Source organism: Tympanuchus pallidicinctus, unplaced genomic scaffold, assembly GCF_026119805.1.
Source record: "Tympanuchus pallidicinctus isolate F22 unplaced genomic scaffold, pur_lepc_1.0 scaffold3, whole genome shotgun sequence".
In the NCBI taxonomy this organism is placed as follows: Eukaryota; Metazoa; Chordata; class Aves; order Galliformes; family Phasianidae; genus Tympanuchus; species Tympanuchus pallidicinctus.
Genome location: NW_026294747.1, coordinates 104636746 through 104780552, shown reverse-complemented (window position 1 = coordinate 104780552; position 143807 = coordinate 104636746). Strand labels below are relative to the sequence as shown.

At 42.7% G+C, this 143807-nt stretch overlaps 2 protein-coding genes and 2 long non-coding RNA genes across 6 annotated transcripts; 3 read left to right on the top strand and 1 right to left on the bottom strand.

Moving 5' to 3' along the window:
* Window positions 1-28631: 28631 nt before the first annotated feature.
* LOC128085245 (serine/arginine repetitive matrix protein 1-like) lies at window positions 28632-47010 on the bottom strand. Its single transcript, XM_052692355.1, has 2 exons — window positions 46908-47010; window positions 28632-31520 (listed from the first exon to the last, which is right to left on the bottom strand). The coding sequence occupies exon 2, from the start codon at window positions 31510-31512 to the stop codon at window positions 30496-30498; it is 1017 nt and encodes a 338-aa protein (XP_052548315.1). The 5' UTR covers window positions 31513-31520; window positions 46908-47010; the 3' UTR covers window positions 28632-30495.
* On the top strand, window positions 32534-104546 carry SEPTIN7 (septin 7). 3 transcript variants are annotated; one of them, XM_052692351.1, is made up of 14 exons: window positions 32534-32569; window positions 46904-47006; window positions 78919-79025; window positions 84742-84842; window positions 85415-85549; window positions 88167-88284; window positions 90057-90149; window positions 91350-91446; window positions 92989-93040; window positions 93914-94039; window positions 98226-98246; window positions 100786-100921; window positions 102859-102998; window positions 103517-104546. In XM_052692351.1, exons 1-14 carry the CDS (start codon window positions 32549-32551, stop codon window positions 103554-103556), a joined length of 1290 nt encoding a protein of 429 aa, XP_052548311.1. In that variant the 5' UTR covers window positions 32534-32548; the 3' UTR covers window positions 103557-104546. The 3 variants fall into 3 exon arrangements, with proteins under 3 accessions (XP_052548311.1, XP_052548312.1, XP_052548313.1); XM_052692353.1 differs by lacking the exon at window positions 32534-32569 and adding an exon at window positions 44065-44165; XM_052692352.1 differs by lacking the exon at window positions 98226-98246.
* Window positions 104547-109632: 5086 nt separating this feature from the next.
* Window positions 109633-115760, top strand: LOC128085246 (uncharacterized). The gene is made up of 2 exons (XR_008208860.1): window positions 109633-110093; window positions 115245-115760. It is a non-coding gene; the product is annotated as an uncharacterized LOC128085246 (long non-coding RNA).
* A 15683-nt stretch (window positions 115761-131443) lies between these two features.
* LOC128085243 (uncharacterized) lies at window positions 131444-143063 on the top strand. Its single transcript, XR_008208859.1, has 3 exons — window positions 131444-134090; window positions 134744-134869; window positions 142380-143063. It is a non-coding gene; the product is annotated as an uncharacterized LOC128085243 (long non-coding RNA).
* Window positions 143064-143807: the final 744 nt, after the last annotated feature.

The window sequence follows — 143807 nt, the reverse complement described above, 5'->3', positions numbered from 1 at the left end:
TACCTGGTTTCCAGCAGAGGCACGAAGTGATTTTCATTGACTAATCCTGAAAACACGTATTACCAGGTGCTGTGGTCCTAGCACAGGTAGTTCACATGGCAACAAATGTGTAAGGAATAACTTCTTGAAATGGTGAAATGAAAACGTGATTCATCCGTGGATACTCCTGCCCTGGTAATAGCCTAAAGATTTGAAGAAGAGTAGCAGTTATCTGAAGTCTTTCCCTCACTCTTACATTAAGTGCTTCGGAAGACACATGCAGGTAAGAAAGTGTCGTGGTGTTTTACTGTTTCAATGAAAATCGAACAGCAAAGATGCGGGTTAAGCATAAGGGTTAGAAAACATTTGAGTGAGCAGTAGCTTCCTGGTACAGAGCTTGAATGGCCCCTTCTTTGTACTCCAGTGTTGTGGAATGGAAGAGCTAGACTGCTGTGCTATGCCTTCTCAGACCAGCTCTATGATTTCATCGACTGTGGTGTGGAATGGCTTTTTGCTTACAGATCTAGTAGAGAATTTTACTTTGCTTTTTTTTTCCTACTGATTTTTCCTACTGCATGTGTTCAAATGATGCCTATTTTTCAGTAATTTCTCACTGTAAATGTTATGAGAACTATCAAAGCGATATTATCTACAAATTGTTTCATTGTAGAATGCTAAAGAAACACAATTTCAAACATTTAATTGAAAGCAAATTGCTAAAATGGCTATGCAGGAAAATGAGGCACTTCCACAAATTGTTTCAAAAGAGCATTTGTCTTTGCAAGAAAAAAACACCGTTTCTGTTTACAAATTGTTTGTCTTTTTAAATTCCAAATATTCTGAACCAGTCCCAAGAAAAACTGGAGACAGATCAGCATGGGTACAAAGGATGATTTCTTCTGCAGGGCGGTGAATTAAAAAATAATAATAATCTAATAATATAACTAATTTTTAACTTAAAGCCTTTGACCCTATTGCCCAAAAGAGGCTTCTCAGGAGATCATTGCTCTGATCCAATGTCTTCTTTCATCCTCGGCTTTCGTTATTCATGTGATTCCCCATTAACATTGAGGAACCTAGCAGGCTGCCCACATGAAAGCAACTGCACTCAGTTCCTACACAGACTCTGATAGGGTAATATATGATAAAGTGGTACCGAAACTTGGGATACTGCTCCCAGCTCTGAATGATTCCTTGTTTTCTGTTATTTGCTTGACTTTCTTCTAAAGTTATAAGCCCTCTGGGGCAGAGACCTCTCTGCACTGTGCCTAGGTGTAGGCTAGGTGCCTAGCTTGTTGTGCTCTACAGACAAGGATGAAATGAGGTAGATGCATAACAGTCTGCAGCAGGGGATTGCTCTGCGTGCTACATCCTGGTAAGGTACGTGCTGCCACAGAGCTCTGGGTCCCATGATCATCGAAATAATAAATCCTAAGGGATATCTTATAAACTGAGAATAAACTGAGAATCAAAGTTAAAAACAATGCGACCTTCTTCCTTAGTTCTTTTTACAATAGCCTGTAGTTGGTCCATGAAACTTGTTAGCTCAAGATACTGGCAAGCCCCAGTGCTGAGGCAAAGTAAGGAAGAAGTTGGTTAGGGAAGAGCACAGCTTACAGGGGGAATGGAATGAAACAGCTTCTCTCCTGTCTAAGAACAACCCAGTGGAAAAGGCGCCAGTTTCAAGGAAGGAAAATAAGCAACTTGATGGTAGCCAGTGCTTTTCATGCTCCAAGGAAAACTTCTGCAGCTTGTACATCAAGTCACTGATGTACATTGCAAGGTGTCTGTGATATGTTCTAAAAGCATTTTATCTTATCTTGCATAAAGTTTGTGCTGGCACAAACTTAGATAACTAGCATCTGTGCACCAAGTGTGATGTGCTACAGATACCTCTGATTTACATTCATTGTAAGCACAGCTGATCAGTGTATGAGCAGTGGCTGTTTATCAAGACAGGCACCATTGGACCTGCATTACTGCAGATCCCGTCAGACTGTTTGCTACCCAGAAGGCCCAGACACGGGGCCAAATTCCTGTTTTTCAGTTTGAACAAAATTTAGAGGGTGAGAGCAAAAAAGGACATGTGTGGAAAGAATTAAGATATACAAGTGACTACTCAGCATTTTATTACAGAAAGGATTGCTCTTCCATGAACTGCTACAGCACTGCCTGTCCCCAGGAGCCTCTACATCTCCTGAGATGTTGCATGGAGGAAATGGAAAAGGCAGAACAGAGCAGCGTTGCTCATATGCTCAATGCACAGCATGACAGTATTCCTCCCAGCTCTGCCCTTTGCATTTTTTTTTCCCTGTGCTACTCTATGCAATGCTCTACAGGTTGAAAACAGCCCCATAAACATTCGTAAATTGCTGAGAAAGCATGCAAAGCTGAGAGGGTACCTTAGTGAGGGGATGAGGACAAACTTCTAAGAACTGCCAGTCCAATGATTATGGATGCCTCATCTTTTCTCAGCCTCTGCTTAACAGCTTTGTATACATGGCTCATCATTTATACACATGGCTCATTATTTATAGCAGAAATGACCAAATGTTTGCAAGTGCTATTTAGACCAAAGGAAGAGAACCATGGCTCTTCAGAGGGATTAATCATTTTTGAGGTTCCCATCCTACAAGTTTGCAGATGTCATGGCGTGTGACTTACACTCTTACGGACTCAACCAAGTAATGTCATACACAACAATCCCAGGAAACTCAGTACATCCACTTGTGCTTAAGTATCTACAAAATCAAGATCCACTTGTTCTGGAAACTCATATAATTTGTATATTTATAGTTTGTTCTGTCTGGGCCATTGTCTCTTGTCTGTTGTGATAACATTCTCAATTGTTTTTGAGTGAAAACAAGCTGTTTTAGGTTTTGCTTTTAAATGCTTCCGAATACTTTGCTTCCAAATGCTTCTCTTTGCTTGTTTGTCTTTTTAGGCATCATCCTGACATCTGTCCTCTGGAAAGTACAATATCCTGAGCCTGAAATGCTAATCTTGTAGCTGTAAGATTTTATAATAGCATGACATTTATCTCTGTCCATTAAGCACCACACCCTTATTTAAAGGAAGTTTTCACAAGTTCTTCAGAATCATAGGGAAAGTCTCAACTTCCAGTTTAAAGTCTCAAATACTTGCGATTTGTATGTATGGAGCTTTGCAGTGTGTTCTGAGAGTCTGTAGTAACATGTCATCTGCAATTGGGAGATACAATAAAATAACCTAGAAGTGATATTTTGGCTGTTCTTGCTGCCTTCGCTTTCGGTTGTTGGAGAAATTGCGACGGGGGATGTCAGCCTGTATGTTGTGTAAGGGATTAAACACAGTTACAATTTCCTTATAGTGGCACTTCAAAGAGGAGTGTTAGTCGCATAAATCTGGATGCTCCAGTTCCAGTATGGGCAGGAGCCGTATGTGCCTATGTAGGTCAACTAGCTCCAACAGTTGCAATCAGCCTCCTTTCTGCCTGCAGAGTGCTTAGGGCTTGCACAGCAGCACTGCAGGTTACACGGCTCCTCCTGTAAGGAGGATGGGGGAGCACTGTAGGACTTCATTCACCCTTTGTAAAAACCATGTCCTATAAACTGCTGTGAGTTTCATTCCGCAGGCTTGGGTCGGTTCTGATCCCAACAGTCATTTCACTGCAGTGTAAGACTGTTTTTGTATTTACACATAGTGTGTTGTCTTACCATGTTTTCTGGAGTGCCTTTTGGACTGCTCAACCAACTACTCATGCACCAAGTATGCCAGGTATTTTTTTCAGTTTGCTGACACAGACATTGTTCCTGCTGAGTGTTACACGACTGTAAACCAGCACTTCATTTTACTTTAAGGATTAGAAAAGTCTTCTGGTGAAGCAAAACTTCCTGACATCCATCCTGGATCTAGGTGCAGTACAAACCATCACTGAAAGTAGTATTTTATCCACTTACATTGTTTCCATTTTTGCATCTTTCATTAGTGCTGTGTGAACTCAAAATGCCTTGCAATAGTTGTTTGTTTTAATGAGAGTCTGTGGCAAGACAGGGACTTCATGCAAGTTTTCAGGGTCTTAGGACACAAGAGGCCCCAGGAAAGTACCATACAGGGTCCATAGGTACCATATTACACGTCAGTCTCCATTTTCAAACACTTGCACCATCAGGCAGCCTACGACCAGCTATCAGAGAAACGCAGTTAAATGTGACATGTAATTCCCAAGTCAGACACTCCCACCACCTTACCAGGTGCTCCATCAACGAGAAGTTGGCCTTTCTCAATCACCAGCATCTGCACTATTTATTGACATCTGCAGTGGGATCAGCTTTCATCAAAATCATCCTGCTGTGTCGAAAGGGAAACGGGGGAGCCACAGACATCAGGAGTCGTGTCTCATTCTTCTATGGAAGGTAGTGATTTTCTCTTAGCACTACAGAGCAGTGGGGATAGTGGCAAGGATGTCCTTGCATGTCAGCTGCATGATAATGCCATCTTAGGCTTAAACAGAGGTGCCTATGCATGCTGCTACCTGACCAGATGTCAAAGCAATGAGTAATAAAGAGAGCCAGCAAGTTACTAATCAGCTATTAATTGTGTGCTTCAGTAATTAGCTTCTGCTGAAAACCAGTTTTCCACAGGCCACAATTTTGAGATGAAAATAAGAGGCTGAGTTAAAAGACAAGCACATAAACATGCTGTGGTTAACCGTGTCAGTCAGTAGAGGGCTGTATTGCTTCTAGCCATCTTCAGGGAAGAAATTCCACAGGAATTTCAGGAAAGAGGGCCTTTTCCCAGAGATGTGAGGAGCCACTGACAGCACTCTGTTGTTTGAAAGTAGTTTAACTTGCACAGGATATTGTTCCTCCATTTGCTTCTATCTGATTACTCGTTAGTTGCACGAAGCCTTTTTAATGTTCTGATGGAGCAGTCTACGTGTTGCTGTTCTGAACGCCCGAGCTGAAGTAATTATGATCTGCTCTTGACGTTCCACAGCAGCAGGTTGTGAAATCACAAATTGGCCCTTATGGAGGAACTGGATATTTCAACTGTTTGAAAGTAGTCTGCACAGTTCTTCAGCTATGCTGTGGGTTCAGATCTGGCCCGTGTTTACAGGCACTGCTTTTCACCTGCTGGCTGACTGATACAACATACGAGTGGTTTCCTAGCAGTTTAAACGCACAGCCGGTGCTCACACCGCCAGAAGTACAATTGTTTCATTGATTAGCCCCAGCAATGAGAGCGAATAGCACAGAGCTCCAGCTATTTCTTTCCTTCCAAAAAAAGCAGCCGCACCAAATTGGAATTGCAGGAGACTGCCAGGGCAGCAGGAGGAAGCTTGCAGTGTTAGGCTGTCTCTATTCTGCAGATAAAAACAGCATTTCAGTTACCAAGAAAGTCTATTCATGAGTTTTCTCATGCATTAAATGACCACACAAAAAAGTTTCCTCTCTGCCCCAAAAAAATGTAAGCCAGCGTGATGCCAGAAGAGCTCAGTGGTAGAAGAATTTGCAACAGGCACAAGGAGATCGGATTTGCCACAGCTGAAAGAAAGGAAAAAAGAGACAACTTTATTCGTTGGCACTTGTGAGCAACAGCAGACGTAAAAAGCTTACAAATAAAGGAACCAAACAGTTGCAGATGCAGGTGGATTTACATTCAGAAGGCAGTGGCATTATCAGAGTTGTTGGGGAGCTGTTGTGGCACAATGGAAAGCAACATGGGAGATGAACCCACGGTCTTCTGGAGGTACTGGCAGCATTGTTATGTGTCTCAATAGCCCATAGAGCAATGGAGCTGCCAAATATCACACATTTCACTGAGGCTAGCGGGGACCTTCTCAGCTGGCCTGGCTCTCAGCTGAGTTCTCAGACACTCAGGCGGTGGGAAAATGCGTCAGGCTTTTGGCTTGCAGTGCTGGCCTGGGGCTGAGGGGCCCCGTGGCTCTGTTCTTCAGGAAGAGAATCCAGTCCTGCCTGTAATGCATTATGCCCAGAAGCAGTGGACCCGATCCAGGCCAAAGGAACCTGTATAAAGGTTCCCAAGCCGATGTCTGCAGACAGTTACATCAGGATCCCCTCCAACATTTTGCTTCACAGGTCAAGTAGCTTTTACCTGCACAGAGAGCATGATTCAGAGCGTCCACTGCCCCCTTGACACAGTGACTGAAATCACCTGCATACTTGAGGCCAGTGCCTCTCTGCTTCCCTGCCAATGGTTCTGGCAGCCTCAGCACCCATAGCCCCTCATCAGTCCCTCTGTCAGTGCCTGGCAGCCTGGAGGCCCTCCGGCACATCGCTGTGCTGCTCCACTGCTCTGCCGTGGCTCACCCTAATGCGTCCTGCTCGCTAATCTGAAAATTGTTTGCAGGCATGCGTGTGAGTGCAGAAGTCATTTGCATAAAGGAGCATGCAGGGAGGGGAGCACATTTTGGAAATGCTTTTTTAGTTCCAGACCGGGCCAATGTGGAAAAGAATAACACTAACAAAATCAAAGGAAACGTAGTAAATGGGGCACATCAAACATTTCGGCTCATGGAAGATGCCTTCAGTCAAGGAGTGACTGCATGTGCAAGTGAATGGCAAAGGTTTGGAACAAAGTAGAAGGATTAATTTTACCACATTGGATGGCACAAATATGCAAACGAATGAAATTTTACCTGCAAAATACCACCTTACGCAGCTGTGAGAACATGGCAAGTTAAAAATTCACAGAGTTCAAGTTAAAAATGAGGGGTCAAGAAAGATATTTAACCTTCCTCGGACTGTACACATGAAAAGCTTGTGTTAGACAGTTACCAGCCTTACAGGGATCTGACTCATTTTTCTGTTTAAAACATTCTGAAACTTCTGTGGAGATTGATCTGATGCCACCTATATATAACGACCTACATTTTAGAAACAGTTGGGAAGCAGACGTCTGGAAATCTGCTGTGAGTTTTAATGTTTTCCATGCAAAGATCGAGTGTTAACCTGCGGTTTATTTTTCCCTTAGGAAGGACAGAAATGCTTCTAGGACTTCTCAGCTGTCTAACGAGGATCATCTTGTTTGGTATATGACCACGGTGTAACAATGGGGCTGTGCTTTCTCTGTCAGATTCCTGTCTCAGAGGGGATCTGGGTAAGCACAGCTCTAAAGTCATTAATACCTGGTAACTGCATGTTGTCCATATGGCATTATCTTCTCTGTTTATTTGCATACGGGTGTCAGTGTCACCAAATCCATTGGCACCATTAGTGCCTGCTGGCTCAGTTATCACAGTGACCAACAAATTAAGTGGCAAAGAGAATGAATTCCTTTGCCAAGAGGAAGCAGTCAAAATAAAGCAGACATGATGGTTAGGATCAAGCACTCTGGAGGTTGGCTTCCCCTCTCCTCGGATTAAAAGGCTTCAGTCGGCAGGTTTGTCTTCCCAGCTCTATTCCCTGGAACTCATTCAACCATCCAAAGCGTGGACTATGTGAAGTGGCATTTCTAGAGTTCAGCAGGCAGGCTGCCAAAAGAATCTCTTCTACTCCCACTTTAACATAAATTTCTGTGAGTCGGGGAAACCAAATTAAGCATTCAAATCAAAGGGAATTGCTGGCAGAAAATATTTGGGGGGAAAAAAAAAAAAGAAGAAAAAAAAAAAGGAAATTGAAATGTCTCCTTTTGACTTTTAAATAGGAAAAATATCCCAGAGCCTCAGAGCCTCACAGGTCAGTAGAACAATAAGGAGTAAACCTTCAAAAAATAAATAATCTAGTAGGGGGAAAAAAGGAAATTTGTAAAAATAAGCAAAGCAAGTTAAAGAGTAATTAGTGAGATAAATAATACTGAATTCCAAAAACACATTTCAGATGACAGCAAAGGGACACAAGTATGTTTCCAGTGGAAGCAAACCAAAGATAACTAAGAATTGGTCCATGGGAGCATAATTGGCTTGATTGTCACAGCTATTTAAAGAAGAGCTTTGAGATTATGAAAACAGCTGTGTGATACTACTAGAAAGGCTCATTAAATTAGAGCAGGCATTTCTGCACACTGCTAACGAGAGTTTCCGAGGAAAAAGTTTGATTCTCCAATTAGTTCTTGAAAACCTGTCTGCAGAGCGTTTGGAAACAGATGTATGGATGCAGCAGAGGGAAGTGGAATTCACTATCTGCACTCTTCTCCCACTGTTTCACTGAAACCTGAGTGAATCTCAGCCTCGTTGTGAAATCAGTGCTCGTTCTCATTCCTGCAAAGCTCTCGAGTGCAGTCCCTGTTGCACAAACAGGCACGACTTCAGACACAACAGTTATGTCTTGAGAAATATCAAACTAGATCATCTTCCACCAGGACAAATGAAGACCAGAAAAGGTAAAACGCTAGAAATAAAGGGTGTTATCCACATCAGCAAATGCTGAGGAACAACCTGCACTGATAGCAGAAACCTTGGATATAGTCAGGAGAAATGTTGAAGTGATTACTGTTGTGCAGAATTATCCACTAGCAGGCCCGTGCTATGAATCAGAACGCAGTGGATGCTTGTTCAGATGCATCTTTGCAAAAAGAAGCCTAGCACTGTGAATTTTACAGCTTCAGCTTCTCAGAAGAGCTTTGAACCGCTGCCCATAAATATTTGGTGGTTACTCTTGCAACACTTTGTATTTCCTGGCAACAGTCTTCTTAGCATGGGCTGGTGTTCTTCCAGTCTGTTCAAGTCCAGCATCAGAGGGGACTTCCACTTGATTTATTGTGGCATAAAGAACACGGTTTTTTTGGATGAGGTATGCATCAAGTGCATTGAGTGGTCAATGGAAGGAACAGGTGGGAAAAGGAAGAGCTGCAGCAGTGCAGAGGACACGGAGAGCCTGAGCAGAAGCTGGGGACAGACAGAAAACCAGTGATGCCAGACCTGGAGCTTTAACATCACCTGAGTAACATCCAGCAATTTTCACTTTGCAATACTTTCTTATGACTGCAACAAATAAAAGTTTTCCCAAAGCTTCTTACCCATTAATGCACTTTTGCAGAGGAAAATTTGCCTTACAAAAGCCAAGATGGTATTGGTGGCAGCAAAATATTTTTTTGTATCTGATTTTTTTTTTTTTGACTGTAAAAGGAACTTTTTTAGTGAACATTGTAGTTACCAAAAATGATAGGTATTGCTTATCATATATTTCATCATTGCTGAAGAATAACTCAAGTGATAAAAACCCCCTAACCACGATACCTTCCAGAAGAACGAAGACTCAACCATCTTGTACTTTACCAAGTCATCTTCCCAACAGTTTGTAGTTCATTCACTCCACCAACATGACAAGAGTCAATTTCCACAAGCTAAACCAAGGACCTCCTCTGTGAACATGTCAGCCCCCAGCCATCTGCAGCAGGCCTGAGCAAATAGGCGGTGCTGTAACCAGAAGGTCAAGGAACTGATGCTTCCCGACCTGCACTCGTTTGGAGCTCAGGGAGCAGCAAGGACCTCCAGGCTCGAGCTTTCTGAGCTGTATCTCTAGCTGCACACCCAATAACTGTCTGAATGTCATTCAGGGCTGAGCTTCATCTTCAGTTTTTCGTGCACGTTTGATATTTCCTAATTTCAATTCCACACAGTGACAGGCAGATTGACATTCCTATGATCCCTCTTGTAGTTGCTTTGCAGGCTTCCTTTATCTGCACAAACATTTCCTGTTCTGCTTTCTCATCCTCCTCCAGTGCCTATAATGGCTTCCTATTACACTTTTTTTTTACCATTTCTTTCACTTGAGTCCAAATTGTTTTTCACTGGTGACAGCTCTGCCTGAGATATTTCATGCTTTAGAAATACATCATGGCTTCTCACCAAGAGGAGGTTTTCTGTGAGCTACAAATGTTTTAGGGGAAAAAAAAGTGTATTTTGATGCTTAAAATTCTTGACTGCATCTGAATTTGACCAGACCTCAAGTGCATCTGGGTCATTTTATCCTTGTGGTGGCACCACTCACTTCTGCACGCACATAACATGGTGTTCTTCTTGCACAGGAAGTCCTCTCAAAATTAAAATTAACTTTCTTTTATCACTACTTTTTCCCTAAACAACTGCTATGCTGTTGCAAGAATAGTTCTGCATGTACAAGCTGTAAATCCCACCCCTTTGTCATGTGCACATACATCTCATTTTTACAGCTGTGTAGTTATTATCCATACATACAACACCCTTGGTGTGCTTTTGGTACCATGTAGGTACTGTCATAGTCTGGGCTTCATACTTCACTGCTATCACAGTTTGCACAGCACAGTACAGAAGGCCAGGCGTAGGATTTCAGCTGGAGCAGCAAGCATAGCATGGAGCTTACAGCCTGGCTGAGAAAGTTACAGACCACACAGCAAGAACCGTATTGTGCCAGCCTGAAAGTGAGGTCGTTACAGTCAGAGTCAAGCCAAAAAAAAAAGAGAATGTTAGATGGGAAAGTCTTTGTTATAGGAAATAGGAGGGGCCATGCATCCTGAAGAAGGACTGGGGAACAAGCCCAAGTGATGTCTGTCTGCCCACATGCTTATTGCATGCACCAACAGCATGTCTTCAGTGGCTGCTGCATTCAGCCAACCCTGCTCCTTCTCTCTACTGGCCTTCATTCATATTGGTCATTTTACAACCTTTGCTTTGCATTATCTTGCTCTGTAGCCATCAGATTTATGGGTATTCTCCAGCTGCAATCACTGGCCCTGTCCTCCTTGCCAGCTCTCCCAGTCTTCATTTTTTTCTGTGCCTTCCATCTCACGTGTCATAATGACATATAGTTAATCTGCAGCACGTTTGGCTGCCAATCACCTCAACTTTGCTTATACTACTGCAAAATGGATTCTTCCAGTAACAAAAAGAGGTGTATTGGGCTCTCTTTTGTGCTCTTCACTACAGAAATGTAGAAGCCTGGTCCTTTTTAGCCTCTCAGAAGGCCCTTCTTGAATTATTAGTTTGCAGCATGTAACTGCACCCCTCTCTGTGATGATGAGGGACTCCATCCTACACATGCAAACACCTCTGCTGGCAGCTCTCAGTTCTTTAGTAAGGGATGTTCATCACTAATTCCTATCCCTTCCCGTCATAACTGTCATTGTTGTGTATGGCTACCAAATGAAGGGCAACATTTTCTCCATCCTTTTGCTGAAACAAGGGCCAGTTGTATCCCAGCTGAGAGAGCAGAGGGACCACGGCCCCCCTGTTGCCCCTTTGTAGCATTCTGTGTCACTGGGAGGAGCCCGTGGTAAACGTGGCTCTGTCCAGCTCTGAGAACTGCATGTCTGGAAGGTACCCACAGCTTTTCTCTTTGGAGGAATGATTGGATATAATACAGTTAAAGTCGGGGATGCGGGTGGTAATTTTGCAGACAATATGTCACTGCTTCTGCTGAAGGAAGGCTGAAGTAAACAATATGCATTTTGCAATGGTTTTTTTTTCAAAGCAAGCAGTGAACTGCTTTTTTTTCTTTTTTCTTTCTTTCTATTTCTTTGCCAGATGAATTTCTGTAGCAAATGCATGTCCTTCGTACCCATTCCCCTCAACTCATCTGAGTTTCATTTCTGTTGTGACCGTTACATCACTGTCTCTTGGCCAGTATCCCTGGAGTGCTTGGGAAGGCCATTCAGTCATTAATGGGGCTGAACCCCATCCCATGGAAAGCAGCAAAGAGAAAAATCACTGCTCTGGGTGAGAGCAGCTACTGCATGTACAGTCTCTAGGCTGCAGGGAAATGTATTCTGACATGTTCCCATTTGCCTTTGCAGTTCAAGAGACACACAGCTGCACGGTGGGCTGGGTAATGCATCTGAGCAGCCTCCTGGTCAGTCTAAAAGCCACAGTATTCCTCTCTTCCCACTGAGAAATAAAGAACTGCAGAGATGAACTCCACCATCCAAGAAGCAGGTTGGGTAAGATGGAAGTTGTGTCAGATGGCTTCAAGGGTGCCCAAGCATTAAGTACTACCTGACTGCTGATATTCTTGATAATTCTCTCAGATGTAATCTCAGTTTAGCAACTGATAGAAGGAGGGCAAAGTCGTGATTTCCTAAAAGGGCCGTACCATCTGTCAGTGCTACTCATCTTTTTTTCAAACTTATTTTGAGTTATTTTTTTCTCTCCTTCTGACATTCACCATCCCCAGGCTGGGCGATAGCCTGGTGAGTGTGCTGTTCAGTACCCATTATGAGATACATGGAACTGTTTATTTTAAAATCTGAGATGGCTCAGAAAATGAAATGCCACTGACACAAACACTGACAACCAGCTTTCCGTGAGGGGATGTGAAGCAAGGCAGATAACCATTATGGTCCTTTATGGTATTGGAAATAACCATTATGGTCCTTTCAGGTATTTCTGCAGGGAGAGCAGATAGTTTTCATCTTCAGAGTGACCCCACTGATCCCAGAGAGCTTCTGTGGAAAGGCAGCAATATCTTGAGTTCATTTGTGTCAAAAGCTGCTGATAAACCTCACAGACTTTTACCAGAGATAAGAGGATCATATTGCAGAATGGCCTTAAACCATGTGAAGATTTGGATTCTTATGAAAGGGGGGCATTACTAACACTGGATTTTTCATATTTTTTCTGACTGCAAAAATGAAGTGATTGTACAATGCAGTAAGTATGATTCTTCTGTATTTCAATGGGATTCTTTTATTGAGTTACATCTGGATTCAGCCTGTGGGAAGAAATTAGGTGCTTTTTTTAATCCTATGCCTCTTTTATTAATCTTACTTATGCATATTGGGTTTTTTTTTTTTCATTCTTCTTTTTATTTTCCCTTTGCTGTCAATAGGGCTTTGCTTTACAGTTTTAATTTTTGGACTTTCCCCCTGCAGTCTCGATCTTCAACAGAGCACTAACGTTCAGAACATGAAAATGGCAACAGAGGCACATCCTCATACAACTGACACGCTAAACCCACCCAAACAAAGCAGAGCAGGGTATAGAATCAAGACTGCAATAAGAGACATGGCAAACTCCTGAAGAAAAAAACAAAGAAGTTTGGCAAACAGCAAGAAACCAAACAAACACATTCAAAGGCAGCCCATAGAGGAAGTGAATGCACCGAGTATGATGAGAAAGGAAAAGTCAGATTAGGGCCATCTCCACTCATGGGAACACATGAAGAGAATCAGCAACTGCAAGCTGCACACTTTGCTCCAGAAAGAAAGGCTGGATTTTCACAAGTACTTTTGAGGACAGAATTTTCTGCTCCCACTAGGAAGAAGTGCTCCCACTTTTTAAAGCTCGGCCTTACCAGAAAGTTGAGGTGAATGCTGGAATGTGGTTTAACGTTGTACCCTCTGAGGAAATGTTTATCCCCACTAATTGGGGGTAATTAGAAAGAAAGATGGCGTTACCTGTGGAACTTAAAAACTTCTCTTTGGCATTGTACAGTGTGTTGGCAGCAGTAAAGCAGAAGGGAATTGGTGTTGGTGGTTCAGGGGGTGGGAAGGCTGGAGCAGGAAACATCAGGAACAGTTAAAACAGTGCATGGCAGTCTATGCAAAACATAATTCCCAATGCACATATATCTGCAGCAACACATACCTGTATACACACATGTGCATGCATGTGCACACCTCAGCCATGCAGACACTGAGGCAAGAGGCAGGAAGATCAGAGAAGGAAACACATTAAAGCTGCTGCTCCATGTACATATATACAGACCTTTGCCCCCAGCCCACTCATGCAGTCCTTTGTGTCCATTTTGCTTCTCTTCAAAAATCTGATGACGCATCCTGGCATGTGGGAAAAAGCTCGTGGTTTGCTAAAGCTCTTAGGGGGTCGGTCTGCTTTTTTAATCTATTGTTAAATGAGTTTGGAGGCCAGAATAAGAAATGCTTTTTTGTATTTTGCCAACTGAAATAAAAAAAAAAAATAGCTAGAAGGAGCTCGCTCACAAATTTACCACGAATTACCTATATGTTGCTGTGTTATGCTAGCAAGTACAGCCCAGCACCTATTACTAAGACTTGCAGACAGAATCATGGAATCTCAGAAAGGCTGAGGTGGGCAGGGACCTCTGGGTCCATCTGGTCCAATTCCTGCCCAAGCAGGGCCATACACAGCAGGGCACCCAGGCCCACATCCAGGCAGCTTTTGGAGATCTTCAAGGAGACTCCGTAGCCTCCAGGGAGGCTGTGCAAACACTCCAGCACCTGTGCATTGTTGAAGTGTTTGCTGAGGTCCAGAGGAAACCTCAGTTTGTGTCCGCTGCCTCTTGTCGTGGCTCTGGGCACCACTGGAAAGAGCCTGGCCCCATCCTTTCGTCACCCTCTCTTCTATACATAGATGTGCATGAGATCCCCTTGGGCTGCTTCTTCTCCAGGCTGAACAGGCGCAGATATCTCAGCCTGTCCTGATGCTCCAGCCTCTTCATCACCTTAGTGGCCCTACATTGGACTCTTTCCAGTACGTCTGTATCTTTCTCATACTGGGGGGGCCCAGAAATGGACCCAGCACTCCGGATGTGACCTCACCAGCACTAAGGCAGCAGTGACATATTCTGAGCTCGAGAAAGTCTCTCAGATTTCTCTCCTCTACAGGGAACAACCACAGTTTTAAAGGATTTGTTGTAAAGATAATGAATAATGAGATACATACCTCGTTCCATTTTCCAGAAAGAAGATATTTCAAATAGGTGATTGACAAAGCCTACCATTTCACATCGCTTTCTTCTATGATTTTCACAGCCAGAGTAGCAATGGGAAAGTGACTCAGCTCACCAGTGTAGCAAAAAGCTGAATGTCAAGTGGTGAGAAAAAATAAATAAATCAGTGGCTGTAGTATTACCAAGAGAATCAGAGGCTTGCTCTTTCTTAAGAAAAGCTGTCTGCAGCCAGCTCTTACAGCAACTGAACCAGGGCAACTGCCAACACAGGCGAAGCAAAGCAAAATGAAGTTCAAGACCTATTGCCAAGGGGTGGAAAGGTTTAAGAACAACAAACGCCTCATCTTGACAAGGCAAAATCTGCAAAGACTAGAACAGAAAGGGCCAATTACTGCCTTATGTTCCAGTTCTAATCTGAAATTATAGGATAGATTTCTAATGAGGGGGAACGGTGCTGGAGGCAGCTGTGCTGGATGGAGGGGAACATTGCTGTAATTACAGATCCTTATGCACTGGTGACAGAAGTTCCAAAACTTCGAGAGGAAACACCTTTGTAATATTTGTTTTTGCAGAACCAAATAACACCCTCAATTTGCAGTGGGATGGAAACATTCCAGTGTGTGAATGCTCAAAGCAGATTGCGGCACTACCTGGCGTGTGGAAGGAGCTGGACTAAAGTAGGCAGAGGTGAGCCAACGGACAGGAACCCTAACTCAGAGCAGGGCTACAGGAGTGGTGGTTGGCCAGGGCAAACGGAGCAGTGGCAACGGGGGGAAAAAACAGGTAAAGAAAGAGGCAAAGTCTCAGGCAGGACATCTGATACAACACAGTCAAAACAAACTTCTTTCTTCCTTTCTTGAATATTGCTGGCAGCGAGGGCACTGAACATTTCATACGCTTAATGATGACACAGTGTGTGTTACTGGAAGGACCAAGAGAATGATTGGTGATGTAACAGGCTTTTTTTTTGTCTTTTTTTTTCCTTTGTGAGCTATACAGTCAGAAATGGTAGTTTACAACATGTGGTCTGCAGAGTCCTAGAGATCCAGAGGACTTCCAAGGGCTTCAGAAGAGGTAGTCTTGGAACAAACAAGTATCTTGTCCTTATCCAAGGGTCTGCATCTCTCCTGCAAAGCTTATAGGGGTCTGTAAGTGGAGAAGGCTTGAAAAAACACAGCTTGTACACTATTGCTATTACATGAAAGGAAAGGGATGGTGCTTTTCCAATTAACACTTCCATGGACTATGACTCAGCTCCTAGTGACATACTGCATAACTATTTTTTCAGAGTAATTTTGCTGTTGCCAGTATTCAGATCAAGAAGTGGCCATGGAATGAGCAACAACTGCATGATTTGTATTCTCCTCATAGTTTAATGTGGCATCAGACCTTACTGTCTGTTCTTTTATTTGTTCCCCAAGGTACTTTTCAATTGACAACATTACAATCTGTGAGTACTTCACAGACATCAATAATTGCTTGTAAATCTCTGAGGTGTTTTTTGCATGTACTGAAAACACAGCCCCCATTGCCTTCAGTTATAGCTCTGAGCACCTGGCTCTGTTTCAAGTCAGGAATCATGTTGATGCCCAAGGATATGAGGAGCACCCAGGTACCATCACACAAATTCTGTCTTATGAGCAAGGAGTTCTGGAGCAGCAGGACTGAGTCCAAGGTAGCATTCACACTCCAGGAGCAGTTTATTTGCACCGCTGCTCCGCTGCTCCACCTTCTCCTCACCCTCAGTTGTAAGTCCAGTACTTTGTATTTAGCCAGCCCTCACCTCTGCTCCTTAAACTTCCCACACATTCCTAATCTTGCACAGCAAATCCTTGGCCCTAGAAAATCCAAGATAAGTGCACTGCAGACATCAGATGCAAACACAGACACAGCTTGTTGCCTGAACCATTGCTGTTATCCTCTCCCTGGATCAGCATCACTGCCTGTGGCCTCTTTCCCTTCCTCCTGTGCCACCTCAGAGGGGTTCAGCCCCAGGCCCTGAAGAGTTGAGATCTAAGTGTGAAGCACAGCCTGCCACAGAGCATCGTAACAACCATACCAAAAAATAAAAGAATCTTGCACCTGGACTAGATGTGCTCGAGGCAGCAAATCGCCAAGGAGGTTAACAGCTAACATTTTAAAGGTTTCTGCTGAACATGTGTGAGCTGCAAGCTTTGAAAGGCCTGTCTGAGCTAACCCTGGCTGAATTTGCTCAAGGATCATAAAAGATGGTGCTCTTTCAGAAAGCTCACTTCCTCCTCCGCACCTCCTCATACCAAATACTCATTCCAGAAACCTTTGACCTGAGTGAAATGCATTTCACTTTTTTGCTGTATCTGAAAAGCATCATCACCTGTACATGCGTGTGTTTGTGATGTGGCAAGTGCAGCTGTCACCTCTGAACAGCCCAGTTAAAGAAGCTGAGCTGTGAAAAAGCTACAACTGGCTGGAATCTTGGAAAGGGTCCAGAGGAGGGCGACTAAGATGATCAGGGGGCTGGAGCACCTCCCCTATGAGGACAGGCTGAGGGAGTTGGGCTTGGTCAGCCTGGAGAAGAGAAGGCTGCGGGGTGACCTCATTGCAGCCTATCAATACCTGAAGGGAACCTACACCCAGGAGGGGAGTAAACTCTTCAGAAGGGCTGACAACAGCAGGACTAGGGGAAATGGATCCAAGTTGAGGGAGGGAAGATTTAGGTTGGATGTTAGGGGGAAGTTCTTCACAAGGAGAGTGGTTAGGCCCTGGAACGGGCTGCCCAGGGAGGTTGTGGATGCCCCGTCCTTGGACGTGTTCAAGGCCAGGTTGGACGGGGTCCTGGGCAACCTGATCTGAATGTGTACGTTTGGTGGCCCTGCTGGGCAGGGGGGTTGGAACTACATGATCCTTGAGGTCCCTTCCAACCCGGGTGATTCTGTGATTCTGTGAAACAGGACTTTATGATGAGATGTGTAGACAACTTTAATAGCAGTTGGAGCTAACAGCCTCACCTGCAATCACTGATCAGATTTGGAGAAATCTATACAAAAATCATAGTAATAATAATAATAATAATGCTGTGGTGAAGCCTTCAGGCCTTTGTTTTATTCTCCCCATTGGAAGTGTGGCAGATACAGCCAGACAGCACTGTAACCTGGGAACCAGGTATTTGGGAGAGAAATTATGGCCACACCAGCACCTAGCTTTCATCCAGATTTTTTCATTTTTTGTCTTTGATCTCTTTAGCTGGCTAATTACAAAGCCTGAATCAGCAGCTTGCCCAGCTAGGGCAACGATTCCATCTGTAGCTGTGACCCACAGAAAGACCTCCCAGTGTGCTCAGGTTAGTAAGAAGTGAGCCCCTCACAAGCCTTGTTCATTCAGCTAACCATATAAATGTGTGCTGTGTTCTACTATACTGCTCTTTCTGCATTTCCTATTTTAAGATGAATTAAGGGGGAGGGGGAGGGAAGTCTATAAACCTTGACATCACATTTTGCAAAGGAAGCAAATGCACTCCTCCCTAGACTCAAAATGAATGGCCTTTTAAGGTGACTGCTGAATTAAATTCCTGAATGATGAAATCAACGTGCACGAAAAAGTTCTTATTTCCGAAAAAGAAAAAAACTGCAGGGAAAAAAAGAAAGAAAAGGAAAAAAAGAGCTCAGTAGTGTGATTGCTGGCTCGGGAGCTGAATAGGAGCTGTTTACAGTGACTCAATAAAGATACTTTACTCAGCTTTGGTAGTAATGCAGCTTCACAAGCTGAAGGGAAATGGGGATATACATATTCTGAGCCCGCTAAGCTTCTCTAATGTAAGACATGTGCATTTAGCTCAAGTCCTGAAATACCTCACTAAGAGGAAGGATGATGGAAACCCCAAGCACATCTTTCTGTTTATCACGCGCTGCATATTTCTGACGTACCTTACGCAGTAGTGTATGCAGCTGACATCAGTCTTTAGATATATAACATGCCTGTAAGGTATGCAGCTAAACTCCAATTCTGTGAAGACCTAAAATACCCTTAAGACAGTAAAAATCATCTCATCAGAGGTATGGAGCATGTCTGGACATTCTCAGAACAGAGGCGCTGCTACAGCACAGCCTATTGCTCTCAGAGCAGGCAGTCACAGCATATGAAGCCATCATGAAACACAGAAATATAACAGTCTGCCAACTATCTTGAAAAAAAGAACCAAAGGGAATTCCATGGAAGCTGTAAATTCCCTATAGCTCAGGAAGTCACTAATGATTAGGTTGATTAACAATGCCTAAGCATTTTTCTATCGTTTTCCATAAGGATATTGCAGACAGACAGGAGCACAATAGACATGAAATCTAGTTCCAATTTCTTCTTCTCCTTGTGATTCTTGCTCCAGTGTGACTCCAAAACCTGGGTTTCCACCAGACTTTTCTCCATTGTATTTTTCTGTTATTCCAAATTATATCTGTTGGAATATCCCTTGTGGCTGGGTTGTTGATAACGATAGTAAGAGCTTCAAGGCAAGAAAGGTACTGTTAGGTGTTGATATTTTTTCATTACTACATCAACCAGACTTGCTTTAAGTAAGGTTAGACCACACAGTGATAAAATACTGATGTCTTATCTGAATTGTTCTCGGTGCAGCTACAGGCAGCCTGCTGTACCAGAGATAACTGAATGTTAAAGGAGGGTGGCTATTTTTGACAGCTTGCATCTGCAGGAAGGAAGAGGATGTGATACCTCTGTAGGACTTCAGAATCCCGTGGCTTTCCTTTTTTAAGCTCAATTCCTCCTCATATCAGATAATTACAGGTAGTAAATTAATTACTTGGACAGTTTGAATGGGTAATGAAGGGGGAGCTGAGTGATGGCTTAAAGACCTTCTGCACTTTAAGTCACTTCAGTGGGCTAGAAGGATTCCAAGGCCAGGTACCACGACAGGCAGGGGAATGCTGCAGACAAAGCTGCTTTCCATGATATGGTCTGGGACTAACTCTGAACTGGTGGCTCTGCAAGGGATGTGACAGCATCACACTACTTTAACTTCTTCTACCTTCTTTGCTTTTTATCTACTAGAAGCGAAAATTCTGAGTTTTGGATCCTACGTACATTTTGTCCATAGCAACCACAACACTTCCTTCAGATTTGCTAAAAAGCACATTTTTAATTTAGAACAAGAAAGATGGATCTTCCTGCAGATACTTGTGAGCTTAACTGAGATTTAGAAGTCAGCCCTTTCATCACATAGGGTCTCTCTGATGGCTCTCCCCATCTTAGAGCCTCCGAACTCTGGCTTAGCAACCCACAGCTTTTGCAAGAACCTCTGGGAAAGCACTGAGGGAAAATTGTTGAGTGGTGACTCACTCTATCGCAGTTTGGTTGCTTTATCGTTTTCTAATGCTCCTGATGGGAAGATATTTTCTATTGTGAGAGGCTTGTTTTCCTGCTCCAGTGGAACAATGATCTGCAAGGATTTCCTGAGGAGTGACTTCTCCTCAAAGGGTGTGAGATCTGTTGTCCTTTAGCTCCTGGAAGGCCAAGCTAATTAACCATCACCTACTTTACTTACTACCTTCCTGTTCCCTTTTGCCTTTTCAACACCCACTTGGGAGCAGAGGGTTTGTCACAGGACATGCACACTGGGAAATAGGGTGTGACAAACCATCATAAATCAGCAGTGGAGGAGGAAATGTGTAGGATCCAGCTAGAGCACCCAGGGGCCACGTACAGATGAGAGTGCTGGGCCTTGCCCACAGCCTGGAGTAGTGCTAGGGGTTCAGTTGGGTGTCCCTGGCCTCCAGCGTGAGCTCCAGCTGTGGGAATGGCCTCCGTTTGTGACAAGGATAACAATCGAGTTCTTTTGTCTCCAGCAAGAAATAACTCTTGGGGCTTCTTAAGAAAGCAAAGGCACAACACGAGTCAAGGTTTATCTGCTTGGGCAAAAGGCCCAAAACCACTGCATTCTTCTCTTATTTACAGTCTTCGGCGAAGACTTCTCTCCCCTGATGACTGCAGATTTTAATATTTCCTTACAAGCACAGCTGGCTGTTCTGGGCTGCTTGTAGGCATAGCCACACCTGTTAGGCCAGATGCTTATCAAGATATAAAGGCACGTTCTGGGGAAAGCCATCAGATCGTCTGCTCAGTGACTGACTGCACGGCCAAAAGAGATCGCTAAGATCATCCGAGCTAAAGCTCATGCAGGAGTTTCAGAAATGGCTTCTCACGTGAAGCCACTGACTCCTGGCTGGTTGAGAGAAAGTCTTTGAAGACGGTGCTAAGCCTACAGGAACGCTTCAGGTCTGATGGTACGGGTAATACACGCATGTGCCTTTAGGATGGGGGCCTAGCAGATCTGTCAGTCACATCACAGAGCTCGCTATTGTCCCTTTCCCAGCTCCCAGGAGGCCGGGAGAAGCAGCTGTACTGCAGGGATGCCAGCCCTCAGCAAAATAATGCAATTGTTTTATGAGTTTAATGCTCTTTATTTCCTCATTTATTTACCAGGGGCATGTGTGGAGCTCTGTGGAAGTCCGTTTGCTGAGGAAGAAAGCCTTAAAAACATTCCTCTATTTTTTTTTCTGATGTGTGGTTTTGTATTAAATAAAAGTGCTCGGTTGTAGAAAATTAAAATTTCATTTAAAAAATGAAAATGAGGAAGGGAGGAAGGACCTGGACAGGAAAACTCCAAAACAGTGAAATACCTCTTCAGCTGACACTGGGAAAAGATGAAACAGAAACCAGGTTGGCCCATTCCCATCTTCATTTCCTAACTGATTGCATCAGGCATCAAACACCGCCGCAAGGGTGGGCAGCTCACCTCCCCGGGGTCACACGGCCTCTGCCCCAGCGGCTGCCGTGCTGAAGGGCAAATGGCTCCTTTGGGGCACTGCATCTCAGTGACTCTCATCTGAGCTCCATGCAAAAGTGCCAGCTTGGTATTTGCTAGCTCAGGTGCTGCTATCACCTGCATGTTTACAGAACGATATCGGTAATGGCCGGGACTCTGCAGCGAGCACTGCCAGCCTCTGAGGCAAGGGGAATTCATTGCAGGATTGGGGCCTGCTATGAAGCAGATAAAAGGGATCTAGAAAAGCCACGGAGCCCAGACAGCATTAGATAAATGGTGGTGAGAAAGCCTGCTTTCATAGCACTAATGTAGCTGTGTTTCCTGAAACAAAAAAAAAAAGAAATTCCCCAGTGTAGGCATACTTATTGTTTGCCAAAAAGCATTCTGAATTCCTCAATAATCAGCCAGGAAGCGGTAAAATCTGTCAGACAAATGACCAATATGTTATTTTTTCCAATATCAAATACATATTTTAGGTCATTACTATTAGAGACAAACATTTTGTGGCCAAGGCAACTTCTTTTGTCAGCCATGCTAAATTTGTACGTCATACACAGCGAATGGAACTTCTGTGCACACACACACACATTTTAAGAACTCTTTCAGTCCAGTCCAGTCCTTTGCCTTGTGGATGCATTAGCTACTTGCACTCACTGTTCCTTCAGAAAACTGCACAAGCAGAAATTACATGTTTTCCCATTCAAGTAATCAGAAAAGTGGAATTAATTATAACAGCTATAACATTCGTGCTGCCTGTAGACACCTGGATTTTCCATCACGCACTCACACAAAACATGTAAGATAATTCCTGCTTTGATTTAGTCGTTCTGTGTGATTACTTTCATTTAATTTCCTCTGTGACAGAAGGCAAAGTGCTGACTTTGTATCAAAACAGGTCTACTAGCTTTGGATGGCTGTCCTGAGGGCCTCCTGTGAAGTCTTCCTGTTCTCTCCATTGGAGAGGATCTTTCTTTCCTCTGATGGGTGTAAATTACTAGTAGGACTCGCCTGGCATTGCTGTTGGACTTGAGTCAGCAGAGCAACACTGCTTCTTTCCAGCTTCTTTGCTAGTAGATAAAGGGAAAGGAGGATGCTAGCTTAACAACCTCTCCCCACTGTGCCCCAGAGGTCGGGCATCTTGCCATACGTAGATGTTATCAAAAATTGAATCATTTTATAAATAAACTGTGAATTAACAGCTGTCTGGATAACTGTATGCTTTGGTCCAAGACTGATGTATTCCATTCTTTGAGAATGTTCTCTAAATAAATTGAATGTTTTCATTTTGTACTTTGTTATGATTTATCACACTGTGGTTTATTTTAAGTCTTTGAATGCTCTCTCTTCCATTTGCTGAACTCCAGATACGAATTAAAACACCCTTGGCTGCACAGTCTCCCCTCCATGTTTTGAAGGAGAAGCCACGTCGCTATCACAATGGATTAAGACATCCTACATTAAAAACCTGTGTCACTTTTGCAACCGTGTGCATTTATGCAACAAGACATCAGTAGCTAATGGGTCCATCTAAGACATTAAGTTGAATGGACACTTTTTTCATAGCTGTGGTAATCATGAATACTCTGAAAAAGGCTTCTTTGCCAATTGTATCCCAGGAAAATCAAATAGTGTTCTCTTGCAAAAAATAAATAAACAAATAAAAGAGCTTGGCAGAACTGCAGCCATCTTGTTCCATTACATACCATTAGGAAAAACAGTGGCTTCTTTATTCACTGGAAGTTAAATATATGTACAGGAGATCTTTTGAAAGTCCCTAAATGCTGCTTTAGCCTGCCGTGTGTCAAAGGCATGGCCTCCAGCAAAATGCTCATCTACAAGGTTACTTCTCCGTGGATCTGCTGTGGACAGTCCATAGCTCTAACAGGCAAATAATCAAAGAAATGCAATGAACGTGAATTCTTTCCAACAGAATTTCCACAGCCACCTTTCCTTTCTGAGCTCAGACACAGCAGAGCTGTGGCGATGTCCATCCATCTGAAAGGAAAGAGTTTGTTTTGGTCAGCATCCCCCCAGAAGTCAGGATAAAACTCTCAAACCTTTTGCAGAACTCTGGTTTTCCAGGAAAGAATATTAATGGTGTAGAAGTATATTCACAATAAACACCTTCTGCTGTTACCAAACACATCAGCTTGCATTTGGTCTTCAATTATGCCTTAAACCATTTATTTACTGTCTAGTCATGATTCATGTAACTATATATTGCTGCCAAGCGAATTCCATTGCCATGGGGATATTTGCAGACATTTTAAATAGTTGAGATAAATAAAATAAACTCCAAAACCACCAAGAAATAAAGTGATATAAAATGGGAGATAACTGTCTTGCAAGCTAGAATTAAATACACTGAATTTTTGGTCCTCATTGCCAACACAGCACTAACTACCTGAGCTGCACACACTGCAAGTAGAACAATATTGCAATTCTTTCTGCAGTGAAAGTAGTCAAAGAAGGGTAATGTGGAGAATATTTGCTGCCTACACAACGGAACCCACTTGCAGTAACATTCAATTTCTCAACTAGGTATTTCAAGGAAATAAAGAAGACGCTGCCATGAGTCTGTAAGGAAGTGTGACATCCAAGAGATGATTTCTATTGCAGTGTCTTGGATGAAAACAAGTAATATCCGAACATGAGCATGGGCATCCTCAGTATACTAACGCTAATGCACACAAAGCATGGGTTAATGCAGCTAGGAATTCCAGGTTGGTAAAGAAGAGCAGCTTTGTTTAGCATACTGCAGAACAGAGGTGTTGCCACGCACCCAGTAGAGCACAAAACTAACTATCAAAAAAGGCGATCAGTTCATCACAGTGCGTGCTTCATATACACTCAGCCACAGCTTTGACAGATCACTGGGCACTGCATTAGACAGTCTGGGGAATAAAAAGGAAAGAAAAGAAGAACTGATAGCAAGGAGCTTAGGAGCATTCGGGGTAGAAAGAGACCATGCTGCCAAATAGTCTGAGAAAGGCCTTTAATGACCCCGTGATCCAGAAGTGGAAGAAAATATCTGCTGCTTAAAACATATCTGTGATGTGATGCTAATAACCCCAACCCTATTTTTTCTACGCAAAGCCAGATGATGCCTTTTACTTTATAAAATATACACTGAAGAAACCAAGTCTGAAGCCTGCCTGCATAAAGCACGGGATCACTTCCAAAGCTCTCTGACACTCTAACTTTGTTATTACAACAATACAATACCTTTTCTTGCCTGGAATACCAAGGATATGTCCTAGGTTATGCTAATGGATCTACTCTGAAATAAGCTCTTGAAATATTCTTGGCTTATGTAGTGGATTCATCATCAAAAAGACCATTATCTTCCATTATGAATCCCAAACGTCCAAATAACTGATTCTTTAAGAACTATTTTCTGTTTCAAGTATTGCTTTGTCATCAGAGCAGAATCACTGAGCGCCATTCTCCTTATGTCAAAGAGAAGTTTGGCATGATGCAACTCAGTTCATAAATATGCAAAAGTAATCTGAATTAAGTTTTAGTGTTTTCTTTGATTTAAATTTCAGTTTTTAATTTTTCTGCATTATGTGCTCATAATTGAAGTGATTGACCTGTAATGTTTTGAATAATTACACACTTTACATTCGTATTTTAGCTGTCGGCTGTTTCCTTAGAAAACAGTTTTGAAAGATGTTCTCTGATAACAGATTTGACTGCAGGATGTAAATATTCTGCAATCCTGAAAACCAACTACAAAGTTTCTACTGCCATCAGTCCCAGCAGACTGATGGGACATGTCAGTCCCATGTGTAAAAGCAGCAATTCTTAACATGGCTTTGAAAAATAGTTTTTACTTTTAACTTGTTGCTAAGTGTTTCCCATCACTCTTTACAGAAAGGGAGAAGTGAGCAGCTATACTGGATAAACTGAAGCTACATACATAGGTGTGTCCAGCTTAGAATGCTGGTAGATAAACTATCAGCAAAGCTCCAAAGACAGGTACAAATAAGCCATCCTCTGGCAACGGCAGGAGACAAAGCCAAGCAGTGAACTGTACAGACTGCATTCACTGATTCTAGCCCGAAGGCTTCAAGACCTGTTTTTAGGTTGGAACCTAAAGATTAAAAGTTCATTGAGTGGCTGAAATTGTCAAGTGCAACTGAATATCTGAAAAGTGACTTTTGGGGAGTGCAGGCTAGATGTTTGGATGTCAAGGCATCAACACTTTTGTTTGTACAAGGCAGGTGTTCAGCAAACACGAAGGATGGCCTGACTACGTGGAGCGAGTTCCTTGTGTAACTGTGGTAAATCACACAGGTGTGGAGGTTCAAGTCCTGCCCTCTGCGGAGTGCTGCACTCCCAATGGTTGTGATAAGCAATTCACGTTGCTTATTCGGTTCATTCGAGTGCCAGGTGCAGCCCCAGAGGGTGGAACTGGGAGGGAAGGCACGTGTAGGTGAGAAGAACAAGTGCAGATCTAGAGAGGACCCCATATTGGAGCTTGTGGAGCCCAGTAATCACGTCAGAAGCCAGAGCCTCACTTTCCCAGGTACATGAGAAGGAACAAATCGGCAAAGTGATTAAAATGCCAGCAAATGGTACCACACTGCTTTGGTTCTTCAACTCAGATGTGAGCTGCACCTCAGTCCTTCAGTTGGCATACCATTACCTCGAGTCTAACTTGTTGCTCTGCTGTTCGCAAGGACAAATCCTGATTCAGTATTCCTAGAGGGAAGTAGATGTCCTTTAATCAAGAGTACAGCTGGCAAATACAAAGCACAGCAGCAGCACAAAGTACACAGTACTACTTTCTTATCAGAACCAGTCTTTACTTTTTGCAGAAACAACATTCAGATGGTAGTAAAGAGAATAATGTAAAAAGCTTACTACTGTATATAGAGAATTCATCTGCTTTTATTTTACACTGTTTTACTTCTAGAATGGAAAAAAATCCATCCTTGCAGAGGAAATCCATTCTAAGCTCAAAAAATCATTTTAATTCTAGAAAGCATAGTTCCTTTCCTTGAATCAGAAAAATATAATGAAATGCCACATTGCATTAAGTGTCCAAGTGCTTCCTCCCTAGTACGAGACACAAGGAATGACAGCAGTGCCTCACACTACAGTAGGAAGTGCTTGCTAATGTAAATGGGCAGGAAGGTGATCCTTCTATAGGCCCTGCTCGTGTGGAGCTGTCAGTGTGCACAGACCCTTCATGCCCTCAAGACTCTGCTCAGGCACAACAGATTATAGGTCTGGCTGTGGCGCTATTAATGATTACACATCTGGCCATACAGAAAGTCTCTTAAGGATTTACCAAGACCTACCCAACCTCAGTGGGGCTTACTTATTAACAAATAAACAAACAGAGAGCTGGAACCACCAGAACGCACTGCAGATGTTGCTTCTGGTCCTCCTGAGCAGTCACTCCTGCCTGCTTGTGGAAGGGTGGATGGGGAGAGAGGCATTTGCTCCAGGCTCCGACTCTCTGAAGTAAGAAATATATCTCACCATCTGTCAGTTCACTGATTTGCTTTCTCCAAATATCATTCAAACAATGTATGGTGCATTTTTCACATAGTTTAACATTACTGGAAATCTGTATTGCCTGAGCTGTGGCAACAGCTTGTGGAACGACTTGTGAGTCGTTCACCAGTCAAAATGCTGCAGAGCACTGGACAAACTTCCACCAAGGTTGGATGTCAACTCACTTAACAAAGTAACCATTATGAATACATGATTAGGCTCCCTTTCTGCTTCTACTGATCTATATTCCCAGCTACACAACCATAACTGCACAAAGCAACCATTTTCTACCTTCAACAATAAGTGCATGTGTGTGCCTCTCACAAGGATCACATCATTGCGTGGAAATCTATCAAAGCCTCTTTCTTTAGATAATTGAAGTAATGGATGTATACCAGGACAATACAGTAAACATACTACAAAACAAGAGATGCCGTTTGTTTGTTTGTTTGTCATAGCAACTGCTTAATAGAAACCTATGTTTGTAACTTCTACAGCATTGTATGAGCATTTGCTGATGAACACAACCTTTTCTTACTGCTGCAGAGCATTTTTTTAGTCAAAAAACGGTGACTCTTCAGAAAGGGATCAAAAGGGATACACTTTAATTTGCTTCATTTGCATGTTCCTGAATAATGTTATAGGTAGCAGATGTTACAGGTCAAAGAAAACAGCCATAATGGCAATGACAGCAATAGTAGGGATAGTTGATTATTGTGCTGCTTGAGAGTTTGCAAGGACTTTCTGTTTCATGAGAGCCTTCTCTGAATACAGAACAGCTACACAAATACAGGCCTGATTCTGGACAAGTGGTCCTACTGAGTTTGCATGTCTCAAAATAGGAAGAGGCTGATGGACAAAACATCGGGGCCCAATCAGACGTGACACCAGATGCCTCACGCTATTGTTAGTATTTGTACTACCATTGTATTGGGCTGTTTCTTGTGCTAGGGAACAAAGCAGAATGGCAGTATTTATACAGAAATCATCAAATGTAAAGGGCAACAGATGTCAAAGAGGGAACAAGAATACAAGGCCAGGAGACGTTACTGGTCAGTGTGACAAGCAGTGATCAAAGAGCGTTCAAGATTTTGAAAGGCATTACTGCAAAGCTGAGATTTAAGGATGGGTTTGAAGAAGACTGTGCTCATTATTTGCTGCTAAGCATCCCCAGCAGTATCACTACTTGCACAACGTCGATTGCTTATGGGAACAGAGTTTAGGACCAGGACGTATAATGAAACAGGTTCATTTTGGCAAACGACTGCTTGGTATGCTTGGTTACATTAGCACAGGAGCTCAGAAGGGTGGTGCATAGGCTGTGGCGCTGACTGAGAGGTGTGATTCAGTCTGGAAATGCACTGTGTACCCTACAAACCCAGGAGGCACTGGAGTTTCCATGCAGGAGAAAGTCAACAGGGCACATGCACCACAGTTTTCAACGTGACCCGTGCTGGAGCGAATTCACCTAGCGAGTCACACCTGCTCACATTAATAAAACAAAACAGTCCTCATATGTCTTATTGGCAGGAAAGCATGAAAACTGGCTAGGCTGGCTGGGAACCAACCTGGCGGCAACACCAGTTAGGACATTTTTTAAATGAGGTGAGTGGGTTTTGTATCTGTGTCTGAGGACGAGGACACAAACAGGTTCTGCGCTGTGGCAGATAGCACTCTGTGTTGAACTTTGCAAAGTGTTTTGGTGATTTCACAAAAGGAAGCCAAAAATCGTACCTTACTTTCTTTCAAAAGTATCAATTCCTGTAGAATCTAAAGAGTCTTGAAGTTTGCTGATGATGCAGTGAAGTCTCCTCTTCTTGAAGAAGAATAGCAGATCACTATGGAGATGTGAAAGGTGCAATTTGCTGTATTTTACACAGAATGTGATATCATGTAAGCCTCGGGGATCCATTTGCATTTGCTTTATTCTCAAAATATACACAATTTTGTAGAATCTCCTGAACCCTGTAAATTACCTTATGAGAAGAGAACCCCCCTGCTATTCACAACACAGAAAAAAGGGACATTAACCTCACATAAAACCCACTGGCGTGCATCTTGCTTCCTCATTAAGTCTGTGCCAGTTTTGGAATAGATTCCAAAAGTGCAAGCTCACTGTTTTGTGCTGCTTTTTTTTTCTTCAGTGATCAGTCCATAATACTTATTATAATACTTAAAAGAAAACTCCTTAAAAGCTATAGTTCCCTTTTCAAAGCTATCCTTAACAGCTACATAATTTGGCCATTTTCTCATCATATCTGAAGACCAAGACAATTTTTTTTCGGGCAATCTGGAGCCTTTACTACAAGAAAGAAAGCAAGTCTTACTCATCTGATTGTTTTCCCACAATGTATTTTTACGGGAGAGTTGTGGGGACCATAGTAGACATTCAATGAACAACCTCTGTGGTGTAAAGTGTCTCTTTTTTGGTATTCAAATCACCACGAAAGCAACATAGCCGTATCTCATGGCCATGGACATTACCACCTAAACCAACCAGAATGAAAAAAGGGTTATTTCTTACCTCATGCATTGTGAAAGACACAGATTTATGAGATAACATTTGGCAGTCCTGTGACCAATGATAATAAAAATCTCTTTCCCTTGGGCATCTAAGTACCACAGAATATTGTAACACTTCCAGTTCTTAAAGAGCACTGAACCGCATCGTGCTGGCCTGCATACCTTTATGAATATAAAAAAAAAAAAGAAAAAAAAGAAAGAAAAAGATCAGTTTTCAGTGTTGTTGTAAAAAGTATTTGTATATCACATGTAAGACACAGATGAGAAAGAACTGGATGGGAATCAGAAAGAACCAAGGACTGTCTTAGCCCCTTCATAGCTGTTCTTTTCTGCCTTGCTGCGACTCTACCTACTCAATCACTGCTTTAACAACATGCCCACTTCAGCTATTGCAATGGAACTTCCTGCTTTCATCCTTCCAGTACCCCATCGTCCTCTTAAAATGTACCCTTAAAAATAGTAGAAATGAAATATATCACAGACACAACAAATTCAGCACGTTTCCCTTTTTGCTGAGTACTTTACTTGAGAAATGCAATGTCTTGTGAGAAAGAAAAGCCAAGGAACCTTGAGACCACGCTCAGAAATCCCAAACACAAAAGGGGTGTAAGGTTTCAGATCACACATCATAAATACAGGTATCCAGCATCTCAGTGAGGGCGTAAAGCATCCAGGAGCTTAAACGGCTCCAAAGAGATGCCCCAGGTATGAAAGTACAACACAACAGCGAGGTCTGCAGTTGAATGGGAAGGGCAGAAGTAATTCTTTTTTGCTTATTTTGCCGTGCCCCTTTTCCAGCACCACCGCTGAGCTCCTCAGGGGTGGAGGCAGGACTTAGAGGCACCAATTTGGAGTGCCAGGGCTACACTAAGCCGAGCGCTGTGGTAGCAGTGTGATTTACAGGGTGTAGGAACACTCGTGGAAGGGCTTTATGTGGCATCTTCCAGCGGTACGTTTTAATAACTTTTCACTGCATCCCCCCGCCGTTGGCCAGAAGGGCAGACTTTGGACCTATTGACGGGTCTCGGCGGCGGAAGAGATGATTTAGCAGCTCTTTCACTTCAGTTTCGGCGACCAGAGCTCACGCTTGCCTCACAAAAATCCCCTTTTTTACACCGGGAAGGCGGAACCCTCGGTGGCGACCAGGAGCCCCGGTCTGAAGTGCAGCGCGGCCGCCTCTCGAGGCCACCCGCCCTTCTTCCCGCGGCGGGAAGCGGCCGTGCCCGCCCGTGCGAGGGGAGGGAGGCGGCAGCGCCGCGAGTTGCGAGCCGTCAACGGGACTGCGGGCTTTACTGCGAGGAGGGGAGAGCCCGCTTCCAGCCCTCTCCTCGGCCGGTGTCGGCAGGATTCCTCGCGACGGTGCGGCGGGGAGACGGACGTGCCCGAGGAGCAGCTCCGGGTACCGCTCTTCCGCCCGCCTCTCCTCAGCGCCCGGCGGGCTCTGCAATCCGCGCTTGGGGTGACGGCGTTCCAGAAAAAGGAGGGGAGCCGGAGCCGTCCCGCCCGACCCGTCGAAGCCGCCACCCATCTTTGTTGCGGGCAAATCCCGCGGCCCGCCGATGCGGCTTTGGCTTTCCGGCGCGTGCCCGCTTCCAAAATGGCCGCCGAGCGGACCTTTATTTCTCTGACACGGGACGCGGCGAAGAGGGGGCGGGCGGGGAGGAAATAGCAGCCGAGCCTCGCGCCGCGAGAGGCGGGGGCGAGGGAAGAGACGTGGGGAGCGGCAGCGAGTGCCCTGCGAAGTCCCGCGCCGAGCCGAGGGGCCGAGCCGGAAGCCGCCAGCGCTGCGCGTCGGGAGAGGCGGGCAGGGGCCGTGTGAGCGGGCGTGCGAGGCGGCGGCGAGGGACGAAGGAGGCGGCGCCGGGAGCGCGGAGCCGAGCCGTTAAGCGCGTCCGGCCGCCTGCGCGCGTAGGCGCCGTGTGGAAGAGCCGCGGCCCCTCGGCGGGATCGGCGCAGAGGGCGTTGGAGAGGCGGCGGGGCAGAGGCGCGCCGCGGCGGCGGTAGCGGCGGAGGAGTAGGAGGAGAAGGAAGAGGAGGAGGAGGAGGGGGCAGCTCGGTCCGCGCCGCCGCGGCGGAGGGAGGGCAGCGAGCCGCAGCCCAGCGCCTGCAGCGCACCGCCGGCGCCATGGGTGAGTCTCCAGCCCGGGGCCGAGGCGCGGGCCGTGACAGCGCGAGGCAGCGGAGCGGAGCGGTGCGGAGCGGAGCGGTGCGGAGCGGCCCCACCGCGGGGCCCCCGGCCCGGCGCCCCCCGCCCTCCGCCGCCGCCTCGGAACTGGCTTCGGCCCCGCGCCGCCGCCCGCGCTCCCCTCCTCCACGCGCTCACTTCCTGCCCGGCCGAAATTGTATAATGTATTAATGGGGCTGCGCGAAAGCGAAAATGCCGGAGAGCTGCTGCTCTCTCTTTTCTATCTCGCTTTTTTCTTTTTTCTTTTTGTTTTTTTTTTTTCTCTCTTTTTTTTTTTTTTCCCTCCTCTCTACCCACCCTCCCCGCGTCCCTCCTCCCCTTTTCTCCTTTTGCGCCCAAATTTGGGAGGGAGGAATTCGCTGCAGGAATTAAAGCAGCGCTGAAATATGCAGGAGAGGAGCGGGTGGGACCGATACCGCCTCGCCGCGAGGAGGAGGAAGGAGAAGAAGAGGAAGAGCCGCATGCGGACGGATGCGCGGGACGAGCCCGCTGCCCGCCGCTTCCCCTCGCGCTGCCCGGCTCCCGCTGCCTCTCGGCTCCGTGCGGCCGCCCTCCCGCTGGGGTTCGGGCTGAGCGAGGCCTCCGGAGCCCGCCGGGTCTCCCCCGTAACGCCGCCCCGCTCCGTGGCGGTGGGAGCGGGCGGCCTGGGGAAGGCGGCCCTGCTCGTTTCGACACGGTGCTCTCGGCTTCCGAAGGACCGGTTGGGTACAGATGTGATTCTGTGGCACGGCGGCGTTCAAGAATCTTCTGCCACCTCCTGCTGACGAAACGCTGGTAGCAGGAGGTTGTCAGGAGAGTCTGCTTGGACGGTCAAAGGGATCCCTCTTTGCTCAATGCTGGCTTGCACATGTTTCCACGTGCAGAAATACCATCGATATTAATATTGAGACCAAAAGAAAATCAGGTTGAGTGTGTGCAGCCTCAGCTTCCCGGAGAGTGAATGGGTCATAGCTTCAGATCTTACCTGTAAGGCAGACCATGCCTTCTCATGCAGGTTTGGTGTGGGTTCTTTCTTTTTTTTTTTTCTTTTTTTTTTTTTTGGTAGCAGCATCTTTTCAGTGTTATCGTAGATTCATAGAATGGCTTTCTTTGGAGGGATCATTTGTTTCCAACCCCTCTGCAGTGGGCAGAATTAGTACCCACTAGATCAGGCTGCCCGGGGCCCCATCCAAGCTGGCCTTCTACACCTCCAGAGATGAGACATCCACAGCTTCTCTGTGCCAGCGCCTCACCACCCTCCCAAGTGAAATGTTTTTCCTAACATCTAGCCTAAGTCTCTCCTCTTATAGTTTAAATCCATTCCCCCTTGTCCTGTCCCTATCAGGCAGTGTAAAAAGTCACTCTGCTTCCTGCTGATCAGTTCCCTTCAAGTACTTAATTTCTGACTTTCAGTCAAAATAACACCACCTTACCGGCTGAAAGGTTGCCAAACTTGAGAAAAAGCAGTTCTGTGTAGCATCAGACATCTTCCATTTGATGGTGGCTTAGTTTGCAGTGCTTGCCGTGTTCTGTGAGATTACCAGCAGCTCTGTCTGGTGAACACAGAAATATAATTTTCCTTCTGGTGTCAGATGGCAGATATTTTTCCTTGTAGCTGACGTGTGAATAGCAGGGACCAATAACTAGAACATCTCCTTAAGAGGGCAGTTTTCAAAGACATTGCTCTAAGGGTTGATAACTACATGGTCTGTGTAGAAATTGGAATTGAAATGCAGGAACATCCCCTGCTCCTCACTGATTGCTGCTGTGGAGAAAGGCTCACTCCGTTAGTCGTAGTGAAATTGAAGGAGATGTACTGAAGCAGTAGCAGTGTGTGTGTTGATAATAACTCGGAGCATTTCCTTCGGTTGACCCACAAGGACAAGAGACTTGTCACAGCTCAAATGGAGCTGTGGATGTATACTCAATATGACAAACAATTGTCTGTGTGTATGGGTAAGGGATCGTTGTTTGTCTTAAGCAGAGATAAAGGACCAGATTTAGAATTCTTGGTAGCAAAAGCACAATAGATTTTGCTTTGTTTTGTTTTTCATTGTCTAAACACAGACAGCAGTTCTCTTTCCTTTTTTCCTTAACTGGTAGGTATCTTCGTTGCTCTCTATCAGTGGGCCACGTTGCTTGTACTCCTTAAACTATTTAGTTTTCAGAAAGTTCCTCAGTGCTTTGTTGTTCTTGTTTTCAGTGCCACCTTAATGCGTGCATTAAGACAACAGATAGTTATAAAACAAAACAGCTAAAGATCCAAACCACATTTTAAGCACAGTCAGCGATGAAAAATGTACCTTGGAGAGGGCGTAGGAGAGAGGCTTCTTTTCAGAGCAGTGTTGTGAGGTTCATCTTCAGCATTAACATGTTGCCAGACTGTTCACTTAACCTGTCTAGACCAGGAGTGGGTATGTATGAGTGATGTTCTGTTTGCTCTGGGTTGGTTTTCTTGCTCCTGAAATGAAGCAGTTAATTGCAAATGTGTTCACTGTAATTAGAATGGCATTTGGTCACCATTTAAGTAGTTTAGTTAAGTCTCATTTAAGTTAGTAATTCAAATTCAGGGTAGTGTTAATCTCTAGGCGGACACAAGCTGTCCTTACAGAGGGATGCAAGCCTTGAGCTGATGTTTACAAGATGTATTGCAGAGGTGGGGATGGTGACACAGGAGGAATGGGGAGGTTTCTCAACAGCAAGAGCTGGAAACTCGGCTCACAGAAACCAATACCTTCCTGCTCACCTTGTCAGGGGCAGTTCTGCATGTATCAGTGGTGAGTCAAATTAGACTTCTTTCTTGCCCCTGAGTTTAACCGTGGCATCGTGATAGTTCCCTAACGTCATCAAGCAGCTCTTCTGGCTTTCTTAGTAGTGAAGAATCCTGTCAGCTGCTCTGCAAAACCAGAGATTCGCTGCCTTGACTGAATGTGGCTGTTAAGATGCTATATGCTGTAACATTTTGACATTCCTTGTGTTAACAATGGAATTGTAACCACCAGACCCATAAGCGTCATAAAAGACAGTATGTGTGCACTGTCCGCTGGCGGAGTCTGTGCTAGAGGTAGATAAAGCTTGTGCCTGGCTGGCCCTTGTTCTGATATGCATCCTGGATTTCCTTCCCACAGAAGCCACTCACTTGTTCTGCTTTTTGTGCATGAGCAGCATGCCTTCCTGACATCCCAGGCTGTGTGCCCACCCGACCTCACATGGCAGGGCATTGCATCACTGGCCTTCAGGAATTGTGCCTTAGTGGCTCTATCTTATTTACAAACTGCTTTCTGTACGGCCATTTTTAGGCCACATTTCCATAAATTAAAATGGTAAAAATGATTTAAAAATATATAAAAAAAAAAGCTGTTAAAAATGCAATTGCAAATTATTTTGGAAGCAAAGTTGCAGAACGATAACAGTGAGGCTGTTGCATAAGCTTATTAGCTTCTGAGTATAACTGAATGGTGATTTGGTTAGTTCTCAGTAGCATAGGAGACATAAAAAATCAGTTCTTACCCAGTGGTGGCAATCACTCCTCAAGATGTAGGATCTTAGTCGCTTTCTCTCTGTTTCAAACTGATATGCTGTGTGTTCTTGTTTCTTCATCTGAGTAGCAAAGAAGCTTGGACTTAAAGGCAGGGGGGAGGAAAGTTTAAAACATAAGGAGATTTCTCTTTCCTTTGACCCCTATAGCTTTAGGAGGATCAATGTTAAGATGGAGCATATTTTAGTGTCAACATTTTTGGAAGAGTTTTCTAAATAGAAAAGTTGTGTTATAATCATGAAAGATAAGAGATCTGAAGAAACAAAAAGGTAAATCTGGCTTCTCTCATTTGACCACAAAAAAAGACCAAGGAATGACACTGTGTAGAATCACGTCCTATTGGATGAGACTGACTGAGCTTTTGACTGTTTTGGGGGTGCTCTGGGGCAAAGTGTGATAGGAGCAATGACTAGAAAGAGAGAAGTGCAAGCTAGATACTTGTTCTCTTTACAGGCCTTGTTCTCTTTTACGTTGCTGGTGGTCTTTCCCTTTAGTTCCCTTTCTTAAATGCTTTCATCATGAGATTCCACACCTTACACTTGTGTAACTGGACTGCAACTGAAAAAAACTTTCCTGATTGTGTATTTGTCTCTTGTACTTCGTGTTACCTCTGCTGCTCGTGTAATTGGTATGACTGGATGAGCTTGCAGTTGCAAGTGGCAGTTAACCTTACCGTAGTGTGGGGTAGTTTTTGGTTAGATATCTGAGCTGATCTGGCTTTGTTCCCTAGCTGAATAATTACCAGGCTCACAGGAGGGAAGCCTAAGCTCACCCTGGTGGTACAGTTGCTAATCAAATCTCTTGGCAGTGGTTTGAAGGGAAGCAATTGGGCTGTTTTCCCTGCCCGTGCAGCAGTGCCTCGTAACCATTCATGGAGTCAGGCTTATAGGAATTGCCTGTTTGGTGTTTTTTGTTTCCTATCAGTTGAGCTCCCTGAAACTTTGGTATTGTAGGGGTGCAGAAGTGATGGCAGTATCATGGTGTATCACTAGCGTTAGGGCTGTCTTGAGCGATGTGCGAAGCAGAGGCCCTGACTGATGGTGAGTGCAGAGAATATTGCAGTGCAGTGGGCCTTGCAGTCCTGACCAGGTTCTACTGCTCTGATATCTGAACTAAAGTAAGGAACTGGCGTTAATAGTCGTGTTGTCAGAAGCAGTGGTTGGAGGTATTAGCAGCTGCTGCTGGAGAAATGTGATTTTTCTGGAAGCTTTCTGGCAGAAGATTTTTCTCATTGTACGATCTTGCCAATGTTCCCTGTAGTTTTTTGTTGGTTGTTTTTTTTTTTTTTTCCAAACAAGAATGCAAAACTTGGAGTTTATGACTCAGAATTTGACTTCTGGATTGCTGGCTTAAGTGTAATTGAGTGGTTTCAAGTTTGGGGCAGTGAGAATTTCTGAAGTATGGTGAGTCCAAGAAAACCATCTTTTTATTTCCTTATTTCTTTCCCTGCCTCTGGAAGAACAAAAAGCTTCCTAATTGCAGTTAGTAAAGGTGTACTAATAAACCAAGAGGTTCAAGATTAAATTAACTTCCTGTTGGAAGGCATTGCCAGATGGTGTGAAATTAAGGTCAGAGTAATCTCTTGGTCGCAGGCAAAGGGGAGACATTCTGTTGCCTTCTTTTTTAATTCTTTTAGCACGTATTCCAATGAGAACTTTCAGGAAGGAGTAGCTTTCACGCTGCTGCAGCACTATTTACTGAAGCTCACGGTCATCTCTACTGTTCAGCTCTGCCAAGTATTGACTTTGGTGCTCTGATTTGCAATTCTGTGGACGTCTGCAAACCTGCAAGAGCAGCAGAAGGACCCTGCAGTTTGTAAGTAAGGGCAGGCAGTGCTTTAAGAGACGAGGGCCAAAGCTAGAGGATGTGGTTGTCTGGTCCTTCTTTATATGTTGTGAGGATAAGGACATCATAGGGGATGCTGCTTTTAAATCAGTTGAAGGAAGAATGTCTTAAAATGCTACAAGTACAAAACAGAATAGATCCTTGAAGGGGGGAGAAGGTGGAGATGTTGAGCCTCCATCCTATAAACAGTTGTTCCTTACAAGCAGTTTTAAGTTTTGTTATCAAGCTGGTTGATGTTTGTTCCCTGTAGGTGTTTAACAGGGCATCCATAAAAGGTTCTCAAGAGTTGTTGTATTGTGGATCCTTGAGCAGTTGCAGTAAGTAAATTCAAGATTGTATTGGTACTTTATGAGTATCAAATTCAAGATTGTATCTGTACTTTATGTGTATCAAATTAATGCTGTGTGAGTGTTAAGGCTTGGTAGTGCAGGGAAGGGAAACTGATCGTCCAGATGGATGCAGGAATTGATTTTTGGAGAAGACTTTGAAAGAGCCTTTGCTCAAGGTGACTCTTCCAATACGTTCAATTCTCTTTCTCTGCGGGTGGTAAAAATGATCCTGGGTTTCTTGTTCTCTTGAATCGTGTTCCTAGTGGTGGATCTTGGCCATAGTGTGGAATTCCCACTCTAACACTGGGCATTGCTAATGGTGCAGCACAGCTGTCTGTTGGTGTAGGTATTGGGCTGTGTAATGCGCAGTCTTCACAGCCAGCTTTGTTACTAATGCCACGAGTTCAGGCAGTTGGGAAGTTGAGAAACCAGCAGATTTGGTGGTGTTGATTCCCAGAACAGAGCTGTGGCTTTAATCTGTGCAGTCTTCAGCTTTGTACCTGAAAGAAGCAGGCTGCTGGTGGCCCAGGAGCCATCAGATGGTTTGAGAAATGCACACGGTGAGAGCTGAGTTGAAAATATGTTCCTTGACGTGGAATGAGTGAAAGCAAAACTTTGAGTTTCTAGCTGCTTACTTATAATTACCATTCATCTGTAATATACCAATTAATATATACTGTAATAATCTGAGAATGATGAGATGTAATGTTATCAGTGTGGGCCACTCTTTGTGTCAGATTGCTCCCCTGAGGGTTGCAGTAGTGTGAGATGTTGAGGACAGTCTTACACAGTCATTAGCAATGGAGGCTATCTTCCTGTGGTATCTCTGCAGCTTAAAAAATAGATGGTTCAGAACAGTGCTGACAGCCTCCCATGTCTCAAATCTTGTAACATCTGAGCTTAGCACATGGACCCTATCTCTGAATTGCCATCTTTAAAATAGCACCCAATTCTTGTTTTGATCTCTTAGGTCTCCATTATAAATACAGAACTCCTTAGGCAGTGTAGAAATGGTTTAAAAAATAAACCCCTCTAAATACTAGTGATTTAAGTGCTTCCTGAGTTAGCATCTTGTTAATGGTGAGATACCCTCTCATGTTAATTTTTCCAAAGAAATCACTTGTCTGAGACAAAAGGGTCCGTTGCTTTCAGAACGCTCAGTTCTCACTGGTCTGGAGTGCTGTATTGCTGCAGCACAAAAAAAGGAATAAAGCCTGAAAGATGAGTGACAAGGACATGTTTCAGAAAGCTTCAACTCCAAGTGTCTGTCGTGGTGAAGCCCACAGGCATTCAGTATAGAAATCAGCGCAGGGGAAAATAAAAGAATATTCAGAAGAACAGATGGCTTCCATATGGGAACAAGTTGCATCCACCATGTAGAAATGTATGGTAAAAGCCCTTCCTCTTAGTTACTTTAAATGAGAATTCCTGGTGTTAACAGAAACACCAGAGGTGACACGCTGTGATTTCTCTTGGGGTTTTGGGGGCACTGTGGTGTGTGAAGGTACTGGAGTATTGCTGCAGCAGTGAGCTAACTCAGCAGCTCTCCTGCAGCTGCACGCTCAAGGAATTCAAGTAGACAGGCTGGTATTGTTGCACATGTAGTGCAGGGGGCTGCTATTCCTTGCCTTGTCAACCTTGCAGCTTCCCCATGAGCCAAATGGTCTCGGCTGTGAATTGGAGGCATAGAAAAGAGGTGGGCACAAAGTGTGTGTTTGCAAGTATCTTTTTCTAAGCACCTTTGTTGTAATGCTGTCAGTCCGGTTGCAGGAATTCCCTTTCTGTGTTGGGGTAGATGTAACGTGCTCTGGCTGTTGGCACTGCTTTGCCCTGAGATTTGGGGTAGGAGAATGAGGCAATCAGTGTTTGCTTTTATAGAGTAAAGTCTATGAACTGTGATCTAGCATCACCTGAGTCCTTGTGTCACTGACTGCTCTGTGCGGATCCTGGCAGAACATGTAATGTTCTCAGTTCCTTCAGGTTTGCTAGCATGTTCAACAGAGACTTCAGACTGGGAGTATATAGCAAAGGAACAAACTTGATACATTGCAGCAGAACGATTCCATGTATTTCGTAGCTGTTACTGTGCCTTGTTGCTCCTTCTCCAAAGTTTCCATAGCAAAGTGAGACTCCTACAGTGGTCTCCCAAGTGAGGCAGTAACTGCAGTGACTGGTTTGTTTCCTTGAAGATGGCTCTTCTCAGATTGGCTTCACAGGAGATGAGAGATAAGAGCAGCATGAGGTAAAACTGCCAGGAAGTTCCCACCACCTTGTTTGTCTGTTTGATGCTTTTTTTTGTTTTACATCTCTTTGGGGAACTTAAGAGACAAAGTGACATTTATGAAACCAAACGCAGATCATTCTCTTTATTTAGTTTCTTTTTTTTTTTTTCAGGGAGGTTTTATATAGAAGAATCATTCATAGCATTTTACTGAGCATTCTACCTTTGCGTCTTTGATCTTCAAGCCCTGGGAAAGAATAAACATTAAGTGACAGCAAAACTGAGGAGGAGAAGGTCAGAAATATGTGGTGGTAGATAACCCCCATGCTGTGTGGAGGGTGTTCAGTGTGCAGCTGTTCTGATGCCAGCTCCTCTGGCTCCTTGGCTCCTCTGTGCAAGTTTCCTTGCCTTCTCTGTTGCATCCTATAGTTGTCTGCCTGATGGCTGGCTTTATTTTTTGTTCAATTATAACTATACACACACACATACATTTAATGAGATGAATTAAGCTTTCTTAGTGTCCTTGTTAGATCCATTTTGCTTTTCTTTGAGGTTTTCCACCTTTCCACGTTGCCTGAAGCTCAATGGATGGGTTGTGCTGTCTACTCTTGTGATGTTTTGCATTGCAGAATCCTTTTACTCTTAGGACTCGCGTGTGTTTAATGCTGTTAATAAAGCAGGTGATTGCAATGATAGCACAGGAAAAGAGAGAGCCTACAGCCAGCTAGCTTCACTGGTGCTGGCTCTGACTGCGCCCCATGAGGTTTTGAGGAACAGTTTGAATTGCAGCTGCAGTCACTGGTCAGTGGTTGAAGTTATTGATTATTGACTTAATCAGCTTGCTCTTAGAGACTGAAGAGATCCTGGCTTCTTAATAGCACTCACCCATTGAAAGGAGTTTCTCTTCTGCGTCCTTCTTGAGGAGTTTTAATTCCTTCTAATACAGGCAAGACCACAAGTTCACACTTGCAAGCCAAGTACTCTTACTAAATAAGGTGTCTTCTATCTGCAGGTGATGCCTACTTGAGGGACTAGAGGACCCAATTGCGTGTCCATCTGCACTAGATTTCTGCTGTGCAGATTATGGCAGGTGTTACTGATTCAGCAGGTGTTTATTTCCAGTAGTGAAAGGAAAAAGAAGTTTGTAGATAGTCAGCTTAAGTTTAGGTTTACAGTTGTAGCTGATGAGTTTCCTTCTTCCCCCTCCTTTTCCCTTTTTAGATTCAGCATTTGTTTTAAAAGTAGGGAGAGTTTATCTTAGTTTGTAAAAGCAAAGTGAAGGTACTCTCTATTGTGTAAAAGAAACAAACAAACAGCAAACAAACAAACACAGAAAAGAACAAGTGCTGTAGGCACCTAGCAGCATCACTGCCCTAAGTAGTGCTACACAGCTTTTGTTCCAAGAGCAGCTCTTAGTGTTGGCCTCCAGGATGTGGCAAGGCAAGGTAAGGTAGGGGTATGTATTGGCTGTATGTTTTGTGAAGGCTGGAAGAAATGTAGGCTTTATCAACCTGTGGCAAGCTTTTAGGGATCTTGATGTAAAGCAACTCCTAGGCCTCCCCATAGGCTTCAAGACTTTGAGGAACTGATGTGGAGACTTTAAGCAACTAGCAGTGTTGCAAAGGATGATTTTATTTACTTTTGTAAAGTTTCCATGTTGAGTATATTACAGGAAATAGGGGAAGTCCCTAATGTGCTTTGTAGAATGGTCTTTCTGTATAAAACTAGAAATCTGTATAATTATTGAAATACATGAAAAAATATAAAAAAAAATATCACAGTGATAAGAGATGAATAGAAATGTGTGTGGCTGGAGAGCATGCAGAATGTAAGTTGGAAGTTCTTGAGAGATTACTTTAACTTCATTGAAAGCAGTGTTCCACCAGAGCAGGTGAGAAGATATGGAAGCTTCCAAAGCAGAAGGGAAACTTGGCCCATGTCGAGGTACCTCTTAAGAGCAAACTGACTGCACAGCAAATACACGATTTAGAAAAGATGTTGGAAATGTGTCCCCCACTCCAAATGTGCAAATTGAGTTAAAAATGTTGCTTTCTGTTTGCATCATTGGTAAGTGCCATTGCTGGCCCATGCCTCGTGCAGTGAGTAACCGTGCTGATGTTCCTCTCAGCGTGGTTGGATTTCTCAGGTTTTCTGGGATGCTGCTAAGTTACTTTTAAATGGCAGGTCCTAGAAGGAGAGCAGGGAAGGACGAGTTGCATTTCTTATTTTTAGAATAACTTTGAGTGGGAAGCTCCAAAGCCCCATTTTGATGGAAAAAAACTGATTGGAAAGATCAGGATTTCCGACACTGTCAAACTGCTTTCCTGTTTTATCCAATTGTCTTCATTAATACTTGCCATAGGACGGGTTAGGTCATAAATCCTTGAGATTTTTCATAACATCCTGTGCCAGGCTGCTGGTTACTGGTAGTGCCCAGCAGCTGTGCTTGCCATGCAGGCAGGCTGAGCTACGCTCCCAGGCTGCACACAGCAGAGGCAGAAGTGGCTTTAGCTCACCTTGGGCTTGCATCTCTCCTTGATAAGAGGGTGCAGTGCTTCATCAAGTAGTGGACCTTATGCCAGCCATCTTTTGGCCCAGATTGTATTTCTGAAGATTGTCTTTTTTTTTTTTTTTTTTAATTGTTTTTCTTGGATATGATCAGCACAAAATAGAGATGTAAATTGCAGAGAGAGGGCAACAACAGAGACAATAGACAGGCTTGGCAGATGACAGAAAGATTAGGACTTTTTAATTGTTGTTTGTAAAAAGCTTCCTAAGGTACTGCTTCCTTCTCATCAGCTGCACAGTTAGAGCAGCTTGCTGTTGGCTGTTAATCCTCTGCTTCAGATGATGGATCTGAAAGCTCCCGCTCAGCTGCTGGTTTATGTGGGCTTTGACATTTTGCTTGGGGCAAACCTCTATTAAAATAACATTGAGTGCACTAAGTGGATGCATCAAAAGTCAGCTAAGGCCAATAGTATAATTTCTCATATGACTTGCTTTCATTTGTGCTCCGTTAGGACAGGGATGATGAACAACAGTGAGGACTTGCATAAGAATACTAACGGTCACTTGATTAAAAAGTGGTCGTTAAATGCAGTGTAGGGGAATGGAAAGTGATAGATAGGTGGAACTGCTGTTGTGCTGTGTGATCAGAAGTGAGCTGTGAGCAGCTGCTGCAGCCCAGGAGCAAAGGCTTGGGGCTGTGGTTCAATTCCCCACAGGCATCAGCTCTGTCCTCTGAGGTCAAAAGAGCAAATGACATGTTGGGAGGAAGTAAAGAAGCTGAGGATGGGAGATGGCACGTGGTGAGGCCGTGTAGATGTGTGACTTTTCCTTGGATAGCACATTGATCTCACTTGGTCTTTCTAGGAGATTACAGGTTAAGGAATGTTGCAGAAGAGCTGCAGAGGTAATCAGAAACATGAACCTGCTGCTTCTCCTTAAAGTATGTTGGGTTATTAAGACTGTTTTCTGATGCAGGAGTGCCAGCTAACTAACAGGAGGTAATTTCAAAATGGGAAAGTCCTCCATTTAACAATATGGAGTCAATCAGAGGAAGATCTTGTGGCTATGGGTGCTGATAGGCTGAGGGGAATGCAGAAGCCAAAGGCACGCATCCTGCTAGATAGCAGAAGAGACAGGGAACCTCAGCGCTGCTCTGAGCTGATATCCATGATGGTGTCCATCTTCTAGAAATAGGCTCAGAGCCTCTGAGAGTATGAAAATAGTTAACAATGGAGTGTTAGGGCTTGGAAGCGTCAGTGATTGCAATCTTAAAACATGATAACAAGATATTTTTTGTTCTTCTCTTTTGTATCATTATCACGGAGCTGTCAAGCACCGGAAGATGCGTAGTGGGGGAAAAAATACAACCCAAAACCCAGACATGTGAAGAGAATTTATGTTACGGTTTTTATGGTTGTTATAGTTACTCTAAGTGCTGTGTTGGAGAGCTAGTGTGGATCTCTTGTCACCCACAGTTAAATGATGCTGAGCAAACACTTAACTTCTGCACCCTAATTTTGTTCTTTATTTTCTGTCTGTTCAACCAATGTCACAGTTTGCATTAATACTCAGAAGTGAATTGATGCTCTTCAGTAAATGTGGAAATTTTACAGAAATACAAAACCCTCAGAGATATTTATGGTGACGATAGCTTTGATCTTTGCACCTTTTCCACTCTTAAAAAATAATATGTGATAGCATGGTGAAGTGGGGTTATGTGTTGTGGTGTGCACCTCTGAAGAAAACAAATGCCCTTGAGTCTGTTGTGGGTTCACATAGCATCTGATAATTGAAAGCACATTGCACAACTAGAATAAAGAGGACTATTGAATAACTGCTTGTATTGGAAAATGGTGTGAAGGTTGTTTAGCTCACTGCTGTGAGATGAAGCCATCTCTTTAAAACAGACCAAATCACTGTTTTATGAAGCACTGTGCACTAAGCATACGAGATTGAAAGAGTAGTGAGGAACTTTGTTGATCAAATGTAAGTAACTTTTTCTTTTTCTTTCTCTCTTCACACTACCTGCTCCTCTTCCTGGATTGCTGCTGTACCTGCATGGGCTCCTTGCTGCAATGGCTCAAATTCATTCTTCCACCGATCATACTGTTGGATGTGTTCTATCAATGTCTTCAACACTGGAAATGATGGAAATGCGTTGTTCACAAAGTAGCTGTAAGTATTACTTTGGTAAAGACGTATTACAACTTCTGTGAAACACAGTAAATGGCTTTAGTAAGTGAATTGAACTGAGCTGGGTGAAAGTCAGGAAGGGGTGAAAGCTAAGGAGACCCTCTGGTAAGTGTTGGAGACACGAAGTCTTGCCCTGCACGATGATCCATGCTGTGGAATGTAATGCTTCAACAACAACAGTAAAAGTAATAATTTATTTTAAAAGTTGTTGGAGGAGCTTAAGAAACTTGATTCCTCCTATTTTTTGCTGTTTTTAGAAGTAGAAGGTGTATGAACAAATCAGATCTTTTCCAAGTCAGTACAGTGAAAGTGCCAATTTTAGTTGATGTTGGCTTTCCAGAAACTGGAATTTGACAACTGATTTTGGTTTTTACAAAGGCTCCTTCCTGTTGATGGAATATAGGTCCTTGAGTCAAACATGGCATTCAGATTTGACACTTCATACATCGTTTTGTTTAGTGACATCTCTATTTTGTTTGAATTAAAACAGATTGTGAATGTAAACATTATACATCAGCTTAACAGAGCAAACAAGCTGAAAGTTGCTGTCTAGTCTTGTTTGGCATTTCATTTTCAGATTTCTTAAAGTTCTTAGCAGTAATACCATTCCAATTGTGCAACTCTTTGTAAAGGAGAAGGAAAGGAAATAAGAATAATGTAATCAATGCAAAAGTTATTTCTTTTGCTTAAGAATAGTTTCTGGTAAGAATGGCTTACATTAAAACGTATGTGCAAATTGACAAGCAGAACTGTAAGGAGTGTCTGTATATGATTAGGCATTTTGTGTCTGTGGGATAAATAGCAATTACATATATTTAATAGTTGTTAAGGACCTGCCCTGTTGAGGAACTTTTTCATAACTTAAAGAACATCCAACTCAGTGAGAGTTACTGTCTCTGAAGCATTGGCTCCTGTTTAGCTTGTTGGAGTGTAGCTGATTATATTTCTCACGTGTTGTGGTGATTAGGAAAGTCAAACAGTCTTTGAATTAATTAAAAAAAAAAAAGTAAAGAACTCAAATCTTCTAAAACTTTTCAAATGAGCCTTGAGACTGAAATGAAACAAAAAGCAGAATAGAATTTCTTAGAATTTCTTGATGACAAAAGGCGAAAATCACACATTTGGAGTACAAACATCTGTTTCTGTGTGTGTTTGAACTTGAAGCTACAATACCCAGCTTTAGCAGGCTGTCATTAAATATTCCTCTCCTATTCTGTATGAATTAATTAAAAGATGCTGCCTTTTTAAAAATGGGAAGGCAATTAATGCGTTGTATTATCACTAAATGAGAACTGATAAGCATTTAGTATTAGGATTAAATCTTTCTTTCCTAAGCAGTTCTGCTAAATTCAGCCTCTTTGGATTTATTTACACTGGTGCCATCACTGAGTTTGTGTTACAGTGATGTGGCATTCATTGGGAGTAGTGATTTCTCTGCTGAGTGGAGATAGCAGTTATGTCAGTTTAAACTGACAATTTAGGTAAAATTAATTAATTGACTAGTGCCTTGGGATTGCAAATAAGCTAATTCTTAGGGCATTGTGTGCATTGAAAAAGGATAGCATTTTTCTATACCTGCAAGGAATGCTTGCTTTAATTAAAAAACATTTCCTTTTGAAGTGTAGGACTTCCTGCTGTGAACATGTTGGTTTTTTTCCTGTTTATTTCAGTATTTAGAAAAAGCATCCAAATAAACACAAATTGTTTGTAGAATTTAATGTAGAATTTAAATCAACCAGACTCCTTCCCATACAGGCAAGGTCTAAGGCAGTAGTGCCTGTAGTAGAACAGATTTGTGTGTGGGTTTTCATAGAATCTCTGTCCTACTGAAGTTTGTCTTGGAGAGGGGAATTCAAACTGGCACACAGTGCTTCGACTCTGGGTGCATGTAACTCTTAAACTGTGAAACTGAGGCAACATCAAGTCACGTTCTGTCATCTTTGGTTGGACATAATGTACTGTTTTAAAGCCACTGTTCCATATAAAACAGTATCTGGTGTTGCTTTCAGTAGAAAAAGTGCCAAAAGTGTTTTTGCCTTTTCTGTAAAAGAGAGCTAAACTGTTGTATCTCATAAGAAGATCCTCAGCAGACCAGTTTCATCATCAAACACATTTCTAGGATTCTGCTAGAAGAATGGTTTGAAAGTAACATGGCTGAAGGGCAGCGAGGGAGCAGCATTTTAAATACCTCCAACATTTTCATTTTTGTGGTGAGAAAGAATAATGGCTAGCATCCAAAATTCTCATCTCTTTTCGTAGTAGGGCAATATTATGAGTTTTTCACAGTAAAGGGCAACTGAAGTTTTACATCTGTGAAGGGTTGTTGTAATGTGTGCTGCATTTGCAAACACTGGGCACAGATTGACCACAAAGGGATGTGTGATGCAGAACGGGAGTGCATCAAATTAGTCCAGAAATATTAGGGCAGTACCACCAAGACTCACAAGAATATGCTCCTACAACTTGCCTGTGTTTTAAATGAGTTTTGGAACAAAGTTTTTAATGTTTGTACTTGCACACTGTTGTGCTTGCACAGTCACAGTGTTAACACAGCTTGCTTTCTGTGCAAGGCTGGGTATTGCTGCAGTGCACTGCAGTGTCTTTGCATACAGGTCAGGATGTTGAGAGGTAGACAGGCATTGCCTCTTTGGGTTCTAAGAAAATACAATCCCACTAAGTAGTTGGAAACTTCTTAAACTTGTGAATGTCTCTTGTCTTAGCAACAGAAGAACCTTGAAGGATATGTGGGGTTTGCAAATCTTCCAAATCAAGTTTACCGGAAGTCCGTGAAGAGAGGATTTGAGTTCACGCTCATGGTAGTAGGTGAGTTTCTTATTCACTGAGTAGGAATCACTGGGTGTTGACATAGTTCTAACACATTATCACGTTGAGTTTTATTTTGCATGGTCTTTGAGAAAACAAGCATCTTTGTCTTCTTGACTGTTAGACCTAGAGTGTTTGGAAAGAACATGTCTTATGCAGGTAGATCAGGAAGAGAACAAAGAACAAGAACTCTGCAGTTTATGTAATTAAAAAAAAAAAAGGCTGATGTGGGTCTTGTCTAACAGATGACTTGCATGTATCACAGAACAGAAGGGATTTGAGCTCACATTTTCATCTGAATAAAAATGGAACTGCTTTTACAATGGTGAATGAGAATCTGGAATCCCAGTGCAGTCAGGTCCTGCCGTTTGACCATATCCAATGCATTCTACATTTCTGTGGCCACAAAACTGTGGTACAAAATCAAAGCTTTAATTTAAACAAACCTTTCTAGTTTGTATGGTTGCAATGAAAACCAAATGTAAACAGTGGGTTCCCTATGGACTACAGGCAATTTGAAACTGTAGTTGGTATGGATGAAAAATGGACATAATAGTTCATCTAGGTGTCAGTGATCATCCCAGTTGTTATCTGCTTTGATAGGACATCTGATTTCCCTTTTATTCTCATTTGAGTATTAGTGTGGTAGTCGATCATGATTACAGTTTGGTACTGAAGCATATGTACTGGTTATGTAATTCAATTTTGTCATGCTAATGGTCCAAACAACACAAAATAATTTTGTAATAGCCATCTGTCTCTTTCTTGATGCCTGCCTTTGTCTTTTGTAATTTGGATAGCTTCAATGCTTTGTTTTGTCATCAATACAATGGACATGCTGTGCAGTATTCACGTACATGTTACATAAAAGTACTGTTGACAAAGTTAGAAACCAAGGTCAAATTGGTGAATACTTGTAGTTCAATTATTTTCTATTGATTACAAAATGAACGTTATAAAATTTGAGGTTTTTTTTTTTTTTTTTGAATTATTGTGGAACTAGAAGTCCCTTTTTAATCTAGCATCCAATTACAGAATTCATTTCTTACAGAAATCTACTGTTTTGAATAAAATATGGTTTTCTGCTCTTGGTGAATGGGAAGGAAAAACTCAATGACACAAGGACTTGAGGACTTAAACTGTCCAGTTTAAGCCAAAATGGGCTATAGTTTGCTCTTCATTGTTTCAATCTTGCAAGAATCAAGTCACTTAAAGCACAAATAATGACATATATTAGAAGTACAGGAAGTGAGTGAATTTAAAGTTGTGGTCTTACTTTTGTCTGTACTTTAGTCTAATGCAGTTGCATTTAGGGAAGCTGTAGAAAATGTCTTTTGAGAAGAAGAGTTGATGGAAAAGATGATCTTGACTAGAAAATTGTGTTACTACTTCTATGTTTAGCTCTGTTTTTGTGTATAGTGCTAAAACTTAATTGCATTTGTGAACAAATCTGTTTCATTTTCTGCATGCTTACTCAGGGAATCGTCAGTAGTTTTCTAAATTTGAGTGTTGATTTTTACCATACCTCAAGTACAGAAGGTTTGTGTGTGGACGTGAGTGTTGGAACCATGATCCACACATGATCTCTTCATACTAGTAGCTTATGTGTGTGTGAGGGAGTATTTTTGGGTGGCAAATTTCAGGGTAACTCATCTGGTGCTGAAAAGATGCATCCATTTTAACTATAAACATAGTTTGCATTTTACTGAATACTTGCTTATAAATGTTGAACTCTAACGTGCAATTTAATTCAAGTAATTAACTATTGCTGTGTTCATGCTTTGAGGTACTGTAAGCTAATGTGGGTTTGCAGTCTTTAGCTGCCAGTGGGATAAAATTTACTAATAGTTAATGGAATGTCCTGTAGTCTGCATATTTGGATTTGAAGGTTTTAGCACTATGTTCTGTTCTGTATGTGGTTGGTGCTGATTAGCTAAGAACTGCATCATCTCTTCTTGAAAGTCTGAAATACTCTTCTGCTCTTTTCTGCTGCCAGGAGTCATGTCTGCATTGCTGCCTCTTGCTGTAGATTGAACAAATCTGCTGCTTCTGCTTTATTTATAGGTACTTCAGTGTCAGTAAGTTAGCTGTTCTGAAGTGAAAAATCAGTTTGGTAAACAGATCCAAGGAGGAGCTCGTTTGGGATCTGCCATCTCTGTATCCAGCTGTTTTCAGGTGTTTGGGAGGCTTTAATGTGCGTTTCCATAGATGCTGATAGTTGTTCATTTAGTCTGGGATTGTCAATACAGCTTACAGGATTTATACAGCAAGACACGTGGCTTCTTTGTCTTGAAATGTGCTCTATAAAATGTCACTGGTGTTCGGGAGGGACTTGTCAGTGTAGTCAGTTGTACAGTTACACTGTTGTAGAAACACTTCAATTTTCAGTTTTCCTCTGAATATGTATTAAATACAGCGTCCAACAAATCCAAACTTCTTGTTCCAATAAGAAATTTGTCAGGGAGGTCAGTTTTACAGATTCTGTCCAGGGTGTCAAATGTGACTGTATCCCAAACGCCTGCAGTGAAGGCACCTTGCTTCCTGTATTCGTGCTGGGCAGTGATGTTGGAGAATTTGAAAACATTGAGCATGAGGCCCAGTGGTTGCTGAAGAACCTGGCATATGTTTTCTGGAGTGGATTCAGGATGTGAATGCTCCTTGTTGAAGCTGTTGGAAGGTGCTTGTGGGCATAGCTTTGGGAAGGGCTCCATTTCAGCCACGTGGGGCAGCATGCTGTCCTGTGATTTGGTCCAAGCCTAGATTTGGTGCAGTGAGCTTATTTCTAGTGAAGTATTTTCTGGAAGTGTAGTTGCTAATTCTCAAGTGTTCCGGTGTTTGCATTAAATGCAACTAAAAGGTGATGTGTTTATGAAGTACTTATGAACAGCTGATGTAAAAAAACGTTTCACGTTTGATGTTTTAAGTATCATTGAAAAGTTAACTTTGCAGAGTAATTCCAATTCCTGTTACAATTTGGCCGTTAGAAGCATTTCAGTTTTTCAGCCTCATTAACTATAGTCATGTTTTCTCTAAATTCAGTTGTTTCTTTTGGTAGTGTTTCTAAAATTTTCTTAAGAAATATAGCCCTTCTTATTCCTATGTGATCACAGAATGGCCAGGGTTGGAAGGGACCTCAAGGATCATGAATCTCCAACCCCCTGCCACATGCAGGGCCACCAACCTCCCCATTTAATACCAGCCCAGGCTGCCCAGGGCCCCATCCAGTCCAGCCTTGAACACCTCCAGGGATGGGGCATCCACAGCCTCTCTGGGCAGCTGTTCCAGCACCTCACTGCTCTCATAGTAAAGAATTTCCCCCTGACATCTAACCTCGATCTTCCCTCCCTCAACTTAAGACCATTTCCCCTTGTCCTGTTCTTATCTATTGTTTCAAAGAGTTGATTCCCCTGGGCTTACGAACAGGCTGATGGGTTGTGATTTGGACATTGTTTTGTTTAGTGGTCCCACGAAGCTTTTAATCCCTAATAGATGTATTCTAAAAGGCTGATCAGCATTTCAAGTGAAATAATGCTATTTCTGACGTTTCTATTTGTAGAATGGATACTAAGAACCTTTTCTGAGGATAGGATGTCAAGCATGCAGAAATAGGCACTGAAGGTTTAAACCCTGATGCTTTCCAAAGAAGACATTCGAATGATTTTATAGAGCAGCTAATTCTACATCTTGCATATTGAAATCTCACCAGCGGAAGAATTGTCAACTTAGTCTCTGCAGTCTCTTTTCTATATGACCCTATGTCATCTCATCAAATATAGATAGATGTTGAAATGTTTGAGGGTCCATGATAAATACATGGTCTGTATGGAATAAAGTCTGCAGTCTCTATTTTTCTACTTTTTTTTTTCCTTATTAAGGAAATTACCTGCCAAAGTCAAACTCACAGGAAGACTTCCAGAAGTAAGACAACAGTAGTTTGTAGCTCACAGTTGAAGAAAATCTCAGCTATGAATTTGTGTTTTTTTGCTTACTGATATAATTACAGGTATTTAAGTATCAGGTGTGTTTTGGTTTTTCATTTGTTTGATTTTGTTTCAGTGTAGTGAGAGCTGTGGAACAAATAGTTCCTTTTTGCTCTCTTTCTTCAAAGGCCTGCATCAGGAAATGCCTCTTCAGTTGCTCTTGTGCAGAAATGATGCTGGTAACAAGTGATTTGAACTGAAGATACCAAGTCATAATTTATTCTAGAATTCTTTTTACCTATAGTCTCCAGGTACTTGAGCTTAATATTTTGATGTGGCTTTCCTTAGAGCAGCGTGCTTTGAGGTATTTGAGTTTAATGATGCTTTTTAGCAGTTGGACTTCTAAATTTTGTTGGAAAAAAACTTATCTGATCTGCAGTGTGTGCAGAACCCCCTACAGGCAAGTGACTTTGCAGAGGACCTTTCTACTCAGTTCCTATTTCTAGACCAGCTGTTTTGACTCTGAAGGCAGTTTTGAATCCTTTCCTGTAGCAAATTGACTGTTTTGTTTTCTAATTGTTGCTTTAGTCTTGTAGATCACATGTGGATTACAACTTAAAGGAAAATATCATGCAGTACTGTGATGGTGTTTTGTTTGTAATTACATGCAAGCTTTAAAATGTTTTGGTTTAAACATTGCTTTTTGGCTTAGACTCAAATGGAAAGGCTGTATTTTGCAGGACTTGAAGTTACTTTTGAGAAAAATGCCTTTACTGGTCCCTGGAGAAGATTTTGATTGGTATAATAGTAGTATTTTTCTGATGATGGATTGTGTTCTGATTAGAATCACCCTTCTGTTCGCTGTCTGGTTTTATAAGACCAGCAAGTGTACCAGCTGCCTGAGATGCTCATGTGTACTTGTTCTTTGCCAGTGCGATGCTCTTCCTTCCTAGCTGTGCTCATAGGTGGGATAGAAGCCATTCAGTAAAGGATAGGAAGAAGAATTAAGTGCAGAATAACACATGGATTGACACTACCCCTCTGGAGAATGTTCCCATTTGTCATTGATCTGCCATGTGTTTAGAAATATTCTTCAGTAAGATTTATATTGTTTTTCTTCTGCCATAGAATCCAAGTACATGTTTGGGCTTTGGTATCTCCTTTCTGTTTGACTTCCTAGGAGCAGTGAAGGAATGGAGTATTTAGTTCAGGCATTCTGTTGCCAGGATCTTGAGACTTGACTGAGGTACAGAAATAAGAGAAATGACTGCATTTAACATACAAGTTCTGTGGATCCAGTGTTGCAGTGATGATCCTCCAGAGTGTTGAAGTGTGTAGCTGACTGCTTGCACTTAACGGGTGAGATCCCTGTCCCACCCTGAAGAAAAACATGCTGAACTCAGGAGAACTTGCAGACATAAAAATGCAAGGTGTAGAAAATCGATGGAGCGTGGCAGGGAGCCAGGGGATCCTAGAGGTGCCACATTCCTTGGAAATAATTTCTGTGGATGGAGTAATGCCTCACTAGTGAGCACGTCACTGCTTCTTGTGGAAATAACTCAATCAGGGTTTCTTTGGGAAGGGAGAACAGATGAACTCTGAAGATGAAGATACTTTAAGGTTGTATCGCTTCAGTGCGTGGAAGGTCACTAATCTGAGCTTACTGGCCTGCACTGCACACTCTTCCACTGAGTTACTTTTAGGTGGGAGCTTGGAAGTGTTCGTTCATGCAGCTGCTTGGCATCAAATAGTTCGTCTCATCCTCTTTTTTGTTTTTTCCTTTGTAGAGCAATGAAACTCAGATATTTGCAGTGTGTTTGCCCTTCTCACCTCTTCTGTAGTACTTTGCATCCTCCATTTTTAGCGCTGCGTGTGGTAAGACAAAACCTGGTGGAGGAAGAGAAACTTTCTACACTGTGTTATTGCTGAAATTTAGTGTTGCTGGAAGTCAGTCTAAATATTTAAGCTTATCTAGAAACCACGGCTCTTCAAGTACTCACAAGTTGCTCATAGCAATGTTTTTCTTGATCAATCCATACTGGAAAAATAAGAAAACCCCACTTTTATAACCTATTTTTGTTAAGCTCCTTTTAAGCCTGTCCCATACTCACTGTGCAACACATAAGACTTGCACGTAAGTGCTTATAGACTAGAAGAGCTAAGTAGTGAAACTGGTATTTAAAATAATTGCTCTTCAATTCTCAGTTTCTTTAACTTAGCGATTTCCAACGTTAGCTGGAATTGTGGTGCTCACTGTGCAGCTTTCAAATAGCCTTTTGGTTTTTATTTTCTTTCTTCACTGTTTGGATGCCATTTTCTGTGAGCAGGTTGTGTGAAAACCAACTAAAGCTTGGTGTCTCTTCCTGGATGCCCTAGCTAAGGCCACGTACATTTGGTACTTTTGCTTGCATTTGTGAAGTTTGCATCCATGTGACTGCAGAGGCCTGATGACCAACTTTAAATGCTACATATTATTGTATTAAAATATTGTTTTGAGAGGTAAGGCCGCACCCAAGGGAAGGTTTGATGAAATTCTGCTGGTTGTATTTAAATTGAACTGAATATTTTCTTGCTATGGCAGCATTTTTGTCAAAGCCTGATTTCTGTTGTACTGTTTTGTTTGTTTGCATCCTGGCACGGGTTTTGAGGGAAGGGACTTCTACCAATCTGTGTGGCTGTGATTTCAACATCTGGCGAAAACTGCCTGTAACCCGTTTGGCTTTTATCTCTCCAAATAAATGATAACTCTTTGAAGAACACTTCTTTTTTCCTGGTCGACAGTTCATTTCCTTGTCAGTCTCTCATCTTACGAATTTTTTTGCTTCTATCCATACTTAAAATTGGATTTCTGATAGGTGGATCCAGGGAATTCCATGAGAACCTACTGAGATGCTGTGCTGTGCGCTGTGTAGCTGCCATCTTCATGGTCTTTTTAAGCTGTGGAGTTCCTCAGTACTTACATATATGATTACCTTTTCCTAGTGCTAGCTGGTTTCAAGTCCTTTGTATCTTTTTCCATGTCTGTAGATAAATATTTTTCTTTAGGTATTTTCCTTATGTTAGTTCATCTATTTTTTGTAGAAAAGTCTGTACTTGTGTGCACGTACACAAACGTGCATGCTGGTATTTCATATTACCATACTTCTGTTTGTTATGGTGAGATGAGCATTTGAATCTGGTTCATATTGGTTACAGGTTTATAAATTGCAGCTTAACTGAAATGAATAAAGCTGGGCTTTTTAGATTTAACATCATTGCATGATGTTCCAGGCAAGCTACTGTAGATAACTGGATGCAGAGGTGCTTAGTGTAACAAGTAGACTTAAACATTTCTTAAAGAAAATGCCTTACTGGTGGATATGTTCAGCTTCTGAAGTTGTTTATCAGGTGGCTGACATTTGATTCTACCCTCAAAATCCATTGTACAGTCCTGAGCTCTTGTGGTGCACTGGTAGGGTATGATCTAAGTGTTGCCTATCTTGTAATGATGTGTTAGAATGCTGTCAGGTTAGTATTGTTTCCAGTAGCTTCGGATTATCAGGTGACTGTTACTGTTCTGCTTTTGGGGCCATCATTGCCACAAGCCTGGAGAGAGGTTCAAAGCAGAAGTCTCATCACCTCCCCCCCCCCCCCCGCTGTATGGGTTGGAAGCTGCATTGGCTGCGTTAGACTTGCTTGCTGCATCAAACTTCATGAATGAACAGGTTATCTTTGTGACCAAAGTGATATTCTTGGATGGAGAATTTGTGGTCTGAACTTCAATTATAGTAAATCCAGAGTGCTCTGTTAAATGTGACGCTTCTGATTTGCTATGGCTGTGTTTTCCCTTGGGCTGACTTTGCAAGGGCAAGTTACAGCTCCACTGTGACTCCATTCAGAGCTGTTAGGTTTTGTTTGTTTCTCCAGTGACTGTGTGTGGTGTGGCTATTGCACGCATGTTTTTGGTGCTTTTCTTTGAAGCTTCTGAGCATGATTATGACGAGTTGGAGTTTAGGCCCTGCTCTTGTCTAGAATTATTTTTATTAATGAGAATCAGCATGTTCTAAGAAGAATTTCCCTTCGCTTCTGGTCTGGTGCTATTGTAGCCCATTTTCTCCAGCCATTTGCTGGAGTATGATACCTAAGCCAGTGTATTCACATTTATCAATACTCTAAGAAGAAAGGTTACTGGCTGTAACGTCAGATTAATTTTTATTTGAATTGTTGTCCATCGTTGACCTTTACTTTCCATCCCAGCTTTTCAATTTAGCTTATTTTATTACTTGCACTGAAAATGCAAATGGGAGATTCTTAAACTTTATCTTGAAATGATGATGGATTTCTGTCACTGTATTAATATAATGTCTGTAAAGTGTGTCATGGTGTCCCATCCCTGGAGGTGTTCAAGGCCAGGCTGGATGGGGCCCTGGGCAGCCTGGGCTGGTATTAAATGTGGAGGTTGGTGGCCTTGTGTGTGGCAGGGGGTTGGAGATTCATGATCCTTGAGGTCCTTCCAACCCTGGCCATTCTGTGATAACATACTTCAGGCTTAATAGAAAGAAGAAACTAAGAATTTTTTTTTTTTTTTGGCTGGGCCCAACTTTCTAATTTCACAAGCAGTCTTTGCTTAGTGCTTGTCATTGATGAGGCTTTGAGCCAGAAATTATGCTGACAACTTGTAGCAAAACTTGGAACGTGTCAAAGCTAATGCAACTTACATCATTCAGATATTTCCATGAACGAAAACCAAGTGCTCTTCATGATGCAGATGGTTCTCTGGAAAGGCAGAAATAGGCTGTGGTTAATGAAAGACTGTTGGCCTCTCTCAGAAAGGAAAGAAACACAAGTGAAGGATGCAGAGAAATGGAACAGGGTAAGGGTAGCAAGTCAGTTGTGCAGTATCTGGCCGTGGGATTGTACCTGGGGCACGTGGAGCTCTGCTGTTTTCTGTGTAAGGTAACTGCTCAGCTGCTTGTAAAGAATCTAAAGCATTCCCAGAGGACTTTCTAACTGTAAGCTGCTGTTCTCTTGTAAATAGCAATTTTGCAGTCTGAAGTCGTCATCTGTTAGGTTTTGAATTTATAGGCTGATCCTGAATCTCAGGTCTGTTTTCTGTAGGTAGACTGTAAGTAGGCAGGCAGCTGAATAGTAAATCAGTGTCTGATGGCAGTTGTTGGAATGTTTGTGGAGCACTTTCCAGAAGAGACTAGCAAGCATTGCGTGGAAATGAAGAACTGCAAAACAAACCACTGAAAAATGTTGTGATTATCAGACAGGCAGTTGGTCACACTTGATAAGCTGAACGGGCACAGGCTTAAGCATGAAATGCAAGAATGAGAATAGATTATGGACATGCATTGGTTACCTTGATCCACATTGCCCTATTTTCACTGTAGTGTTTCATGTTGAAAAATGTGAAATCTGTTGTTTGTTCCAGTACTTTGCATCTTACTGTAGCTGATCTGTTCTTACCTGAGATCTGGGAACTTGATTTTTTTTTTTATCCTGAACATTAAACTTGCCTGTGATGCAACAAAACAGTCTGTTGTTTCACTGTGATGGAAAGGTTATCGAGGATCTGCTTTTTGCCAGTCAGAAGAACGGTTCACAAGGTCAAGCAGTTTTGAACTATTGTCCCAAGTGCAGTGGGATGCATATTCTGATGTTTGTTACAAATTATCTCAAGAATATTCTGAAGATCTTTTATGTGATTGATCAGTGCTACAGTATTCTAGTGAAGAGCTGGTTGAATTTTCATGTATAAAACACTACCTCAAACGCTATGGTGATAATCTTCATTGCATTCAATTAATATCTTTATTAAACTCTAACCCATTAATTTCCTTTCATGTCTGCATCGCCTTCCCACGACAGACTTGAGTTTGTCCTGCAGAGTTGAAAGGGAGATACGGATTTTCTGAGTAAACTTTTCTGTTTGTCTTGAGAGTCAGCAATTCTTTTACCATCTGTTTGTGCTTGGTGAAGGTATGAGAAAGTTTACTGTCTGTTTCCTGTTATTTTTTCTTCACTGCTTTCCTTACTAGCTATTTACATTTTCCATTGATAAAGCAGTTTGTTTTTTTTTTTATTTTAAAACCCCCAGAAAATGCTTTCTAACAAATAACTCTGACAAAGAACCCTTTGAGCAATTGAGGCAATAAATACCTTGCAGTAAAAGTAGCATTGTCTCCATATAGGATGGCACATGTTAGTCTCAGAAGGGGCTCTTCTAAGGATCTGAGGATGAACTTGCACTGATCATCAGTTTGCTTAAATCTTGCATAATATGTGGGTGCTTTTTTTCATTAATGACCTGTAGAGAGGTTAGAAACACACAATCATAGAATTGCTCAGATTGGAAAAGACCCTCAAGATCACTACCTAAGCATGCTACCTAACTCTAACAACCCTCTGCTAAATCATGTCCCTGAGCACCACATCCAGATGGTTTTAAACACATCCAGGGATGGTGACTCCACCACCTCACTAGGGAGCCTATTCCAGTGCTTCACAACCCTTTCTGTGAAGAAGTGTTTCCTGATATCCAGCCTAAACTTACCCTGGCGCAACCTGGGGCTGTTTGCCCTCACCTGTCACCAGTGAGAAGAGACCAACCCTGCTCTTGCTGCAAGCATCTTTCAGGTATTTGAAGAGCAATAAGGCCTCCCCTCAGCCTCCTCTTCCTCAAACTGAACAGCCCCAGTTCCCTCAGTCTCTCCTCACAGGCCATATTCTCCAAGCCCTTCCCCAGCCTTGCTGCCCTTCTGTGGACCTGCTCCAGCACCTCCATGTCCTTTCTGTGCTGAGGTGCCAAAAACTGAAGACAGTACTTGAGACGAGGCCTCACCAGTGCCAAGAAATAAAACATTAGAGTTTAACTGTAATTAGGGATATTTCTCTTCTCAGCTTGTTACATTTTGGTTGCCAGGATTTTCTGTTTCTTAGGCTTCTGGCAAAAGACTGGAGAAACCTACAAACCTCTGAAATGGTAATTCAGGTTTGCGGTGAACCTTTCTTTCTTGCTTCCAGCAAGATTTCTTGCAGAGTTAGGAATTCAATGGTGTCACCTTCTTGTAGACATTTAGTAAGTGGCACTTCTTGCTGAAGATAACTTCGTTAGTGTGATTCTTCCGAGATGGTGAGAAATAGTACTGAACAAAATGCCACCCATCTTTTTTCCGTGTACTCTGAAGCCTGTGTGAAGGCAGCTGAGGAAGAAAAAGGAATCCTCCCACACCTCAGGTATGTTTCACAGCACTAGCTTTTGTGGCCAGTTGATGAGATTAGGGAAATTGATGATAACAGACCTCGCAGCTGGTAATCTTTTTGCCTTCAGCCTCATTGCCTGCTACACCTCATCTCTTCCCTGTATGTAGGTTTCTGAATTGATAAGGATAGCTTTTTGCATTCACTTACTCCATCATGGCCTTACAGAACTTTTCCATCTATAGCTTACTGTAGTCTGAGGTGCTCAGAGTGCGTAAGACTTGATTTGTACAGTTATTTCAAGGTTATGCTTTGTCTCTCAGTTCTTCCTGAGCAACTGAAGCTAATGAATGAAAACAGTTATCATTGCAGGGAAAGGTCTTCTGTTAGTGATTCTGCAAAATCTGTGTGCTTTGAATTTACTCTTGCTACTAAACAGGTTGCATTATTTCATCAAATTCTCATTACTTACGAATTCGGTTAGCAAGTTAAGTTGGTTTGTTAGTTGGGAAAAGAAATAATAGTGTTTTGTCAAGTACACAGTTATTGTTGTGTGCACTTGGATCCTTTTCCCTAATGTGTAATGTTGTTATACTGCTTAATGATGAGATTTCTGTACTGACTGCAAACAAATGAGTTGGGACTGGATAATCAGATTAGGTTTTAGTCCTCAGTATCCCTTAAATTGCAGCATATTGGCTTAAATTATCACAGCTCTTCCAGTTTGTGCAGCAAATAAAAGGACGTGGCTTTTATCTGTTATGTGTGCTGTTAGACTGTGGTTTGAATTGAAGACAGTGTGTTTTTCACATTTTTATTTGACTGAATTTATTTGCTTTGGTTGATAGATGTCAAAAGGCAAGCATTCAAATAACTGGATGAAACAAAACTGACTCAGGAATTGCTTGATGAATTTTGCAGATGCTTGGACTACTCGAGATTCTACTTAAAAAATAAGGAGCAAGAACAGTATTTGTTCTTCAGCTTTATGTAATTGAATGGTGATTCTTATGTGAGTCTGATTTCGATATGGAAAGCCGTGAGACTTTTGTCAATATAGATTATTTCAATAAATGTAGTGATTTTTATGTTCTGTTGTGTTCTTTCCTTGCTTGCATGTTTGTGAGTTAGTTTAGATCTGTCTTCCTAAGGTTAGGTTATCTTCAACTTGCTGAGTTGCAAAATAAGCACTGTGGGCCTAGCCTTAGGGTTACGAATAGATGCAGTCTGCATTTTGCCCTGCTTTGGGAGGTGCCTCGTAGCCTGTTCACATTTTGTAGTTGCTGTTGTGCTGTTTATACTGGTGCTCTTTGGAATCGGCTCTTCTCTAGCTGAATGGGGAGGTTGGTGGCCCTGCATGTGACCAGGGGGATGGAGATTGATGATCCTTGAGGTCCCTTCCAACCCTGGCCATTCTGTGAAGAGAGCCCCTACTTTATTGTATACATGTCATCTTATAAGCTGCTTGTTTCCTTCAGGTGGGTCTATTGTTCTGACAGCAATGGCTACCGGCATGCTTTAGAGCAAATCTGAGGCTGGTCATTACTGAATAACAGTTTGGGAGCCTCTAGTACTTTAAACTATGCAGAGAATACAGAGAATTTGCTTTAACACAGTTAAAAATCATGTAGATTGTGGCATCTTTTAGGGAAGTGGGTGTATGTGCCAAATTTAGGTTGTCAGTGCTTGCTATATATTTCCTCTCCTGTGAACTTTCCCATGAAGTATCCTTCTTCAAGGTTCCTGTTCTGTGATGTGAGAGATTCGTGGAGCTCATACCAGTGCTTGAAGTATCATCTGAGTGATGGGACACGACTGCTTCAAGAAATGTTACTGACTGTTGCTGTTTCTTTATGACGAGAGGAATAAACAGCTGCTGCTTGTCAGGAGCCATGGTCTCAGTTTGCTTCCTAAAATTTCCTTTTTGACTTTTTATGTGAAGCATCCTGAGCTGAGTTCAGCATAGGCTTGGGTACATTGTTATATTTTGGAAATCTTTATTGCCCAACTAAAAAACAATGCTGTAACAAAAAAATCTTTCTGTAAAGGATCGTGTGTAACTTTTCAATTGAAATGTCTGCAGCCAGAATAGAGGTTAAAGGCCCTATCTTATGCCTTGCTCCTGCTCTGCTCAAGGAGTTGTTTCATAGCACCACTGCTGGGTACATGTAGCATCCTTTCATGGCCAGAGATCTTGCTTCTGAGATTTCTGAGTGGAGCTCGTTGTTGATGTCCTTTGGATCCTTTCCAGAAGGCTTTTTATTACTGGGTATTCAAAAACATCTTCAGCTCTTTCCACGTTTTCTAACACAGACCTAAAGGGTTTCTGGCCTTCACATCTTGCTGAATGGCGCCGCTTTGAGATCTTCCTTGGAAGAGACTGCAGCCATCATAGAATCATAGGATTATGGAATCACAAGGTTGGAAACGACCTGTAAGATCATCTAGTCCAACCACCCTCCCATCACCATTGCTACCACAAGCACTAAGCCACATCTCACAGCTCCTCATGCAGATCCTCTTAAACACCACCAGGGACGGTGACTCCACCACCTCCCTGGGCAGCCATTCCAGTGCTGTCCACCCTCCGAGAGAAAAAGTTTCTCCTAATATCCAACCTAAACCTCCTCTGGTATAACTTCTGGCTGTTTCCTTGGGTCCTATTTGCCTGGGAGAAGAGGCCAGACCCTTTTGCACCACCACCTCCCTTCAGGAAGTTGCAGAGTGCAGTGAGGTCTCCCCTGAGCCTCCTCTTCTCCAGACTGAACAACCCCAGCTCCCTCAGCCGCTCCTCATAAGACTTGTGCTCCAGACCACTCACCAGTTTTGTTGCCCTTCTCTGCACACGTTCCAGGACCTCAACATCTTTCCTGTAGTGAGGGGTCCAAAACTGAACACAAATACTTGAGGTGCAGCCTCACCAGTGCTGAGTACAGGGGCTGATCACCTCTGTGCTCCTGCTGGCCACACCATTTCTAACACAGGCCAGGATGCTGTTGGCCCTCTTGGCCACCTGGTCACACTGCTGGCTTGTGTTCAGCCGAACATCAACCAACACCCCCAGGTCCCTTTCCTCTTCACAGTCATCCAGCCACTCATCCGCAAGCCCATAGTGCTGCATGGGGTTGTTGTGCCCAAAGTGCAGGACCTGGCACTTGGCCTTGTTTGAACCCCATCCCATTCACCTCAGCCCAGCCATCCATCTTGGTGTTACCTGCAAACTTACTGAGGGTGCACTCAATCCCCTCATCTAGGTAATCAGTAACGATATTAAACAAGAAGGGCCCCAGTACCAACCCTTGGGGGACACCACTTGAAGCAGGACACCAGCTAGACTTGAATCCATTCACCACGACCCGCTGGGCACAGCCCTATAGCTGGTTCTTTACCCAAAGAAGGGTAGACCTGTCCAGGCTATGGGCAGCTGGCTTCCCGAGAAGAATACATTGAGAGACCGTGTCAAAGGCTTTGCTGAGGTCTAGGTAGACTACATCAACAGCCTGTCCCTCATCTACCAGACAGATCACCCAGTCGTAGAAGGAGATGAGCTTGGTCAAGCACAACCTGCCTTTCGTGAACCCATGCTGGCTGGGCCTGATCCCATGGATGCCACGCACGTGCTGTGCAATCTCACCCAAGATGATTTGCTCTGTAACTTTCCCTGGCACTGATGTCAGGCTGACAGGCCTGTAGTTCCCCAGATCCTCCTTATGGCCCTTCTTGAAGATGGGAGTCACATCAGTGAGCCTCCAATCTTCTGGGAGCTCACCAGTTAACCAGGAGCACTGATAGATGGCCAAATGTGGCTCAGCAATCACTACCACCAGCTCCCTCAGCACCCAAGGGTGCAGCCCATCCAGTCCCATGGACTTGTGACAGTCCAGGCAGAGAGGAGCTCTCTGACTGTCTCCACCTGAATTGCTGAGGGTATATTCTGATTAGCATCCCAGACCTCCAGATCAGGGCGTAAAATGCCCAGAGGGTAACTGGTCTGGCTATTAAAGGCAGATGTAAAGAAGGTATTGAGGACCTCAGCCTTCTCCTTGTCCTCAGTGGCCGCATTCCCTGCTGCATCAAGTATAGGATGAGAATTATCCTTGGTTCTTCTTTTACCACTGATATATTTATAAAAGGATTTTTTATTCTCTTTTATTGCAGTGGCCAATCTGAGTTCAAGTTGGGCTTTTGCCTTCCTAACTTCCTCCCTGCATACCTTAGCACCTTCCTTGTAATCTGCCCAAGTAGCCTGCCTCTTCTTCTAGAGGATGTAGACTCTCTTTTCCTCCCTGAATCTCAGCAGTAATTCCTGGCTCATCTACACCAGTTGTCTTCCCCTGCGGCTCGTCTTACGGCACTCAGGGACAGCCTGTTCTTGTGCCTTTAAGATTTCCATCTTGAGGAGCGTCCAGGTTTTCTGGACCCCTTTACCCTTAAGAAGCGACTCCTAAGAGACCCCGTGCTTCAAGCATCCTGAACAGATCAAAGTCTGCCCTCTGGAAGTTCAAGAAAGTGTTTTGCTGTTCACTTTTGTGACATGTCCAAGAATAGAGAATTCTACAATTCCGTGGTTGCTCTGCTCAGGCCGGCCCCCAACCTTCACTTCTCCCACCAGTCCTTCCCTGTTAGCAAAGACCAGGTCCAGCAGGGCATCATCCCTGGCAGGCTCTGCTACCAGTTGCATAAGGAAGCTATCTTCCACACAGTCTAGAAACCTCCTGGACTGCTTTCTCTGTGCTGTAGTATATTTGCAACATGTATCAGGGAAGTTGCAGTCTGCCATTAGAACAAGTGCTGGCGATCTCATGACTTCTGCAAGTGCTCACAGAATGCCTCATCCAACTCTTCATCCTGACTAGATGGTCCATAACAGACGCCCACCAAGATGCTGCCCCTACAGGCCTTCCCCCTGATCCTTACCCATACACACTCCACTCTGTCATTCCCAACCCCAAGCTCTTCAACATCAAAATGGTCTTTAATATAAAGGGCCACACACCACCCTTCTTTCCTGGTCTATCCCTTCTGAAGAGCTTGTAGCCATCTATCTCAGCACCCCAACCATGGGAGTGGTCCCACCACTCTCCAGTCCTTGCAAGTGAGGGAAATGTTACACACTGTGAGCCAATTAATTGTTTCCTTTTGAAGGATTAAACTTGTTTTGGGCCTGCCCTTTCTGTAGTGAGCACCACAGATGTGTCAGTGTGTTGTGTAACTATTGGATAATAAGAACTTAGATTTCCAAGTTTTGGGAGTTATTGCACAGATGCAGTGGTCTATTTTACTATAGTCTGCATCATGCTGTGGATATACTGTTTCTTTCTGAAGGGCTGCTTTTGGTTTCGTTTTTTTTTCCCCTTGTAAGTTTTTGAGTAACTGGATTGGTTTTCTGGCTCAAAAGAAGGGTGTTTGGCACAACATTTTGATCTGAAGTCTCCATTTAAAGCCATAGGTTATTTAAAAAAAAACCGATTAACTGCATCCAGAACACCAGAGCCTTTTATTAAGTGCAGTATTGCTGAAAAAAAATACAAAAGATGCATTGAAGCTATTAACAAGTGCTTTGCATTCTCCAGCTCTTCTGAGGCATTTAATTTCACTGTAGAATAGTGTCAGAGGCCTTTAGTTTAGAAATACAAAATCTGCACTTTTTCATCAACAAAACCTGGATGTAGAAATTGTGCGTAAATCAGCAAAGAATACACAGAATACTCAGGAGGAAAAATGTTTCTAACAAAGTTCAAGTCATGCTAAAATGCAGTAAAATGTTACCTTTCTCATTGGCATTGATCTTGTTGTGTGATGCTGTTTCCAAAAGGCGTTTTTCCTCCTGACTGTGTGTCTTGCTGGCTGCGTTTGGGTGACTGTGACTGTGTTGATAACTGCTCAAGTGTTGTTGAAACTATTCCAACTTCTCTTGAAAGCAGATTTCTTAATATCTCAGTTCTAAGCCTGCTAATCAGTAGCCAGTCACTGGTCAGAAATCAGAACTAAGCACTGTTTGTGTATGTTCTGAATAGTGTGGATTAATAGAGCCTTCCTTTGTGTTACGTGCATGTTTTTCTTGGCGTTCTGTTTGAGGGTATGTGAAACATAGTAGTTGTTTAGCATTGGTCCTTCTTGGTTAAATGCACCAAAGCTCTAAAATAGTATGCCTTCTGTTCTTAGGGTTGAGTAGGGCTTCTGGAAAGAAGCAAGTAAATGAATAAGATGAGGGCAGCTTTGAAACTGCACTTGTTTGTATTTTGAGGGTTGTTTTTGGTTGTTTTTAGACTTAGGTTAAAATCGTATGCAAACAGATTCTTGAATGCATTGGTTTCTTTTGAAGTCTTTTGAGATCTGGTGCATAACAACGCAGGTGAGATGATATGTTTGCTACACCTGTACTGAGCCACTGTTTCTTTTCAAAAAGGTGAGGACAGAAACTGTGTTAAGTCTCCTTCCCTGCAATCCAAAGGTGCTAAATTCCTGTTCTTCTCGAGCATGTGTCTTACAAAACATTACTCAAAGTAGCCTAGCAGTATTCTGTGGCTCGTTGCTGTCTGGGCAAATGTGAGAAGTGTAAATAAAACGCGTTCAGGAGGTTATGAGATGTGAGATGGAGAGTAGGAGTGTGGTTGCAAAAATCAGACTGGTTTACATTGGCTATTTCAGGTTTGCTTTCTCAGGCAGAACTCTTGTGTAGAATTAAAAGAACTGATTTCCAGTCAATTTGAGAGCAGATGGGACTGGTTGTTCTAAATAATTACATCCCACCTCCAAAGGCCCAATACTAATAGATATTTCTCAGCTTTGACTCTAAATCTGGCTTCCTTGGCTGGCAAACCTCCACTGTGTTTTGGGAGAAAGTCGCTCCTCACTTTGATGTAAGTTGCTTTAGTCTGGGGGCACTGGAAAGCACTGCTCTGCTGTAGGTGAAACTGTGCTTCAGTGCTCCAAAAGAGAGAGCAAACTAACAGACCCCTGTGAGAAAACTGGCGTCCAAAGGAATTAATACAGAGCTACATGAAATGTCAGGAAAAGGCCACTAAGGGTGTGTTCCTCTCTTGATCGGATGGAAGTTCTTGCTTTTTTTTTCTCTCCTTCCTGCCTCTGTGTGTGGAAAGAAAAACCCTAAAGTTTTGAGGAAAAGAGAAGAAAAGAAGACTGTTTCCTTCTGGAGTTGAAGCATAAAAGCCTGCCTGTGTTGTTGGGTTGTTTATCTAGGAAAAATCATTTAGGTAACTAAGGCTGGCAGTGACCATGCAAAAGAGCCCCTTGAGACTGGGAGAATATTCTGCATACAAGTCCTAAAGTTAGTGCTTTTTATAGTTCGACTTGAGATTGCAGATGTCAGTGTAAAATACCAGCCCTGTCTTCCCCATACCTTTTTTTCTGACACCATGGAGTTTGTTGCCCTTCCTTGTGAGTAGAAGGCTGTGCGCTCACACCGCCAGTTATCAGATCCTTTTCTTCTGCCTCTCTCCCTGCATAACACTGGGACCTCGTGAAGAATTTCAAGGGGCAGGGAGATGAAAAATGTCATGTCAGTATACAGACACTCCTTATAAAACTTGGATAGGACTGGTTGGTGTTCTGTCCCTTCTGTACAGTATAAATGGGCTTCTTTTCCTTCTGCAATTGGTGTTAGCAGGCAGACTAGCAAGAGCCTGCTGTGCCTGCTCTGAGGTGTTTGCTGAGGACAGTCCTCTGGCAGAGAGCAAGAGGTGGGAAGAGGAAAGTGCAGTAATGCCCTGGTAGGAAGTGGGAGTAACTGGTTTCTAGGGCTGCCAGTTAAGGAACAACTGGTACAGTAAGAAAGATGAAACTTCTAGCTGGTTTTGTGAGTGTACAGTTGGAATAAAGCCTGTATGGACTTTGAAAATAAGGCAATTTTCCTGATTGTAGCTGTTGTTTGAGTAGCCGTATGAAGAAGCCATCCAAGTCACTATTTGGTCTCCCTCACTTGCAGTGACTCTTATAGTTATTCCAGTGTAGTATTCAAAATGAAATAAGATAATCCCCCGCAGAGATCTGGTTTTGTCCTGATGTGCTGCTAGTAGGACTAGTGCAAAGACTTCAGGGTTGGCAGGTTCAATTAATTTAAAGGAGTATTTCAACTTAAATCTTTAATTGAATTCTCTTAAACGCTTCCTTTCAGAATCATAGTTAAGTGTGTTTCAAGGAATTTATAACTAAAGAATAGGTTGCCTGTATGTTTTAAGCAGTGGAAATGACCCAGCTTGTGCTTATGATGTCAAGAGGGGAGTAGCCTTGGATGTAAGAAGAGGCAGGAGGCTGCAGCTCTTTTTTGGAGGGAGCTGGAGTTGGGAAGAGACTCCTCTTGCAGTAACTAGGAAGCTAGCTAGTAAAGAATTTTTTTATTTTTAATTTCTAGAATTGCCTATCTGGTCAAAAAAGCAGTATGGAACCGTGGTAGGAGTTGCAGTACTGTGTTGCTGCCTGAGGGGTGGTGGGAGGTGTTGTGAAAAATAACTTGGGTATTAAAAGTAGCAAGTTACGTTCAGTTAGCAGCAAGTCCAGTTGGTTGCTATAAGACCTCAGTTATCTCTAAAGCACACTACCTCTATAATGTTAGAATTCATTGGTTGGGTTTTTTTATTTAGTGCAAGGAAGGAAACATCATGCTTTGGAGGGTGATAATGACAAACTTGATCCCTCTCCTTTACAGTGCAGATGAATTTAGAGCAAACTGTAGAAACACTAAAATGCATAATGTAATGAAGTTTGTTGTGGTTGTCTATGGTGAGCTTATTTTTGTAAGCAATGTTCTTGGGAGAGCAAAGGGCTCATTTATCTATTTTATATTAGAGATTGTACAGACATTTATGCTGAAGCCTGAATCTTGCCTGAAACCATTTTCCACAGCTTTCTGATTGATTCCTTTTTTGTCTGTGGCACTATTTGACTTCAACCCAGTTATGGGTGCTGGGGTGGCTCGTGCTGCTTTCCCTGTGTGACAGCCAGTGTGAGCTCTGTCCTTGATTGCAAAGTGATTCCTCTGCGTGGCTTTAGCACTGGGAAGGCTCTGTTCAGAGAGCTTTTGAGAATGGAGTTGCTGATAGCTCTACGTATAATCAAGTACAAAAAGTGCCTTGTTTGTTGTAGTAGTAGTAATTTCCAACACTAATTGTCTCTACTGAATGTGTAAAGGGATTATTTTCTTCTATTTTACAAGGACAGTGTTCTAACCAATGAGCACTTCTAGCCTTGGTATTTAGAAACAGATAGTAAGAATCTAGAATTGCATCTTTTCACGTACAGTAGGATTGATGCAAATTCCTCAGCAGCCATTGCCATAGAATCATAGAATTGCTCAGCTTGGAAAAGACCTTAAAGATCATCGAGTCCAACCCCAGCCTAACCATGCTACCCTAACTCTAATAACCCTCTGCTAAATCATGTCCCTGTGCACCACATCCAAAAGGTTTTAAGCACATCCAGGGATGGTGACTCCACCACCTCCCTGGGGAACCTATTGCAGTGCATAACTCTGCTTTTGAAATTCTTTAACTCATCTAGCTGCCTTTTTATTTCTAAAATTTATTATAGATGCCAAAGGATTTCTTTGACGCGATTCTTTTTCCACCAACCAATTGCACGTAGCAAACTGGTTTTTTCTCCTTCCATCGTTTTAAAATTGGTAGTAATGCAACTAGCATAAAGTTACCACTGGAAAATAAGATGATCTGCCGTTTCCAAAGTCCGCGGTTCCTTTGAGAGATCTCCCATCAAAACATGGCAAGGATGATGAGCTTCACAGAAGTTAATGGATAAAACACTGTACAGAAACCCACTTTTTAATGCAGTACTAGAGTCAACACTGGACTTCTTTATTTCAAGATTTCTATTTCTTTGTTTGTTTGTTTTGATAGCCTTTCAGTAATTGCACATCTTCAAAAACTGTAAAATTTGCAATATTTTCATTTCAATACTGTGCATTTGACAGGTTTTCTGTTTTCCAAACCAGATTACTCTGACTTTTAGGAAAACAAGTACCTTCCATTGCAAAGCCTTGAAGAGATTGCTTGTGTAATGAAAAACAGAACAAGGTGAAGGGGGAAAAAGTAAGCTATTCATTCCGTGTGTGTTCAGCCTCTTCTAGTTTCTGTCTGGAGCTTTTTAAAATTGATTCTGTTTTTGCACAGATGCTGGAATTCCTTTTTCACGCTGTTTCTTAATATAACAGGCAGTCTTTTAAAGATGCTTGGGTGGGAACATTCAGTTGGCATGAGGGGATGTCTCCTGTGTAAGTAAGACTACAGAAGTGATTATCCATCATTCTGAGTATTTGAAGAGGCACACTGGCCTCAGTGGCATTTATAAAGTGCCAGACTGGTTTAATTAGGAAAAACTGTCATCCAACAAAAGCAACTGTTTCTTCAGGCTTTAGTTCACATTTTGGCCAGCCTGAGGCCTGTTCTGAAACAGCTAATGGTGCTTTGTCCAGGTGGGATCAGCATGTGAATCCAACTGGACAGTTCTCTGGGAGCAGCAAGGAGGGGATGGTCTGTGTGTGACAAAAGCAAATCTCATGTCAACACAAGGAGCAGCTGATGCAGAGCTTTGGATTTCATTCTTTTGGTAGCAGTCCTGCTTGATACCACGTTAGGAATTAGTCATTTGTTTCAGAAACTTGTCAAAAGGAGCCTAGCTTTTCTTGGAATTGTTCTGGGTTTTTGACTGAAGGTCTAAAAACATCAGAATCACTGACTGTATCGTGATGGCTGTAATGAGGGATTTACGTTTATCTGAAATATTTTCCTTGAAGAGTCTTCAACCCTTTGTAGCTGGAAGAGATGCTCATCCTATGGAGATCCTCAGTTTTTTTAGGGGTCTCTGAAAAATAATCCAAGGTAAATATTTAGAAATGGTGTTTTGTGTAATCTGTAGCAGTCTGAAACTTTTGACAGCTTGGGAGAGGAGCACAACCTGTAGCGATGCTCAGCTGCAGTCCTGCATCAGATTAGCTCTTGTTAATAAGCGAGTGCATCTGTGCTTTGGCATTGTGCCTTGTTGGTGCCATTGATCCGTCCAGTCAGTGTAGGATGAAGGCACGTCTTCACTGTAAGTCAAACAAAACTTATCCTGCTTTATAAATGGCACATTATTTAGCATAAGTACAGGTGTAGCACATAAGTAGCACAAGTGTAATCTTGTATTTGTATAAGTGTGGTTTTTTAGGCCTCAAACAAAACATTTGTTAGTTATGGAAACGTTACTTGTATGTATTTGTGGATGACTCTGAATTTTTATTGAGCGGGAAACTTTTTAATGTGTGAAACTGTAAATAAATGGCTACGTATTAATCAGATCTATCTTATGTGGACTTCCATGCATCACTGAAGGTTTTGTTAATTTTTTTGTAGGCTGTTAGTAAATGACCATTTCATTGATTTAGTATGAACTAGAAGATGATGAGCCACGTACCTACTGCACCTAACTGAACAGGAATCTGGGGATTACTAAGACAAGCTCCTCAAGGTGGCACAAGGGGACTGGGAAGCATTTCACTGTGGACGAGCTACTTCAGGCTCAGCTTTTCCATTTTATGTGATCATCAAATCTGGTTGGATGATCTGTAGGTCATATTTTGGGTTATGGAGTATGAAAGTTACCAGAATATTTGATTTGCTTTTGTGAGCCTAGGAGTACATAACTCAAATCCCCACTGAAACCCAGAGCCTTAGACTAGTATAGATATTCAAGCAGAAGACAAGGTGAGATTTTGTTACATTTTGTATGAAAAAGACTGACTTAAAAGGATGCTGTCACTCTGCGGTAGAAGAGAAATAGCAAGATGGTTTTTTTTCTTAGGTGTTGGAGGGATACACTGTTGGCCAGAATGCAGAGTGCATTCAAAGCTGATAATTTAGAGGAAATTGCTGTATGAGTGCCAGGCACAGCACAAACCAGCAGCTAACTGCTCCGCAGACATTGAGAAGGAAGGCAATGTCAGATTTTCATGCTGGTGTGAAGTCAGTGACTTTTGTTGTTGTTGTTGTTTATTTTTAATGTTGCATTTGACTGATTGAAGAATTGATATGGGAAAACATTTGCCTAATCTCATTATTTGTCACCATCATTTGCTGCAGAGACCAAGCCTGTGACTGCCTCATTCTGCATCCCTGGCTCTGGGCTGCGTCCTCCCCAGTTCTAAGGAGCTCAGAAGTCCCCCTTCACATTCAGCCACCAGGAGACACAGGAAGCTCACTAAGAATGAGCACACTAGGCAGGTCTTAGGGTATCACCTTATCAGCAGACATTTCCCTTTCTGCTTTCTAAATGTACGCTCCTGTTGTTGGCTACAAAAGCGGCTCAGTTTTCCTCTGAGCAATTACTAGAAAACCAAATGGCTGTGAAAGCAGTTTGGAAGCAATAGATTGTAGAGTTTAAGCAACACAAAGTCTTCTTGACATTAAAAAAGGTATGGTTTTGACAGTGCAAGCTGATTCTAACCTACCTCAGCTTACATATTTCTTCCTAAAAGGAAAGGTACCCATTTTTATGGAGTACAGGGGGACCCATCTCATGGAAACAGGACATAGGACCATGTCAAGTAAGTGAGGTATCAAATACGTATGTTTTGCCAAGACTGTTCAAAAGGGGTAGCAGCATAGCCCACAGATAATCTCTGCATCTATTCTACTCATTGTTTTATTAACACTGAGCCAGTATTGAAAAGCAGATGTAGAATTCCCTGCCTTGCAGAAGCTGTTGCCCTGTTTTTCATTATTTGTCACCCCAGAACAGTGTCACAGGGGGAATTTTGTGGACCTGTGTAAGCAAGCTGTCCATCTTTCTCCTGCCACTCGTGTCAGTTGTTAAGTGCCTTGTCCTGACATAGTTTCCTTTGTGCTGCCTGCAATAGCAAGTGCTTACACAGACATCAAGAATAGAAGGTATGAAAGATGAGGTGTAGGTGGTAAGGAGAATTTTGACTGGCACTAGAAATTTGTTCAGTCCTCTGACGTATTTTATGGATTGCTTTAATGGTAGAACTTTTCACTTTGGATGTTTAGAAAGTGCTCAGCTCTTATTTCCAGTAGCTTTTATTATGCACTTGTATGATTTGAAAGAGAACAACAGTGTTGAGTAAGTCAGTCTGGGTGCTCTTTCTAGAATTGAGCAGAAGACTCATTAATTTCTATTTAAATAAAAAATCTATTTTTTGTCTGTCTCAAATCTGCTGTAACACTGTTGCTCTTGCCTTAGTTCTATCAAAATTGTTTTGCTTGTTTATTTTTGAGTAAGATCCTGCTTAACAGGCTTTACCTTTCTTTCCTTTTGCCTGAGCTGACGTGTAGAACTTGCTGGTTTTAAGCAGAAAGCAAGTAATGTGGGCTGCTAAGATGTTGATCCTCTGTCTGTACTGTGGTCTCTTTTTATCCTTAAAGGTTAAGAAATCCAAATCCCTTTTTTTGTTAAAATCTCCTCATGGTCATATAGAGAGCTGTGTGAGGTTTTTTCTACTCAAGTAACGAAGGACCTTTCTGTGACTAACTGATCTGTGATATTGATTAACATCTGCTGACTCAAGAGCTAAAGCTATTTTAGGAGTTACAGTATGTGCTGAAAATGCTATACAGTTAGTTGTCAATAGGAATGCATAGTAATGTATTAATAATGTATAGATAAAAATTGTGTTCCTGTTGTCTTTCCCCTCTCTCTTCTATTTTTAATGAAAATTCATATAATTAGGAAATTCAATGAATTATATTCATCACTTTGTCTCTCTTCAGAGAGTGTGTCCAGCTCTGCGCTTTTCTCTAGCTATGTAGTCCTGCTAAACATAGCAGTGGGATTCTAAGGTGTATGCTTACAGTCTTACAAAGCATCTTCCTCTAGCATCTTTCACTACTGTCTTTGTTCCTTTCCTTTTCTCATGTAGGACCCAGATATTTTTTTCCTTCTTTTCGTTTTGCTTTCATTAAGATAGGTGAAAATTCAAGGTGCTTGCTGGTTATAGGATTTAACCACAAAAGATTGTTGTCTTGGAGCTCTGCAGTTTGTCATTTTCAGTTGAATCCCTCAACCCAGTTATTTCAGAGAGCTTGTGAATTTAGATTTTCCATGTAGGTCAGTTTTGACAAATTGTAATGCTTGTAATGTCTTCTAAACTGCATTGCAGTGTGAATACATCTTCATCAGCCGTAGGGTTTTCTTCTAACTAGCACAGAAAACAAACCAAAGTGAGCTTTGGCAAGCCTGGGCTGCTGCACTAGCTGAGTACCTGGAGCTGCATGCAGCCTAGATGCTGAATCCTAGGTGGTCATGCTTCAGCTGTTACTGGTGCTAGATGTGGATGGACCAAAGCTGTGGGCTGTTTGTACCATCTGCAGTCACGTGCAAGAGCTTTACTGAGCAGAAATCAGTAATTTCAGTTCTTTGGTTTTAGCAGACTAGATACTGTTTAATACTGACAAGTACCTTTCTTTGCCTCATGATTGACGAAGTAACACGTTGAACTTGAGAAGCTACCTTGCAAGCCATGTTTGCTTTCCCTCCTTTTCCTTCCCACAAGCTCTTCATGCTCTGGTTAGCTGGATCATAGAATCATAGAATGATTTGCATTGGAAGGGATGATTAACATCACCCGGTTCCACCCCCCCCACTGTAGGCAGGGTCACCCCCCACTAGACCAGGTTGCTTGAAGCCCCATCCTGGCCTGGCCTTGCTTCCAGGGAGAGGGCATCCACAGCCTCTTTAGACAACCTGTTCCAGTGTCTCACCACCCTCACAGTAAAGAAAATTTTCTCCCAATATTTAATCTAAATCTACTCTCTTCCAGTTTAAAACCACTTTCCCTGGTTCTGTTGTACGTGCCCTTATAAAAAGTCCCTCTCCAACTTTCCTGTAGATCCCCTTCAGGTACTGGACATCATGTCTTGCTTCGCCAGGCTGCAGGATGAATCCCAGCACAAGCACTGATTGGGACTAGGGGGGCATTTCTTTGGACAGCAGCCAAAATCTGATCAGATAAATCCAGTGTTTCACAGCCATGTCAATCTGTGAAGTTGCAGAAAGCTAGAAGAATTAATATTACTTGAGAAAAGCTGTCTTAAATCTGTCGCAGTATTCTTCTGAAGTACTTCAGTTCTCTGCTTTTATTGGCTTTTCTGAATTATTTAGATAGGATCTGTGGCCAGAACAATATGCCAAGATACTGTCCTCAGTTACTGCACTTAAATTTTAAATTATGCTCAAAGAAAGTTGATGAAATCATCTCCTTGTATACTGAATGTCAGATTCTTGTTGTTGTTGACGCAGTTGCTGATAGGCAAAAGCAAATTTATCACCAGCAGACTTCCCAGCAATGTTTTGCTAGGATCAGCTCTGCGGCTCTAACAGATGTTGCTTCCATAACTTGAATTTGGAGCATAAATAACGAAATGGCGGAGCCTTGGCTTTATTCCCATTGTGAACGCCTACAGAACACCAAGTTGAACTGTCTGCAAGATTTCACATGACAACGTCCTACAGGGGACTGTAGATAGATGGAGAGGCTGTAGAGTGTGGCCGTGTGCCCACCCCTGCTTCCACTGGCTTCGTTTGGGTGTTCATACGTGCATTGAAGGGTTGTTTTGCATCTTGCAGAGTGCTTTGAAGGCAGGAACCAGCCTTTATGAAAATTTCTAAAATTAGACTTAAAATTAAAAGCATCTTGTAGCCTCCGTTTTGTGGTCATCTGTAATGACATGTGGCAGAGCATCGTTCCCCCTTTGTGAGAAGCCTGTTCCATCATAACAAGCTCTGTGTGCTTCCTCGCTTGCTCTCAGCGCTGCTTGTTAGTCTGCTCGTTGCTTATTCATGAACTTGGATTATTCATCTAGCTGCATTTTTGTATAAAAACTGCAAACTGTGGTACAGCAGCATCAAAGACGTGGGCCATTTGCATGAAGCTGCAGGTGCTGTCGTGCGCATGTCCTATGAGCTGTACAGGGATGAAAGGAAACGCATTATTTTTGTCTTCTGACAAGCTTTTTCCTCCTTTGAATCAGCAGCATCAAACTGCTGGGACTATATTTTAAGCAGAAACTGAATTAGAAATTATATAATGGGAGAGATTCCATCGGAAGCCTAACATACCTGCTAAAAATAAAATGTGCTTTGATGTAAATATTCTGTGTAGTTACTCTGTTGGGAAGTACAGCACTTATTCTGTTGAACTTGATCCCTTTTAAATATCTGTCTGGGGCTAAAAATCTCTACCCCTATGTCTGAGAAGAAATGTATTGGATTAAAGCCTCTGCAGCATAATATTTGACTGGCTTGCACTGATGAGTCTTAAATACAGTCTTCAAATGCAGAGGAAGCTTGGGAAAAAATGTGCATAGAGAACTTGTTTTGTCTGGAACGTGGGGTGCTTTTGGCTTGTCTCTGCTAAGGTCTGAAGCAGGTGAGTGTGCCTTCTCTCACCCACCGCAGTCTGTGATTTTGAATCTGCAGGTATTGCTGTTCTACATAGATACAGTGACTGAAGCTGGGTCATCTTGATGACAGCACATGAAGCTTCTCAGGGCAGCTTAACTGTGGATTTATGGGTTCTACTTGGAGGCTGGGAAAGCAACTTGAAATTCCTGGGCACAGATAGTGTATGTAGTCACATTCCCAGTGGTGTAATTGAATGTCATAGGGCACGAACATGAAATGCTGCTGCAGTGATGGTAGCTGCTGATTGTTGGTGAAGAGAAGCAAACTTCTGGTCAAATCTGCAAAAGTAATTTTCCTTGTTCGATGAGGAAGTAGAATAAGCAAATGAAACCTGCAGAGAGCCCACTGAGAATCTTCAGCATTAATTAGTTATCTGGATCGTGTTTAATGCACGCTCATAAGTCTGTGTGTGTGAGTCGTGCTTGTGAGTTGAAGGGTTGGATTTTAGGAAAAGATTTCCAAAAGTACAAGGGGATGCAGTGAAAAATTGATCCTGGATTTCCAGGGTGATACGATGACCTGAAGATGATACATGGCACATTACGAGGACATGGAGTGTGTAATGGGAAGATAGTACTCTCCAGCTGGAGTTAGGAAGATAACAGCAATCACATGTAAAGCTGGAAGCTGGATTGGACTGCTTGCACGTTTCCCTTGTACTTGATTGAATAAGGATGGAGGAGGTTGGAAAGTCGGAGGAGGTTGGAAATAGGCCACATTCTCTACGTGCCACAACAATGAATGGTGGAAAAAAAGCAGTGTCATTAAGATGTAAGGATAAGAATTCATTTCTATTATCGTAGGGAGGAGAGGCTTGCAGCTTAAGTTCCTTTGAAGTAACAAAGTTGGAACAAGAACTGATGGATAGAATTTGAACTAGAGAAAAAATAGGCACTGAATGTATACAACTTAACAAAGTGTGAGGAGAAGCTGCAGTGTTTGTACAGACACTTAGGCATTCTTACACATGTGAAGAGTCAGAACTTTTGCCAGTTCTTCCAATCTAGCAAAAGATTGTCTTTTGTAAGACTGGTGGGTCTGTATAACAGAAGTACCTGTTAATTCTACCAATGGGAGTGGCTAACTCAATGTATAGGGATATGAATTCAAAGGAAAAGCAGCTTGGGAAAATGTTGGAATTCTAAAGCACTAACTTGCTGATAGCATAGGCACAAAATATTGAAGGGATAATTGAAAGTTGAGAAGAAACCTGAAGCATACATGAAACATTTAGTGGGAGAGTGAGGGCACGGGAAAGGAAGTCAGCACCATGTGAACATCATAAACAATAATTGGGCTTCAGGGTTCAGAATTACCTTGCAAAGTCTAAGGATTTCATTGTTTGCCTTTCTGAAGTGAATTATTTTATGCTGAAAACAGAAAAATCTCTTAAAAATCACTCTTGGGCTGCTGGATCTAGTTATGCATCATGATGCACAGAGCGATTGGAAGGTAGGACCACTGAAATGGTTCTGTCATCTTTTATCCTTCTGCCTCCTTATGGTGTGTTAACAGTGCAAAATCTCATCAGAAATGCTTACATAAAGTGGGGAGGATATGTCTTTTGTGGATGTGCTTTTTATGTTAAAGCAAAGTAAATTCCATTTGTTTTTCCTTTTGCTTGTGTTTTGTTTGTAGTATTTGTAGCCAATTGAATCCTCTGTAGCTGCATTTCAAGCTTTTCCAGTAGGGAGTCCTTTCAGCTGAATTTGCATTGAACAAGCCTCTGTTTGGGGAAAAGCAAAGGTTTTTGTTTAACATATTTCTGGCTAAGATCAGAATAATTAGATGTGTCAGGCTGGCTAGAATTGCTTGAACATATTTAGCTTCTCTAATTCTGCATCCTTTGCAGTCAGCAGAGAATGTCCAACTGGACAGCGCTGGGGGCAGTGTGACTCCCCATAGTACAGAATTGAATGTTCCAGTTGGGTTTTTCCTATGGTTTCAGTGTAATGTATTTGTTATTAGAGCCTTAACTGCCATCATAAGTGTTAACTGGAAGGTGGTGTAGTAGTTGAGCAGTCTGAACTTGCAATCTGCACTGGTTGATTAAAATTAGCATCAGTACATGCTTTCAGGTGGCTGGGCACCTATTGAGCACAGGGTGGTGCATGAATGTCATTAGTGTGCTGTCTTTTGGCTGACTTCAGCTGGAAACTACCTTCCTATCCTTGAAAGGAAACCCCAAATCTGTCAGCTCCTGATGCTGCTGTAGGTCAGAAAGCAGACTGTGCAGTACTGCAGCTGCAGCAGCCATCTTGGGTGAGCTGCTTGGCTCTTCGTCAAATCTTTTCAAAGCTAAAGATCTCATTTCCATATGTTGAATTTCAGTGGTATTACAACAAGCAGTGTAATATTTGAGAGGAGTGTTTGTGCTGTGTTTTCCACTTTTACTTGCAGTAAGCCTGAGAGGAAAGAAGGGACAGTTTATATATGTATTAGTTAAACTGGCTACGCAGATGTTTTTCTGCAGCTTCTTCAACAGTGCACAGAGAGTCTTTGGGGAGATTATGGTCAACTAGGAAGGAGGAGTGGTCAGCAAAAGAAGGTGAATTATAAATTGCAAAATGGGGTTCAGTAGGATGGATAAATAATTCTGCAGCTTACCTGGAGCGCTGCGTGTGTCCTGAGCAGAGCAGTGGGAGGAATCCAGAGCTTCAAACTGGCTGCAGCATTGGGTGCTTGGGCAAGCTGAGCTTTGTGGGAGCTTCTGTCCACTGCAGGCGTAGTAGGGAGGCTTGGAAATGCAGCTGGGCATGCCTTGAGCAAGTGAACAGCATCAGTGTGTGTGTGCCTCTTGCAAGCAGACACTTCTCAGCAATTTGCTGCGCAGTGAAACATCTAAGAGATCTGGCTGCAGAAAAATCTGCAATGATAGTTACGAAATGCTTGTCAGCAAACTCATCCCCCCTAGCTTTTGGGTTGCTGTCGTTCTGGGGTCTGTGCTCCCAGCAGTTCTGCTTTGAGGTTATAACGTGGGGTGTCTCCTTGCTCCTTGGCCATCGCAGCCCATGCTCCCCACACGATGGGTCTCTGCAGGCAAGCTCAGTCTGAGGCAGGGTGGGCTGGGCAGGAGGAGAGCTGCTCGTAGCAGAGCCAGACTGCAGGAGCTCCACTTGCAGCATTTCAGCAGCTGCTAATCCATTTACAGTACAGCTAATCAGATTGCTCTGTTCAGTACCACGGAGACTTGGAGCTCCGTGCTTGTAATGGAGCTGGCTGATGCGTATAAACTAGCTGGTGGATGAAATCCAGCCAGCGATTACAGCGGAAACACAGGCTTGTCTGCTGAAGCTCGTAGCTGCTCTCTGTTTTGTAGCTCTTGATTACTTACGTTAACCCAGGACGCTTACTGAGACAAGTTTTGAAGCCTGAAATTCAGCCTCTAAAACTGTCCTGTTTTGGATGGTGGGTGTAGCAGGCTAGTTTTAGTTTGTATCTGAATGCATTGCCTCAAGAGCACATTTCTGTGCAACTGTATCTGTTTCAGTTAACATTAACACCACCACATAGGGAAAATTGTAAAGAAGAGCAGAGAGATTGAATCTGTTTTTGCTTACTTTCATGGGGGTGTGCATTATCACATTGAAGTCATTCCTTTATGATACAAACCTAAGTAAAAGACTTGTGTTTCTAAGTACTGTAATGCAAGTAGTTGATGTGGAATTCTTGCTCCTGTCTCTTTGGAGCTATAAATGGGGGTAATTTTTATGGTGGGATTTGTAAATGTATTCATTTGGATTGTCATGACAGTGCTGCCTCCCAGATTCTTTAGGAAGGCTGGTTTACTGTTATTCATGAACAATTCAGCAAATAAACCTACCACAAATAAAATCCATTCCCCTTCCATACTGCAACAAAATTGCCAAGCAAACCACATAGTTTTGAAACCTCATTTTAGTTCTCATGACTTCAGTAATGACAACAAAATAATCCCAAGTTCATATTTTCCTTCCACCAACCCCCTCCCTGTAGCAAGATCTTCAAATTGACATAAAGGAAATATATCAATTCACTTTGATATCATGATACAAACTAGTACCAGGAGGGTGACTTGTTAACAAGCTTTAATTGGAGCAGTACAGCCTTTGTGTATTTTAACAGGAGCTATGAAGAAGTGCTAAATGCATTTAGCAATACCAAAAATGTGATCTGAAAAATGAATGTTTATAGAACCTAGCAGTGATAGTTTGATGTGCTGTTAAAAAAAATATATATATATATATATATATATCTGGAAGATGATAGCTTCTGAAGCCCTCAGAAAGAAATGAATATTTTCAGATATTATATCTTAAGAGTATTTGAAGTATCCATCTTGGTGTTTATACCATCTCTGATACTGTGTTTTACTAAACTGTTCTGTTTTCTTCTAGGTGAATCTGGACTGGGAAAATCAACATTAATCAACTCATTATTCTTAACAGAATTATATTCCCCAGAGTATCCAGGCCCTTCACACAGAATTAAAAAGACTGTACAGGTATGTCTGGGGGGAAGACTGCAGCTTGAGTAAATGAACTTGCAATTTAGTGACATAAGGTGATGCAGTTGTCAGATAAGTACGTATGTTTTAAATAAGTGCAGCCACAGTGTTGAACCACTACTAAATACTCAGTGTATAGCCCAGCATACAGTAACTACACAAAACTTTCAGGCTATGAAACTTGTAGCCTTTTGAAGTGTGGGAGCTCTGAAGTACTTTGTGTGCTGCCTGTTCTTTAGAAGTATCATATGGCTTCAGTCCTGCTGGGAAGTGGAATGTTTTACTGTCAGTTAAGATACTGAGTATATATGTAGAAATACTTAAATGTGCAGTAAAAAACTCCTTAAAGCAGGCTTTCAGAAACTGTATTATTAGGTCCTTCCGCTTACTGCAAATCTTTTGTGTCAAACTACAGCAGTATTCTGCAGCCTATCTTCTTCGTGGTACATTTTCTACCAGTTAGAAGTTGTTATTCTGGACTAGGGTGAAGCTGGCTGACTTTAAGCACTAGACTCTGTAGGCAAAGGATATGTTCCTGCAAGTGCGTGTTACAACTAAAATGCTTAGTCACATTGAAAAAGCAGAACTTGATCTATTTGTTTTCTGTAATATTTTACTGCTATTAAGTATATTTTCTTCTCGAGAAGAGCAGCATGTTGTTCATATTATAAAAAATAGTATTCAAAAACAAAACAACCTGATACTAAGAAATAACTGAATGCCTTCTTGGTGTCGTGAGTAGGTTAGGAAATTATTGCTCTTCAGTCAGCTATTTCCTGCCTCCACAGTTGCACAAAGGAATAAGAGCAGACCAGCTCCACTCATTTCTCTTGATGTCTGTCAGACACTTAAGATTTTGGTGAAGACAGCTTATGATAGATCCAACTTAATACACACCTCTGCCAAGTACCAGGTTATGGCTCACGACTGCTGCTGTTGTCCCTCGCAGCTCCTCCAGCTGCACAGTGTGACACTCGGATCACCTCAGCTGTGTCCAAAGTGGTTTTGTACTGACACAGCTGTCAAGAGGGGATTAGGAGGCCTTGTGTTGAGCTAGTAGGTACTTGGAACACTGAACAGAAATTCTAACATTGAATGCTCAGTGGAATTGGATAGCACTATTCCAGTGCTGTGATCCACTGACCTTAGTATTTTGTGGGGAGGTTTGTTTTTCTTTCTGGAGCTTTGGGTGTTCTTAAATTATTTTTTTTCCCTTTTTATCCTGTTTCAGGACACTAGATGATAACCAGGAAAAACTTGCTTGTGCTCATACTACAGAAAATGCTATAGAAAGTTAAATGAAATTGCTTGCCAGTTAGCTCAACTTCCAAGTCTCAAAAGCTAACATAAAATGTGTTTGTTACAGAATGTTGTTTATTTATTTTTATTTGGAGGGTAGCTTTTGAACATCTGGAGGTGAACAGTATGTTTCTCTACGCTTTGGCCATGTCTGTCAAAGTATTTGACAAAATCACAGTACCAAAATGGGCTGTGGGCCTGCTTGTTATTAGGAGCATTAGTGCACTAAGAAAAGCTGAGCTGATTCAACCTGGTTTAAAGAACTGTTAAGTCGTATGGAAAAGGTGTGCCAATAGTTTAGCTCTAATAAAACAAACTTACTAATGAGCTGTAATGAGGCTCAGTAAATGCTGGAAGACTGCATAGGATGATATTTCTTATTGGAGGAAAAGCTTGGTGTGACTATTATTGTTGATCTGGCATTGGTAGCTGAAGCTAAACCGATTAAGATTATGTTCACAGACATGCATTATTTTAAGTAATTTAAGGCTGAGTTGGCATCCTGTCACTGGAAGATTTTTTTAACAGGGAAAAACAAGAAAAATTTACATTCAGACTTAAAAACAAGCAAGTGAATAACAAAACAGCTTTCACAGGTAACTCACTCCATCCCTGACTAATGATGGATCAGCATAAGAACAACTGAAAACTGTTCACATGGAGTCTCAGGACTCTCAGTTAGGTGTTTTCATGTGCTAAATAGCAAAATTAGATGATTCAATCATCCTGAACTGTTGTGTTCTTCAAAGACAGAAATCTCTTATTTCAGTTTTTAAGTGAGAATAAAAATTTTCCACCACAATTTTGGAAATTGTGTGTTTGTATGTGATTTCAAGCAAATAACAAATCAAAGAGGGAGTAATAAAACCTGGTGTTTGGATCTATGGGATTTGTACTCTTGGCTATGTAAGCATTTTTAGGCTGAATATCAGAATGCTGAGGTTTTGTAGGGTGGAGATAAGACATAACGTGAGAGCAGCCTAAACCCTCAGTGGTAATAATTCCCTGCTTCGATACAGTGGGAGTCACTGATCAGAAAACAAGTAGTGGTCTTACTCAAATAATTGCTTACTGTAGTTTTCCAGCATTCCCCAAATACATTGTTTTGTGAGGCACATCCTCTGTGTTCCTTTCATGGAAAACACAGAAAAACCAGCAGATAACAGTAAATGACTTGATGTCAGATGGATGCAGTGTCCTGTTTAATCCATTAAAACAGCCAAGCTGTAACGTGCTCGGTGTCACAGAATTCTGTGTAGCACTGCAGGATTGACCAGCGTGACCCAGTTAACCAGAGTGCATGGGAAAATGGCCGTTTGGAGTAGGGTTTTTATTAAAAGCTTCAAATTCCAGGGCTTGAACTAATGTTTTCCATGAATCTCTTGGGAATACTTGTAAAACCAGATGATAGGATACAGTTGGATGCTTAACTATGAATGACACTGGTTTACAGGGATTTTTTGGATCTTTTCCAGATGTTGCTGCTTTTCTTCGCCTTTGACCATCTATGGCCACATCCATTTAAATTACAAAAGAAATGCAACTTTCCAGAGGCTGTAGGGCAGGGTTTTCTTTGCCTACTGTCCCTTACCAGCTGTCTCTACCACTTACAGTGTGTGGTGGGCATGGGCTGACTGTGCACAGCGCACTCACAAACAATTAGATTGACCAAGCTTCTTATTCAGCAGGTATTTGAAAATGCCTTGCTATTGCAGCAGGGTTTACAGGAATTGATGAAAAGTAAGAATTTCAATCCCTACCACCAAGTAAGATGTTAGCATTGTCAGCAGAGGTTCAGCTACAAAGGCAGGCATTTGTCAGAAGGTGACTTCAGAAATTGAGCTGCACTCAGAGAGAACTGTTTAGTGTGGCATTTCTAAGGAACTCCTGACCTTCCTTTTTCTTGGTTATAAACACACATTCAAGATTATTCGTTATTAATTGCTTTTCCTGTAAAAGCATTCCACTACGAGAGCTTAAGAATTTAATGACTCTTACTGGGAATTTTTTTGCTGAAGAATAAAGTTGATACCTTGTAGTGTTTGGCAAGAGTACAGTTCTTAATGTTATCATCTGCAGTATTTAGAAAATATAATGGCTTTCTTATACTTGCAGAGAGCTTGGTTGTAGGAACGTTGTGTGTTTACTGTAGGCAAGATAGCAAAAAGAATTCAAGGAATCAGAAGTTAATCTTCTGCATGCTAAAGCTTGTGAGTAGTAAACTCTTGGCTGAGTTGACTGTGTGCCTGGGGATTACTGCCTTGAGTTCTGGCATAGTTGTGTACAAGAAAATTTCTCTATGGAGTTCTCGAGGGGGAAAAAAAATCTACTCACCACAATTAAAACTTCACATTTTAGAATGTTGCACGAATTTGCAGATCCTCTGTGCTTTATATTGAGCACTTTTGGAACGGTGGAAGTTGTGCAGTTAGTGGAAGGATGGCTGGGTGGTGTCCAGGTTGGATGTGGGTGGGTTTTAGTGTGTTTGGTTTGTTGGGGTTTTTTTTTGTCTTTTTTTTAACTTTGTTTTAAGCTTCCTTAACTTTGCAGTTAGGCAGGCTCAAGAAGGAGAACATGGGTGGCCTTGAAGTCCACTCCAACCCAGATTCTCCTATAACTCATCATCCAGATCATTCCAGCGCTGAGAAGATGCCTTACTGATTTTGTTTATTGTTTTGGCTTTTTGTTGGGGGAGGAATCTGCTCATGGTGACTGCATGCTGCAGACAGCCAGGGCATTGCTGAATTTCTTTCTTCAGACCTAGGAGCAAAATGGATTGATCTGGCTTGGATAGGATAACTACTGATAAGTAGGGGGGGAGAAATGGCTTGCTACATACTTAGAGGTTAAATATGGAGCTGCAACTTCTTTGAAGTTGTTGTTGTTTTCTGTGCTTCTGTATATTCTTAATTATGAGTGTTTTACTTATGCAAGAGGTATTTAGTTTGACTTTCTGCGGAGTGATCATTTGTCTTACAGCTTTAGGTTAAATCACACAGGCAATGATTGCAAAGTGCTTGCAACAATTTTCAGGGGTGTGTGTGTGTGAACCAGCCTGTTTCACCTGCACAAATAGCTATGTGCAAGCTCTTAAGTATCATTGGGAGGATCTATCGAGTCTTGAGCAGGTCAAGGGGCTCTCCAAAAAGGACTTTCCATCCAAGTTTCTACTCTGACAGCTCATTGCTGTTCTTGCAGGTAGTTGCACAGAGCTGAATTTTCTTTCTGAAGTTGGTGATCAAGAGGTTTAAGCAGCATATTAAGCAATGCTGTGGCATAAATGTCTTGTGTGCAGTCACTTGCTATTAAGAGCAATAAATGGAATGGTTGATTTATTAAATCTATACCTGGAAAACAGCTTCGGGAGAATTTCTATTGAATTACTAATAGTATCAGGAAAAACATGATTAAATATGTGAGCAGTTCAAAAGACCAAGATACTACTGTGAATTTGTCGTTTCTTACTGTTGTGGATCAGACTGACAGGTAGGACAGTGATTACAGCACAGTTTTTTCACCAAATGCTGTTTTATTGCTGGATACACCTGATGTTGGCATTGTCAGTAATTACTGAGATATTACTACATCATGTGAGGGGGAAAAAAAAGAGGAAAAAATGGACTTGGCAGTCAATGTGCTGTTCAGCCTGAACTTTCCTGACCAGCTTCCTGCAAGCTCACAGAGCTGTGCTGCATATGGATGGTCACAGCTGTAGCAGGCATTCCCACACCCAGGTCTTGCATCAGATCTTGTGCTGTGGCGGTTGTCTTGTTGAGTCAGATTTCCATCAGTGACCTGAGCTACCAGAAAACCAATCCAGGATGATCACGTGAGTCGTGGTGCAGCAGACTGCAGCTGGATTGTGTTCTCTTCCAGTCTTGCTGCCTTTATAACAGGAAACAGTCACTTTCTTGGATGCTTTTCCCAGCATTATGCTGGGTGAACACAAATGAGCGCGCTCTTCAGAGATGAACTGAACTAGACATGTGACATTTCAGATGGTTGGGGCAGGTGGTGGGACTAAGCTCTAAAAAGCTGTTTTCTTTAAAATATCTGAAGTTAGCAATTTCATTGAGGATGATGCGTGGTTTGTGAGAATGTCTGGATATCTCAGAATATCTTTATGCTGACATCAGCTTAGTGTTTTTCCTGTTTTTAAAGGAGATAAAACATCAGGCTATCCAATATACTAAATGGGCTCTTTTATTATGGACTTCTAAAATTTAAATCATGATCCATTTTGATGTACAAATCATTGATTACCAAAGAAATTGGGGTTTTATAAGCAAAGCAAGTTGCCCAGAGGCAGAAAGATTGGCAGCTTTTTGTTGGGTTTCTTACTCATTGAGTGCTTTTCCCTTTTGTTTAAACTGGTGACTATATTGTGAAGCATTTAACCTGATTCTTTTTACAGGTGGAGCAGTCAAAAGTTTTAATCAAAGAAGGTGGTGTTCAGTTACTACTTACAATAGTTGACACACCAGGATTTGGAGATGCTGTGGATAATAGTAATTGGTAAGAAGGCATTCTTTGTTCTCCCACAGTAATATGGGATTATCTTTTTTTTCCTACGTGTGTGATACAATACCTTGTGAGTTTAAGTGTGTGCCTAGATCTTCAGTTAAAAAACTAATGTATTTGAACTTGCCTGTGCTTTGTCATTAACTGAAAACTGCTGTAGTTTTCATTACCACTATAACTTGATGGAAATGCTATCAGCTTGTCTCTTAATGCCTTTAAGTGGACAGAACATTTAGCTTTTTATCAGCACTTCCAGTATGCTGAACCTATTTATATGCTTTTACAAGATTGGACCATCAAAGCACTTCCTTTGGTTACTCTTCTAAGCATTCTATTTAATGCTATTATGATGAAGGTAATTGTGTTTGTAAGGGTTTTCCAGTGAACTGATAGATTCAGTCTTCAGGCCTTTGTGTAACTCAATTGTGTGCTTAGAAGCTGTTTGCATAAAACATGCTGTGTTGATTTCATTCATTAAAAAAAAAAAGCCAACTAATTCTTAGCAAAGTCAGAGTTTTTACCTAAATGATGTAACCTACAGGTTTTTATTCATGTCACCTCTGCAGTTGGCAGCCTGTTATTGACTACATTGACAGTAAATTTGAGGACTACCTGAACGCAGAATCTCGTGTGAACAGACGCCAGATGCCAGATAATAGAGTTCAGTGCTGTTTATACTTCATTGCTCCTTCAGGACATGGGTTAGTATTAAATATATTAAGTTTCCTGTATCTGTCTGTATCTCAGATAAACACTCAAATTTGACATTTTCACTTAGGATCTTTTCCTAAATGGCCTGCAGACCGTGCCTAACTGCAAGGATGAGCTTACTTTGGCTTGCTGAACATCAGCAAGCTTTGCAGGTGGTAAGATAGAACACCAGAAAACGTGGCTGCACATCAGTTCCATAACAAGAAAAAGTAGTATTGGAACAATTAAAAATACAGAAGTGCTCAAAAGTAGTAAAGCTACTTTTTAGGTCTGTGTCATTGTTCATGCACTTGCTACATACAATAATACATTTCAGCTGTAAAAGTTGGCTCACACTTTAAGCAACAGAGTTTTTTTCTTCCCTCTTCCCTCCTTCTATCTGATGTTATTGATAAATTGAAGATGGAGAGTTTCTGGCATCCTTTTAAGCATACAGCTGGGGAGTAATCCTTTGTCTAGTGACAATTCTAATATTGGCATTTTAGATTTTTTTCAGTTATTGTGCAGTGTTCCACCTTGCTTTTTAACTTGATCAGACTTCTATCTAGTGGTAGAAAGAGAGAACTGCATTTTCAAAGTCTATTAGATGCAGACTTTGAGTTTGGCTGCTTAGCATTTTATCATGTATTGCAACTGATTAATGTTGTCAGAGGCTCTTAAAGTAGCACCTTCAAAACCAGGAGGAGCAGAAAAGTAGGGTATTTTGTTGCATGGATCAAAAGTAGTAAAGGCTGTTTTTCTTGTGTGGGCTCACCTTAAACATTTTTTCACCAACATGCATGTTTGTTATGTCAGTTTTACTCCGTGTATGTTTCCATTTTAAATGCAAATATTTGAGTGTGAGGCAGATAATGCTTCATTAGTTGGGCCAAACTCAAATTTCATGTTAATAAAAGGGAGAATAAGCCTTCTTTTGTGTTGATCAATTTTTTGAATATAGATTTGAGATTCTTGAAAACAAATGTCTTTTTTTTCTCCCAGCTTTTATCTGTTGAAGGCTTTTAAATCCATCATTGGTACAAATTGTTTGAATGGGAAAATTCAGATAAATCAAGTTTTAGTTTTGACTGTTGGTGTAGAAGCTGGTAAAATGTTCCTTATGGAGATACTGTATGTTGTTCTTGCAAAAAGTTCAACGTTGAGTTAGGTTTACCTTGTGTCTTTCAATTTTAGAGGTGAGTGATTGGAGGTGTTCTGTAATTAAGGAAATTAATGGAGCACAGAGAGAATCGGTGCTTCCATTAGCATTAATTTCCTCTTTCATACTGCTCTCTTCTCTGAAAGGACATTACTCACTTCCTACCTGGCTTTTGTGGTGGTGCAGTCTTCCATTGTGCTTCCTGTGAAGACAGCAGCCCATACAACTCATCAAACAAATACTTGTCACCTTTGTGCACGTGTCTGTTCACAGTGAAATAAAGCATTTGTAGGTGAACTTCCTTTTGTTTGTCCTAATGACTTAATACCTTTGTAAAGAGCAGGCTTGCTACAACTTCTGTATGCAACTTCTGGTCCTTCCATTTAATGTGTTTCACTGTTAGTAGCTGATCTCCACACAAATATCTGAGCTAACAAGTTAGCTGGTATGGGAAGGAGGAGAGAAAGAAGAGGCTGGTAGATGGGGGGGTGAATTGCAGCCTCTTCCTGCACTTCTAGGATCTTCACATGAAGTCTCTATGTCTGAGTCTCACGTGCTGAAGTTGGAACTATTCTCCTTGGATGGCAGCCCGTTGGCATGGTGTTGGCTTTGGTAGCTGTTTGAGATGAGGGGAGGGAAAGCATATTTGGCTGAATAGATAGTCACACCAGTGCTTTCAAACTCAACATCCATTAGTGCTAGTGCTTGAAAAGAAGCATGCTGAGAAGCTGAGAGATTCAGTGGCAAGTAGAAAATGTAAAAGTGAAATGAAATATGCTTCCTTTGGCTTTTTCTTTATTCATTTATATATGTGTGTATGTGATTTGGAGGAGAAACTAAACTTGAATACCAATTGAATCTGTTGCTAATCCTAATTTCTTTAATATGAGAAATAATCTTGTTAAATCCTTTAAGTGAATCCTTTAAGCCTGACTAAACTTGCTATAATTCTAAGGCATTAATACACTGAAACCTGTGGCTTTACTTTAGCAAGCAGGAAATGTTGACCATTTTGACCTGCACTGGTGTTACTTCTGTAACCATATGGTGGATGTTTAGTTTAAGGTGCTATCACCAGCTTTGATAACACTGTTGTTAAACACAGTACTTTGGAGATGAGATGCTTCTACTTTGATTGCACATAGGCAATTCTAACTGTCTTCAACAACACAATATTAAAAAACAACTCGTGAGCTTTGAAACCTTAGTAGGAGAGTTTTTATCACATGCTTAAGTTAGAGTAATTTCCTCTAGCAGAAGTCTCTGTAACTATTAGCTGATGACTAGCTTCTCTAACACCGTACAATAGTGGGGGATTTCCTATTGCAATTACAGGTAGTCTTTTGAAATTCAAGCATCTGTCACTTATAAATCAGTGCTTTAAGAACAGCTGTCAAGACAAATCTCAAATAATTAGTATGTTCTAGTTTAAAGCCTTGCAATTTATATTCATTAATGCTGTCTTACAGACTTAAGCCTTTGGATATAGAGTTTATGAAGCGCCTGCATGAAAAAGTGAATATCATTCCACTTATTGCCAAAGCAGACACACTTACACCTGAGGAATGCCAACAGTTTAAAAAACAGGTGAGCTGAAAGATTAATATTTACAATGTGGGATAAGTTAGTAACCTGGTCCTTATGGAAATGGTGAGATTTAACTTCTTACATGCGAGGTTCAAACCCTGGAGCAGTGACTTGAGACAGCGAAGCTGAGTAATTTATATCTCTAGATTTAATTGTGTTTCTTGGTGAAATAATCTTATTTCTGTCCTCGGGGGAAGATTCTATGATTTAAGTGTAACGTGATTCTTGACAGGTGAAGTATATCACTGCTGAGATAAAAATCAGTAAGGGAGGAAGGGCCAGGGAGGAAGGGCTTTTGAAGCTTTAGGTGCCCAATAGAAGTTTAAAAAAAAAGAAAAGGAAAAAAAAAAAAAAGGGAAAAAAATGCAAAAAAATAATAATCCCCCAAAGCTTGTACACAAACAACCCAATATTTAAAATATTACATTATTACTATTAACATGTCAACGTGAAAGTGAATGCTATAGATTTATTAAAGTTGCATCAGGCAGTAGATGAGAAAAAGTATACCTGCCAGTCAGTCTTGTCTGTAGCAATACTTTTAAAGATGATAACTGTTGCATTGATACAATTGACATTGTTGCTTTGCATTTTTACTAATTTGGTGGTAGTGCTTCCAATTGGCTTACTTCAACTATGGGATCAGAACACTTAATCTTCCCTATATTGTACAAGGAGGACAAGGAGGACACAGAACATGATAGAACAAGACCTTAGGTTGGTTTCATCAAACTGTGTCCAGTTGCAGTTTTAAAAGTAACAGATTCTTCAAAACGTTGATAGTAAGAGAGATGCTGCATGTAAAATTCTTGATACAAGACTGAATATGAGAAGACATTTCCTGCCTTGGAGAAGCTTAGTCAAGGTGCTGTAGACAGTTTTGGTTTCTTCTCACGTGTTTTCCTTTGGATGTAACCCCATATAATGTAGAATGCAGCATATTTCTTAGTACATGCACAGTTTTATCAATGAGCTGATGTTAATTAGGGCAGACTTTCCAAAATGAAATTGAAAATAAGTCCTTGACTGAACTAGAAACTGATATTCTCTGAGATTGCTAACCTGTGAATCAGAAACATTCTCCAAAACCATGTAGCGAAAGCTAAATGGTCGAATATTTTTCCATCTAAAATTCTGTAGAACTAATCAGCTTGTTTCTAAAATTATGCTTCAGATAAAACAGTGCAGCCTCATTTTTGATGGTGCCATCGGTTATTCTTACGTTTTCATTAGTGCTTGCAAATGTTTTCAGTACATCTTGCTGCTAGAATCAAACTATCAACTAAACCGGGCCATCTTACTTCTAGCAAGCGATGCTTGAGTGAGCTAGGAACAGAAAACCATAGGTGTGGGAATTCAAAGGGCTAAAGTATGCCTACAGATTTATTGTTATTGTTTTGGGTTTGGTTTTTTTTGGTAGGTTGCCCAATTCCTACACCAACCTGAAAATTTCAGCTATATTAGTTTTTGCATTTGCACATATATCAATATAAATCTCCTAGTTTGTTTCTGCTACCTTGCTCTGATGGACAGTATTCCATTAGCTGTGCAGTCTCCAGTGCTAAGCTGTGTTCTCCTGCCAAAGAAGTGATGGTCATGCTAATAATCCCTTGGAGTAGCCTCGTGGTGTTAAACCTGTGCAAGTGTCATGATGTTAACTTAAGTAAAAAAGGTCTTGCAGTCAAACAGAAAGAGGGAGAATCAGCTGGCAGCAAGAAATAAATTATTTTAAAGTGTGACTTCCTCAAACAAATAATGTTTTTGGTTTTCAGATAATGAAAGAAATCCAAGAACACAAAATTAAAATATATGAATTTCCAGAAACAGATGATGAAGAAGAAAACAAGATTGTTAAAAAGATAAAGGTAAGAAATTCTGTTTTCAAAGACTGCTATCCTTTTCTCTCCGGAGTGAGGATGGAGAATGAAAAGCTCTGTCCTTAGCAAGGAGCCCACCAAATTTTTTAGAGGATGGAAAAGAAAGATGTATGGCTGTTCTGAGAATTGTTGCTTTCTACCTGAGGGAATGAAATTCTTCTCAGAGACTGCTTAAGCCCTTTCACGAGTGAAATTCCTAATGAGAGCACTAGATCACATTCTCATTAATTAACTTTTAAAGATCACTTGCTTTTTATTTATTCCATCCCTCTTTTACTTTTATCCACCTGCCACATTCTGACTGGGAGCTTAGTAAGAAGCAAGGATACTCTTTCAGAAAGGTGTGCAGTGGTATGAAGTGTGGGCATTACACTTACTAGAAGTGTTGTCTGACTAATTGATCTTCTGAAACTTTAATGGAGATGAATGACTAAAGACAATCCATAGTGCCCTCAGGCTGTTGAAAGACTTCTTGTTTACTTGTGTTTTTTGGTTTGTTCTTGTATGTTGGAGTCCATCTTGCAGCTGTTCCTTCTTTTTGCTCTTTAGCAGCCTGTAAAAGCTTTTACATCCTTTGTTATTGTGGGAGTTGCCTAAGACAAATAAAACACAAGTAGCACAAATTAAAGCTATTCTGGGACTAAGATATGCTGGCCTGAAGGAGAAGAGGAAGAATAAAAGCAAGACTGAAAGCCCTGAATACTTGATCTTTGTATGCTGTTCCTTTCAGCTGTTTGAAGCTGCTCCTGGCTACTTTGCTTGTTACACTTGAGAGATTTCTTGATTCAGCTGAAAACAAGAACTTGAAGTAGTTCTTTGGCAAATCTTTGAAAACTGAGTAGAACAATCCAGTCTGAGTAGTAATCATTGTAGCCAGTGGCAGTAGGAGTTGATAAATAATTACTGTGCAAGAAGATTAAATAGTCTGTTAAGCTTACCAAATGACAGCAGTATTTCTTAGCCAGGTTTACAGAATGTGTCAGTCTGCAGATTTCAAAGGAGTGTGCATGTGTATAAAAAGTGTAACAAACTACTTGGAGGTTAGGAATGTTCATGTGGTCTGGGCAAACTGCACTGCTGTGTCACAACACTGAACTGCCTTATGTCTAGTTTATACACGATCATGCTTTTGCTATCTGCATTAGAAATGTTGAATTACTTCTCTAAAAGCAGTGCTTTCTGTTGTAGGACCGTTTACCTCTGGCTGTGGTAGGTAGTAATACAATCATTGAAGTCAACGGCAAGAGAGTTAGAGGAAGACAGTACCCATGGGGTGTTGCAGAAGGTAAGGCTTTCTTGCAGTTTGTAGCCAGCTGAAGCATATTAGGACATTAGCTTTTATTTGGAATGCTTAATTTAATGTGTTTTTGAATATACTATTTTTTGTTGTTCTGACAGGAACGAGATAGAGGTTCAGCAACACATAATTTTGCAAGCAGAATCTTGTTCAAGTTTCACTGAGGAACTGTAAACCTTTAACTTACTGCAGTTCCTACGTAAGATGAGGCTTAAAATAAGTCTTCTCTAGTATCCTTATTTTAATTTCTTTTAAATGAAATATATTCATTTCTTGAATTCTACCTTCCAGGATGTTCATATTAGAAATGTTAATGTGATGTGCTTGACTAGCATAAATTCAACTTAAAGTTTCTGGACAGATGTTTTTTCTTAAAATGTTTGCTTCTTAATTGCTGAGGCATAATGGCAGGAAGGTACTTAGTATTGAATTGAGTAGTTTTTATAGTTCCCTTTTTTTGTGTTCATTTAAAATTCTGCTACTCTAGAAAATAAGTTTTTAAGATGATGGCTTGTTCTTCTGGCAACCATTACTTGTATTTTAACTCTGTTCACCTGTTTGAAATGACACGTGGAAAATAAAGCTTGCACCAAGCCATATAGTGAAATAAAGGTTATAAACTTGTGTTGTTCTCCTTGATGGTATGATGTCTGCATTTTTTTTTCTTTGTAGTGTGCATGTACTGAATAAAGAGAAGGTTTTTCTCACATTTTTTACCTTCAAAGGACTATAAATTCAATGCAGTGTAAAACAGCAAAGAAACCAAGCACAGTATGGACCAGTACTTTAAAGAGCAATGCTGTAGCTCTTTGAAGTGCATGTCTGGCAGGAAATGAGGTTTGGCACAAAGTAAAAACCAGCTGTACCAGAATGGATCAAGCTTTATTTTAAGGCTCTTGCGTTAGTGTTTTGAAATGTACAAAATGGTGCAGCTCTTCTTTATTTTAAAACAAATGTCAGAAATGTTTCAAACTCAAGTGATTGTATGATTTTTTTGAAAGGGAACAACTGCAGCTTAACTAAAAGGACTTAAATTCCTTTGCAAAATTGAGGGTGCAGCCTTCCTTTGCTTATTTGGTGAACAACAAAACTACATGAAAATTCAGATGAAGACTTTGCATCTCCTTTGTGGTGTTGGAGGGAAAAAATGCCTTCATAAAGTCTGCCTTATTCAAGACTTTGAACATAGCTGGATCTAGGCTGAGGTCTTCAGTTAATGTCTGATCCTTAATCACAGCTGTACTGACAGGGCCTTCAAAGGATCATAAAGATGGTGAAAGTGACAAAACTGTGTTTCTGCTGTGGTCGTATGGCTTCAGGGAACACAAGAACTCGGCTGGCAGGATGCACTGATACAAGTTATGCTGCTAATGCTCTCCTGCTGGTATCACACATACTGTGCAAGTGAAAAAAGGCTGGAGGAAATCTGTTGGAATGAATTTAGAAGGTGGATGATATCTAAAAAGCCTTACTCTGAGAAAGGCACGTTTTTTGGTTGGAGTCTTAACAAAAATTCATCTCTTTCTGCAGTTGAAAATGGGGAACACTGTGACTTCACAATTCTGAGGAACATGTTGATAAGGTAAGCAACTTCTGGGTAACATTACATTTTCTAAGATGTGTAACAAGTTGGAAATTCCTGTGTCAGAGGAAAAAAGGATTTGAACTAGTGAATTCATTTTTAAGTGCAAGCTTTTATTCAGGTTTGGTAAGAGCTCGTTTAACCGCATGTGTAGTAAGTGATGTTAGTGGGTTGGTGTTTTGTTTTTAAGTAATCCCCTCTCCCTGATTATTTGTTCTTCAGTTGTGATACACCATATAAATCCAAGTCGTCTGTTAGTGTTGATGTGTACTTATTTGCAGGCATCTTTTAATTTCCAAAGCAAGATTCCTGTGCTTCTTGGTGTTAGGTGCTGAGAGGCTTTTCTTCCTATATTCACAGTGGTTCAGTAAGTTCATCTGCTGTAACAATGGCTGATTTGACTTTTAAGCTTCACTGTTCTCCGGAGTGATGATGGGAAAATACTAGAGGAAGCTCATGCTTGTGTTGATGTTGAACTTTACATTTATCTTTTGCACACTTGAAAGATAGAAGTGAGGAAATTTGGCTTGTTTCTTGCCTGCCGTAGTCATGAGTACCTACATACAAGTAATGTCCAGCTTTCTTATTTATTCTTCATATACTTGCAAGTTTGTTCTCAGAACTCTCATTTTCCTCACTTAACGTTTGGAATAACTGCAAAATTGAGATAGCTCAGTGGAAAATAACCTGATATTTCTGTGACTTTGCTGTCTGGGCAGCTCTAATTTAAATGGATGAATGATGACACTGTGGGATATGGAACATTAATGGAGGAAGATTAGCTTGAGTCCATGTGTAAAGTGAACATGTAATATTGTTTCAGGTAGTATTTTGCGTTTATGCACTAAGCTGATAAATTTCACTTATTGACAGAACTCATATGCAGGACCTGAAGGATGTCACTAACAATGTACATTACGAGAACTACAGAAGCAGAAAGCTGGCAGCTGTTACATACAACGGTGTTGACAACAATAAAAATAAAGGGCAGCTAACGAAGTAAGTTCTTGCTACAGTTGTATTGCTCTTTCATCTCTTTGCTCTTTTTTTTGTTGTTGGCTTTATTGTGGGAGTTTTTATGTTGCTTTTTTGTTCTTCAGCCAGTTACCTTTTAGTTGCGCCCTGGTCTGAACACTGCACTTCTGGCTTACTCATTATTTGGTTTTGTTCTGTTCACTAAGATCTGTGCTAGTCTAACTGAATAGGTTAAAACAACCATGAATTTTAGTTGGAATTAGCTCTGAAGAGGAAACATTTTTAGTGCTTCTGGTTGTAAGTTACATGTCACTGGTGTGTAATGGAAAGTCTTACTGCCTTATTGTTTCTGGTTATGGTTCTATACTACCTTGGGCATTATTGGCTCTTAGGAATGCTGCATCATCAATAGGGGGAATGCTTCTGAGACTCGAGTGGGTTAATGCTTTGCTTAGAAACTTCAGTTTAAAAACTGTGGTTGTTGACATTAGATGACACTGTTGCTGTTTTGTTTCTTTTTGAATGGCAGCCCTGGCTGCTTGGAGGGGTGCTTATCATGATGGTGAAATTATTGCAGCATCTTTTATCTTTGGTGGGAGTAAAGTTGCAGTGCAGGGGGTGGTGGTCGTTGCTTTTGAACCCTCATTTTGATTGCCCCTGACAGCAAGTTGTTTGCCAACCTGATGAAATCACTGGAAGATACAAAAGCAAGCCTTCTTGTATTCCTCACATACAAGGCTTTTTGAAAATAGCCACATTTTTAAGGATAAGCATTTTCTCGGTTCTACATGTATCAACAATAATTAATGATTAAATTATTACTAATTAGTGATGCTCTTCTTTCCTGTGACTTATTTAGACACAAATTTCTCAACCAAATTACAGGATGCTCTCCTGTTCAGCCCGTGATATGCTAAGTTACAGCTGCTTTTCCTGGAAGGAAAAAAGAAAAGCTACCGACTATTAACATGAAAAATGCTGTTATTTTTATCTATGTGAATGCTTCAAAGCCATTCTTTCAGTGAAGCACTTCGTACTTGACAGTATCTTCATGCTTTGAAAGTACTGTGAGAGAATGATTTAAGTGGGCACAGCGTAGTTGCATGTAGAATGAGAGAAAATGAGGCTTCCTTGCTTAGCATTAACAAAAGTAGGATGGAATATGTCACAACTGTTCCAAAAAATGTGCTGAAATTCAGGTAAAGTTTGTTGTGAAGTCAAATGTTAGAGTAGTCCATAACACAGTGGTGACTGCCATCCATAACACACTGCTCACTGCCATCTTAGTACTGATTTGCAGCTCAAAGCTTCTGGAGATGTGTAGCACGCCTGTTAGAATTTTCTCAAGCTATTCATAGCACTGCAGTGTTAGGGCTGAGAGGGGAGCAGCTCTCAGAACTGAAATTACTACATGAGGTAGTTGTGGAAAGCACTGGGGCGGGTGTAAGGCAGCTTGCACATTTCAGAACAGAGTAGTGCAGCAGGGAAGGAAACACACTTGAGTGCAAGAACTGGAGCCTACTTTCTCTCCATGAGCTGATCGTGTGTTAATGACAGCACAGAATAAAAAGTCCTTCACTTCCTCAGGATCTAACTTGCTGTTATTACACTTTTTTTTTTTTTCTGTTTGCTATCACTGTAGTGAAAAGGGGAACATCTTCAATTGCAGTTTTGTATATCAGAGAAAATTGTTTTGATTTTCTTTTTTATATGGCATTTAGTAGCATTTTGTCTCCTTTTCCCAATCTCAGTAGCTTGTTTAGATTTAGAAAAGTCTTGACTTTGGTAAGAATGTTTGCTGTTTCTTGTGTTCTGTGCCTTGCTTGCATTTTTGTTAGCCTGCACCTATGAGCTTTGGCTGTTGCTCATATCTGAGGTATCATATGTTAAAAAAAAAAGAAGCTTTTTATTCCCCTGCTGTGAATATGAGATACATTTCTGCATGAATACCTATTCCAAACAGTTTCAAAACTATTTGCATTGTCCATCTTTGCCAATCAGTTTCTGAGGTCATCGCTGTGCCTTTTTATTTCACTGGAGTTCGTACTCCAAATATCTGGAACTACTCTGCTTTAGAAGCATGCTTAGTTGCAGTCTCAATCACTGTGCTGTCCCACTGAAATCTTTACAGTCATAAGTGCCTTTTGAAGCCAGTTTTCTCACTGGGAACGTTGTGGCACTGAATCTCTGAGGTGAACAGATACAACTGGCACATTTAGCCGCTCGTTGGCTTTGGGGTTTGTTTTTCTTTTCCTTCAATGAATAATTTATCAGGTAGATTAATCCATCTGGTAGACAGCAAAGTCTTGCAAACTGTAACAGGTATTTTGAACCTTTCATTAGAGATTTTCTTCAAACTCTGGGTGACTTTTTAAAAGTACCATGAGTGCACATAGTGGTTATGAAGTAGCTGATGCTATTCTTCTCTTGCTGCCTTATCCACATGTTTAATTACCATCCTTTTTTTTCTTTTAAGCTTTAATGTGCTTCTTTTGGCATTGATGTGCTTTCGTACATTTGAATCTATGATATTGATACAGCACAAAGAAAACTTTCCTGGTAACCACGTGTGTCTTTCTGGAAATTAATTACAAGGAGGAGGAGCAAATATTAATGCTTCATCTATGTGTCCCTGAGGAATGCTGTGTGTTTGCTTGCTTTTTGAAAGAACTGCCTGCCTCTAAATGGAGTAATATTTAACTTGCTCTCTGGAAATCTGATTCTTTAATGAGAGACAGATCCTGTGTCTCTATCTGAGGATGGAGACTGGCTCTGCCGCTGTCTGGCTGTATTACAAGCATCCTGTTAAACACAGATACAAACTCTGGCTCTGGAAACTCCTGTGCTGCTGTCCCTTTTGTAAACTGTGGGAGTGTGTGTAAGAGATTGTATGAGCTGTGCTGCTGGGACTTCTCCAAAAGCTTCTCCTCCTGGCAGCTGGTGAAGACTGACTTGACCTTTTCACCTTAGAAATAAATTAAGAGCTTAAGAGATCTTTATTCTTCATGCAACCGTTAACTTTTCTTTTTAAACAAAACTGCAAATGTGAAAATGAGTACAAGTACCCCTTAGGAGCTGTAGCAGTGTTGTGTGGATGACTTGAAGCAATGTGTTTCATGCAGTTTTCTTTTACTTCTCTCCTTTGCTTTGATGAAACTGTAATCGACTGTTGTACAGGCGGCACGTTGGCCCAAGAGCAGCCTGCAGCATGCACCACGAGATGTTCCCTTTGTGTATTTAGTGTCTGATTTCTTCCAATTGTTGAGATAAATCTCCGTCTTAATTTAAAAAAAAAAAAATCAAGGGTAATCTTCAGGTATATAAATAACACTCTGCAGTGGTTGTACACGAGCACTGTGTGCCATATGCTGAAATTTGCCTTTGCTCTGAAATTTGCAGTTCTCAATTCATAAATCTTTCCGTTTGCTATTTGAGGTTGATATTTTCAGTGGGTTTCAAGTCATGTTGTACACTGTGAAGATGATCCTTATCTGGTTACTGCTCTGTTCAATCAACTGGCACAGTGGGTCACAAAATACACAATGCACAGATTCTTCCAGCTGTCTAGCTTAGACGACTACTAACTCCTTCTGACCATATTCTCAATATTTTGATAGCCTTATTGAAACACCAAGATTCTCTGCTTCCTTTTCACCAGAGAGAAGGAAAGGTAGGGTGGAGCATCATGCTGGGAGGAAGTCACAGCAGCAGTGAAGCAGAGCTGAGCACAACCTCCTGTGAGACCTCTGCTGGCCATTGACTGAAGTGCTCTTTTTGCAGCACAGGGACATTAAAGCTCGATTTTAACGTAATTACCTTTACTAGGTGACAATCTTTTAACGAGTATATAAGCTTCAATACGGCTTTGGGTCTATAGAACTTGTTTAGAGCAAGTGGTTGTTGATGTCACTAAAATATTTAAAATTGCTTTAAGAGCATTACGTATTGTAGGTGAACTATTCCTGAAAATATCTGCACATCAAATCTGCATTAATATGGACATGGTGTAGTGACTTACTAACTGAATTTTAAATATAATAAGCTTGAACTAACACTTTCCTTTCAGTGTGGAAAAATTTGCTTTTGTGGGAGCACATAATTAGCTTGAGGAATCTATTAATAACGAATTTACTTTTTAAATTACTGCTTTTTGGTTTTGTGGTTTTATTTAAGCATGCTAAGCTAAGCCTCTGTATTTTTTGTTTTTTAGATTTGACACAGTTGAAGGCATGTAAGTGGTCATTTAAATTTTTCCAAAAAAATTTAGACAAAAATTCTTTAAACACAAAAAGGATTTTACTGTTTAATGGTTCAAATTTAAAACAGTTTTCTGTTTTCCAACTCTTGGCACTGTTTTGTTTTTGTTTTTTTTTTCCCTAGCTGTTTTTTGTTGTTCTAAAGCTATGCTAATATAAACGTTAAGAAATAATAAATATTTTCAGTGACAAATATCTCTGTAAAGTTCTTTCTCCTTAGAAACTTCCTGGCTAAGCCTCAAAAGAAATATGGTCAAATTTTAATAATGAGTAGAGAGCTGTTTCAGCTCATAAATTACGAAATTCTTCCAGTTTCCATCTAAAGATCCATCTTATTAATATAGATGCTAATAAAGAATGAGTGGAATTTTCATGCTTACCTGTAAATTTACCCATCTTCATTGGACTGAGAAGTCAGTCACTTTAATCTTCTCTGACCATGGTTTGATTTTATTACTGGCTTGCAGAGGTTCCACTTTTAACAGAGGGCTGTGTTACCATGCACTTAACTGATCTAACAGAACATTTGACATCCTTGCTGTGTGGATTAGCTCTTTTTTGTTCAACATATTAGCATAATTTTAACCTGAAATAGAAGGTAAACCTGTGGCAGCTACTTAAGCCCTAACAAAAAACAAGTTGTGACCTCTGAAAAGATCTCAACTCTGAATGTTTGCTGGTTAGTTCAGCAGTTTCTATGCAGACTACTTGCTGCCACTCTACCAAGCACAGCTTGCATGACATCTCTTTTAGACTGCCAGGCTGTCAGCAGAAGGACAGTACTGCTCCCAAGTCTGTCCCAGGTTAATCTAAGAGCAGACACGTTGGAGAACTTGATAGTCCTAAAAAATAACAACAGTTGAATAGTTTGATTTTGACAGCTGGTAACCTTACAGAAATACTGCTACTTGCTTTCTCTTTCATCATCTTCTTAAGTGAAACAATTTTTGTGTATTTTTATATGTGACCCATGCTTAATCAAAATTTCTCCTTGACAAAAGTTGCTCTCAGTTGGCTGTTCATATGGCTAAAGTAAGCATTAGACTGAGGATCACTTTCAGATCTGTGTGTTTGTTCCAAATTTTGCAAATAATAGTTCAGGTTTAAATTCTTTTTCAACAGAAGAGCCATTTTCTTCCTCCTCACCACCCCCAATTATCAACTTTGAAGCATATTTAAAAATGCCAGTATTTGAAAAACCATTCATGTGAGCCTTGACGTGACATACTTCACTTTCACTTTGTGGTTAGCTCTTGAATATAAGTAATAATGATAAACTGAGCCATTAGCAGTCCCAGCAGGTCTTGACAGTTTGGTATGTATACTCATTCTCTTAAGAATGACAAACTAAATCAAAATAGATGTTGCTGATTTTATTTCAGTCATCACTGGAAGTTCCTCAATTAGATGTCCTCTTAGAACATTGGTTTTTTGTTCTTTTGTTTTTAAGCACTGACACCAAAAGCATTTTTGGTAGAGGGCAGATTTGCCACCGCTAAGTTATAATTTACCAGTCTGAGCGAATTTATGCTTTACAGCAGATCCCCCCTGCTTGTTGATTGTAACAGTTCCCTATATATTCAACAGTTCTCCCATTTTTACCACTAAAATGGTTCAAATTGATGTTTTCCAAAGCCACAGTTACTCAGATCTGGAATAAGGCCAGTAGTTGTTGTTGGATGAAGAGCAGGAAAGTCGCTGATAGGACTGCGTACGAATTATCACTGGGTCATACATTACCCTGTTTTACTGGGTATTTAATGTCACACTTGTCATTTAAAACTTGTCTCACTTTAATGTGAGATGCAAGCTTTACATACATCTTAAAAAGTTCAGTACAATTCAGGAAAGTAGTAACCATGTAAAATGCAAGGAAAAGAACTGCATTATTTTTATTCTTTAATAGCATTTTTCTAGAGTCAAGTCATCCAACTAACACCTTCACAAATAACTGACACTCAGTTGCCCCAAACTTGTTTTTTGCTAAGTTAACTCCTTAGAAGTAGAAACCAGAACCTTCAACACAGTTGTAATGCTAACTTTACACTTACAATCACTTTGAACAGTTAAAATTTGGAGAGAAATTGAGACTTTTGTCTGCAACACCATTAAAATTTTTATTAATCTGTTCTACATCAAGTTTCTGTCCATTAATTTTTGCATATATTTGAACTGGAAAGAACAAGATGCCTGAAGATCACTTGGAAGATGTCTAATTTTTTTTTATTACTTTGATTTCTTCCCTGTGCATGACCAGGTTTTACTTAAGAAAGAAAAAAGAGCTTCTTTAATTTTAATGCAAGATATATCAGCTGGGGGAGAGATACTGTATGTAATGTATTTTGTAGAAAGCATAATAGTTAATAAAATAATAGAAAATAATTTAAGCTAGCTGTGCATACAGCCGTGCTGTTTATTTTAGTGCTTCAGCATTTTTATCTTGTTTTTCTTGCAGATGCCCTAAAAGAACAGGAAAAAAAAGTGATTAGCTAACTTCTTCTGTATTTATGGCAGGAGCCCATTGGCACAGATGGAGGAGGAAAGGAGAGAGCATGTAGCCAAGATGAAAAAAATGGAGATGGAAATGGAACAGGTGTTTGAGATGAAAGTCAAAGAAAAAGTACAGAAACTGAAGGACTCTGAAGCTGAGGTAATCAAATGCCTTAAATGTCCTTGAAGCTGAACAAATGCAGAGATGGCTCTTTTCTCCAAGGTCTTCCAGCTTTTATTTCATGGTTGAAGAAAACTTGGTTATTCTTTGTTCCCGTCTTGTTGTCTTGGCTGAAATGGTGTAAGCACAAACTTAACATGTAATTTTAACATTCCTATACATGCTCTTTTCATTTTCACTGTCAAAGCACACTGAGGTAATTGATGTAAGTAAGTAAGTAAGTAAGTGATACAATGAAGTACTTCATAATTTTCTTATCCACTTTTTTCCTCCTCCTGTGGATTATTTTGTACCAGTTTTCTTCAGTGCACTTAAAGGTCTTGAGACTTTGATGGTTTTACACGAGCTGGTTTAGTAACAGCAGTTGCCCTCATATACTGAAGAGGCATTTCAGGAATTCCTGGTACAACGTCTAAGAGCATCTAGATGAGAGCAATGAGGTGAAAAGACAAGTGTGTGCTGTTGGCAGTATTTTGGTGTCATATGAACGTACGTGAATTTTGCACGTATTTAACTCTTAATTTCTGTCTCATCCAGTTGAACTCCTGACAGTGCAATCATTTTTATGGGTTTCAGGCACCCCTTGAAGTGCTCCTTCTAGGAGATTTGTATCAAATTGCATTTAGGTAGAAAAGAAATGTTGAGTTGTGAAGATGCAGCTGCTCTCGAGGAGCTCAGTGGAGGAGTTCAGAACTGTCAAAGTTCCGGAAGACAATTTGGCTTCAGATTTGAGGGAGAGAGGAAACTTGGCAGAGTAGTTGAAGTGCTCCCAGGTCTGGGTATTGTAAAGAGCCAAGATTTACTGCATCAGAGAGGGGGGGGGAAAAACAAAGCATAAAACCCAGAAGAACAAAACCATCAACCGAGGGGTCTTTTTGTTTAAGTACTGATGGAGTTACATTGCCTTGATTTTTTTTTGAATTTATTTATCTCATTCATACTTCTGGCTTCTACAGTGTACTGTGGCAATAAGCCTGCAATGAAATGGTGACCTTAAAAACAAGGGGAACAAAGCTCTTTATTTTTGTTTTTCATTTACTGCTTCCTGACTTCTTCACCAGCCGTGTCCCTCCATTATCAGTTTGTAACTGTTCATGTAATTCATTCTTTTTACCTCCTTCTCCATTCTTCACGTCATAAATTTTCATTATATTTCTGTATGCTCAAAAGTAGACAGCAGGTAGTTCTGAGTTGGAAGCTTTTTTTTAAAGTGTTTTGAAGGGTTTGTGTAAGACTCAGAAGATAGAAGAAGGGCTGTTTCTATTTATCTCATTTAGAAACACTGTTAGACTACTCAAATGGGGTTTTGCTTTTCCTCACAGTGCTTCCATTCTTGCATTTGGGGCATTTGATTGCAGTTCCTACCAACAGAAGTGTCCAGGAGAGACTTGTTATGCTGTACAGACAGTGCAGATAACTCACCTTCATAGTACTACTAATCCATTTCATTACTAAGATTATTAATAATTCGTATTAATTGAGGAACAAACAAATTAATATCGTTTTTCCAAACAGGGCCTTAACGCAGTTAACGCTGTAGGATGAAAACAGTGAGATACTATTATTTGAGGCATTACTGATATTCACATGTTTTGTAATTTAACATGTGCATTAGATATCAAATATTCTGGATTACTTTCGTTTGCAGCATCTAACTGCCCACAGCTCCTGTCTGTAACTCAGGAAGCATTTGCAGTGTTTTCCTTGAGCTCTAAGATGTGATGGCTCTTGGTGTTTGTTTTGTTTGATTTTACTCTGTTATTGCTACTTTTAACCTTAATGCTTTTGGTCAAAGAATTACTTTCTCTAAAGATAAACTACAGCACTAGCACTTTAGTTGCTGATGTTTGTTGCTGTAAATGCACAGCTGTTGTGTTTTGTGTCCTTACTGAATCCATTCATGACTTTTTCTATAGCTGCAGCGACGCCACGAGCAAATGAAAAAGAATTTGGAGGCTCAACACAAAGAATTAGAGGAAAAGCGTCGCCAGTTTGAGGATGAGAAAGCAAACTGGGAAGCTCAGCAACGTATTTTGGAACAACAGAATTCCTCCAGGTACATTGATTCGTGCTCTTCAGTTCACAGCATATGTTTTGTAGCTTTCTGTTCAAAAGAAACTTCCGTACTAATAATGGTCAGTGGTGTTTGACCATTGTGGAAATACCACCTAAAATCCAAGAGAAATCTTAAACTGCACTCAATTACAGAGTATTGGACACAGTGGGAGTATTGTTAGCTTCTAAAGTATGTTTTTAATCTGGAAAAACAGTCTTCAAACGTAACTAGACCTATCTTAAAAGAAACTATTTGTATTTAAAAGTCAGATTATATTGGACTTTGGAAGGATAGAGAGCTGAGGCTTCAAGAATTAATCATTTAAATCTTGTAGTCCATAGCTGGGGGAATACTGTGATGGATGCTTAAGTTTTCTTTACTATATTTGCTGTAGTTTTATATAAATTTTCACACCGTGCATCACGACCTGCAAGATGTGGCAGAATGCATAACCTGTATCTAAAAGGCACACAACTCGTATTCAGTTTTTAACATTTTTTGTTTTAATATTGTTGTAGAACCTTGGAAAAGAATAAGAAGAAAGGGAAGATATTTTAAATGCATCACTTTGACCACCAGTTATGTATTAGTTGCCAATATGCCAGCCTGGACATCAGTGTTTGTCGGATCCTTTGACTAATTTTGCACCAGTTGTATCCATAGTAATGGATTTAACAGCATGACAAATTTCTGTTCATTTTGATGGAGAATGAGATGCCTTGAATTGTCTAGGAATTGTGTACTTGGAAAAGTAACAGCTCTGAGTACCTTTTGTCTTTTTTCTTTCCTTTTCGGTTTTTAAACAGACGTCATTTTAATGCAAAAGGAAACATTTTACTGTCGTACAATCATGTCCTGGTGGTTTGACGGTTTACAGGAGACAGATGCAAGGACTCCAGACGGTTTTTAGAGAGGATAAATTGCCATAATGATGATGCAAATGATGCTTCCCTATCATTGTAACTCAAGAATTCCATTCAGTGCAGCATATACAATAATGTAATTTAGTCTAACACAGTTGACCCTATTTTTGACACTTCCATTGTTTAAAAGTACACATGGAAAAACAGAAGTTGTAGGCTTACAGTGCACCTAAGCTTTTTATAACAACCCTTTTATGTTTTGGATTCTTTAAATATATGCTATTCTCATTTAGTAACTTCTTTAGCCAGAAGGATCTCATTACTGCTTCATTTTTGTAATAACATTTAATTTAGATATTTTTCCATATATTGGCCCTCCTAAATAGAGTATAGCTTCTTTCATATGGTAGGAACCAGTGAGTAAATCTTTCCTTTAACTCCCTTTTTACATTTTATGGTAAGTAGCAGGAAAAACGCATTTATAGGTCATTTCTAGGCAAAATTGTGGAGTTAACTACCAACCTGTTTCTACCTGTGTGCGGTCTTTCTTTATTTTACTAGAGATGGGAATATGGCCTCAAGAAACAGAAATCACCGTTTCGCATTTAGCTGTATTCATATACTGCATTTCTGTATTTTTGTTTGTATTGTAAAAAGTCACATAATAAACAATGTTGTGATGTTACACAGTGCGGTGTCAGCAGTTTTAAAGGACTCGTGTAGCCAGGTGCTTTAACCTTCTCTTCCATTTGGAGATGATTGCCACCTGTCTTTGATTTGCCCGAGGAATCACTGTAAGGCACAGAAAATGCTCCTAAGCTGTCTGTGCATCTCATTTATGCCAGCAGCAGGGTGCCAGCTGTGCTGTGTTGGGGAAAGAAGAATCCTCTTGCCAGGAGAGGGCAGCAGCTGTCTGTGTGCTCCTGCTGCGTCCCACCTGCCTGGGGGTCTCAGCTCTGCAGCATCTCTGCTGTGCCTCCCAGAAGTATTTGGCAAGGCTGCTGTACCACGTGTGCAGCCTCTTCAGGGACTTCTGGTAGGTTCATTGGCAAGCAGTTGGGTTTTTTTCTTCTCTTTCCTTTTGCTTAAGTGAATCGAGTCCATTTTAGTAAAAGCAGTAGCTGGGAACTTGGTGTGAAAGAGCAGCTAACTTCTTAAACTGCTGGGGACTTCTGTCTTTGATTTGCCTGCAGAACACTGAAGAAAAGCTCATTTTTGCAGATGCCTCTTGTATTACTCCTGCTACCATACCTTCTTATACACGAGTTACTCTTATCAGAAATGTCATTTATTCACTTCGCTTCCCACTGAAGAGCTTTTCAGCGGTCTGTGTAAGAGACTCCTTGTAACTTATTTCATATACATCACCCCTCTCTTTTCAGAGAAAAGACTGTGATTATCACTGAATGGACATAGTTTTTGCTTTCCAATAAACAGAATTGCACAATTCCCTCATCTTCTACTATATCACAGAGGATGCTCCTGCCCCGCTGGGCTCCAGTGGGATCCAAGAAATTGGGTAATGTAGAGAACAGGCAAAAGCTACAGCCTGGAAAAGAAGTTGCTGCTCTGAGTGGCTTTGAGAACTGGTCAAATCTCTGGGCATACTTTCTGTGGAAATGGTTCTGCTGTAGCATTCTCAGCTGCTCTGAAGCAGAGGTTTAATTTACCAGCAAACCGTTTTAATCACACTTGTTCTCTTTGTCCCCACCTTACTGCCCCCCATACGCATTTGGGGTAATCAGAAATGAGGCATTGCTCTGCTTAGGCTCGCTGTATGAGGGCACATGAATATTCTGTGGCGTTTTGATCGCAGTTGGTCAGCAGCCCACTGCACCCAGGTTGTCACTGGCTCATGCTGTGTCTCTTGCATCCCTTCCCAGGTGCTGTTAAATGCCACCCACACAGGTGAGGCACAGTGTGAGGGATTTAGGAGCAGTTCTGTACTTCAGCTGGCTGTTTTGTCCACACCGATTGTTTTAGAGTAATGTAGTCTTCAGGCAGTCCTAAGGCTAGCAGAGGCACTACTGTTTTAAGAAGATCTCAATTCAGTTTTGAACATGTAAAGCAAGTTGGGAGGATGGGAAAGTTATGGTCAATTCTGTTGTGCATGGCACTGCAAGCAGGCTGCCATGTCAGCTGCTGCATTAGCCCACACATTTATGTTCATGCATTTACTTTGTATAGAGAGAGATAGGAAGAAGCATGTGTGTATATACGTATATAGCATGAAAAGACCACAAATGTAGTTGTTTTTTTTTTCCTGCTATGGCATGAATCTCATTGGGTTGCTTATCTTGCCTACCTGGGGTTCTGCTTCAGCATCCTGAAGATCTGGTTGCTGACATTCCTGCTTCCAGCGCAAAGCACAGCTGTTGAGTTCAGATGTAGCTGTGTTACAGGTTTCATTTTCACAGCAGTTTTCCATTAGGTGGTCACTGACCAGGTGGTGCCCTTTTGTAGTCACTCAGAGGCTGTGTGTTGTGCCTCTGGGTTCAGATTATGAGCTTACATCACCTGAGCAGTGACACATGTGCTCATGCTGCTGAGGCAACGCTAACACCACCCCTCTATTTGGCATCCTAGGGAGTGAGGCAATCTTAATATCCAGAATAAGCATGAGGGAGCCCTTAGTTGTTTGACAAGAAGGTTGTTTTTGTCCTGTTGATTCAATGTGCACCTCGATCTGGTTCAACCACAAACCAGTGCAAATAAATCAACATGGAAACCAAGAATGGGGTGGGAGATTATCAGTTTGTGCTTGGGAAATAAGCAGAAGGTAGAACTGAGCCTGCAGAACCAGCTGGTGTATGAATGGCTCATCTTCCTAGCTTGCACAGTGCTGTTGGGCTTTGCTCGTCCCTGGGTGGTGAGGGCAGGCTGTTAGTGCCCAAGCTAAGGGCAGCCTTTCCCTCAAGGGCCGGATTTGCATGCGAATCTCAGATTTCCTGCCAGAGTATCCTTAATGCATCCAAGCTTCTCTTGATACAGCTTACATTTCCAGCATCTCAGTTTTCCTAACCTGATGCTGTTTAAGGTTTGCTAAAGGCAACTGCTCCCTCCACAATCCCACCATGCTTCATCCCCTACTCCTTCCTGCCGAGTGACTGCTGGGTTTGGTGGCCAACCATCACAAAGACCTGCTGTGTTGCCACTCCTGAAAGGAGCTGCTCATGCACCTTGAGGAATAAGCACTTGTGAAATGCTGTGCTGTACTGTGGTTTTTCCCAGCCATCCTTCCTGTCAGCACACGGTTGTTTCTCCAAGGCAATATGCAGCCTTGGCAGGTTGTGTGGCTTCCAGCTAGGTCCAAATGTTCCCTCTTCTGAAATGTGAACTATATTCTAATAGAAATGGTAGAAATATTCTTCAGAGGATGGCAATGGGATTCCTCACCCACTGGCTGTATCCACCCTGTGATTTCGGAGCGACGTCTGTTCCCATCATGTCTTGTTTCAAGCAGTACTGTAAGAAATTGCTGGCAGACTTTGGCAGATGGAATAGAAATCTTATCCCTTCTCATGGCAGGGTGTGCAACTCGAGCTCTCTTATCTCTGTGTAATGTATCACCTCAGTGCTGTCATGCAGAGAGTTCTGAGGCAGCCACAACGTGTTATGTGCTGCCAGGGCAATTTCCTAATGCAGGTGATCATCTTTCTGTGTGCACTAAGATAGCCAGGCTGTGCAAATCAAGATAAAACTTGTGGTTTTGCATTATTGAGAACATGTTATTCCCCTGGCTTCTCCAGTTCCCTCCTCAGTCAGCTAGCAGTAGCCTCCATGGAAGCCAATGGGATGGAAAGAGCAGCTGTTTGACAACGTAAGGGTGGGGTGGGAGGGCTTTTCAAGATCACTGATGGGTAGAAGAGATGCGTTGTCTGCTGCCCAAAGCTTCCATGTAGATATTGAAATATTCCGTTCCTTTTGAAAGCTGCTGCATCGCTTCTCCCCAAGCTGCCTCTTCTGTGTGCTTCTCGTGAGTACATGTGAGCAGTGGCAAACACTTTGTGTGGGAGAGGTGGCCCAGAATCTCTTGCCCAGTGCCACGGCTGCAGCTTTGACAGAGCCCATCCTGCTCTTGCAGCAGCTGATGCTCTGCTTAGTGGGCTGTGTCTTGTCTTGTAAGGGCAGCGCTGTTTGGGGCTGGCTGTGCACTGCCAGGTGAGAACTGCCCTGCTCCGGGTGCAGCTTGCTCCTTGCTTTGTTTCATCCCCACTGAGTGCAGCAGGCCCTGCTTCACGCTGTCCCTGGTTTCCACCACGCTGATAAAGTGGTGAGGTCTCTGCTGATCTGAACTTCACTTGTGCTGGAGGAGATGCTGTTCAAAAGTGGGAACAATCCAGCGTAGCCATCCTCATTGCAGCCCAGCTCTCCCCAGCCCTGCTGTCCCCTCCCCAGCATCCCTCTCCCTTCCACACAGCTGCTGTGGGGTGGATGGTTCCCAGCAGCATTGCACCACAGGGAACAGCACTCCCACCTGGCTGCACCTGCAGTGGCACCAGCTGCTTCTCCCTTGGGCCGAGCCACCTACCAGCAAAACATGGGCCTTGTTTGTTTGTTTATTTGTTTGAAATCCTGCCCAATGTGCATAGTTGTGTACGCTCTTACCCTCAATGCCATGACCTAATTCTTTGAATTGCAAATCAGGGCAGCAGTTCACCACCTGCTCCTGCTGTATTTAAGTGCTTTTTATAGCTCTTCAAAAACAAAACCCAATAATAATAAATACTTCTGTATCAGATGTGCTGTTGGACCCCCAGGCCTGGCCCAGCCTGGCTCCCCATCATCCCAAGGCCCTCACCCTGTCCCGGGAGCAGCGGAGCAGAGGTGGCCCTGACCAGCCATAGGGGCTCTCAGGGGGTTTCTCTGGTGGCACTGCAGCCCTGATCGCAGGGAGAAAACTGCAGAGAGGAAGGGAGGGTCCCGCGGGTGGTGTTTGCCAGCTGCAGTGGAGGAGAAGCTGCGGTAAGAGCTGGGATACAGCACAGAAAGTCAGCGTGAGTGCGTGAGATGTGCGGTGCTTCCCTCCTGCACCCGCCAGGCTGCTCCAGCTGCCCGAACCCAGCAATTATCACAAACTATTTAAGCCCATCCTCCATTTAAACAGCAGGTGGCAACATCTTCCAGTGTATGAGAGTCTGCCTGTGTTCGCTGAGGGGTTCTCCTGGTTCTCCTCTGCCGCGGTTGAGGAAACACCAGTCTCTGCCTGCAGCCTTTGTGTTTCATAGGATCAGTTTGCCCTTGCTCCAAAGCAGATTTGGAAATGCGGTGTGCAAGTATCTTGAATTAGAGCCATAATCCCTGGCTGGAGAAGGTAGGTCGTTTTTCCCTGTTTCGCTGATGCATATGTTTGTATTTTAGCAGCTTCTCAGGCAGGCAATTTGAGAAATTGCAGATAGTTTCCCATGGCTGGCACATCATGCAGGGAAGCTGGGGAGCACTTCCTTCTCCCTCTCTCCTCTGGGACCGCAGGAGCTAACAAAACAAGTGAGCCTGTGGTGGAGAATGAAGCATCCAGATAACTGAGTTGGATTGTGAGGTTTTGTATGATGGAAGATCGTCTCTGTAGCTGTGCAGACAGCAAACGTTGGCCCATCATGGCACACTTACATAAAAGCGTCAGGGTGGTGTTTGTGCCTAATTCCAGCTGGATGCTGCCAGATGTTACAGCTCCACTGACCTAATTCAGGGGCTGGGGCAGGCCATCCCTGCAGCTCAGCAAAGTGTGGGGGATTAGTCCTGCAATCCTAACCGTGCCCCTAAGGATTGTTTCCTTTTTTTCTCTGGAGGGCCACAAGGAAGGGTGGTGGTGTTGGATGGGAAGGCTTGGTTTGTGGTGCTGGGAGCTGCTTGGAGTCCTTGTTCCTCACTGGGTTTTGGCCAACTCTGTTTCTGGCTGTGGCCTTGAGAGCCTGACTCTAGGTGTGGCTGTATGGGCACCAGCCTTCAGATCATGTTCATCTGCAGAATAACTGGTATTGCATTTTATCCTCAACCCACGCTCGCTGCCCTTCCTCTCCTTATCAGTGTTTGTTTACCAGGCTGACTCAGCTCTCACCCTAGAGAACAGCCATGCAGAGCAGTGCCATGGCTGGGTCAGCACTGTGCAGAAGCTCTGGATGGGACATCCTGGCTGCAAGACCAACATCATTCCTTACCCAGGGCCCATGCTGGAGCCCAGCATCTGCCCAAGGCAGCACAATGGCTTCGGACCACTGGAACGTGCCTACAGGTGGGGAAACTTTGCAGCTGTGTTGCATCTTCCTTTCTTCATGAATCCCCTTACCTATGGAGATGGTAGGATCTTTGCTGGGTGTTGCACGTTAACCAGAGCCACCGTCCTTTGGGTGGAGATGGTGCCTCACACATTGTCTCCTGTGCTGCTACAATTGGGTTAATATAGATGAAGATTGCTCCCTCAGGCCCAGCACAAAGCAAGCAGTTGCAGAAAGTGCTGTTAAGATGAGTCATTAGTGCTGAATTAACCTTCCAGAGAGCCTGGCCCCTGTTTGAGCTGGAAATGTAGCAGAGCTGGAGCCAAGGATGCAGCAGGATGGACTCTGTGTTCTTGGCAGCTCTAGTTCATGAGTGACTGTCTTGGTGAGGCACCAACTTGTAAACACCCACCTGTAATACATGCAGTATGTATCCTTTGAGTGAAGCAGGCTGTACGTGGGGGTCCCTGCCTTTCACCTTTTACAGGTCTGCTTTTCACTGCTGACTCCCACATGAGAGACACAAAGCCCACCATCTGTAGGGTGGCTCAGGAGAAGGAGACTCATGAAAATGTCATTTTTAGTGCCTGTTTCTCTGGCTGATGCCTCACTGCACAAGGAAAAAGCTCTCTTATCCCAGCCAGGGTGGCCAAGGTGCCAGCAATAGGGAGACAACACCCCCATTCACCTCACTGCATTTTACACCCTGCCCCCAGAGAAACGCCCATGTCCAGATTGGAGTATTTCTCCATATTTCATCAGACTGTAATAGGATGCGGAGTGGTAACAGTGAGGAGACCCTTAGCAATGATGCCATGTGTGCACCTGAATCTTGAGCTGCACCAGGTTTTGGGTAGAAGCATTACAAACTTTCCCAAAGCCAAGACCTGTCCAGGCTGCTGCTGCAATCCAGCAGGGTGTGGGTGTCTTGGAAACCTCAGCATGGCTCCAGAGGGGGTTCCCAGTTAGGGTGTTGGTGATCCTAACTCAAACTGGACAAGAGGAGTAACTCTTGCTCAGTGGACGTGGGTTAGGAGGGAGACTTTGATGAAGGGTGCTTCAGCGGTGCTGACCTGCAACGTCTTAGCTTACAAAGGTGGGAGAAGACAAATAACCTTACAAGTGCTCATCCACGCAACACACATCATCAGCTTCTGTCCTCAGGGAACAGCTGCTGTGGGAAGCTCTGTCCCAGCGAGCTGGGCAGGCAGAAAATCACAGGAACTGTAAATTAGGAAGCAGCACCCTTCCTGCTTAATTATAACAGCTGCCAGTGGTGTTTATGGGAACTTCTTTGTCCCATCCGTTCCTGGTGATTGCCGTCAGTCAACATGACCATCATGCATGTGCTTAGTGCCGGGAGGTACTTCAGTCCCCCAGCTACCCACGCTTATAGGGCTTAGCACGGCCAGCAATGGCTGTCCTTGAATCAGACCTAAAGGAGAGCTCAGATTCTCCAGCCAGCCATAAATAACCCCAAACTGTCAGCCCCACCTGCCCATGTGGGGCAGCAGGCCAGTGCATGGGCTGGCTCTCAGTCTCCAGCAGCAGGGATGCTCCCCAAAGATTTCCTCTGGGCAACCATGGAGAAGAAATCACCATTTTCTAATGCCTGGGGCCCTGCTAGGAGGCTGTCACGCTTCTCCAGTCCATGCATCTTCGTTACCATTTAATCGCCTGTTTAATTAGCCCACTTGCTCAGTTCCAGGAGATGGCTGGTTGGCATTCCCAAGCTTTGTGCACCATTTCTCTTGTACAGAGCAAAGCAAGGGCTCTGCACGTTCTGGAAATGGCTGCTCTGGGCTGAGCAAAAAGAGCTCGGTCTCATTGCCACACATGGAGCTCCCAGCACTGTTCTGGGTGTTAGCTGCGAGTGCTTGCTGACCCCCTTCAGCAGGGACACAATCCCCAGCAGCTGCTGGTTGTGGGCTGTGCTTATATAGGGACCTAGAGGTGGTCGTGCTGTGGCTGATGCTGTTATGCCCAGCGTGCTGTTCCACCGGTGACCTCAGAAGAGAGATTTCCAGCACCTTAGAGCAGGGATGGCAAATAATTGCTTTCAAATGTGGGCAAGGAGGGGAAAATAAAGGTTTTGGTCCAAAAACATTCCTTTTCCCCTTCATTCCATATAGCCCCAAAAGTGAAGTTTTCCATGAAGGAGCTATGTGGTGAGATGCTTTATGGCTGTCCAGGAAATCCTTGCAGCCAGCTGTAAGAATAAGGTTTCTGGTGGGAGAGGAACTTAAAATAATTGTTCAGAAAACAGCCTTGGGAATGGTTGTTTAATGGACCAAACCGTGCAGAGGAATGTAGACTGGCTGAGGAGCTGCTTGAGTTGGGTTTGGCAGTGCTCCTGACCCAAGATGTGCGTGGAACTGCGTGCTTGTATGCATGCTGCTGTGCAACTCAACTCAGGAAGGCATGAGATTATCTGCCTGCTTGTCAGGGGCTGGAACTGTGGGACTTTAAGGTCCTTCCCAGCTGAGATCATCTATTATTCTACGTGGATGTGACACTGAAGGACATGGTTTAGTGATGAGCCTTGGTATGTCTGATTGATGGTTGTGCTTGCTGATCTTGAAGGTCTTCTCCAAACTCGATGACTGCAGGTGGCTGTGTAACTCCTGCTGACCCACAGCACTGCTGGCTTTCCATCTCCTGCACGTTTATTTAATTCCACCACACGTGCGCTGCTACAAGAAGAGCTTCCAGTACAGCAATTTGAATGTCAAAGGGTAGGGGATTCTCAGGGCATAGAATCAGAGCTGCTGACCTGCTCCACTTCTTCTGGGCCAGTGTGAATGGCTCCTCAGAGGCTGGCCTCTCCTTTCAACACTGCAGACCTAGCTAGCCCTCCCTTTTGTCCTTGTGAAAAGAAAATGAACAAAAATGATGCACACACCCAAGGGAGCCAGGAATGGCTACCTCTCAGCTGCTCCAGCATCCTGGTGATGCTCAGGAGCAGGCAGACATTACTAATTCAAACCCTGCCATCTCCATCACACCTCATCTGAGACTCTTTCCATGGTTAGAAGACAGACTGTTTAATTTCCAGCTCTGCCCCCAAACCACTGGGGCTGAGTTCTTGAACTTCAATGGGGGATTTTGGGGTAAAATTCATCTGCACCAGCACTGTTGTCTGTGCTCCTTTTCTCTCTTCTCTGGGCAGATTGCACAGGGAAGACACTGTCATGTCTTCATACCATGAGAAATTTATGCTCAGAAAGAGTGGGGAGGCATTAGAAGTGCCATTGGAGTACATTGGAGTGGTGAGGCTGCCCAGGGGAGTTGTTGAGTCCCTGTCCCTGGAGATGTGCAAGAACTGTGTGGATGTGCACTGAGCGCTGTGCTTAGTGGGCATGGTGGGGATGGGCTGATGGTTGACCTTCGTGTTCTTTCCTACCTTAATGACTCTGTGATTCTCCCTACCCTGAGTTGTTTGGGATCATTGTGTGAGAAGCTTCCACCCACATGAGGATGTGAGACTTCAAAGCCCCACGCGGAGGTCGATGACCCCCCAGCCGAGCAGCCAACGCAGCCAAACATTGCCTCACCAGGCCAAGACCCGTGGGGCCACTGACCGCAGCCTCTGCCTTCCCTGCCCCACCGATGTGTGCAGGCTCTGGGTGACCTGCATCTTCCTTGCTGAGCAGTGATAACAAAGCTAGCCAAAAAATAGTCCTGCCTAGGCAAGGACCAGAATCCTTCCTCATCTGTGCTACCCCTCAGTTTCCAGTCATGTCCTTTGGAGGAGTTGCTTGTGTGAGTCTGCTGGGACTTAGTGGAGAAGAGCTGCAGGGTGAGCATTAGCCTTTCTGCTCAACCTCTCCATCTGGGCATCGGCTGACTGCAGGTGATGTGAGGTGGGCTTAGCTGAGCCTCGTTTGCTCACTGAGTCAATGAACCTGATATCGCCCCTGAACTCCTGGGGCAACCTGCACAACAAGGCCAGCCTTTCTTAGAGAGGAGTGCCTAATCTACACCATTTTGAGAAAACTGTTGATCCTGTTCAGATCGTCATACCCACACATCGCCCCGACCAGCCTCAAGCTGTTGTTTCTGCCATCAAAGCTTTAACTGACTGCTGGTGAGTTTTTCTTGTGCTGCTTGAACTGAACTCCTTTTATGGGAGCACAGCAGTTGTTCATTGGCGGATAGAAGTACCTCTGGCTATGGAGGAAAGAAAACAATGATGCCCCCAGGGAAAGCACTGCATAGAAATTTGAGGATGCTGCAAGTGCCTTCTCACTGAAAGCCTCTTCCAAGTGCTGAAATACAGTAGAGAGAGCCAAACAGCACGTAATTGAAAGGTGGAACAGAATCACAGAATGGCCAGGGTTGGAAGAGACCTCAAGGATCATGAATCTCCAACCCCCTGCCACATGCGGAGCCACCAACCTCCCCATTTAATACCAGCCCAGGCTGCCCAGGGCCCCATCCAACCTGGCCTTGAACACCTCCAGGGATGGGGCATCCACAACCTATCTGAGCAGCTGTTCCAGCACCTCACCACTCTCATAGTAAAGAATTTCCCCCTGACATCAACCTTTCCTCCTTCAACTTAGAACCATTTCCCCTTGTCTTTGAACACATGACAGCTGTTCTAGAGTTTTTGTGCCTTTGTTGAAACTGAGTAGAGGCTATTGGAGCAGTGTGTGTCTCTGGCTACAGTGAAGCCATACGCAGTGCTCACCAATGTGTTCTGGGGGTTTGGTCACATACATTGCCCATTTTGGATGCTTTGGGGGCAGTGTGTGAACCACAGGCACTGCTATGCCATGAGCAGAGGTGTGACTTGCAGCTCACTGACATCTTTATCCATGGGATGGAAATTGCTGCTAGCATGGGAGTGATCACTACTTGTAGATGTGTAAATAATTGCTAATGCTGACTACCAGTTCTATCTCCCCATTCATGTAGTCAGTAGTCAGGCAGAGCTGGGACCACTGATGTGCTCTTCTATTTCAAACCTCAAAGAGCTGCCTACAGCTGCAGCAGGCTAGCTATCCATCTCACTTATCCTTTGTATAACATCTACCATTTTGTTGTCCAATCTGAAGCTTTATTGCCTTTTCTTTTCCCCATCCTGAATCCCACAAGGCCGTTTGCCAGTGTCTTCCTGCTTTGGCTTAGCCTTCGCTTTGCCTGTTAATCACTCTCATTTACAGACTTTTTCACAGAACCACTGTGTGCTGAACCAGACACCACCGTCACAAAGCATGGTTTGGATGCTTCTGTAAACCCTTCCATGAAAAGAGAGGGGAATCACAGAATCATAGGATGGCCTGGATTGAAAAGGACCACAAAGATTATCTAGTTTCAACCCCCTGCTATGTGCAGGGTCGCCAACCACCAGACCAGGCTGCCCAGATCCACATCCAGCCTGGCCATTGGGGTGTGCCTGCTCACCTCCATCCCTAAGCAGGAGCATGTCTGCACATCCCAATCCATGGACAGACCTTCTGAGGGAGAGTGTCCTGTGTGTAATCCTATGGCAAAGCAAGCCAGTATGTGGTGTGAGAAGAGAATTCAGCTGTTTCTCCAGAAGGTATTACAGTCACCTTTGATGAGCAGAGTCATTGGCACCGCTCTGTGCTATTTGCTTTCCTTCAGGAAAGCAGGGGGATTCCTGAGGTGCTGCTTCATTGCCTCTGGCCTCCTAGAGAGGAAATAACCACATGATTGTGATTGTGGATGTTGTGCTTTCAGCCCATGTTAGCCAGGACTCAAGTCTGTAACTGCTGGTGCATTCCCCATCATGGGCTGAGACTGGGAGCATGGAGGAGATTACCAAGGCCACCAGCAGTGCCCCAGGACTCACAGCAGCTGTGCTTCCCTCCCCATCCCTGCCTGATGGCCCCATGGTGAACAGAGACCTGATATCTTTCAATAACCCTGTCAGCTTGGTGCCCTTGGACAGAAGCAGAGTCAGCAGGTCAGCTGTGAATGACAAACGAGCTGTTCAGGTGACAGAAGTGCTGCCTGGTGGCTGGCCAGAGCATTGTTTAGCATTTATTTGTGGAAAGTTCAGCCCTGCAGGAGGTTTTGGAGAAGTGCTGCCACTGGTCCTGGACTGGAGCCAGAGGCTGGTGGAAGGCAGAGAGGGCAAATGGCACAGGGAAGGCCAGACCCAAAGAGCCTGGCTGCTGGCTCTGTCTGCAAAGGTTTTCTCTGAGCTCAGGTGATTCTGAAGCACTACATTGGCAAACATCACGTGGGGGAGCAAAGACCCTTCTAAACCCAAAGTTATGAGATGGAAGCCTGTTCTACTGCAAGCCTGTGTTTCAAGAGCCCTTATTTCAAAAATTGTGCACTACCTGCCTGAGCAGAGTTAGGAGTGCATCAGCCACTTGCAAGGAAGATCCACCTATGTCACCACCATTACTGCTCTTATCCGCTGTGTTTGCTGATCTTGTGTATCTCTGCAGCAGCAGAGCTCAGAGATGCTGCAGGACAGGAGAGGCACATTTCACAGATGGAGAAGCACGCAGGAGGGCTGGTGATGAAAGGTTAGTAGTTCTTGTCTCCTGGCTCTCTGTACTGTGTTCTGCATGATGGGGCCCACTGCTGGCTGCTGTTCTGAAGCAAGAACAGCTGTTGCCTGTCATATGAGCAGGATAGTGGGTCAGTGCACCGATGCTTTTAATTAACGGAATTGCCCGAGTTTCTTTGCTGACGTTGAAATGTATTCTTCACGTAGCTGTGCTCTGCTTTGAAAAGTGGTCACTGCTGCTGCTTTTGTATGTCTTTTCCCAACCAGTTTCCAATTTTCTGTGATCTCATCACTGATGAAGTAAGAGAGTGTTGAGGTTTGCTCATTTGGGCAAGGAACTGGAGGTACCCTGCCAGCATTGTGCTTTTTCAAAACATTAAGCACTCTCTGCAACCTGGGCACCCCCCAAAAAGCATCCTCTTAAGCCACTGATCTCTTTTGGAAATGAGGGCCAAGATGTTGCTGGCAGCAGGCAGGGTGACCAGCACAAGCTCCCCTCCAGATCTCCTGCAGTCTTTTTGCTTCTGCTTTCTCCTTGCTGCTCTCCATCAGCAATTGCATGCAGGAGTGGAGATGAAGGGGACTGTTTAACCCAAGCTACCTCCTCTCATTGCTCAGAGCAACTCTTCATGACCATGATCTGCTCTTGCTGTGCAGTGAAGGGCCTTTTTGCCTGCATGTGGTTTCCCTGCAAGGTGGGAGCTGAGGTCATGTAGGGCAGGAGGTCACCCCTTGCAAAACCCTTGAGCTCATGGGAAAAAGCAACTCTAAGAGCAAAGTTGTATTACCTCTTCCAGCCCATCCATAACTGATGGAGAGATGCTCCTCTTGAACGTGGCTCCTGCTCAGTGTCGTGCTTGGTGAGCTCAGACAGATGTTTCCCCCCTTTCCTTGGCTTCATGTGATCTAATTGTTCTTTAATGTCTCGTGCTGCAGTTGGTATGTGGATACAGCAAGGGTAATTGGATACATTCTCTGATCCCCTCCTAGGGTTCTTTTTGCCCTCCTGTGTGCAGAACAGCCCAAAGACAGGTCTGAAAGTCCAGTAGACTTTCCTGGAAGCAGCCTGGAGGAATGCTGCCTCTTTAAAACCACCTTAGTTGTTAGGGTTGCAGAGAGCTCCCTGTTCAGCCCAGACCTTTCTGATAATCGTAACTCTTCTTCAGCTTCATGCTGCTGGTTACTTTTCTGTGTTTCACATGGAGATGCTCTGAAGGAACCTTCTCTGTTGGGAGCAGACCAACCCAGCAGATTTAAGTCTAGTGCAAGGGAGAGAAAGAAGGAAACTGTCTGTTTGAAGCTGACAGGATGGCATGTTTTACTTAATCAGAAATGATAAATATTTCCCTATTGGTATGGTTCCTCTGGAGCTGTTTCTCCCTGCTTTGATTTTTCATTGAGCCTTTCTTAATGCATTCCTTCTCTGTCTGCTCTGCATGGCACCCCTGTAGCACAAAACAAGCAGGCAAGTGGAAAAGGGGAGAGGAGGAGGATGGAGGGCTGGGAGAACAGATGTCTCCTCAGCACGGATGGCTCAGCTGGGGGGGAGCTGGCAAGGGCCTTCCTGCAGGGCGTTTGGAGGATGGCAGCACTGCAGTGTGTCCCAGCTGACATCTGGTGCAGGGAAAGAGTGGGAGGGGGAAAGGGAAAAGGCACTCATTTTGCAGGTTTGGATGCCAACTTCTTTGCCTTTGCTGCCTTGCCAATTGCTGGTGTTGAAAGTCGTGAGACAGTCCATCCTTCACCAGAAACCATGTGGCTGGTTTAAAACCATCCTAATCTGAGTAAAAAAGCTACAAGAAAGGCCCGGCTCTTACTTTCCTCCTTCAGGGGATTAGGGCACATCTTTGAGAGCTCCTTTGTCAGCAGGAGGGCTGGAAACTCTGGGGTGACAATGGGCTTCCATCAGTGCCCAGACCCTGCACTCCTCCTCTGCATTGGTTGGATTGGGATGACCTCAACCCAAAAGTCTGATGTGGCATTCCTTAGCCTTCACCAGGACTTAAGGGAGCAGATACTCCTCTTTTCTTTGATGCTGGGATATCTGTAGCTAGGCAAGCTTTGAAGCGATGAGGAAGCTCTACGGCTTTTCTCCCTGTTCACCTTTCAGCACCTGCTGCGTTTTAGCAAATGTATGTTTACTTTACAGACCGTCTTTGCACACTGACTTGAGCTGCAGAAAACAAAAGATCTGTTATGCAAATATTTATGCAGCCGTAGCACCGCATGCTGGAGTATAGAGCAGCTTTTCAGAGAGGAGGCGCCAGGAATATCTTAATGATAAACATATTTTATATAAGATTTCCAGCTATTTGCAAGAAAATGAGCAGTAGCTTTACATTCCCCACCGAAAAACTGAGATTTGCTTCAAGGGACTGTAGTGCTTATAGTTGTTAGCCACATATTGGAAAACATATTGGTCATATTGGAAAGCATTTTTGGTCATTCATTAACCAGGAAGAAGTACACAAAATAGAAGATGATAGTTCATTCAAGAGACAGTTTATGCTCACTGAGTTGAAACAAGTATCTTTATTACATTTTGTGAATGGATTTTCTAAGCAATTACTTTCATCCTTAGCCTTCATAGCTGTAACATGCTAATAAACATTTTCCCACAGCCCAGGTACTTATCATTGGCAAATGGCTTTTCCATAAAACCCCACCTTGCTCTCTGGGAATTTTATTTACTGAAGAGATGGCAGTGGAGAGAAGCAAGCTTCCCTGAACCCTTTTTTTACACAGTTTCAGCTTCACTGTGTGCCATCATTGGAGACAATAAACTTGTTCATCAATTGCAAGAATCCCAGCAGGAACACAGGCTTGTGGGATAAAGACTAATTCAGTTTGCTGTGGCTGTGCCACCTTTTGCTATCCATGTCATCCCTTTGGGATGCAGGAACAAACTCAGGTTCTGTTGATCTATGTGTAACTCACACCTGAATAAAATCTTGGAATGGAGAAGCTCCTGAACATGTTTGTTGACCCAAGTCACAGGCATAACATATGAGGTTGTGTTTGATGTCAAGGAGGGTCCAAGAAACTTTTTTTTCCTAAGGAATCTTCTTTGGGAACTTTGTAAGCCAAGAACTCCCATCTATAAGGAGGCCACCATATTGGACTTGTGGCCCTGACAGGACAAACCTTAAAAAAGCTGGAATCCCTTTGGTTTCAGTGTGACCACAGGCATCCTGAAGTCAAGCATGTCTTCACCTGCTGTGTTGGGCCAAGGCTCAGGAAACAGAGGAGAAAAATCTGTTTTTATTACTGTGGACTTTTGGCAGCAGCATTTGCAGGGAAGATGCTTGCACTGCACAGGGCATGTTGTAAGGAAATCACTAGCTGTTCCTGACAGACACTGAGGCAGTGTCACTTACAGGAGGTGCCCTGTCACCAGCAGCTTGTGGAAATTTGGTAATACAATAGCAGAGGCTTCTCATAGACTGCACACAGGTCTTCTGAGAAGATTAAATGGGGGCAACTTCTGAGAGACGAATGTAGCAGAGCAGTAGCAGCAGATTGGGTCCAGAACCAGCAGCATTTTGTTTAAATTTCAAATTACTTCATTCTGGGAAGCCACCAGTGTCTCAGCTGCTGCCTGTTGCTGGCAAAGACGGTGCCTGTGCCCAAGGGTTTTGCAAGATCGCTGTCACATATCTTTTAATGGAGAAAAATTGAGCAAATGAGACATTCTCTCGCAATCCTGGAAGTTCATACCAAATAGAGGCCAAAGATGAACACTTTGGTCTCTTCTTGACATTTTTGGGATGAGTCAGCTGAGGATCAGACAGGCTCCGTGCCCAGCAGGGATGGCCAGAGGGATTTAACCCAGCAGCACGAGGAGGCACCTGCGTGTGAGCTCTGGCTGGGAGCCCTCGTGTCCCCAGCTCTGGTCTGGCTGCTGCCCTCAGCCTCACCAGCTGCAGCCATCGAGCTCCTGTCCTCACAGTTCCTCTCAAGCAGACAACACCAGCTCCATATGGCCAGTGGGATCTATTCTGGAGAGGAGGATCAGATTTGCAATCATGAGCGCGTGCCTGCCCTGGCCAACGGCTCAGCAGGGCCAAAATGTCAGCGCATCCTGTTTACACTGCAGCCCAGACAGTGGGGAAAGTATTTTTAAACAAAAGCACAGATCTCGCTGTAATCTCTCTGTGTTTAGGAAACAAATGGTTTTTTTTTTTGCCACAATGCAAAACAAACATTTGCTCAAGGTTTAGGATTCCTTTCCCTTAAGCTGCCTGCATAGCAAGCTCTGACTTTTTCCCTCCTGTTTAGGTTTCCTCACTTCAGTCCTGTGATAGACTCAATGAAGAAATGTTTGTCATAGGTAACAGCTTCACATTTTTGCATCTCGCAGAGTGCCAAGAATGTGATTGCTGAGCATTTATAGTTTTGAAATGCCAGGGATGTCTGTAAGAATTGACCAACTGCTCCCTGCACTGCGAGCAGCGTCCGTGTTTTGACAACCTCTTTCTATCAGGATAGAAAAAAACACAATGTCTAAAAATGGGCCCGTCCACTAAAAATACTGTGAACAGGAATAGAGAACTCACGGTGCTGTTTTGTAGACTCACGTGTGCTTTGGGTTTTATTATAGGACCAGAGCTGCTAAGCTATGCTGAAGGCTGTGGCTGAACTTCCATTATAAGCCTGCTTTTGGCTTCTCCCCAAACCCACAAAAGGCTTCACAGATGCTGCAGCAGCAGCAGTCAGGCAGCCCTTTGCACGGTGTGGTTGCTCTGCTTTTCCCTGTGGCTGGATTTCGGAGCAGGGTGCATGGAGCAGCATCGCCCTGTGCCTGGGATGGGGCTGGAAATGGTGGCTGTCATCCCAACGAGGGCTGGGTTCTGCCCTTTGCACATTACACCCGATGCAGAACCATGGTGGGGGGAAAACGGGGCTGACAATTAGTCTTTGTCCTATTGTTTCTGATAGCTCCTAATGCTGGTGAGGGCTAAGAGGCCAAAAGACCATTTCTGAGAATGCATTTCTTTGTGAATAGAAGTCAGTGATAACACTGGCATATAAACAATAACCCCACTGTTGGTCTGTTATGTGAAGGAGCAAAAGTTTCAGAGTGGCTGTGAAACAGGGATCCCTCTCAGGGTGCTCTATGGGTCTGGTGCTGTTCCCTGCTTTCCCTTTTTATTTTTTATTGTGGTTTTATTCAGCAAACAAAATACATCACTTTGCCAGAGCTCAACCTATAAAAAGCAACAAGTAGGCTGAAGCCCAGCTCAGCTGGGACCGACTGCCACTCAGAGCTATCAAACTCCATTTGCAGCATGCACAAAGAAGAAAAGCAGCAATGCCTGAGGGGGCTAACCTGGATAATTGAACAGCATTAATTCTTATCATGAGCAATGAAAAATTAATTGCTGCTGCAGGTTGTTCTGGTATGGAGCCAAGCAGGCAGACAGGTGCCTTAAGATTTTTCCCAGTGGTAAGACTGTGCAGAGGGGCAACTCATAAACCTGCCTTGCACCATTGCCTCTCTTGGTCAGAACACATCTGCTCCACAGCACAATGCAAGAGGGATTTGAAACACCTTGCAGCTGGCAATTAACGATGATAATGCTAATAAATAGCATTGTTTGCTTGCAAAATGATCATTTGTTCCGAAACAGTCCTTATTAATAGCTCAGGGGTGGTGGCGGCCATCTGGGGCCTCAGCTATGCAAACCACTAAAAGAATTTGCTCAGCCATCGCTTTGCTCTGCGGCCAACACTGCTGCTGCTGATGTCCTGGGTCATACTGGTGCTAAAACTGGTGAACGTTTCCCTGGTGAAATCTATTTCCAGTCAAAACAGCTATTTGTTGCTCTATCTGTTTCACAACCCGACTAAGAAAAGCACAAAGGGTAGTATTGACACTTTGAGTAATGCTGCTGACTCCAGGAAAATGAGTCATGTGATGAATTTGCCCCTCTTTATGTCTTTATGGTGTTTCAGATCTAACTGAAATCCTCCCGTGTAGATAAGCAAAGGGAGAAGCTGCCTCTGCACACACCCCGAAGCCATTCAGCCCATGGGATACCTGGTCTGGGGAATGGACCCTGGCTGAAATAAAACCTCTCTCTTGCTTATAGCCGGAGACACCAGCTGCTTTGGTCCATCGGCCCAGGGCACTGAGTGACCCACTAATTATAGCCCCTGGGCATGCCTCAACGCCCTGCTGAGCTATGCCAGCCCTCCCTGTGCATGGCTGAGGATGTTTACCCAGATCTGCTCTATCAAGTGCTCCAGCTCCGTCCCAGCACACAGCTGGCTCTGGTTACACAACACCAAGGAGGGCATTCTGCATTTCCAGCTCACCAAGTTCTAGCTGCAGGAGCTGGGCTGTCCTCTGCCCTCCTCCTCTCGGCCATGTAGTGCCTGGGGAACTGTGCTGGCCACTCTGGGGGGAGTGATGGGGAGGGCAGGCAGAACCTGAGCCATTTTGCTGCCTCCTCTTCCTATACCATCAGCGAGAGGGGAGATTCTAAGAGACACAGGCTCTGCTTCAACTCAGTGCTGTCTGCAGGTCATTCTTTTTCTTTAGTTCACCCATTTTTAATAAACTGCGAGGTTTATCAAAAATCAGGGAGGCGTTCGAATGTTATAAGGATTGAAAAGCATCTAAAACTATTCCTTATGTCGTTGTAGGGTTTGGTTAGTGCTATCTTTGTTTTCTCATTCATCTGTGGCTACCGTCTCTGCCACAGGATGAGAAAGCTGCCTTTGTGCAGACAGCCCAGCTGAGGGTCTGTATTGAGGGGACTGGTGGCTGGGAGGGGTGGAGGGGTGAGACACTGGGAAATGAGGATGGAGAGGTGAAGGGAGAAGGAAGGAGACGTGGGTGGGAGATCAGAGGCGTGGGGGCTTTGGAGCAACTTGTAAGAGGAGGCTGATGGAGCTGCCAAGCAGGCAGATAAATGCAGAGAACTGTATATAGGTACACCTACAGACCCAGAGATAAACAAATATTTTAAGAGATAATAAATGATACCAACAAAATGTATCCATATACGTGTATGTCATCCAGTAACAAATGACTTCTGCAATGCAAGCCTGTCAGTGCCCATATCATCAGTGAGTTAGAAGCCCAGCACAGCAGAGCCAATATTCTCTAAATAGCTGCCCTGGCGCTGTGTGAAAATCAGGGGGCAAACTGAAACGTGGGTAAGGGAAGCAAAATGCATAGGAGCAGAGATGATTGATGCCCTATGGAAAACGCGATGGAAGAAACTCAGCTCTTGTGACTGTTTATGGCTAACTGCTGAAGATTAGGTCTCTAATAGCATTATGTACTTTGTGAGGAAAATACCTGTTTGGGACATTATTTCGACTTTGCTCACTTCATCCTCCCCCATTAAAGACCAGGGAAGTCCCAAGCCAGTACTAAATAACTGCTCCAAAATTCAATAGTTTATTATTTACTGCCTGCATGGAATGTAGGGGCTTAGCCATGGCCCCAGCCAAGCAGAAGAAAACAATAGCTTGAACCTCCAGGAGTTTCCCTGGGGGCAAAAGCAGATAATCCAGCTAAAGCCCCTTGTTGTTGCTGTCCTGCCTTTGTAAATGAGGTCTGCAGAAAGCAGACCAGGAGGGAAGAGAACTGACCAGAACCAATATGATCCTGTATAGGTACTGCTTTTCTGGGTGGGAGAGAAGTTTGGGCTTTGAAGAAGAATGAAAAAAAAAAAGAAAAATTCCTGCTTTGGACTTGTGTTTTTTAATATGGGGTATGTATATTCCGGATATGCCCTTCCACAACCGTCTGCCTCCCTTGTTTTGCCTTTTGGCCGTGGCTCAGCATTTCCCTTCTGGCTGGAGAGAGGCTGAGAAGGTGTCAAGAGCAGGGCTACAGGCAGGTGATAAAGGCCATCAAGGAAAAATTCAACCCAATGTCTCTTTGGTCAGTGTCACATTGACCAGAGCAACCTCCAGAGCCACAGCTGCCTGGTAGCTCCATCATCTCAAGGCTGATGTACATCCATTAAAGAAGTAGCAAAGGGGCTGCATTCCAAAGCGATGTTTTCCTCTGCTGTCGGTAACAAGTTTGCTCTCCTGTCAGGAAAATCAGCTTCTCCTGCCTAATCCAGAGCCAAAGCTGAAAAATGAGACAGTTTGATATTCGTTTGGGTATGTCTTCATATTTCATGGCCATTACTGCACAAGCCAGAGCCCTCCTGTGCTACAACATGGCCTAACAAGGATGCACATCTCAGAAATAAATGGACTTTCTGAGTTTATGTCTCACAAGTCCTGTTTATCAAATGCACCCGTGGCAATTGCCCACTTTCCATTTCTGAGCTGTGCTAGCAACAAACTGAAAATCTAATAGCATGCAGCACATATTTGGCAAGCTCTTTCCATGGTTTTCATCAATCCTGCAGCTGGATTCAATAAGTACAGAAGATTCAATTTTTTCACACAACATCTCATTTCGTAAGAGTGTCTCAAATGAAAAGAAGTCCCCAAATAATATGTGAAAATACCTAAGGTGTTTTAAGGTGTTTTTTTTTTTTTCCCCCCGTTTTTTTTCCAATAGTATAAAACTGGATTTGTTTTGTAAGTGGAGAATGTTACTCATGTTGGATTAAAACACCTCCAGCATTTCTGACTAAGTGGCTATGGTCCAATGCAGAGCAAAACAGAATTAATTTTTCAGTGCCTTTTTCTGGTGGCATCCAGTTGTCCCTCTGTCCACTGCAGCCTGAGCACTGTCCAGAATGACACTTACCCAAATTAATTCCTGCAGCACTTGATTGTGAGAAGAGGAAAGCATTTTATAAGACTTGGGGAGCTTTCTCTTGCCAAATAGTCACTGCTGGGATTCTCAAAAGCATTGTAACTCCTACCAAAATAGGTAAGATCACTAGGAACACAGCAGTGCTTTAGCTCTCAGTGGCTGCCTATAAGCTTCTTCGGCCAGCCCAGCTGCCTTGCAAACACGGTACAGGCAGCAGTGGTTGGCATGAAGGCACAGGGCAAGGAGAAGGGTGGGCTCCCTGTCTCCCCATGCCAGCTTAACACATGGATCGTGTTGCCTGCCATCCAGCTCTCAATGCAGGGTTCCATACAGACAGCCAAGCTGCAGAAGTCCCTGCAGCTATCACCAGGTGTTGCACAGGGCTATTCCACTGCTGGCTGAAATCCCATGCAGGTGGCTTGGAGGGCAGCAGAAGCATTATGGCCCACTTATCCTTTTAGTTTTCATTCTTAATCGGGCTTAAAGTTTCCTTCCTCAGAGATGTTGTTTTGAATGAATTAAGCAGTCGTTACTCATCCTAATTGACTGATGGCAGCAAAAGCTAGCAGAGCTAATTATGTCTCTCACACCTTCCTATTTTTATCTTCTGCTGCAGCATGCAGCAGAGAAGCCATCAGATGAAAGCCCTACAACAAGGTAGATTTCTCTGCTTAAACTTCTTCTGCACAGCAAGCAGGTTAATAGGAGGTGATATTATTAGCTGTAAACCCAGGCCTCCAGGGTTCCCTTTAGGCACAAAGTAATTTCTGGCAAATGTCTCTCCACCCATTGCTGATCCTCTCTAATGGGAAAGGCAGTGAGAACAGTGAGAACAGTGCCTGCTGTACCCCTGGGTCGGGGTATAGGGCTGTTTCTCCAGCCTAGGGAGTGCAGGGTGGTTCTTCTGAGAGCTTGTGTGCTTGGCTACCTGTCACCATCATGTATGCCCCAACAGTGTTTGCACAAGTGAGCTCCCTGCAGCCTCCCAGAAGACTGCTTCGCCTCATGCTGTGTGCTTTGAGTTGGACATCTCTCTCCATTAGCTGTTTCCCATCACTGTCAGGTTATATTTTTAAAGGTCTCACACACAGAGAATGAAATATGAGCATCTTGAGCGTTTCAGTTCCATGCTGTTACTATAGAACTAAAATTCATCTCTCAGAAACGTGGGGGCTGCAAACTTTCCTGCTAGAAACACAAACACTTTGGAGAGAAAATGCTGGATGACAAGAGAAATAGCACTGCAAAAAGCAACAGTTCTTCAGAGATGTTCATTTACTGTCCAGTCTTCATGTGCTGATTAACACCAGCAGCATCTTCAATACTGCAGCTCCCTATGGTGCTCTGCATTCATGTGCCACGTTTCTTTGTCATTTATCTTTGCAGATGTGGACATAGCAGCAGTAGAAGGGGAAATGCCTTTGCTAAGGTCACTGAGCAGATGTGGGAATTGGGAACAGAAGGTGGTTTTTCTGATACTATAAAGCAGGCCAAGGCAAGGAATTTCAACCAAGGTCCTTCGGATGGCTTTGGGGGAGATGGCACAGCAACTGGACTTAACAAGCCCAGATCTCTCCATCTGTCTCCATAGGAAAGGTGTCTCAGCCCTGTGATCACCTTCACAGTCCTCCTCAGGACACACTCCAACATTCTTTCCTTTGCTGGGGACTCCAAACCTGGACTCAGTAATCCGCATGAGTCTTCACTAGGGCAGAATAGACAAGGACTATGTCCTCCCTCACCATGCTGGCCACCTTTCTGTTGATGCAGTCCAGCATACTGTAGACTTTTAGGCTGCAAGAGCACACTGCTGGCTCATGCCCACCTTTTCATTCACCAGAACCCCATCTGTATAGGGCTGCTTTCAATGAGTTCTTCTAGTCTGTACTCATACCTGGGACTGCCTTGACTCAAGTGCAAAACCCTGTACTTGACCTTGCTGTACCTCCTTAGATTCTTGTGAGCCCGCTTTTTCAAATCTTGCCAGGTCTTTCTGGATCAGCATCCCATCCTTCTGTTGCATCAGCTGCACCACTCAGATCGATGCCATCTCCACACTTGCTGAGGGTGCACTCAATCCCATCATCCATGTAACTGATCAAGATACTGAAGAGTACCGGTCCCAAGAAGGACTCCTGGAGGACAGCACTTGTCACCAGCCTCCACCTGGACACAGAGCCACTGACCACAACCCTATGGCTGTGCCCGTCCAATCAGTTCTTTATCCACTGAATAGTTCACCCTTCGAATCCATTTCTGTTCAATTTAGAGATAAGGACGTGGTGTGGGACCATGTTAAAGGTCTGTGTCATCCAAAGTCCAAATCTTTTCAACTACTGGAATATCATAAGCTTTGCAGTTTCTTCCCAGACATTACTTAGTACAAGTCTTTGGAAGGAAGCTTTGTGCAAAATTTACATATGTATCTACAGAGGTTTACTTTGATATACAATTGAGGCTGTCTAAAACACACAGAACATTTATTCTGCCAGAGGCAGTTTTACTAGTATAAATTTCATCCAACTTGCATGAATGGAAAAGATTCTCAGATGGATCTTTGAGGTGTTTTTGTATCACCTCCAAGGTGCTGCTGTTCAGTTTCATGTGTGTGTTTTTAATTATATTTATTTTTTTTAATTCAAAGCTGACACATGAATGTTTTGGACCATCAGTGAAACTATGATGAAGTAAAGAAGGTGGAGAAGCTCTATTACCTTCCCTGCTAGAGACTCTGTGGGATGGAGTCTGGAAGGACGGATCCTGTGCTGTTGAACAGCTAACTTTAGGAGCTCAAAACTAGATTTTTGGCACAAATTATGGGAAGAAACTTGAGCACAGAGAAGCTAGCAGATACTTCTCAGCTTCTCAGCAGGAAAGCAGTATTCAGATGTCTCATCAAGCACAGGGATATTTTTGCATAGTTTTGTTTTCTGATGTAAGGGAATTTGTAAAATGTGGCTCATGCATGCATGAGGCAGTACTTGGGAGATAAATAACATAGAAAAAGAGAGTTGCTTTCTCACCCTGTGGTTCTTTTCATGGATTGACATGAAGTTTGAGGTTGCAGGGAGGGACCTCTGGGACCACCTGCTCCAATCCCTGCCCTAGCAAGGAAGCCCACAGCAGAGCTCCCAGGCCCACATCCAGGCAGCTTTTGGAAATCTCCAAGGAAGAGTCTCCATAGCCTGGTGGCAGCTTGCACTGGTGCTCTGACACCTGTGCAGTAAGGAATTGTTCTCATCTACAAAAATGTGCAAAGGAGAGCAGGAAAAGAGTAGACAAAGCTACCCATGGCTGTGGGGAGGATCTCACAGCATTTATCCCATCACATTGCCAGCAAAAGATTGGAGTTACTTTTCCAGCTTCTTGTCTGGCTGCAGTGCTGTACTCTCAGATCTGCCATGGGAACTCACTCAAAGTGACTCCATAGAAAAGTCATTTCTGGCGTTGTGTTTTCCTCATAGCAGCACGCCTCTGAGAATGGTCCCTGGATGTGCAGCACGGACAGATGTGCCTGGAAATGGTGATCTGCCTGTATCTCTGTGCTGTCTGTGTTACCTGTATGTTGCATCAGGAGGTTAAGGTCTGAAGGATGATCGTGAGTCTTAACTGAAACTGTAGTTGTGTGGTTTGTGGGTGAGATTCCCTTTAAAACTGTGTAAGCTGTAAAGGGTTTTTAAAAAGAAAAGGTCCAGCCAGAGTGGGCAGAACCAGTAGAGATTTATAATGCAATGATTTTTTCTCATTTCCCTTTGTCCCTGTGTTCAAATTTTTCCTTCGACCATGAATGTCAAACAAGAGGAATGAGAGCACTTCAGAGGTATAACCAGCATTGCTTGAAGAATTCCTTCACCTTATATTTGCTGAGCTGAAAAACTGCTGACTTTCCATCACAGGCCTCCCAGGTCTTCCAGTCTGTTTTAGAAATTAATACAAAGCTCAGGGAAGAATGAGGGTCTGGAGGATATAAAGCAAGCTGTGGAAAAATGGGAGTGTGGTGGGAGCTATACAGTGAATGCATATTGCCTATATTTGGAAAGTGGAGTGTGTGCACTTCCAACAGCTGTGAGCAATAACATTACAGGGGAAAAAACGACCTAATGGGTTCCTGCATGCAACTGCTCTGCATTTTTGAGCAGCCGGGGTATGAAATCTAAGAGCTCCCAGATTTCACTCACAATCTATGGGCCAGCTGGATGTATGTGGAACTCTGGAGCACCAACGGCACACGGCTACATGCTGTCAAAAGCAGCCAGAACCTCCATGAGTCACTATCTAAACTGTCCCTTGCCTCTTGAACAGGAGTCTCACCAGCACTTTTTGTGCTGAGCCCATTCTCAAATCTGCACTTAGTGAATTTTGGGAAAACTTTGGTCACTTTTTCCTCCTCCTTCTTAGAAATCAGGTTTTCAGCTCTCACCGTGACCTGCCACACTCTAAATACTCAGGAAAAGAAACACTGGTGAGAAAAATAGCAGTGTATGTTGGGAGAATGTCAATCTGTCAATAAGAGGTGCAGCTAACGAGGCCAGGTCCATGCTGATCTCGTGACACCTATTGTGCTTGAGATGACTTTGAGCACAGGGATGACACACAACATTAGCAACCCCAAACCTCTGAGCAGCCAAATGCTAGTTACAGAAGAATCTCTTTGGGAAAAAAAAAGAAAAAGAAATAACATCCCATTTAGCAGATTACCAGCTGAAAAAATGTCAGCAACATGCTTTCCAACTCCCTCATAAATTATTTTAAAATGTGAGTAATGCTTTTTGAATAGGACCTGCATGATGCTAAAGATCTGTCTGGGAACAAACATGAGAATCTTCTGCCTGCGAACTCACACAGTGAGTTTATCTTATCTGATAAAATGTAGAGGAATCTTCTGTTGCTGAGGGTATTGCAGTGAGCTGTGTGCTCAAAGTGAGAAATAAGTCAGCCTTATTTCTTAGTTCTGCTTGAAGTTTCCAGAGCACCTTATTCACCACAACTGTCCCAAACACTGATGGCAATGGGTCATCCTTGTGATCAGAGCTAAGCTCCATCTCCAGGCCTGGAGCAGAAGGAGCAGCCCAGCATCAGGCTATGGGGTTATATTTGGCCACTGGAATACCACGGGCTACCCATGAAGCAGACAGGAGGTGGCTCACAGTCTGTATTCAGCTCAAGGAGTGCCTGCTGCACCATGTGCCCTGTCCTCTCTTCCTGCCCTTTTCATTCCTGTTGCTCTCTGTCAGGAATAGAAACATCCTCCTTGCTGTCCTTGTGCTGCAACATGCCCAAGGCAGTGAAAATGTATGGATACATGTGCATTAGAAAAACTAGGGTTTTATACATAATTGTGTGCAAATGTATGACTTCAAATTGGAAGGTGTTTTTGTGAAGGAAAAGAATAAGCCCTAGGGGAACACAATGAGTGAAAAGGGGGACATTTAGGGCAATCAGCACTGAGAGGAGATCTAGAGAAGAGAATTTTCTGTTTTCCTAATGAAACTATATACACTCAGGTACACACCTGTATTTTGGCAAAGCACTAGAGACAGGCAGATCTCTGTTTCATCTTCACTCCAGTTCCTTTCATTAGATGTACAAGACTTTAATGAAATGTAACCTAGAGAAAAAGATCTCTGTTGTGGCAGAACTGAAGCAAAATGACTTAAATCTTTTATGGCCTCCGTTTCTAAAAATGTAAATGACTAATAGAAATTGTAAAATATTCACAAAGTCAGTATTCCACATTTACAGATAATGCTGAATTACCCCAGAAGTAGTTCTTAAATGGGAATTTAATGGCTATCCTTGAACAGAATGAGCACGTTTCTCTGCAGCTCTCATCCTATAAGGAGAGGATCCAGGGAACCACCGAAAGCTAATGGGCTCATTAGCCTGTGCTTGGCTCTGTCACTACATGGTCCCAGATGCCACTGCGTGCTGCAGGGTTGGTCCTCCCCAACAGACCACACTGGCTGCTCTCTCCTAAGCTGTGGTAGACCCAGAAGTAATGACATTATCATTTTTTTGCTAGTTGTATTTTTACACACCCAACTTTTACATACACCACAGTGTCAAGACTAAGCCCTCCCCAGGGCACCTTGGGCTCTTCTTTAAAAATATTAACTTCTCCCTAGAAAGAAGGTGGGATTTCACATTCGTCCTGCCTCCAATTCTGAGCTGACCTCAAAGCCCAGATGGCCTTTGCTGTCCCCCAGTTAAGTAAGAAAAGGTGATGGAATTTGCCCAATCCGTCATGAATCAGGAAGCTGATATGCTCTCTTAGCAGTTCAGAAGATAAAATCAGAAATGTCAAGTGAGGCAGCACCAGCTTGACCTGGTGCTGAGAGACCCATGGGGGAATAAGTGCTCATAATGAATTGGTTCCTTCCCGAGGTCTTTGAGGAAGATGAGAGCAGACAGTGAAATCCAATACCGAGAAAAAGGCCACTTCATAAACACATCTTGGACTCAGGGAGAGTGTCCCAAAAGGATGAAAATTCCAGAAGTAAAAATGTTCAGAAATGTATTTCTTCAAATGCAGGCCTCTTTGCCAGCCATAGGCAGGAGCTGGTGAACAGCGAAGGCCCTGAAACTGCTCTGCTCCTACCTGGGCCCTGGAAGAATCATAGAACAGTAGAATCTTAGAATGATTTGGGTTGGAAGGGCCCTTCCAGACCACATGGTTCCAACCCCCCTGCTGTAGGCACGGTCATCTCCCACTAGACCAGGTTGCTTGAAGCCCCATCCAGTCTGGCCTTGAATGCTTCCAGGAAGAGGGCATCCACAGCCTCTCTGGACAACCTGTCCCAGTGTCTGACCATCCTCACAATAAAGAAAATTTCTTTCCAATATGTAGTCTAAATCTACTCTCTTCCGGTTCAAAACCGTTTCCCCTCATCCTGTCACTACATGCCCTTATCAAAAGTCCCTCTCCATCTTTCCCATACCCCTTCAGGTACTGGAAGAAGACAGCCAGGACTTGACTTTACTCTTGAATATCGTATGAATTCCATCTGTCAAAACTAGCACTTCCATTTTGGCCAGTTCCTTCTGCTCAGCAGTATCTCCCTATCTCTCAGTTTCACTGATCCAAACTGTTTCTACTGAATTCAAATGTAAAAGAAAATTTTACACTGGGACTCTAGCCTGTAGGAAATCCTGACTTTGTTTTTGCCTCTTCATACACCTGCATTTAGGATCAAAAAGCATTTATCCGGACCTCAAAAGCCTTGGATTTGATATCCAGATCTATCCGTGACCAGCTGTGTAGCTTTAGCAAGTCGTTTGACGTTGTTCAGCTTTCCACTTGCAAAACCCAGTACGGATGGAAAGCTGTGCACATGTTAGCTGTGACCTGAGAGCGGGTGTGCAGCCAGGGCTGCTCTATGCCAGCACCCGATAGGGAAGCAGCCAGGAATGCTGCTGGGGAATAGTGTCAGGAATATTGACTAAAATATAAAAGAAAGGACAAAGCCTTCCGCAGCAATAGCCTGGCTTCATCTGATGCGGCCTTCCCAAATCCTGGTAGGAACACAGGGCTTTACGAACTGCTCAAAATACTTTTTGAAGAGGTTTACAAATCTGCTTATCTTTCACATTGTTTTATTTTATGGTTTCTATGGTAGCCCATTAATCTGCAATGAGAACACACTCTAATTTGAAGACAGATGATGATACAGGGATAAAATGACCTTTCCTTTTCCTTCTGGGAGCCCATATATGCTCTTCACAAAGCACAGATTATTATGGTTTTGTTAGAAAGTTTCTTTTACCGCTCTTGGCTTCTACTTTCAGGATCACTTTCATCTGGTTTCCTTCATGGGCTGAGCAACACTTTCCCCTGGATTTTGTGCCTTCTCTTTACTTTGTTTTCTCACTGCACAGAGAAATGCATGAAGCTGAGGTGAACTTTCAGTTTATAGTATCTGAAGGGATTTGAATTTAGGTCAGACAAGTTCAGCTATTCCCATAGGATAATCCTGTTGCTGTACAGCACTGCTGGACATGCTGCAAATGCTACAGGCTCCTGTTGGAGATGATTCGTGTTTGCAGGTCTGGAAAGAGAACTGGGGACGTGTTAAATGGATTCAGTCCAAGCATAGGGAAACCAGCAGCCATCCCACTGCTGGGGGTTTCACTGTAGTCACAAACCCTTTAGGAAGGATGCCATGCTGGATTTCTCCACTTTCGTTGCAATAAATCTGGAAAAGACATTGCTGTAACAAAGCAGGCAGCTGGGTCTGAATGGCTGTCACCCCCCCCACAAGCCAAGGTCATTTGAAAAGTCTCCAGTGACAGATGGGCAAAAGCAGCTCTTCCTGCTTCAAAGGCACGGGATGCTGCCGTGGAGCCAGTTTTTTCTTCTGCAGGTCTTCTTGTCACCGAGCAGGAAGGAAAAGCTGCAAACAAAGGCAACTTCAGCGATTTTGGAACATGAAGAATAATGTCCTTCACTGCTGCCAAGGCAGGGCTCAGTGCAAAGAGCTGAACGGCACTGATTCCTACAGTCAAGGACTTATGCCCCTCTTGTTCCTTTGCAAGATAAGCTATTCCCAACTGGATATTAACTCTTCCTGCAAATGCAGTGTCAAAACAATGGCAGTACAATACCAAGGTCCAGCATTTTCCTTAAGAAACTGTGAAGCACCAAGGAGAGCTTCGTTGCAGAAGAAGCAACGCAGACATACAATGCAACGAGATGTGAACACTGATGGGAACAGCCCATGGCTTCGATGTTGGTCACAGATGCACAGGGCTGAGGACATAGGGCTGAGGCCACCTCAGGAGGTCCTGGTAAGTTCCAAATATTCTTTTAAGAAGGCATCTCCACTCTGCTTTGGTCATCCCTCTTTGTGGCTCACCCTCCCCAAGCCTGGACCATTTCTTTTCCCATGTCACCTATTCCACATGCTGGGTCTGGTAACACTGCCTGCAAGGACATAAGTTTCCAGCTCAGAATTATGATGAGAGTTAAAAAGAGCCCCCAGAAAAGTCTCAGGGGAGAGGGAGGCTGATGGAAGATTTGTCGCTGAAACGGATTATAGTAAACCAATAATTAATTAATCTTGGTCCTTGAGAGCCTTCTTCCCCCCCTACTCGTTTCTTCTTTTCCTCCTCCTCTTCTCCCCCACCTTCTGGGATTAGGAGTGTTTATGGGAGTTAAGGCAAGTCACAACTTGGTAAATCAGAAAGCCTTGTTCAGCAACTCAATTGCTTGTTTTTCCACTCTGGGACACATTAATGAGGTCAGGCAATGTTTCCTCTTGTGTCATTCCCAAAACATCCCAGCTTCTCTGAGAAAGGCAACGCTGATTATCATGATTAACTGATGCTCCTTGCAGGTATTTAGTCTTGGTGAAGCCAGAACTGGTTTCCCCATACTGGAATTAACTCCCTGGCCCTGTTGCTCCACGTGCTTTTATTCACACTTCACGGCAACATGTCAGCTGTTGCAGGTTCACTCCCATCATCTTGCAGTTGTGGTGGAATCAGGAATGCACAGAGAAGGTCACTGAAGGGTAACTTAAGTGCCATGGACCTGAACATGGAGACTTTGGCACAAAAGAGGGGAGGTAGGTACTGTTTTATTGAAAAAGTGGAAAACTAATAAAAATAAATGGAAATAAGTAAAGGAAATTGTTGCAGGCCTGCAGCTCCATGTTGTTCCTTTGGCAAGATATAAGTGAGGGTAGGTGTTTCACGAGGAGCAGAAATGTACAGCTCTCTCCCCAGTGAGGAGAGCTCTTTGAGCTCTGAAATCCATCAAAGAGCAGGAGTGTTAATCATTTTAGTTTTACAATTAAGCTAAAATACAATTTTAAAACTGCACAGTTCAACATATGCTGGCTGAGGAAATAGCACTGACAAAGCTGACACTGAATCTGCATTAAAATATTCCCTTTCTTCATGACTGGGTTATTACCTGACTGAATGTAGTAGGAGACTCAAGTTGGCTTTTTTCAACACAGTTCTGTTCTTGTATCTGTCAGTGAAAGCAGTGTCAGATAGGATGGTAAGATTCACCCACAGCGTTCTCTTCCTGGAGCTGCTATCTCTTGAGGACCACTCACAGGGCCTCATGGTGCACCCTAGGAGTAAGCCTGGGATACTATGGGGAATCCAAAGTCAACAAGAGCCCTTGGCCATGGCAAAGCCTTGAAGACAGTAGGATGCTTTCAGCCCCAAAAAATTATATGCCTGCTGGGCAGAGCTGGTTATTTGCTCACTTGCCCAGTGGGTGCACTTAAGGTCCAAGCAGAAGGAAGCTGGTCTTTTTCAGAACCTCAAACTTACATTAATACTTTTTGCCATTCCTACCCATAGTGGAAGGCTTGTACGCCTGGGATCTACATTTATGCCTCCAAACTCCACTGCTGTAGTAAAGAGCACCAAAAACTGGCATGTAGTTCAAAGCATTTGCTTTAATGCAATCTTGAGCATTCACAGATGTGGATTTTAAAGTATCCTAGTTTCAATAGTAGGTCACACCATGCTTGCAGATTTTATTAACTTGAATAAAACAAGATAAATCTCATTTAGCTTCTGCCATGTACCCACCATGAGAAATGTCAGCTGAACTGGGTTTAAGAATGAAAAAAAAAGAGAAGAAAAGTATTGTTAGCTCTAATTCAATGCACAGCAGTAAAGACCCCAAGATGTACGCCGTAGCTAGCAGGGAGGAGTGATACAGAGGCAGGGATGAATATCTCTGGAGAAAGAAGCAAAAAGAACAGAAAGAGGAACTTTGTAAGCTATTGCTTGTACAAGAAACAATTGAATTACAGTGAGATAATTACTTGGCTAATGAGGGCAGACAGGCAATTGCAATATTCCCAGGTTTTCCTTCCCTTTCCTGAAAATACTTAAAATAATTGAAAAACAAAGTGGCTATCTATAAATACAGGAAGACTACTCAGCTCCAAACAGTACAGCTAAGCACTGAGAGTGGAAACCATTATTTGCCGGGGATTTGGAAGCATTTAAAGGAGAAGCTTCCTTCAAGGAAGAGGCACTGCGTGCCACACAGGAGCTTCTTAGCAGCTTGCTGTTCAACACCAAGCTGCTTAAAAACCCTACCTGGAGATGCTGAGCCTTCTAATGAGGAGCTCAGTGGCTGTCAGATGGAGCACCTCAGTCATTTGTTTCCTGCCGGGGGCTAACTATCCTGTCGGCAGAGAAAAGGGCAGCTACCAGCACTGACATTTCAGGAGTCCCCATTAGGGCTGCAAGCATTATCACTGCCTTGTTTACTGCAGGGCAATGAGTTCTCCTGGTGTCAGAAGCACAGCGCGATTTTTTCCCTACTTGCATGATAACAGCCTCTGCTAACTGCAGCAGGATGGATGGCAGAGCAGCTGTCTTTGCCCAGAGCAGCTCGTGAGGCAATCTCAGCAAGATGAGGAGCTCCCACCGACAGCCAGCACTGTGCCAGCTCATTAAGTGCTATGGGAAAACATCTAATAACATGGGATGCTAGATGCTTGCTGGCTTTTTTTAAGCATCGGGTTTTCCAGCTCAGCCCAAGCCATCTCTAATCAGTGTAGCTTTTAAGCTTCAGCTGTCAACTGCTTGCGAGCAGTTTCTGAGAGCAAAGCTAGGAACAGTTTGCAGAAGATTTTTAGTACAAATCAGGCAGAAACCAGGAGGAGGTAAATGTCTCATTTTGTTTTGGTTGTCTCATGGCTGCGTAGGCGCTGCTTTGCTGAGACAGAGAACAGTGTGCCTGGCACCAGAGTTTTGTAGCCCTGTGTGGCCACAGAGGTTCATCTCCCTGACAGAGCTGTCCATGAGATGAAATGAGGCTGCACGTTATTGATTCCCACAGTGAGGGCAACACAAGTCAGGGAGGTGGGAAGCACTATGGAAAAGTTCCTATTAGAGCACATTGAATAATGATGACATTCAGAATACCTCTTGTTCGCTTCGGATATTGCTTGGCTCAGCGAAGATAAGTGAAGATGGTAGACTTCATAGCTTCTCCTTTGGTGACAAGGTAAATAGGTGACTGCAACCCACTGTGCTGATATCTGATGCCCCATGAGACTGCATTGCTGAGTACGGTCAGGACTGCAGGTGGAACCATAAGAAAGATCATGGAATATAAGAATGAGTATGGAGTACAGTTGCCTACGGCACTAGCTTATCCAAAAGGTGAACATTTAGATCAGAAAGTTCTTCCTCTTTTACTTTTTTTCCCTCTTCTCCATATATTGAACATGCTTTCTGTCTAGAACTGGATTCTGGGAAGCTGCATGGAGCATCACTGCAGTCCTTGGCTCTGATTCTGTGCCAGCCTTACAGTGAGGCAGCATTAGGGAGATTGGTACTGGCTTACCAGACAGAAGACCATGGCCTTCTAGTTTCCCCTGGTTAGGCAGGCTTTTTCCATGCCATGTTGCTTTGCAGAACCCTGTATTTCACCCTCTCCTACAACGAAGTCCCTAGCTTTGTGAAGATAATGTCACAACAGAGGCTCATTGCACCTATTGTCCAATTATGTCAGTCTGTAACAACAGCTCCAAGTGAACAAAAATAGCTTTGACAGAATGAATTATAGTGCTCTGTTTTATGACTAATTACAGTGCCTTGGTGAGATAACTTAAAAGCTGTCACAGTTGAGACTACATGACACCTTAGCTGACAGAGATGAAACTAGGAGTCAGGGGTATCTCAGCTCTTTGCCTGCATGTGTTTCCAAAACAGGCTTTGCCAAATGCCCCTCCTGCCCTGCAATCTAAACTTGGAAGAGATTTAGCATTTTCCTATTTTCCCTGCTCTATCATGGCCAATTATCTATTTATTTTAATCTATATGTCTGACAGTTCTTACTGCTCTTCATAGCTGTGGCTTAGATCATTTCTTCTAGAGGACGCTGCCAGTAACTGTTGCATGCATTGCTGGGCTTAAAAGATGAAAGAGAACTTGCTGCAGCAAAAAAAACCCCACATCATAATTGTGCACATAGGACCACAAAGCCAGTAAAGCCACTGAAAGTAAGCACATGCTGCAAGATAAGCAGATGTTTAAAAGCATTATTGCATGGAGAGTTATGTCCCATCTAGGACAAAGTCTTTCAGTTTAGCTGGATGCACTCTGTGATCTAGAGTGACTTCATAGATGGAGAAGGGGAGGATGCTGTATGGAAGACCCCTCTGTGTGGAAGAAATACACTGGATTTCTCCTCATGTGGATTGTTTTCCTTCAGGCTCTGCAGCATGGCTATGTGTGAGCAGCATACTGCATGAACAAACATAGCTGAAGCTGTTGGTTGCTTGGTTCCCCTTCGTCATGGGGCTATAGGGTGCCAACTTCCAGGGAGGTATTCCTATTTTAATTGCCTTTGCATTAGTCAGTCGTTTATCACACAGCAGGACACCATTATCCAGTGCCTGCTCTCAATTCTGTTGCGTCACCTCATCTAAAATTAAACTCCAAAATAAAAAGAATATTATCCTATTTGTTAAGAAGCAAATACTGAATAGAGGTTTTAGCTGAAGAGTTTGATGCTACAATTCGCTCTGACATAGTGAAGGATTAAAAAAGTTACTAAGAAGCCTTCTCATAGCTAAGCTTTTATCTGAGAAGCCTTACGGTATATAGCTTTATCTTGTTAATATATTAATCCAAGAGTCAGGTGGTGAAGATTTCATGGTTTGGAAATAAAATTGTGAGCAATTATTCAAACACAATACATGCCCATGTCAAAAGCTATTGCAGTAATGTTTTGTTTTCATGTCCATGCAGAAATTCCAATTTGTGGATATTGCTTTGAAAAATCCGAGAGCAAGCAGGGGAGGGTGGTGAAGGAGAAAATATTTCCTTTGATGCACACAGAATAAATGCAGTGTCTGGATGATGTATCTCAAAACAAATAGTTCTCAACATTTTCTCTACTGTCTGGCTTGACGTTACAGCATCTTCTGCACATAACATATGCAATGGAGTAGTTCCAGGGCTAAGGGAAAAGCCTGAGACATTTCAGGCTCTGTGTCCAGGCACTTCATTTTATTCTCAGTTTTCAGTTTGAAAAAGAAGCTAATGACACTCCCAGCTGTAACTAAGGTGCTACAGAGAAAGACTTCTGTAATGATTCTAGGTGCTTTGATTAGAAAGAAATGGTGGTGGTGGTGGGGACCCCAGCAGATGATGCCCAATCCTACACTGTTGTTTTACTGTGGCTCACATCTGCTCCTTTGAATAGTATAGCAGTGCAAGAACCTGCGTTTTGTTCCATGACCCAGGATCATCAGTTTTTATAGAAATACCTGCATTTTTATCTTTCCAAAGGATTTGCTTCCTGCACATCCTCTCCTGGAAGCACAGGGGATGTATGCAGTGGGTATGAATCTTGCTTTTGGGAAAAAATAAGAGGAGATGGCATGCTTTCTGTAAACAACAGAGACCTCTCTGGCCCTTACCAGAGATCCATCTTCCTCTGCTCCATATGCCTCAGTCCTCTGGTCACTGCTCTGCTCTGCAATCAGTCCTTCCTGGGCTTTCTGCGCAGAGAGAAGGCTCATGAAAACTATAAACTCCTCAGCCCCACGCAGAAAAAACATTTATTCTCAAATCTTCCAGGCCCTTTAGTTTCCTTAATATCCATTACCATCAAATAATTTCTTAAGTGAAGTAACCGAAAACCTGAAATCTCTCCAGCATAGAAACGCTGCAATACTCAGCAGTAATTCTAATGCCTGAAGTGTCACTACAGAAGCAATGGGCTGAGTGCTGCAGTGAAGAGACAAAGGTTGGAGTGTTTAGAGTCTTAATGTGTTTTTCTATGTGCAAGTTCCCAAAGTTACAGCAAGATATCTCTGGACCAGCATTTCCCAAGGAACACTGAGTCTTCTACAGGATGTTCTAGGGCTGCATTGATTTCTGGTGGCTTACAGAGTGCATTTGGTAGAGCTTGCACTTTGTAGATAACTTCACTCAGATTTGAGAGTAGAATAATAATAATAACTGCTAGGTGGCTTGAAGAACCAAGGTGCCAAGCACACACAGCTTCTCTGAGAAGAGAAGGCATGATGAAAGCTGCTACACCAGGCCTGAATCTGTCCTCCACACAAAATCCTGTAGCTCCTGCTCAGGTGGGTGCTAAGGGTAAATGGAGAGTGTCTGACAGTTCTGAGACCTCAGAAAAACAAATTACTTCCATTGCAATTTTCATTGTCAAATAACATTCCAAAGACCAAAAGCAACTGGAAAGAGCAGTTCAGTTTGATTCACCTCGGCTTGTTAAGAAAGCTGGTGGTGGGGCATTTAGGATGGAAGGCACTAGATTTTTGTTTACTGCACGGCAAGAAAAGTGGAAACGGTTCTTCATCAGGAATCCAAGTCAGGCATTTAAATGTGCGTGCTTCAGATCTGTCTGAGTTCTGAAATTCTTTTTTCTCAGCATTTTCCTGACATTTTTAGGCGTTAAATGTTAATGTAATTAAATGCTAATGTGACTTCAGCCTCTAACAAACACAGCATGCATTTTTCATGCTCAGAAAGCCTCACAGAAGTGTGGGAGTTTACTTCTTTTCCTTCAGCTTCTCAAGTTTTAGAATGTCTGTTTGCAAAAGGAACCAGTCCATGGGTACCTGCCTGTAATGCAGATAGGAAAATGCAGAAGAGCACTGTTATGGAACAAATGGTGGACACTTTAAAGCTGAAAACCTGTCCAGAGGGATGTATTGTATCACAAGGATATCCTATCAATGCAATTAGTCCTAATTTAATTATTTAATACAGATGCTACCAAGCGTAGTAACTGCAAGCTAGGAAGAATTCAGTTTCATCCAGTGTGGAGCAGAATTTTAATGTAATTTTAGTGTTTGAGTGTTTCTTCTGTTTTAGTGTTTAGCTTTAGTGTTTCTTCTGAGTGATGGCAGATGCTCTTCACTGTGGGAATGGAGATTTACTTGTCTTACATTTCTTTATACTCCGTGCTTCTGAATGGCAAAAATGTCCATCTCCTGAAGCAGAAGCAATAGTCACTTCTTGTGTTAATGTAATATACTGTGCAATGACTGTGAGCCCACCACAGTATCTGTGTTCTGTCCTTAAAGTAAGGACAAAAGTAAGTTAAGGGAAAACATTCTTGTTGTCAGGGATAGTATTTCTTACAAAACAGATGACTGCAGATAAATCCTACTAAAATCATTTGGACTCTTAAGCACACACATCCCTTCCCATAGCAATCATAACAATAAAATAACATCAATAACAAAGCCAACAAAAGCAAAACCAACCAACCAAACAAACAAACAAAAAGCCCTCAATTTTTTTGCAAAAGAAATATTTTATTGTTTCAACTTGCTGCATTTAAAGCTCGCTCTTTGCATTAGAAAATAAGATTCCATCCACAAGAATAATAATTCTTCTGTGTTTTTTTGTTTCTACTGTTCTGAATTGATCAAACTTCTCCCTGTTTGGCAAAAAATAAAATAAAATAGCCAGTCAATCAATCTCTCTGTGATTAACCCCATGAATCATGCAGAATATAAACTCTGATGTTGCAGGCAGAAGGATCAAATCCTCTCCTTGTCTAGGGGCTCTCTCTGCTGTTCCATCTCCAAAGAGCTTTGACTCAGATTTTGTAGATTTACCTGTGTGCTACTGACAGACCACTGTCTTGATTTCTGCAGAACCAGAAAGAAAGGGAAAAAAACCAAAAGATCCCACCTCACTTATCTGAGAGCAGACAGAAGACAAATAGGAATTTTTTACTTTTTTATTTTTAGATTATCTATTTTCTTCAACTATCAAAAATAGACAAGTGGAAGATAGTCAACCAGCTTAAAGTGGGATAGTAATCCCCACAGATCTGCCAAGGGAAATGAAACTACCAGCTCTACTCCACCCAGTCCTTTATTGGCTTCTCACAGCAGGGCTGGCTTCAGCTCACTAAGAGCTGTACCAAGGCAACAAGTCCAAGATCACCATCTAACAAACTGTAGAATAACTCAGGGAGATCACATAGAATCCCAGTTAAAGCAAAGACATCCTTCAGCAAGATGACCATGAGCAGTTGAGGAGTGCTGAGAGAAACCCCTGTTCCATCATCTGATGCTTCTTCTCTCTCATCCCTTTCAGCCATTCCTGCTCATTTGCTGTCACTCATACGTCCAAGAGACAAGGAGCTGTAAAGAACACAGGAATAAAGAGCAGGAGTGGATGTCAAGAGAAAGGCAAGTAGGTGGCACGGAGGATGGGAAGCAAAGAAAAAAATGCCTGGGTAACGTGGTACTAGATCTTAAATGCTGCTCAGTAGGCCTGAATTGGATCCTTTTGTGACACCATCATATAACACATGGATTTGTAAATGGAAGCCATGGGCAATTTAGGAGACAGCGTGAAGAGAGCTGCATGTCTTATCTGTGAACAGCTTCCGTGTTTAATCCAAAGACTGAAATATGTAAGCATTATCTGGTCCTACAAAATGACTCAGAAAGGTGAGGTGAATCCCTTTTCAGATGCTTTTTATTTTAATAGATGGTTCCCTTAACAGCTTAGATTAGTCAAATATTCAAGATTTTCAAGCTTGAAAGAAAAAAATCCTTAAAAGACCTTTGTTGTTGTTGTTGTTGTTTTGTTTGCTTTTTTTTTTTAACAGTGATCTTGGCACAACGGTTTGCCTTTGCTGTCTGACACTTTCAGCAAGAGGTAAATTACATAGACTATAGAGTAAATTTTGTTGAGATATGCCTTTTTCTTAAGAATTTTTTTAAGGTTTAATTCAACATTCAAATTGAGATTACAGTTAACTTCTTTTGAATGTTCCATGCAATTTTGTTGGACAGTTTAATTTAAAAACGTGTGTTAAAGAATGTACTGGGAAATTCCCAGAGAATGGGAGAGACTCCTATGTTGGTCTTTATGGAAGTGGCCACTGTTCTGTTGCAGCTGTTTAGTTGTTTTCTCACCTTTTGTTTGATTTAAGGTAAGATCAGTTCTTGTCCTGCCTTTTTGTTTCCATGTACCAAGCCTGATCTGATTTCCTTGGAATCTAACTTTTCCTGAAATGCAAAGGGAAGAATGCACCTGGTGCTACTGAGGAACTTGCAGACACTTGAAGGAACTCGTCTCTGAGTTTTCACCTAGGTCTTAATACCCTTCAGTAAGCTGGAAAATGGCTGCCTATCTCAACCATGCCCCGTGAAGGCCGTGTGCTGATACCTTTCATGTTGGGCAGCCTGCAGCTCTCCAGCTATGCACTCATTCTAGACGAAGTTGGACTCAGTGAGGGCAATGCAGATGGCACATCCTCATACACAGCATGCAATGGCAGGCTTGGGTCAAAAGACCTCATGGAACTGAGTCAATAACCATCAGGAACCTGCAGGCCTCTGCTGACACAAAATCTCCGTAGTGAAGTTCTCCAAAATTACTGGAGACCATACTGAGTTGTCTTTTAACCTGCCTGTCTAAGAGCTTACTATCCTGCATTATTAGGAGTAATGCCTGTAAACAGTGACGTGCAGTGGAAAAAGCTGCAGGAAATAAAAGAGCAAGTGATACCTG

Bases quoted from the DNA above. Each gene is read 5' to 3' on its own strand.
- SEPTIN7 (XM_052692351.1), top strand. From the start codon at position 32,549: ATGCCTTCTCATGCAGGTTTG. The intron at 32,570-46,903 runs GTGTGGGTTCTT...CTCTTGTCTTAG, and splicing joins TGCCTTCTCATGCAGGTTTG to CAACAGAAGAACCTTGAAGG. The intron at 91,447-92,988 runs GTAAGGCTTTCT...CTCTTTCTGCAG, and splicing joins CCCATGGGGTGTTGCAGAAG to TTGAAAATGGGGAACACTGT.
- LOC128085245 (XM_052692355.1), bottom strand. From the start codon at position 31,512: ATGGCGCCGGCGGTGCGCTGCAGGCGCTGGGCTGCGGCTCGCTGCCCT.